This window comes from Mobula birostris, chromosome 25, assembly GCF_030028105.1.
Source record: "Mobula birostris isolate sMobBir1 chromosome 25, sMobBir1.hap1, whole genome shotgun sequence".
NCBI classification, from domain to species: Eukaryota; Metazoa; Chordata; class Chondrichthyes; order Myliobatiformes; family Myliobatidae; genus Mobula; species Mobula birostris.
In genome coordinates, this window is record NC_092394.1 from 31,821,139 (window position 1) to 31,965,317 (window position 144,179).

Below are 144,179 nucleotides of genomic sequence, written 5' to 3' on the forward strand. Positions count from 1 at the left end.
TAGAATGTGATACGTGTGTGCTTCGCTTGAAGTAAACACAAAGTCTGACCCGCATTCCCAGACTCCCGTGTCTTCTTTTGAATTAGTTTAATGCTTTGAAGCTACAAAACATAACAACTTTGTTACGCAATGCACTTTAATACCTCAATGCACTGTGGTAATGAATTGGTTTGCATGAATGGCATGCAAGTCAGCTTTTCACTGTACCTCAGTACATGTGATAATAAACCACTTTAACAATTTACCATCTTACCAGTTTATTCTGGGCTTAATGAAATGATCTCATCACAGATGGGTCTTCAGTGTGCTCTTTCTGCCCAAGCTATGGCCATGGTTTCTAAGAAATCATGGTTGTGAATCAGTGCATGTTGATACTGATACTCAACAATACTGATATAACCTTGACCAGAAAGATTCAACTTTTACTTTCATTATCTTTACTTTATCAATCAATAACTGATATTTAATTTGGTCAGGGGCTCTGTAATTTACAGATTTAAGCTAAGATACCAAGATCTTTGGTTTAATTCAAAGTGTATGAATCTTCTGGAAAAAGAAATAAATAATACAGGCATCCGTTAGTCTTGCGAGACCATGGATCTGCGCCTGGAAGGTCTTCACTCTCCAGGGCGCAGGCCTGGGCAAGGTTGTATGGAAGACCGGCAGTTGCCCATGCTGCATGCCACCGATGTTGTCCAAGGGAAGGGCAAGGGCCGATACAGCCATGGAATCTGCACCTGGAAAATCTTCACTCTCCAGGGCGCAGGCCTGGGCAAGGTTGTATGCAGTTGCCCATGCTGCAAGTCTCCCCTCTCCACGACACCGATGTTGTCCAAGGGAAGGGCAAGGGCCGATACAGCTTGACACCAGTGTCATCGCAGAGCACTGTGTGGTTAAGTACCTTTCTCAAGGACACAACATGCTGCCTCGCCTGGGGCTCGAACTCACTACCTTCAGGTCACTAGTTGAATGCCTTAACCACTTGGCCACGTGCTCAAAAAGAAAGTTACTGAAAGTATTGGTCAAAAACGAACCAAATTTCATCAACCACATTCTTCCCCAAAATACTCCAGTGGATTTGAACAACAAGCTGCAGAGACTTGGATTCTCCAACACTCAAGATGGTACGGGCAGCTTCAGTACCACAGACGGCTTTATAAATGTTGTGTGCCCCAAAAGGGACAGTCCTGTCCCTTCTAGTTCTACAAGGTTATGTCAGGCCTCGCCTGCCCCGTGACTGAATAATCTTTCCTGCTTTTTCCAGCTTCTAAAACATTCAGAGGTTTTCTCTATCTTTCCTGCCTTGAACCACAGCCAAGATATTAAAGTAAGTGGAGAGAAAGCATTTACCATTTAAAAATGAGAGGTACTTCTTCTCGGTTCAGCTGTCAGTGAATGGCTGCTTTGGGCATCATAACTACGAGATTCACTCTCGAACATCTGCTTGTGTTTTTTTGGTAGATTGGTGAACAACAGATGGAGATCAAGCAGGCTGTTCTGAGCAATAGTGGTGAATATCGTTGCCTCGTCATGATTTGAAGTACTCAAGTGACAGTAAAATCTGCTTAGCAGTTCTTTATAAACACCCGGAGGTTGATTGCACATTTAAGTGTGGACCTTTTTTCTTATTGCAAAGCAGATGTTCTGCTGAACATAAAGCCACAGCTTTAATTAACACTTATTACGAACTCCTAGAATGTTAATTTAAATAAAATCAATCCAACAGCATCTCAGAAAGGGCAATTGATATTCAAGTTGTATAAGGCAGTTAATAAGTGTAATTCGGCTTATTCCCAGCATGGTGTTATTATTTTATTATGTTTTTCTTGTCATAATAACTGTTAAGGTTTTTTTTGGGCTGACGGAGATGGTCCCTGTATTGAAAAACAAATAAATAGAAGTTAACGGTGTTCCACTAAGCTTCCATGGAGCACCCTCAAGTTACATGTACTGTATGACATAATACAGCTGGAGAGAGGCATTTGCGAATTTAACACTTAAGCAAGGATTAACAGATATGTTAAGTGGTGTTTTTAATTAACATCATTTCCTCATGTTTAGTTAAACTAGCAGTTTGTTTCTTTTAACAATATAAGCAGAATGTTAAGACCTTTCGTGATTTATCGCGATTTTAAGGAGAATTGGTCGGCACAGGAGACACGCTAATAACTCAAGGTGCTGCATACTGGAAGGGCATAAACCAACACTAGCTTATCCAGGATAATGAATGGGCACACCACCATGGAAAAGCCACAGACAACATGACGGACATTACAAAACACATTAAGCAGCATCAAAAGTATTGCAGAATGCTTTCTTTATTGTTTAATAAGGTACTCAGTCATGTTTGTTTGCTTCATTGATTGGCTTGCTCATTTTCTGATGCTTGTCTGAAGAGCTTGCAGAAGTGGTTTAATTCATGAGCAGAGAGCATCCTGGTGCCCTACATAGTTGAACAGTGAGAAACCCACAAGTGTGTAGCAAGCTCTTCCTCTTCCCTTTTGCTTTCACTCAACACTGAGGTCAGTCCACATATATGTTGCACAGAGCCATTGTCGTGAAGTAGCTTTCATCCTGGCTGCCCCCCCCCCCCCAATATTTTCCCAATCAAGGTTATCAACCCAATTGTTTGCCGCACGCAGATATCGCTTTTGGACATTCTTCATTCTCCAAACTGTTATCTCCTGGGAAGATTCTGACTGCAGTATGATCAATGTGATTGGTTTCACTGCGCTCTAGTCTTTGGCCGCTTGGTAGATTCCACTTGCAGTGGTCATCTTCTTCCAAGAGGATATCAAATGTCTCCCTGGGTAATGTGCTTCTGTAATGGCCCAGGTCAATAATTCCTTTTAACACATGCAGTCATTCTCCTGCCCAGTGCTTGGTATCCAGAGGGCATCAAAAGACTGTGAGACCATAAGACACAGGAGCAGAATTAGGCCATTTTCTCCATTCGGTCTGCTCCGCCATTCAATTATGGCTGATTTATTATCAGCCCCTTTCTCCTGACTTTTTTTAATGCCCTTACTCATCAGGAACTTATCAACTCTGTTTTAAATATCCCCAAATGACTTGTCTTTAGCAGCCATCTGTGGCAATGAATTCCATCCTGTGATTAAGGAAATACCTTCTCAGCTCTGTTCTAAAGGTATATGTTTCTATTCTGAGACTGTGCCCTCTGTTCCTAGACTCTCCCGCTATTGGAAACATCCTTTCCACGTCCTGTCTATCCAGGCCTTACAATATTCAATATATTTCATTGCGATCCCCCAAAATTCTCCAGAACTGCAGCAAATACAGGCCCAGAGCTATCAAATGTTTCTCATATGTTAATTATTTCATTCCAGGTTTTCTTGTAAACCTCTTCTGGACTCTCTCCAGTGTCAGCATATCCCTTCTTAGATATAGGACTCAAAAAATAGATGTTAGATTGTAAACTTTGACGAAGCCTTTGTCAACTTCTAACATGATGAATTGTTGTTAAGAGGGGGAAAGGCATTATTTACCATCAGGACAGCTTTTATGGGCAAGTGCTTTGATCACTGTGTTCTGCTTGAGTGGAACAAACCTGCCAAAATGCTCTTTGATAACTTCACTGTCACAAGAGCATAAGACATAGGAGCAGAATTGGGCTATTTGGTATATCGAATCTGCTCTGCCATCCCATCATGGCTAATTTATTATCCTTCTCAACCCCATTGTCCTGCCTCTTCCCATAACCATTGAATCAAGAACTTATCAACCTCAGCTTTAAATATGCCCAATGACTTGGCTTCCACAGCCCTCTAAAGAAATTCCTCCTCATCTCTGTTCTAAAACTCCAGGAACCTGAAGCTGATCACCCTTTTCACTGCTGGCCCCTTAGTAAGGACTGGTGTTCTCCCATCTTCCCTCTCCTTAAGTCCACAATCAATTCCTTAGTCTTGCTGACATTGATTGCAAGGTTGCTGTTGCTACACGACTCATCAACCAATCTATCTCACTTCTCCAAGCCTCCTTATTACCATCTAAAATTCTGCCTGTAACATAAATCCCAGGAAAACAAAGCCAGTCTCCCCTCTTCACTTAATAGTCACCCCCAGACAACATTTTGATGACTTTTCTATCAATGCAACCATGTTCCTCCTATCGTGTGGTGAGCCAAAATGCTCGCATTATTCCAGTAGTAGTAGCCAAACCAATATTTTACAGAATTGTGCCATCCACTGCTGTTATGTTCTATGCCCCAGGTATTGAAGGCTGGTACTACTTATAACTTCTTCTCCATCTTATCTGGCTGTCTTGCCACCTTCAAGGATTGACCACTCAATTTGTGCACTGAGTTTTCTCAATCTCAGTCTTCCCTCAGGCTCTATCATTCTTTGTGTACGTCCCTGTTAGTCCTCCCAAAGTGCATCACCTCACTCTTATCAGGATTAAGTGCCATCTGCCATCACACTCCCCATCTTACCAACTGCTCAGTGCCATCTTGTAACCCATGACTATCCTCACTACCAACAACTTCACAAATATTTGTGTCATTTGCAAATTTACTAATCCATACCTCCTGCATTCATATTCAAATCATTAATGTATATAACAGTCAGTAAGAGTCCATATGGTAAGCGGCTAATCATAAGTTTCCAATCACAAAGCTAATCCTCCACCTTCATCCTCTGCCTCTTATCACCAAGCTAACACTGAGTCTAATTTTCCAACTTGCTCTGGATACTGTGAGTTCTGATGTTCTGGAACAGTCTTCCATGTGAGACTTTGTCAACAGCCCTCCAGCGAAGACTACATCAACCACATTGCCCTCATCAATATATTTTGTTACATCTTTGAAATGGTCAAGCAAATTGATCCGACAAGCTCTTCCCCTAATAAGGCCATGTTAACTACCTTTGATTAATCCCTACCTTTCCAAATGTAGATTAATCCTGGTACTAGTAAATTAAATTCCACCACTGAGCTGAGACCCATAGATCTGATTTATCCTTGCTGTCCTTATGCTACCTTGTTTCCAGCGAGTATTTAAAAGTCTCAGAAAGACTTGGAGCATCTATCCTGAGCTCGACACATTGATGCAGTCATGGAAAAGGTACACCAGCGGCTCTACTTCATTGGGAATTTGAGGAGTATATCACCAAAGAACCTGACAAATTTCTGTAGATTTGTGGCAGAGAACATTCTGACTTGTTGCATCACTGCCTAGTTTGAAGGTTCCGATGTAGAGGATCAAAAGAGGTTGCAGAAGTTTGTAGGCTCAGAATCAGGTCCATCATGGGCACAACCCTCCCCAGCATCGAGCAAATCTTTGAAAGGCAGTGCCTCAACAAGGCGGCATATATTATTAAGGACCCTCAACATCCAGGATGTGCACTCCTCTCATTTTTATCATCAGCGAGGAGGTACAGGGATCTGAAGACCCACATCCAGTCTTTTAACAACAGCTTATTCCCCTCCACCATCAGGTTTCTGAATAGTCCATTATCATAGCCTCATTATTCCTCCTTTACACTATTTATTTACAGTAAATTATAGTAATTCTCCTGTCTTGCAGTGTACTGCTGCCATGAAACAGATTTCACAACATATGTCAATGATAAAAAACCTGATTCAGATTTTTATTCTGAATCCAACTTGCTGCACTGCTTGTGACCCAGGTTTTCATTGAAGAATGAAAAGCAAATTTTCCACCATCTTTTAGGACAATCTTTCAGGAACAGTTTCTTCCCTTCTACCATCAGATTTCTGAAAGGTCCATGAACCTATGAACACCACTTCATTTATCGTTTTTTACACTTCATTTTATTTTTTATAACTTGGAGGAGTTTTTGCATTTTGCACTGCCCTGCTGCTACAGAGCAACACATTCCATGACTTATGTTATTCCTGATTCTGGTTTTGATTCTTTTTCTGATTTAGAATAGAAGAGGCTGAGCAGGAATCACAAAGAGCCATACAAAATAACAAGAACTCTGACACAGGGTAGATAGTAGGAAACTTTTTTCGTATGACGGGTGCCTAAAGCTTGAGGAAATAGAACTAGGTTAAGGGTTAAGAGATCTGGGTACAGAGGCAATGGACCAAGTGCTGGTAACTGGGATCAGGTGCTGGTTAAGGGAACTGACGGGCCTGATTCTGTGCTGTGTGACTCTGTGACTCTACAGAATGCCAGCACTTCATTGTCACAAAATCTAAATCCTGGGACTCAATCGTGCTGTACAAGTGTCTTCAGTAAAGGGCTGTAGTGATCGAGGAAGGTGACACCATCACCTTCTCAAGGGTCGTTAGGAGTGGACGAAACATGCCGGCAGCCCTCAGGTTTGGAATATGAATATTAAACACGTCTGGATATCCACTGTAGGGGTAATGTCCTTTCACCACCCACCTTGTCTATCCCCCTGAATACCTTATACATTTTAACAAGGTCACTTCCCATTTTGTTAAACTCCATGAGTATTGGCCCAACATTCTCACTTCTCTACATGTATCGACCGAAGGAATAAATTTCTTAAAGGGCAAGTATATCATTCCTTAAATATGGAGACCAACACTTTATGCTGTACTCCAGGTGTTGCCTCACCAGAGCCCTATAAATGTCTGCCAAAACTTCCTGACTTCTGTACTCCATATCTCCTGTGATGAAAATGAACATTTTATTAGTCTTCCTAATTACTGCACTGTGCCTGCTTGCTAAGCTTTCGTGTTTCAGTTATACGACTTCCCAATTGTCTTCTATGCAGCATTGCTTTCTCGTCTTATGCCATTTAAATATTAATTTGCTTTATCTTTCTTCCACTCAAAGTAGATAAGTCAGGTAGATAAAGTATCTTCCCATATTTCCCAGCATGTCAAAAACAAATAATTTGTTTAGCATAAGGAAGGCCAAACACACCTTCAAGTTCAAGTTTAATTGTCATTCAACTATACATGAATACCCAGGTATACAGCCGAATGAAACAGTGTTACTCCAGGACCAAGGTGCAACAGACAGTATCAACAGTAAAAATATAGTCCGAGACCCTGAGCTTATGGATGTTGCAGTAGTTTGCAATCAAACACAATACGGCCGGTCTTCTACCGAGAGAAAACTTGGGGCAGCACTGACTCCAGCTTTGAAGTCATGCTGCGCTGTCCCAGGTGCAGGGCACCAACTCCATCACCTCTCTCTTGGGCAGCTGTAAAAAGGTGACATCATGGCTTGAGACCCGGTCCTTGCTATGATTGAGGCTACACAGCTCCCGACCGTCCACTTTACCTTTTTTGATTGAACGATTTCAATGACGCTTCGCTCAAATCCTCACAGGTTGTCCTTGCCATTGATTTTCTGTTAGATACACCATTTGAAGAAGAAGTTACTGCAGAAGGCACTAGTGCTGTCTTGATATTTAAATCACAATCTGTAAATTCAACATTTCCATTTCCCATGTTCTAATGCTTCAACACTGAAAGTTTATCTTTGTGAAAAACACACATTCCTGTTCACAGGGGCTTGCAGATGTATGTATAATACAGCATGGTTCTCAAAGATATAGTAGTGTTGTGTAAATACTATAAACTTGAATAAGCTTTAATGATTTAATCACTTCTGTCCTCCAGCTGTAGTTAATTTAGTTTTGTAGGCTAACAGGAGTTATTGCACTTTTACTGCGAACTTGAGGTGTTCCTTGAAAACCTCCTGGAGAGGTCCTTTTAAGCCTGGAAAGGCAAGCATTTTACAGTTAGCGCAGAACTTCTCAATGGATAATGGCATGTGCTTTTGGAAATGCCTATGGTTACAGACCATCATGCTGGTTACTGGGTGTTGCTTGTGGCCCAGACTCAGAGCTGGAGTCAATAATTTGGTGATTGGGTGGGGAAAGCCTGAATTTGAGAGTGATTTCCATTTTTCCATTTATCAGGTAGAAGCCTTGTATATTAGAGACCAAATACAAAATAATGTGGGAGAAAAGTTAGAGATTTATCAGGAATTTATTCATTTATTTATTGTGCCCTTCGAGCCGCACTGCCCAGCAATCACCCAATTTAATCCTAGCCCAATCACGGGACAATTCAGTCATAGTCATACTTTATTGATCCTGGGGGAAATTGGTTTTTGTTACAGTTGCACCATAAATAATAAATAGTAATAAAACCATAAATAGTTAAATAGTAATATGTAAATATGTAAATTGTGCCAGGAAATAAGTCCAGGACCAGCCTATTGGCTCAGGATGTCTGACCCTCCAAGGGAGGAGTTGTAAAGTTTGATGGCCACAGGCAGGAATGACTTCCTATGACGCTCTGTGTTGCATCTTGGTGGAATGAGTCTCTGGCTGAATGTACTCCTGTGCCCACCCAGTACATTATGTAGTGGATGGGAGACATTGTCCAAGATGGCATGCAACTTGGACAGCATCCTCTTTTCAGACACCACCATCAGAGAGTCCAGTTCCATCCTCACAACATCACTGGCCTTACGAATGAGTTTGTTGATTCTGTTGGTGTCTGCTACCCTCAGTCTGCTGCCCCAGCACACAACAGCAAACATGATAGCACTGGCCACCACAGACTCGTAGAACATCCTCAGCATCGTCCGGCAGATGTTAAAGGACCTCAGTCTCCTCAGGAAATAGGGACGGCTCTGACCTTTCTTGTAAACAGCCTCAGTGATCATTGACCAATGACTTTGCGTCTTTGGACTGTGGGAGGAAATCGGAGCACCCGGAGGAAACCCAAGTGGTCATGGGGAGAACGTGCAAAGTCCTTACAGGCAGCAGTAGGAATTGAACCCAGGTCACCAGTACTGTAAAGCATTGTGCTAACCACTGCACTACTGTGCCGTCCTATTGGTAAGCATGTCATAATCATAACATGGGTGACAAATCAGCTTTTCTAGTTACGTCAATATTGATAAATGGATTTGATGTTTGAATGTATGACAGAAAAGCAGGTCATAAGAAGAGTTTTAGATATGAATTTTAATAGTACCGGTATATCGTTTCACAAAGGTAGCAGCAAGCAAACAGGGTCCCAGTAGAGGATAGTACTTAATAAGGCAGGCCTTCATAGTCATAGTCCAATTGGGATTTGAAGAAATATTAAGCCAAAGTTTAATGCAGCTGGCATCAAAGCCTGGATTGGAGATTTTTAGGAATGGGATTCATGCAGCCTAGAAGTATTGAGTGAGACTGATAGAGCAGATAGAGCTCTAGAAACTGTAGTCTTCCAGTGTGAAATGTAGTTGGCAATGTCAATATAGTAACATAGCAATGAAGAGATAGTACTCTGTCGAGTATTGAAGAGGTGGTTAAGTCACAAGCCTCCTGGCAGTTTGTGAGATAAAGGCGGGGGGGTGGGGTATGCCTTGAGCAACTTAGTGCTTAGGTGAGTGGAGGAGACTTCAGAAACATGATGTGCCACCCACCATTGGTGGGTGATTATCAACTGCAATCTCTTGATTATATCATATTACTTGTTTGTTATTTGTATATAATGTTAAATATCAGCAAAAGCACATACTCATGAAGTTTTTGAATGGTAAATGTCAAGCAAGTGCATGATTTTCGATAAGGTTGATATGAACTAATAATCAAACATCACAGAAAACTCTAGGTTTTCGAAAAAAATTGCATTTCTCCTTACATTTTTTTTGTAACAATGAACAAGGAGCAAGTCGAAATACTCCTTGACTAGGCTACAAACTGAATAAATAGTTATCCTTCAGCTCATCTCAGAAACCATAGAAACCATAGAAACTACAGTACCGAAACAGGCCTTTTGGCCCTTCTTGGCTGTGCCAAACCATTTTCTGCCTAGTCCCACTGACCTGCACACAGACCATATCCCTCCATACACCTCCCATCCATGTATCTGTCCAATTCATTCTTAACTGTTAAAAAAGAACCCGCATTTACCACCTCATCTGGCAGCTCATTCCATACTCCCACCACTCTCTGTGTGAAGAAGCCCCCGCTAATGTTCCCTTTAAACCTTTCCCCCCTCACCCTTAACCCATGTCCTCTGGTTTTTTTCTCCCCTTGCCTCAGTGGAAAAAGCCTGCTTGCATTCACTCTATCTATACCCATCATATTTTTATATATGTCTATCAAATCTCCCCTCATTCTTCTACGCTCCAGGGAATAAAGTCCTAACCTATTCAACCTTTCTCTGTAACTGAGTTTCTCAAGTCCCGGCAACATCCTTGTAAACCTTCTCTGCACTCTTTCAACCTTATTTATATCCTTCCTGTAATTTGGTGACCAAAACTGAACACAATACTCCAGATTCGGCCTCACCAATGCCTTATATAACCTCATCATAACATTCCAGCTCTTATACTCAATACTTTGATTAATAAAGGCCAATGTACCAAAAGCTCTCTTTATGACTCTATATTCTTGTGACGCCACTTTTAGGGAATTTTGTATCTGTATTCCCAGATCCCTCTGTTCCACTGCACTCCTCAGTGCCTTACCATTAACCCTGTATGTTCTACCTTGGTTTGTTCTTCCAACATGCAATACCTCACACTTGTCTGTATTAAACTCCATCTGCCATTTTTCAGCCCATTTTTCCAGCTGGTCCAAGTCCCTCTGCAGGCTCTGAAAACCTTCCTCACTGTCTACTACACCTCCAATCTTTGCATCATCAGCAAATTTGCTGATCCAATTTACCACATTATCATCCAGATCATTGATATAGATGACAAATAACAATGGACCCAGCACTGATCCCTGTGGCACACCACTAGTCACAGGCCTCCACTCAGAGAAGCAATTCTCTACCACCACTCTTTGGCTTCTTCCATTGCGCCAATGTCTAATCCAATTTACCACCTCTCCATGTATACCTAGCAACTGAATTTTCCTAACTAACCTCCCATGCGGGACCTTGTCAAAGGCCTTACTGAAATCCATGTAGACAATATCCACGGCCTTCCCTTCATCCACTTTCCTGGTAACCTCCTTGAAAAACTCCAATAGATTGGTCAAACATGACCTACCACGCACAAAGCCATGTTGACTCTCCTTAATAAGTCCCTGTCTATCCAAGTGCTTGTAGGTTCTGTCTCTTAGTACTCCCTCCAATAACTTACCTACTACCGACGTTAAACTCACCGGCCTATAATTTCCCGGATTACTTTTCGATCCTTTTTTAAACAACGGAACAACATGAGCCACTCTCCAATCCTCTGGCACTTCACCTGTAGACAGCAACATTTTAAATATTTCTGCCAGGGCCCCCGCAATTTCAACACTAGTCTCCTTCAAGGTCCAAGGGAACACCCTGTCAGGTCCTGGGGATTTATCCACTTTAATTTTCCTCAAGACAGCAAGCACCTCCTCCTTTTCAATCTGTACAGTTTCCATGATCTCACTACTTGATTCCCTCAATTCCATAGACTTCATGCCAGTTTCCTTAGTAAATACAGATGCAAAAAACCTATTTAAGGTCTCCCCCATTTCCTTTGGTTCCGCACATAGCAGACCACTCTGATCTTCAAGAGGACCAATTTTATCCCTTACAATCCTTTTGCTCTTAATATACTTGTAAAAGCTCTTTGGATTATCCTTCACTTTGACTGCCAAGGCAACCTCATGTCTTCTTCTAGCCCTCCTGATTACTTTCTTAAGTATTTTCTTGCACTTCTTATACTCCTCAAGCACCTGATTTACTCCCTGTTTCCTATACATTTCATACAACTCCCTCTTCTTCTTTATCAGAGTTGCAATATCCCTTGAGAACCAAGGTTTCTTATTCCTATTCAATTTGCCTTTAATCCTGACAGGAACATACAAACTCTGCACTCTCAAAATTTCCCCTTTGAAGGCTTCCCACCTACCAATCACATCTTGGCCAGAGAACAACCTGTCCCAATCCACGCTTTTTAGATCCTTTCTCATTTCTTCAAATTTGGCCTTCTTCCAGTTCAGAACCTCAACCCTAGGACCAGATCTATCCTTGTCCATGATCAAATTGAAACTAATGGTGTTATGATCACTGGAACCAAAGTGCTCCCCTACACAGACTTCCGTCACTTGTCCTAACTCGTTTCCTAACAGGAGATTCAATATTGCATCCCCTCTAGTTGGTCCCTCTATATATTGATTTAGAAAACTTTCCTGAACACATTTTACAAACTCTAAACCATCTAGACCCCTAACAGTATGGGAGTCCCAATCAATGTATGGAAAATTAAAATCCCCTACCACCACAACTTTATGTTTCCTGCAGTTGCCTGCTATCTCTCTGCAGATTTGTTCTTCCAAGTCTCGTTGACTATTGGGTGGTCTGTAATACAATCCCACTAATGTGGCCATACCTTTCCTGTTTCTCAGCTCCACCCATAAGGACTCAGTAGACAAGCCCTCTAATCTGTCCTGCCTGAGCACTGCTGTAATATTTTCCCTAACAAGCAATGCTACTCCCCCACCTTTCATTCCTCTGCCTCGATCACATCTGAAACATCAGAACCCTGGAATATTAAGCTGCCAGTCCTGCCCCTCCTGTAGCCAAGTTTCACTAATTTCTATAACATCATAATTCCACGTGTCAATCCACGCCCTCAGCTCATCTGCCTTCCCCGCAATACTCCTAGCATTGAAATATTTACACCTCAGAAGATTTTTACCACCACTCACAACCTTTCTATCAGCGGATTTGCTTGAACTTTCAACATCATTTATTTTCACCCCAGCCACACTGTCTGCTCTGGCACTCTGGTTCCCATCCCCCTGTAAATCTCGTTTAAAGCCTCCCCAATAGCACTAACAAACCTCCCTGAAAGGATATTGGTCCCCCTGTAGTTCAAGTGTAACCTGTCTCTCTTGGCTTGAAAATGACTTGAAATGGCTTGAAAATGACTGTACTTTTTAGGAAGATATTTCACTTATTAAATCATTAATCTTGTTTATGCTGGCCGCTCCAGGACTTCATTGCAATGATATAAACATTCAGCTTATTCACTGACTTTATACACTAAATACACCATTAACATCTTCTTCAGAAATCACAGGTTGCTTTGTTCGCTGGAATGCTATTGCTAGACCATGTTAATCCAAGGTGCCCCGCGCAAGAGGTACAAAGACCAACTTAAGCAGCAGCCGGCTTTTGACAGAGACAGGTGGAGAACGCTGATCCACAGAGCAGCCAGGAATTTTGAGGAATCCAGAAGAGTGACTGAAGAGGAGATACAGGAAGGATCCGTATCCCAGCTGTTCCCGTGTCCCTACTGCTCCAGAGTCTGCAGATCCGGAATTGGCCTCTACAGTCAACAATGATCACGCCGTCGCTCCTGAGGGCTCTTCTTCCCTCCTGATCTTCGCAAGCGAAGAACCAGCCAGCGTTACCATGTTAATAATACCTGATAAAATCTCAGTTTAAAATCAAGTGTACAAGGCGCTTTCTGCCCAACATATTGCAACTACAGGCTGTCCCCTGTTAAGAAACAGATTCCGTTTTTAAGGACATTCCTAAGCTGAGTTTGTACACAAGTTGGAAAATACACAAATATCATTCTATGGTAACCATACCTTCACAACATTGTAACAAATGGCATCATAACCATGAAACTTACAAGAGCTAGAAATGATTAAAAATGGAGAGAGAGAGAGAGAGAGAGAGAGAGAGAGAGAGAGAGAGAGATGGATATTGAGATGGAGAGGGAGAGGAAGGGGGTGGGGAGGGGGAGGGAGAGATGGGGAAGGGGAGAGAGGGAGAGATGGAAAGAGAGGAAGATAGAGATAGAGAGAGAGAGAGAGAGAGAGAGATGGAGATGGAGATGGAGAGGGAGAGGGAGACAGATGGATATTGAGATGGAGAAGGAGAGGAAGGGGGTGGGGAGGGGAAGGGAGAGAGGGGGAAGGGGAGAGAGGGAGAGATGGAAAGAGAGGAAGATAGAGATAGATAGAGAGAGAGAACTAGTTCTGCTGTTCATAGAAACCAACAAATGTATATGGGATTTCTGAATTTAAATATATTTTGGGAACTCATTTGTATGTAGAGATGTCCATAAATCAAGTACTCAAAACCTAGGGATAGCAAATAACTATCTGTTGTGTTAGGTTTATTTCCACTAATCCACTAATCCCTCCCCATCTTCTTTCTCTTCAACTTGTTTCATCTTTTTCCTGTTCAGATCAAAAATTTTAACTCTGCTTCTCCCTCTATAGGTGCTGGCTGACCTGCGGAGCATTTCTGTCATTTTCTGTTTTCATTTCAGATTTCCATCATCTGTGATTTAAAAAACCTCATCCTCTGTGATTTTTTCCCCTTTCCTTTGTTCACAGCATTTAGTTTTGATTCTGCAGCATGCTTTCAAATTGTGTTTTGATTTGACCAATAAATCTCTCCAAATTTCAATCAAAATGTAGGAGATTAAAGGTTAATGGAATTATTTTATAGCCTGTCCATTTTAATTACTGCTGTGCTGAAACAGAAAGCTTGCTGTGAATTTGTGAGCTGTTTAGTGATTTTCAAGCCGTAGTACATCCAAACCAACAAATATATCCATCTTTTATTCCCGAAAGGAATCAATGAGAAATTATCTGAAACTTGTTGATCTGATAAACCCTCGGTGTAAATCATGAGGACATTTGTAGCCACGTAACCACTGATGTAGTATTTATGGGTAGTGTGGTAGACCAGTAAAACAGTGGCTGTGAAATTTATCATATCATGGTTAGCATCAGAACCAAACTAAAAATATAATCTGGAGGTTTGTTGGTTTTCTCAAGAGGAAAAATCATGATAATAAATCTCCAATTAGTATAAAATCACAAACTAATTCAGTATTTTTTCAGGTAGAGGGACCACTGCAACCTGCTTAATATGGTATGGAGCTGCCCAGCAAGTTACAGTGTTGGTATGTGGTCCTGTTATTATCAGCCATATTCCAAAAGTTTCAAATATTTTTTGACATTTGAGCATTATCTACCACTTTTCATACACACTTGGTAAGCTCAGAGGGGGTAACAGCATTTCCATAGTTTTGTCCTTTTGTCTAGTCCTTGTGCATAAACGGACTATTCATTTGTGTCATCTAACAGACTATGGGGAAGGACTGGTGAAGGGTGACGGCATGTATAAATTTGTGTACATTTTCCAACATAGATTGTGTTTTTTGGTGTACCAGAATGGCAGTATTGATAGCACCTCCCAAAACCACAACCTCTGTCAGTGAGCAGATACATAAGAACACCATTACCAACATCTTCCCCTTCAAGTCATACACTGTCTGGACTTGGAGGTACCTCAGTGTTCCTGAATTATCATTGCATCTAAATCTTAAATCTCCCTTTTCATGTGGGAGTACCTTCATCATTACAGTGGTTCAAAAAGGTGCAACCCTTTCAAGGTCATTTATAGAGAGTTAGTCATGATGTCATGGTGGCAAGAAGCACAAAAAAAGCTCTTTGGTCCACAGTGTTCATACATTCTTCTATGAGTTAATGTTTCTCATTGTTTACTGTAAACATACCCCTGTCACGATGTCTACTGGCAATGTCAGAACCCAAGTGAGGAGGGAAGATAGACCCCAATGTAGGGACGGTGACTAAAGTTCATTCATTGGAATTTCAACGGGAAATCAGTGGCTCGGCTGAGCGACACCCACAAGACATAACATTCTTAAAACTAGTACCATGTGGTTACCAGTAATCGCCATCCGTTTAAGTAATACAATCCCCAAGCCTATCAAGGTAAACTTAACAAGAAATCCCCAAGCCTATCAAGGTAAACTAAACAGAAAGCACCAGGTGACCACATTACAAAGAGTGAGTCGCTCGAGAAAGTAACACAAGGAATTCTCAGCCGTCGTCGTAGCTATCCCTCATTTCTCTTTTCTTTTAATTCTGAACATCTGTTTGCTTTGAAAGTTGCTGTTCCTTCTCGGATGATGGCTTGCCAGAGTTTCCTGTCCTTGGCATTGGTTTCCCAATTGTTGATGTTGATGCTACATTTCTTCATGTTGGCTTTTAAGATGTCTTTGAATCTCTTCTGTTGTCCGTCTCTCTTACGTTTGCCTTCTTTAAGCTGGGAGCAGAAGATTTGTTTTGGCAGACGTTCGTCTTTCATCCGAACAACATGACCGCTCCATCTTAGTTGGTTCTTGATGACGTAGGCTTCAATGCTTGTTGTTTTTGCTTCATTTAGCACGCTGATGTTGGTTCTTCTATCTTCCAAGCTGATATTTAAGATGTTTCGAAGACAGCGTTGATGGAACTTTTCAAGTGCCTTCAGATGTCGTTGGTATATTGTCCAGGTTTCTGATGCATACAGGAGCTTTGGGATTACCACTGCTTTGTACACTAACATTTTGGTGTCTGTTTGGATGTCACAATCATAAAAGACTCTTGTTTGGAGACGTCCAAAAGCTGTTTCAGCACATTTAAGACGATGTTGGATCTTGTCATTAAGGTCGACATTGGAGCAGAGGTGACTTCCAAGATACTGAAAGTGGTCCATGTTTTCCAGGGTTGACTAGGAGCCTCCAGCCATCACATTGTCTGCTCCCGTCACCCTCCCCGATTGCCGAAAGACAGAGGCCCACAGAGTGAAGACGCCTGTGCGTGTATTTGTTTAATGTGCACTTGATGTTGCGGAGACAGCAGCCAGAGAACTGGAAATGAATACCAATGAATTGATCCACTTGACCTGAAACAGGAGTGTGTGGGCCATGGCAGTCAGAGCTCAAATTGGGCACGGCACCTGATAATGATGATGATGATGTACTTGATGTTGCATACAAGGAATTCTAAATGATTAACAACTCTTGTTAAACAACAATAAACCAATTCAGGTGCTCTTAAAATCAGCAAAGCCCAATGCCATCTGCCTTCCCGCACAGATCTGAAGAGCTCATTACAGCTCATCATATTATTTACGTCAATCGGGTCTCCCCTTGGTCTTCTCAGCTTCAGACAAGAGAACTCAGCCTATCCAGTCTCTCACCATAATAAAACCTCCATTTAGGGATAGTGGCCCTGCTGGCAATACTCACCTTCTGAGGGTTGATAATGAAAATATTCATCCAGTAGTGTTCTTTCTCAAAGCCCCTTAGCTTTTCCATCGGCAAAAAGGAACAAGAAAAACTGGCATTCTTTAAAGATCTTAAGGAAATTGTCGGTGGGTAAATTGGCATGGAGTCATGGAATTAAATAGCACAGAAACAAGTCTTCTTTGATAATCAAGCACACATTCACACTAATTCCACTTTATCCTCCATCATCTACCCTCAGATTCAACCACTCTGTGTGGGACAGCATGGTAGTGTAGAGGTTAGCACATTGCTTTATGGCACCAATCGTAAGATCAGGGTGCGATTCCTGCCACTGACTAAGGAGTTTGTATGTTCTCCCAGAACTGCACAGGTTTCCTTCAGGTGCTCTGCCTTCATCCCACATTTCAAAGATGTAGGGAATAGGGTTAGTGAGGTGTGGCATACTATTTTGTAGGTACACTTGTGGGCTACAACGCAACGCAATCCTCGCTGATTTGATTTGACATAAATGAAGCCTTCCACTGGGTGTCTGGATGTTTCAGTGTACCTGTGATGAACTAAGATAATCCTTTATCTTTATCTCACTGAAAGACTAGAAGTAATTTGCAGTCGCTGACGAACCTACCAACCGAGATCCATCATTGGAATGTTGCAGAAACCGGAGCACTTGGTGGGGCGTGGGGAGGTGAAGGATTGACCCATGTGGTCATGGGAAAAATAGTCAAGCTTCACATGGGCAGCATCAGACATTAGGATCAAACCAAATTCAAGAACTGCAAAGCAGTACGCTTCTAGCTGTGTGCTACTTAACTACCAATTATCTTTCTTTCTAAATTAGAGAGGTACCTTAAAGAAAAAAATGCACCTTAAAAAATTTTACTCATGTTGTCCTTTCTATGTTCCTTTATATTACTGGAACAGATTGTCACCTGACAAGAACAGATTGTTTTGCTTTACATCAAATTTCTCTAAAATGATATTTATTTTTCAGCACTGAAGGAACATAAGGGAACAAGTTTCTTTGATCTCCTACGTTCACCTGTTTTCTGCAAAAATAAAGATGACATTTCTCCTCAAATCCCCACTGTACTTTGCATAACAAGCTGTTCAATAAAATCCAATGTGCTGATATTTGTTGATGTTTTTTTCAGGAGATATTTGTCGTCTCTCTTCTAGAAGATGACGCGCGAATTGTTTTACACAAATCTGGCTCAATATTTTCAACAATACACGAAATCTCTTTTACCATTCTGTGAAAGATTTGAACATTTCTTTGTAACCTTTCACACCCTGTTACTGCATGCCTATATAGATTCAATAAGAATTGACTTTATGATTCTTTTTTTTGGCGTGTGCGTGTGAGTCTGCGTGCGTGTGTGCGTGGGTGTGTCTGTGTGTGTGCGATGTTGGCGGGATGATGTCTTTTTCAAGCCTTTACAAGGCGCGGAGCAAGAGAGAGAGAGAGACTGTGTGGCACACCACTCCTCACAGACATTTCGCAGTATTTTTCCCTTTATTTGACGAGGTCGAGTTGCGATCTTGGCACTCAACCCAGCACGGATGGAAAGCGTACTTGGGAGCGGTTCTGACTGGGTTTGAACCTGGGAACCTCCGTTCCAGAGTCCGGCGCTGATGTCATTGCGCCGCCAGCCGGACCGACATTATGACTCTAAATAAAGAATGAAGATTGACATTGTTTCATTGATCCATCTTGTAGGATATTAAAATACTTATGATATTCCTACAGCACCTTTGGGTATTTTTAATTTATATGTGAATGAATTTACCAGTGAATGGAAACAGTGTTGAGCCCACTGAGCAGAGGTTAGGAACTCCACTCCTTCATTGGGATGGTTAAGAAGAATGAAGGTGGGATGCCTTCACCAATCTTGATTGGTCAGGAGAAACCAAGATTTACAACATCTCTTTTGTCTTAAGCATTTTCCATTCATCTTTTCCAGTTTAATCATCTTAATATGTGTCAATTATATTGATTGAGTAAATCAGCAGAAGATGATTGCTGTAATTTCTAAATGGACTTTAGGCACATGATAAATTATCTGCCAATGTGAAGGAACAAATATTTTAGTCTTCCATTACTAAAACATGTTAAACTTTCAAATGTAAATTGTTATAGTAATAGATTTTCATTATTAAAATTCATCTAGATAACTTTAAAATTATTACTCTATACTTATGCCTGAGATTTTGGAGGGACTTTGATTATTAGAACGATTGATAAGATCAATGAACCTATTTCTAGGCAAATTAATCCAGAGGCCTCGTAATATCTATGCTTTTATTCAGTTTGATTCATTAACATTTTCAAGTATTTTCATCTGTTTGAGGAGGTTTGTGGATAGATTTGACATGCAAAAAGTGCCATCGGAAATAGATACCCTAAATGTAGCTGAAATTCACTGCATAGTTTTTATCCCGTACTGATTGCATCTTATTGAACACAGCTGCCTCAGGGATTTAGACTGTTGAAGACAGAGCTTTTTGCTGTAATGGCCAGATATTCCTTGTAGTGTAGGCATACTATACTTGGCACACAAATGCTAGACACAGTTATTTTAGCCGCTGGTTTTGTTTGTGTCTAGTTACTCTTTCAATTTTGAATGCCACAATCTAAGTGAAGGGTTGACATATGTAGCTTTTAGTGTGTGTATCTGAATAACAGTAAATGGCCAACTGTCCATATTATAACTGACAGAGAACATAGTTTACCAATAAAATTTTAACAGAACCCTATCACTGCAATGTTAAACATTCATTGCTTGTCATCTCACATCCTCTTACCAGTATATAAAAAGTTACCAGTAGATGGTACTGTCTGCCCAATTTAAAACAGCATATAATTTTGTCAAAAATGCATTGGCAATCTTCATAACCTTGGAAAAGATTGCTTTTCCATTAATCAAGCTGACTGCATTTTGTATAAGTCATTTTTCTACATATTAAGTTATTACATATGCTGTATTTAGTCATCCAAGGATGTATTGTGGTCTCAATTCTTCAATTTGGAAGACTAGATGAAGTGTGAAGTGTACAGTTTCTGATAGTATAATAATTACAGACAGATGGTGAAATATGCTACTTGAGAAAAAGGAAAGATTCCAGCTGCAGTACACAGGACTAGAAGTTCTTCTGCATGGGGGAGATGAATTAAGTGGGCAATAAACAATACCTCTCTCCCTTTTCTTGCCATTTCTGACACCTTCCTCCCCTTTCTCAGCATTTCAAAGGTTCAAAGGTTCATTTGTTGTCAAAGCCTGTATCCATATTCAACTCTGAAATTTGTCTTCTCCAGATAGCCACGAAACAAAGAAAGAATACGAAAGTTGTTCAGAGAGGAACATCAAACCCACCACACCCTGCACAAAAAAGAACCACATCCCAAACATCAGTCCCCAAAAGCAACCCCTCCCCCACACAAACAACTAACAGGACATCAGCCCCCAAACACCTTCCCCTTACACAACAAAATGGAAAAGGAACGGGTGTTAAAAACACAGAATTTAAAAATGCTAAGTCTGAAAAATTCCACAGTCCATAAATGCAATAGTCAAATACCATCCTCTGATATCACTGACATTCCTCGAGGAGGGAGACATCTCACAAGGCAGGGAGGCCTACTCACCTGTCACAGCAACAGGCCGCTCATAGGCTCCTTCTCCGGCAGCAATCAAAAGGAAGGCAGTTGGTACTGAACTCTCGCTCGCCTTCCGCAATCGCCTTGATATCTGAATCTTCCTCAATGCTTTAATCGACGACTAATGGATGCCAATTGCCGACACTTTCCTCTCCTTTCTCACCATTTCTGACACCTCCTTCCCCTTTCTCACTCTCTCTGCTCAATCTCTGGATACTAACTTTCAACTGGCATCTTTTATAAACCCACCGATTCCCATGGTTATCTTGACCGTGCTTCTTCCCACACTGTCTCCTGTCGGAATGCCATTCCCTTTTCTCAGTTCCTTTATCTCCACTGCATCTGTTTCCAGGATGTGGCTTCCCATTCCAGGACATCAAAGGTGTCGTCCTTCTTCAAAGAACGGGGTTTCCCTTCCTCCACCATTGATGCTGCCCTCAGCCACATCTCCTCCATTTCCCAAATATCTGTGCTTACCCACGTCCCGCTGCCTTATCAGTGATAGAGTTCCTCTTGTCCTTACCTACCTCCCATGACCCTCTACATCCAACACATCATCCTCCTCAACTTCTGCCATCTCCTATCACCAAACATATCTTTACCTCCCCACCTCTCTCCACTTTCTGCACGGATTGCTCCCTCCATAATTCCCTTATCCAATCATCCCTCCCCACTAATCTCCCTCCCGGCACTTATCCCTGCAAATAGCCAAGTTCTGTACCTGCCCATTTACCTCCTCCCTCACCTCCATTCAGGGCTCCAAATCGTCCTTCCAGGTGAGGAAACACTTTACCTGTGAAGTTGCTGGAGTCATCTATTGTGTCCAGTGCTCCTGACGCAGCCTCCTCTACACTGGTGAGAAATGTCATACATTAGGGTACTGCGTTGTCACGCATCTCCACTCCATCTGCCAAAAGTGAAACTTCCCGGAGGCCAGACATTTTAATTCCCATTTCCATTCCCATTCTGACATGTCAGCCCATGGCCTCCTCTTGTGCCATGATGAGGCCACCCTCAGGGCGGAGGAGTAACACCCTATATTCCATCTGGGTAGCTTCCAACACGATGGCACGAACATCAATTTCTCCTTCCAGTAGTTTTTTGTACCTACCCCTCCCCTCTTCTTCTATTTCCCACTCTGGCCTCTGACCACCTCACTTGCCTATTATCTCTCCGAGTCGCCTCCTCCTTCCCTTTCTCCTACAGTCCACCCTTCTTTCCTATCAAACTCCATCCCCTCCAGCCCTTTACCTTTCCCGCCCACCCGGCTTCTCCTATCACCTTCTAGCTATCCTCCTTCCCCTCCCCCCACCTTTTTATTCGCCACCTCCCCCTGCTATTCCGGTCCTGAAGAAGGATTGTGGCCCAAAACATCGAGTGTTTATTCGTTTCCATACATAACACCTGACCTGCTGATTTCCTTCTGCGTTTCCAGCACCTGCAGAATTTCTAGTGTTTATGTTTTGTGCATTATAAGGTCACACAATAAAGTGTGAATAGGAAGTAATATAAGGTCTAGAGGAACCATTTTCTCAGTTTTAAATCAAACAGAGAACACAGTACAAAATGGAAACAGGCTCTTCGGCCCACAATGTCTGTGCTGGCCATGGTGACAAATTAAACTAATCCTAGCTGCCTGTACATGGCCTATATCCCTCCAAAATTAGTATTGCTCAGATTCCATTCATAAAAAAATTCAAACAGTGTAAATTTATCAGTTAAGAAAATTGACAATTACAGTAGCTGTGTTCACAAAAAAGTGAGATGATTAAGCCAAGCAAAATGGAATGGGGAAGTATTTTTGGGAAGGTTGCACATTTTGATTAGATAAATTCAGGCACCTCCCCAAAAAAGCAAAAATGTCTTCAATAAATTTGGAATATATTTGTAACATATATATATATACAGAGTGGCTACTTTGTTAGATACCTTCGGTACCTAATAAAGAGGCTACTGAGTTTATGTTTGTGGTTTGACATGTTGTGCTTTTAGAGATGCTCTTCTGCGCACCACTATTATAACGTGTGGCGATTTGAGTTACTGTCACCTTCCTGTCAGCTTGTACCAGTCTAGCTATTCTCCTCTGACCTTTCTCATTAACATGGCATTTTTCACCCACAGAACTGCTGTTCATTACATTTTTTTTGCTTTTTGTACCATTCGCTGTAAACTCTAGACAGTGGTGCATGAAAGCACCAGGAGACCTGCAGTTTCTGAGATACACAAACCACCCCACCTGGCACCAACATTCATTTCAGGGTCAAAGTCACTTAGGTCACATTTCTTCACCATTCTGTCTGGGCTGAACAACAACTGAACCTCTTGCCCATGACTGCATGCTTTCATGCATTGAGTTGCTGCCTGATGATTGGCTGACTTAATATTTGCATAAAGGAGCAGGTGCACAGATGTACAATAAAGTGGCTGCTAAGTGTACTTAAAAGAATTAAAGATGAATAATAAATTGTTAGAATATTAAATTGGGGTTGAGCAGAAATAGCTTTTTTGCCTGCAGAGGGAAGAAAATTGTAAAAGGTAAACAATCTATTAGCATTATATCCTAAGGAGAACTAGAATACTTGGAGAAGCAAAAAGAGCAACTCTGTAAGAAGATAAAAATCAAATATTAAGTCCATCTAACGAAAATGAGGGCACCAATGGAGATGAATGAATTAAACCAACCATCTTACTTCCCTAGGTGATGCAAGTCATGCAGTTCATTAGCCTGTGAAATATTCTAAATGGACTGAGTAGAAAATCAATTAAATGAGAGTAAGTGAGCTGAGCTGGAGGTATTTTCTCGTGGCTATGGTTGGCGGTACAAATGAGGAATAGACACTGGGGTATCAGTAAAGCCTGCTTTAGGTCCACATAAGTGGATCAGCACTGCATTAGAACTGACTGTGACTTTCCAGAGGACCTATAAGATGAAATGAAGTACCTCACTGACTATAAGCTGTAGTCTCCTTTATGTGCAGTGATATTTGTATGAAGTTCAACGCAACTCATTAACTTTGTTTCCTCATAAACTGCCTGTTGGCTCATAATTGTTGGTGTGCCCGAGGAAGGCATAGTGGGGATACCTAAAGATTGTGGGGTCAGTGGAACGGCAGTGGTGGAAGCGAGGAGCAATGTTGAAAGTGAGAATTTTTTATCAGTCCATGCCAAGATGATCTAAAGGGTCAGAGCTGTCTGCAGGTGTTGGCGCATATTAACCAGAAGGCCCTGATTTTGAAAGTTCCTCCAAAGTATTCCAGTGCATAATCCAATTTGATATGGATCCTTGGGTCAGCTATGCTTAAGCCGTGCAGGAAAATTTCTGGATACTCTGGAATGACAGATGGTTCACCTCAATAGAGCTATCTCGATTGGAATGACTAAGGTTATTATAAACTTCAGTACTTAATTGAAATCAGCAAACAGCAAATGAGTTGAAAAGTTAAAAACACAAGAGGTTCTGCAGACGCTGTAAATTCTGAGGAACATGCACAAAGTGCTGGGGGAACTCAGCAGGCCAGGCAGGATTAGTGGAGAGGAATAAACACTGAACATTTCGGGCCAGTACCCTGCATCAGCCAACAGATTATTTTGCCTGGATTTCCTGCCCTGCAATCAAGAAACTGGCTTTCTCTACACTGGAAGTTCTCTCCAAATACAGTACAATGAAACTTAATGGTCAGGCTTTCAGCTGATAGACAGGGTTACAATAGTTTTGCACCTTAATTTTTTGACAATATGATTATCAGAGGAAGTAAGCTTGAATTTGTGTGTAACTGAAGGCATGTGGGTAAGCAGTAAAAATAGCAACAGCTTTATTTGTGCTTGCAGTCAAACCAATGGGTAGAACAATAGACATCAAAATTTTGTTAGGCTCCCAGTGCCATACATAGAACATAGAAATTTACAGCACATTACGGGCCCTTCGACTCACAATGTTGTGCTGACCATGTAACCTACTCTAGAGACCGCCTAGAATTTCCCTAGAGCATAGCCCTCTATTCTACAAAGCTCCATGTACCTATCTAAGAGGCCCTATTGTATCCGCTTCCATCACTGCCGCTGGCAGTGCATTCCACGCACCCACCACTCTCTGTGTGAAAAACTTACCCCTGACATCACCTTGGTACCTATTTCCAAGCACCTTAAAACTATACCCCTTCGTGTCAGCCATTTCATCCCTGGAGAAAAGCATCTGGCTATCCACACGATCAATGCCCCTCATCATCTTATACACTTCTATCAGGTCACCTCTCATCCTTCGTCACTCCAAGGAGAAAAGGCCAAACACACTCAACCTATTCTCATAAGGTTCACCCTCCAGTCCAGGCAACATCCTTGTAAATCTCCTCTGCACTCTCTCTACAGCAGGGGTCCCCAACCTTTTGTGCACTGCGGACCGGTTTAATATTGACAATATTCTTGCGGACCTCGCGTGTGTTCAAGTTCAACAGTGGGTGTGACAGGGAATGAGGAAAGGTGCAGCTGACTCATATCAGTTCATATCGCCAAATCATATCGTTTCCTTGCGGCCCGGTACCAGTCCGTGGCCCCGTGGTTGGGGACCACTTCTCTATAGTATCCACATCCTTCCTGTAGTGAGGTGACCAGAACTGAACACAGTACTCCAAGTGGGGTCTGACCAAGGTCCTATATAGCTGCAACATTACCTCACAGCTCTTGAACTCAGTCCCATGGTTGATGAATGCCAACATATCATACGCTTTCTTAACACCACTGTCAACTTCAAGTGTCCTATCGACACGGACCCCAATATTTCTCAGATCCTCCACACTGCTGAGAATCTTGCCATTAATATTATATTCTGTCTTCAAATTTGACCTACCAAACTGAACCACTTCACTGGGTTGAAGTCCATCTGCCACTCCTCAGCCCAGTTCTGCATCCTATTGATATCCAGCTGTAACCACTGACAACCCTCCAGACTTTGTATCATCAGAAAATACATTGATATCCTAGAAGAGTCAGGCAATCCTGTGGGATGAAATCACTGTACAGCAAATGGAATTGTTTAGAGATTCTGCTAACATATAACATAGCTGGAAATGGACAAACTAGTGTGTTTGTTTGCAACATTTTAAATGTTCATTACGTTAGGCATCAGTCTGTGATCTTTTGCCAGTTTAAAAATACAAAGAATAGCAATGGTAGAATATCCTCCATTAGTCATCAGAGGTCTTCAGGTACAAACAAATCATGTAAAAGATCTGTGTTCTCAGTTTTGACTTTCTGTAGTTTTACCTTTGAACTTCTCCAGTCTTAGATTGGACTGACCTGTAATCTGTCTTCTCTTTGTTAGCTTCGGGAGGAGCTCTCTAAACTTCCTCTATAAACAATAGCACCTCATCTGTACCCTCCATGAGCCCCTCGAATATGCTTTGCTCTCCCTCTGCTCAGTTTCCACCTTTGTCTGAATATCTGAATGGCATCAACCCAAAGCGTTGGCTGGCCATTTCCCTCGATAGATGCTGCTTGATCCACCTAGATCCTCTTTTCACCACATTTCTCTGATCCTGTGAAGTGCTCTGAGGAGCTTCTCAGAATGCAAGAAGTGCAATGGGCAGGGCTGCAGGGTATACGGTGTTCACATCCAAGGGCAGAAACGTAATAACTTCCAGAAGAGAAATGAGTCAATAAGAGGATGGGATTAGGTGAAGCAGCAGTTCTGTAAAAGGCGGTGAAACATGGCTACACAGAGAGAGAAAGAGACGGAAGATCAACATAAGGAATATTTCCTGTAGTCACAATAAATAAACAAACACAACTTCGCTTCATACCAAATAAAATGATTCAAGGTGCTTCACTGCATTTTCACAAACAACATTTCTCATTGAACCATATAGTTATCATAGTGATCAGTTGTTTCCTATGATGGGGGATTCTATGACCAGAGGACACAGCCTCAGAATAGAGTGGCGTCCTTTTAGAATGGAGATAAGGAAGAATTTCTTTAGCCAGAGAACGGTGAATCTGTGAAATTCATTGCCCAAGTCAATGGGTATATTTAAGGCAGAGGTTGATAGATTCTTGATTAGTCAGGGCATGAAGGGAAAGGGGAAAAGGCAGAGGCTGGGACTGAAAGGGAAAATCAATCCACCAAGATGAAATGGCAGAGCAAACTGAATAGGCCAAATGGCACAGTTCTGTTCCTAGGCCTTATGGTCATTTTGTATTATGATCAAGACCTTGACCAAAAATGGACAGAAGAGAGTAGTAGAGAGGGATGTTGTGGTCTTTAGGGTTTGAGTAGTGAAAGCAGTCCAGTCAGTGGTGGAATAATTAAGATTGAGCTTCATACAAGGTCAGAATGGTGTTAAAAGGTTTCAGAACAGAGGTCAGTGAGACTCCAGTCTGGGAGGTTTCAAAGAATTGAGGAGTGTTTCAGGTGCAGACCAAGTCAGAGATGTCAAAGAGACAATGAGAAGACTTGGATATTAACTGAACCTATTACTGACTTAGTACTGCATTCAAATATCTACTGAGGACAGTTTTCTCTTCGAGTATCCCAATAGGTTTGATCTCCTTCAGGAGCTCCGAGGAAATGTTTAAGAGCAAGGATGAAAGTTTTGACACTGGATAGTTGATAGATAAGCAGTGGGAATAGATGAATATACTTGCCACAGATTGGAATACAAGCAGGAGAGTTTTAAGTAAGCTTAAGTCTGAAGAATCTGGAAAATAGGCAGCATGTAATTCTGTTTGGAGATCTGTGACAAGTTCTACAGGGATCAGTGCTGTGATATATGTGAATGATTCAGACAGAAACGTAGATGGATTGGTTAGGAAGCTTGCAGATGACAAATATATTGGTGGAATTATGTTCAGTGAACAAGGTCTTCAAAGGATACAACAGGATATAGATCAGTTGCAAAAAAAGGTGGAGAAATGGTAGATAGAGTTTAATCCAGGGAAGTGTGATGTGTGGCAATTTAAATTTGAATCAGAAACAGAATCAGAATTTATTATCAGTCACATACGGTATGTTATGAAATTTGTTGTTCTGTGGCAACAGTACAATGTAAGACATAAAAAATACTCTATGTTACAGTAAGAATATGTAAGGGGTTTCTTCTTTATGTTACTGCTAAGGTGAATAAAATGGCTTCTTTGTTATGTTAAAATAAAATGGCTTCTCTGTGATGTTAAATGCTGAGACAGTTGTTCTCTCTAGCAGCTTGTTTGGGTCATAATTACTGATAAAGAGAATTGTATTCATTTGCGAATCAATTGGGATAGATGTTATTCTTTCTTGTGTGTCTGTAAGCTACTGTGTTTCGCGGGCTTTGGGGCAGAAGGTGCAATGGGGACAGAGAGAGGAGACGCGATGCTGTAAGCTGGGTGATGGAACGGACCCCGAGCAGGAGTCCGAGGCCCAGGGTCTTTAATGAGGAAAGGAGACGAGGATAGACTCGTGTGGAGCGTCTGGTTGACCACCGTGGTTAGTCCCAGGCAGCGGGTCGAGGAAGTTGGAGAGGATCGAATGGTGGAAAGGAGACTCCATTAATTGAGCTCCAATGGTTGTGCACGAAGTGGGTGAACGTTGATAAGTTTGGCGCCTTTTACTTTTCCTTTTGTGTTGTATCTCTATTAGTTACATAGTTCCAGTAAGATCTATAAATTGTATTCTGTAAATCGCATATGGTGTACGGTCTGTTATTTACCAGGGTGGGGTACATCACACAGCATCTACACAAACTTGATTACCCAGTTTGGCTGAAGGCTGCTCCCCCTAGATGAAAGCGAGCTGAGCGAGCCTGAGGCTTACCAGGGGGCTATATTGTGGGGTTACTCACCCGGAACATGGATTTTTGTAGGAAGCTGTGTGATCACCCTCTTTAAATTATGCATGCTGCGGGGACGGAAAGCTGGTGTGCCTCAGTGGGATTGCTGGTTGTTACTGCATACGTGTTGAGTGGAGTGGCTGTTGGTACCCCGGAGGTCTTTGTTCGAGTTCAGACTAGCGCTGACAAAAGGGTGGTGGGAATGCCAGTGTCTATTGGTGCCCCAGGTGAGGTGGGATCATGGGCTGTCCATACTGTTAGGAGAGAGAGGAAAGAGTGGTCTGATTTGGAGGTAGTGTCTGCGAATAGATGTTCCAGCTATGGCAGGCTCCGCCTGGTTTTTGGGATATTGTCCACTGCTAAAGGGGTGGAGGCGTACGAGATGTGGGCGGAGCAGATTTCTCAGTTTTTAGATGAGAGGCAGAGCTCGGTTGAGGGAGAGTGGCAGGGATTGGTTGAAGGTTTGAGTAGGTGGGCTGTTGATGTTGTCAAAACTGTCAGATTCGATTACCCTGCAGTGACAGCTGCCAGTTATCTGAAAGCAGGGGAAAATGTGTTTGGTTTGACTGGAAGTAAAATGTAGCACCTGGGGGGCTTTCCATACCTGTGTCTGGAGATTGAGGAAAAGCTTTCAGTGTATCTTCTCTGGCTAGGGGGGCAGCTAATTTGCTTGCAGTGCCAGAGGGATCATTTAAGGGGATCAGTCCCTTCATTAGTTGTTCAGCTGATCAGAGAGGTGTCGGAAAACTTAGAGGTGTCCTGGTTCACGGTCCGGTCCATGGACTCCGGACATCGGGTCTTCTGGCTGTCCCTTGTTTCAGCTGGGCTTAATCATAGGCACCTGATGCTCGTCTTGAGGCTGGGAATATAAGTGACCCTGGGTTTGAGTGTGATGGCTGGATTGCCTTGCCAGGTTGTCTTTGCTATTACCCTGAGGCTGGACTGTTCCCTTCCTTCTGGAGCCTTGCCTGCAACCTTGTCAAGTTCTATCAGAGTGAGACTGGAGCCTTGTTGTGTCAAGATAAAGAACTGTCTATTGTTGAGTTAGAACTTTCTCTGTGTCCATGCCTTTGCTAGGTAGGTCTGGCTTTTGCTGCTACCTAGTGTTGGGAACTGTCTTGTTGTGTTCAGCATCCTGTATAGAGCCCTGGCCCCAAGTCCTGTTCCCAAGGAGGGGTCCCAGCTCTGTGTTCCATGTCCCTGTGCTCCTGTCTCTCAAGACCAAGGCTCCATGTTCCTGTGCTCTAGACCAAGACTCTGTGTTCCTGTCCTCCCCAAGACCAAGGCTCTGTTCTGTGTTCCTATTGTCCCAAGTCTGAGGTTCTTCTTGTCCTAAGTCCAAGGCTTGGCTGTTCCTGAGTACCAAATCAAGGCTTTGTGTTCTTGACTTGCTCGTGTGCCTCACCCAGTCCTGTCACCCAAGACCATGTCATGTCTTTGCCTAGTTCCAGAGTCTGAGCCTGAGTCAAGACCCAGGTTCTGGGTCCTTGTCCAGTCTCTGGCTTGGAGTCTGAACTCAAGCCCTGAAGTGCCCAAGTAATGTCTAGTCCTGTAGCCTTGTCATGTCCTTGCCTAGTTCCAGGGTCTGAGCCTGAGATGACCCTAGATCCTGGGTCCTTGTCCAGTCTCTGGCTCAGAGTCCAAGCCCAGGCTCCCAGTTCCCAGTTCCTTGTCCTGGTCCTGCTTGCCTAGCCAATGTCCAGGCCCAGGTCTGTGTTCTTGTCACAGCTCCTAGTCAAGTCCTGTTCTTAGTACTTCAGTGTCTGTGTCTTGCATTTGGGTCTGCCATCAATGCCCAGCTTATGACAGTGCTGCAATTTTGGGACAATCATTGAAGAATTGGAGTCCATGCTTGTCAAAGTGGGGATGGGGAAATGGAATTCTGAGCGGAAACTGCAGACATTTAGTGATGAATTAATCCAGAGAGACGAAACAATGACTAACATTCAAAAGGATCAGCAGAAACTCAAGAAATCGATCCAGAACAGATTGGAAGAAGCTGGTGGTGTAATTGTGTTCCAGATGGAGATGAACACAAATCGTGAGTCCGAACTGCTGCGACTGCAGGTGGAGGCAGAGGAATCAAAGAAGAAGCTGCTGTCTCGATTGCAGGAGGCTGCAGAGGCAGCCCAGGATAAATGCTTCAGTTTGGAGAAAATTAAACAGCAGCTATCAATTGAAGAAATGGGGAAAAATACAGATTCGAAGGATGATGTGCTGGAAGTGTGGTACATGCTGCCTTTCACTAACTTCTACTTGTTGGATGAAGAGACTTTTGGCCCTTCTCCCACTGAGTCTGGGGTAGTGAGGAGGGTTACTGCAGGATCCTGAAGGAAAAGAAGCTGGGCCCTGGACATGGGACAGGGGGCTTCGAGTTGCAGTGGGGGCACAAGTAAGAGATTGAGAGAGGATTTGGCAAGCAGACCCGAGGTATCCCCAGTAGTGTCTGAGCCTGAATGGTTTAGGTGAGGGGTTACGGAGGTCTCGGAGGATTAGGAAACTCCCAGATAGGTTGGCCTATGTAGCACCTGGGGAACAAGGTGTGATCTCTATTGTTTTTGGGAGTCAAGTCACTGCTTTCTGCACATGGATTGGGCTGTGTTCTGCAGGAAGGGATGGCAAGTTATTTAGAAGTCAAGAGGACATGACTAAATTTGGTGGGGTGAGAGTGTGAGGGGTTTCTTTTATGTTACTGCTAAGGTGAATAAAATGGCTTCTTTGTTATGTTAAAATGAAATGGATTCTCTGGTGTTAAATGCTGAGACAGTGGTTCTCTCTCTAGCAGCTTGCTTGGGTTATAATTACTGATAAAGAGAATTGTATTTATTTGCTAACCAATTGGGATAGATGTTATTCTTGTGTGTCTAAGCTATTGTTTTTGTGGGCTGTGGGGCAGAAGGCGCGATGGGGACAGAGAGGAGACGCGATGCTGTAAGCTGGGTGACGGAACAAACCCTGTGCGGGAGTCCGAGGCCCAGGGTCTTTGACGAGGAAAGGAGATGAGGATAGACTCGTGTGGAGCGTCTGGTCAACCACCGTGGTTGGTCCCAGGTGGTGGGTCGAGGAGGTTGGGGGGGATCGAATGGTAGGAAGAAGACTCTGTTAATTGAGCTCCAACGGTTGTGCACAAAGTGGTTGAACTCTGATAAGTTTGGCGCCTTTTTCTTTTCCTTTTGTATTGTATCTCTATTAATTACATAGTTCCAGTAAGATCTATAAATTGTATTCTGTAAATCGCATATGGTGTATTGTCTGTTATTTGGTGGGGTGGGGTACATCACACAGCATCTACACAAACTTGATTACCCAGTTCGGCAGGGCTGAAGGCTGCTCCCCCCAGATGAAAGCGAGCTGAGCGAATCTGAGGCTTACCAGGGGGCTACAAATATAATATATAAATAGTGCCAAAGCAGAATAGTGAGGTAGTGTGATGGGTTCATGGACCTTTAAGAAATCTGATGATGGAGGGGAAGACGCAGTTCCTAAAACATTGAGTTATGGTCTTCAGGCTCTCATACATAGTTACAGTCGTACTTTATTGATCCCGGGGGAAATTGGTTTTTATTACAGTTGCACCATAAATAATTAAATAGTAATAACCATAAATAGTTAAATAGTAATATGTAAATTATGCCAGGAAATAAGTCCAGGACCAGCCTATTGGCTCAGGGTGTCTGACCCTCAAGGGAAGAGCTGTAAAGTTTGATAGCCACAGGCAGGAATGACTTCTCCTGTGTTACATCGCGGTGGAATGAGTCTCTGGCTGAATGTACTCCTGTGCCCAACCAGTACATTATGTAGTGGATGGGAGACATTGTCCAAGAAGGCATGCAACTTAGACAGCATCCTCTTTTCAGATACCACCATCAGAGTCCAGTTCCATCCCCACAACTTCACTGGCCTTCCGAATGCGTTTGTTGATTCTGTTGGTGTCTGCTACCCTCAGCCTGCTGCCCCAGCACACAACAGCAAACATGATCGCACTGGCCCCGACAGACTCGTAGAACATCCTCAGCATCATCTGGCAGATGTTAAACGACCTCAGTCTCCTCAGGAAATAGAGACGGTTCTGACTCTTTTTGTAGACAGCCTCAGTGTTCTTTGACCAGTCCAGTTTATTGTCAATTTGTATCCCCAGGTATTTGTAATCCTCCACCATGTCCACACTGACCCCCTGGATGGAAACGGGTCACCAGTACCTTAGCCCTCCTCAGGTCTACCACCAGCTCCTTAGTCTTTTTCACATTAAGCTGCAGATAATTCTGCTCACACCATGTGACAATGTTTCCTACCGTAGCCCTGTACTTAGCCTCATCTCCCTTGCTGATGCATCCAACTATGGCAGAGTCATCAGAAAACTTCTGAAGATGACAAGACTCTGTGCAGTAGTTGAAGTCCGAGGTGTAAATGGTGAAGAGAAAGGGAGACAAGACAGTCCCCTGTGGAGCCCCAGTGCTGATGATCACTCTGTTGGACACACAGGGTTGCAAGCACACGTACTGTGGTCTGCCAGTCAGGTAATCAGGAATCCATGACACCAGGAAAGCATCCACCTGCATTGCTGTCAGCTTCCCTGCTGATAGTAATGAGAAGAGTACATGTCCTGGGTGGTGAGGGGCGTTACTGTCGTCTTGTGGCACCACCTTTTGAAGATATCCTTGATGGTGGGAAGGCTTGTGTCTATAATGGAGCTGGCTGTGTCTACGGCGCTCTGCAATGAAATGTAAGTGGAATGTACTGAGAGTTAATAGCAGCACCTCAACAACATCAGTTTACAGATGGATCTTGGGGTCCAAGTCCATATCTCCCTGAAAATGGCAATGCAAGTAGATGGAGCGATGAAGAAGGCATATGACATGCTTGCCTTCATCATTAGGGGCAGAGACTATAAGTGTTAAGAAATTATGTTACAGTTGCACAAAACTTTGCTTAGGCTGCACTTGAGTATTGAGTGCAGATCTGATTGCCCCATGACAGGAAGGATGTTAGGCTTTGTAGTGGGTTTGGAAGTTTACCAGATGCTGCCTGGATTAGAAGGTATTAGCTATAAGGGGTCATAGAAAATCATAGCAGAGAAACAGGCCCTTTGGCCCATCTAGTCCATTCCGAGCCATTTAAACTGCCAACTCCCATGGACCTGCACCCGGACCATGGTGCTCCATACCCCTACCTTCCACGTAACTGTCTACGTTTCTCTTAAACATTGAAACCGAGCTTGATTTAACATTGAGATTGGACAAAATCGGTTTGTTTTCCCTGGAGCATTGGAGGCTTCGGAGAGAACTGACAGGAGTTTACAAAGTTATGAGAAGTATAGATAGAGATCTTCATCCAGAAAGTTTTTTTAGAGTAGAAATGTGAGAGGGGGAAACTTTAAAGGGAATATGTGGGGCAAGTTTTTTACACTGATGTTAGGTGCCTGAAACTTGCTACCAGGGTTGGTAGAGGAAGCAGACACAATAGTAGCAATCAAGAGGCTTTTATATCGGCATTAAGTATACAGGAACGGAAGATATGGATCATGTTCTGGCATAAGGGATTGGCTTGATTTGGCATCAAGCTTGGCACAGACATCGTGGGATTAGGGTTTGTTCTTGTTCTGTACTGATTTATGTTCTATGGCATAGACTGCACTGGAATATTCAGTTTGAAAGTAATAAAGGCATATGTGTAGGGTTTAGGAGCTGCTGAGTTGAGGAATGCAACTGGAATTTAATGATAAATAACAAGGTGTGATAGACATGGGAGATTTGACCACAGAATGATCATCCGACTTAATAAAGATTTACCACGAGCAATTATAAAAAAGAAGCTGTGTGGGAGCATTTCAGGGCAGCAATGTGCCGTGTGGAATGCAAAACAAAGCGAACAAACACAATTAGACTTTCTCATACAGCTACGAGTAGCATCAGGTTACTGAAAATGAAATCACTGCGGTACTTCAGAAGTACGTAGCCCATCCACCAGTGACTTACACAGCCCAATGTCAAAGTGTTACTTTAGATAAGTCACAGTTCCCAATTCATGTGTTTAATTTATATCCCACACATGTTTGTTTTTAGAGGTACTTAATAATTAATGAAGAGATTTGAATGTAAATGTTTTATTAATAGGTTGATTTTGTGGATGGTTGGTCTTTAAAAAAATTCTCCGACAGTTTAGTATATATACTTCAATAAAATATTCAGCCCTTAAATAACATTCCACCGCCAGCTTTCATTATTTATAAGTCAAATATTTTATTCATCCCTGCTAAAATGCACTAATCTTACAAAAATTTTGACCCTGTTTCTCAACATGCTGTATGAAGTGGCAAACAGTGCTTAGGAATGTTTTTCTTTCACTGTGACCGGGCTTTGTGTAGACTAAAATGTCCTGATTTAACTCATCCAATCTCAAGCAATAGTGTGCAAAAATGTCTGGCACAAACACAATGCTCTTATCATTATTGTATTGCTAAAGTTCATAATTTAACACATTTGTACTGATTGCCCACATACTGTACTAGTGCTGACTTGTTTTCACCTCTGCCATTTACCCATCCCTCAGGACCCGAAGGATATGCTGTTAATAAGCTGTTTATCTGCAGCTTCGGAGATGGTAATTGTAGGTAGTGGGCACTGAAAACCAAAAGGTTAAACATTCATTCACACAACTCCAGTAAAAACAGTGCCTTATCACCCATGGTGTAATTTCAATCCTAATTTTTCAATAGGGCTTTCATTCTCCCTAGCAACTTCTTTAGGTGTAAAACTACGTCAAATGATGTTAACAGTTGTGCAATAAGCAAAGTTCATCTGAAATAAGACATTCAAACTCACCAGTCTGAAAATGACAGTTCTTATTTCAACACACAACATCCAGGTTTCTCTAACTCCAACCCACCAAAAACCACAATATGTAAAGTGCTGGCACTCCAGATACATTCTTTTACTTCTCTGTGATATCCAGCCTTAACCACGTGCCCTGACTACTGTGCACGTGGTCATGGCCTCTTTCAGTTTCCTGCCCTCAGGATCACTCCAGCCAGCTGCTGATCTCTGCCGCATCTCAAAGTTTACTGCTCAGCCAAACTCTATTCTCAAGGAGGCTTCTTCTGACATTTCACAGGCGTGGTCAGGGTCAGCAAGGGTTCTTCTTGCTTTACCAGCTCCCCCAAGCTTCAGAAATGTGTAGATAGACTGCACTTTTGTGCATACAGAGACAACTCTAGCGACCTCCAGGCTGGAGATATGTCGGGTCTCATGACTCTTCCTTCTCCGAGGATCATCACCTTGTTGTGTGGAGAGGCTTGTGAGTTCCTGGTGTCCAACATGCGATGCTGTCCAGGGTTTAGCCATCTGGCAGTTAGCTCCTGGTAGGGTCACCCATGGTGGTAAGGTCAAATTGGAGGTACCGGTTAAACAGCAATCCGAACAAAACCTCCGCAGCAGAGCTGGTGGAAGAAGATGGCACATCTCAACAGCAGTGAAGGCGGAGGAAAGCTGCTGGAGGAAGGGTCCCAGATGTCTTAAATTCTATGTCACTGTACCATAAGATCATAAGATATAGGAGCAGAATTAGGCCATTTGGCCCATCGAGTCTGCTCTGCCATTTCATCATGACTGATACATTTCCCTCTTAGCCCCAATCTCCTGCCTTCTCCTCATATCACTTCATGCTCTGACTAATCAACCTCTACCTTAAATATACCCAATGACTTGGCCTCCACAGCCACCTGTGGCCACAAATTCCACAGATTCACCACTCTCTGACTGAAGAAATTCCTCCTCATCACCTTTTGAAATGGACGTCCCTCTAGTCTAAGACTCCCCACCGTAAGAAACATCCTCTCCACATCCACTCTGTTGAGGCCTTTCAACATTAGATAGGTTTCAATGAGATCCCACCTCCTTCTTCAGAATTCCTGTGAGTATAGGCCCTGAGTCATCAAACACTCCTCATATGATAAGCTATGTAATCCTGGAATCATTTTCATGAACCTCCTTTGAACCCTCTTAATTGTCAGTGCATCCATCCTTTCTTCGATAAGGGGCCCAAAACTGCTCACAATACTCCAAGTGAGGCCTCACCAGTTTCTTTTAAAGCCTCAACGTTACATCCTTGCTTTTATATTCTAGTCCTCTCAAAATAAGTGCTAACATTACACTTGCCTTTCTCACCACTGACTCAACCTGCAAATTAACCTTCAGGGAATCCTGCACCAGGACTCCAAAGTCAAATATTTGAATTTTGTCTTCATTTTGAAAATAGTCTGCCCTTCCATTTCAACTAAAGTGCATGACCGTACAGTTCCTGACACTGTGTTCCAACTGGCACTTTTTGTCCAGTCTCCTTTGACCTTCTGTAGCCTCTCTACTTCCTTAATGCTACTTGTTTCTCCACTTATCTTTGTATGGTCTGCAAACTTGGCTACAAAACCTTCTATTCTGTCACCCAGATCATTGACATTTAACTTAAAAAGTGATCCCAAGACTGGCAGCCAACCAGAAAAGGCTCTTTTCTTCTCAAGCTTTGTCTCTTGCCAATCAGCCAACACTCTATCCATGCTAGAATCTTTCCTGTAATACCATGGGCTCTTAACTTCTTAAAACAACCTCATGTGTGGCCCCTTGTTAAAGCCTTCTGAAAATCCAAGTACACAACATCCACTGATTATCCTTTATCTCTGCTGTTTGTTATTCCTTCGAAGAATTCCAACAGCTTTGTGAGGAAAGGTTTTTCCTTTAGGAAACTATGCTGACTTTGGCCTATTTTATCATTAGCCTTCAAGTACCCCGAATCCACATCTTTAACAATCAACTCCAACATCTTCCCAACCACTGAGGTCAGACCAACAGGCCTATAATTCCCTTTCTTCTGTCTCTCTGCCTTCTAGAAGAGTGGGGTGACATTTGCAATTTTCCACTCCTTCAGAACCATGACGCAACCTATTGATTCTTGAAAGTTAATTAGCATTGCCTCCACAATCCTTTCAGCTACCCCTTTCAGAACCCGGGGGTGTACACCATCTGGACTTATCTACCTTCAGACCTTCCAGTTTCCTAAGCACTTTCTCCCTAGTAATGGCAACTTCACTCACTTCTGCCTCCGACTCTGTCAAGCTTCTGGCATACTGCTGGTGTCTTCCACAGTGAAGTCCGATGCAAAATACTTACTAAGTTCATCCGTCATTTCTTTGTTCCCCATTACTACCTCTCCAACATCATTTTCCAGTTGTCTGATATCTACTCTTGCTATTGTTTGGAATTTTGAATACAACTCCCATCAGGGTCTTTTTACACTTGCAGTTTCTTAGCTCTACCCACAACGATTCTACACCTTCCAATCCTAAGTCACCTCTTTCTAATGATTTGATTTCATTTCATAAACACAGAGCCACCCCTCTCTCTCTGCCTACCTGCCTGTCCTTTCAATACAATGTGTATCCTTGGACGTTAAGCTCCCAGCTGTAATCTTCTTTCAGCCACGATTGAGTGATGCCCACAATATCATACATGTCAATATGTAACTGTGCTACAAGTTCATCTACTTTATTCTGTATATTGCGTGCATTCAAATATAACACCCTGAGTCCTGTATCCATCACCCTTTTCAATCTTGTCCCTCTTTTTACGTTGCAGCTCATCCTGTTGACTGCAAATTTGCCCCATCATCAGCCTCTCCTTGCTAGCAGTCTCATTGACCACGATCTGTCATGGACCATGTGGTGGCTGCCTGTGTACACAGGCGTGCTCCATGAAGGGAGTCCATCTCTCAACTCCTTAGCAGAACATCATACTCGACTCGAGTGATCACATTACTACCGCTCCTCTCCAGCCATGCACAAATACCAGGCATTAGTCTTCACTGGCCTGTACAAACCCCACTGCAACACTCTCCCACCCCGCTTCCATTCAATGACTGGTATACATCTTTGTGACTGGAGGAGTGAAACATCCCTTTCAGAGACAGCACCGACTGTGTAACATTGTAGCAATTAAACTGCATTTCTTTTTTCTCTAATTTTACTAATATTGTTATGAGGATTTTATTGTTCAACTTATGTATAATTTATGTAATTTGCTCATGTTGACTTATGTTAATCATGTTTATGATGCACTGTGCTGCTGCTGCATAAACCAAATTTTCATGGTGTTTATATCTTGGATACGTACAATAAACTGAAGCTTGAACCTGAGCACGTACGAGTTCAGTGGGAAAACCTGGTGAAAATGTTCTGTAAACTGCGCGACAGAAGAGATCAGTCTTTATGTGCCTTTTTACAACCTGCTTTGCAGTAGCTAACAACAAAATCGGTCTCATAAACACGAGAAATTCTGCTGGGAATCCAGAGCAACGCACATAAAATGCTGGAGGAACGCAGCAGGTCAGGCAGCATCTATGAAAATGAATAAACAGTTGACGTTTCGGGCCGAGACCCTTCTTCGGGACGGGAAAGGAAGGAGGAGGGCACCAGAATAAAAAGGTCGGGGGAGGGGAAGGGTAGCTGGAAGGTGATGGGTGTCAGGTGACATAAACAGTCTGTAGGCTGCGGCCCAGTGTGATTTTAGCTCCCAATTGTTGAGCATTGTCCCAGAGCATCCAAGAATTATAACATTATATTATGGATGCAGGAGGGACTACCTGGGAGAAATCCACAGGACATTCAAAAGCTTCACCTACTTATTTCTGAAGGCTTTATTAGTTGTAAATCATGCTGACCGATGGGTGGTCAGTCAGAGGCAAGAGGTTATGTGATGGAATCTGCAGGAATACATTAATTCATGTAACCGGTGAACTCTGACAACCAGGAGGAGCAGGGCTTGATCGGGTTTAGTAAAATGAATGACTTTAATTTATTAACGGTTCACACATGAACCTGCAGTAGGAATGTTGGCCCTTCTCTTCCTTATTGACCACCACACTGACTGAGTCCAATTCACTCAAAATGCTGCACTCATCCTAGCAGCTGGGCCAGGACTCCGGCCAGAACTCGCTCTTGGGGATTTCAGTCCTATATCAAGATAAAATCAGCAATAATACGTCCAGTGTTCCCAACACTAACAGAATACTTTTTTCCTTGTCGACTTTATATGCACTGTCAGACTGAGATCAGTTATGTGATCACACCTTTAAGATTTTAAGATTTCCACTCATGGCAATATTAATGGAAAATGTAATAACCCTCTGAGCTATTGAGGTTCCTGCATTTGCCCCATGTTGAAACTTTGACTAAATCTTACTGAGAAATGCGTCAATTATACTGAAGCACAGAAGTCCCTAACATTATTGCCATTGGGTGATAATTCTCAGATTGCATTGTAATGGGGGTGTGACCTAATTTAAACCTACTGAATATTGAAAGACCTAGATAGAGTGGAAATGGAGAGGATGAGTCCTTTAGTGTATGAGTCTAGGACCAGAGGGCCCATCTTTTGAACAGAGATGAAGACTAATTTCTTTAGCCAGAGGGTGGTGAATCAGTGGAATTCATTGCCGTGGATGGCTGTGGAAGCCAAGTCATTGGGTATATTTAAAGCAGAGTTTGATTGGTGCTTTATTAGTAAGGTTGTCAAAGGTTATGGAGAAAAGGCAGGAGAATAGGGTTGAGAGGGATAAAAAATCAGCCATGTTTGAGTGACTGAGCAGACCTAATTCTACTCCTATGCCTTATGGTTTTATGGTCTTAATATTGCAGATAGTAATTTGTAGCACTTTCCTGGTGGCTGCATGGGAGATTGTGAGCCCTGAGCTGGTCCTGCCAACAGTGGTAGTGGAGACAAATATGATTGAGTTATTCAGGAGATTCTCAGACAAGCATATAAATATGCATTGAATAGAGGGATAGGGACATTGTATAGGCATAAGAGATTAGCCTAGTTAGGAATTAATTGCTAGATTAATTAGTTCAGCATCACATTGTAGGCTGTAGGACCTATTCCTATGCTAGACTGTTCTATGTGAGACCTGCCTCATCAACAGTGGGCTCTTGTATCTAGGTGCTGAATATGACAAAGGATAAAGTTAGGATAATTTATATTCTTTTTCATTAATCAAGTGTTTTTATGGTCTTAATAGTTTAAAACAGGTTGTAAATGATTTAATTTTTCTAATTTGTTTAAAATATTTCACTTATTTTGATTGCTCATTGTCTTTACAGTTGTTTTGTAAGTGGGGCTCCTTCATACCACCTCATTTGATGCATTATGTTATGTAAGGTCCACAAATACACACACACACACACACACACACACACACACACACACACACACACTCACCACTCACCATTTAGGATTGGGATTCTGCAACAGTAAATTCAGAAAAGTTAAGTCAGATGTACATCTGTAAGCAGATCAATATGGGGAATGAGTTCCATTCCATTTTAACTTACTACTATTGCCCTAATTGCTAGGCTGTTCATTGCTCGTTGAACCCTTTTCACGTCCTATTGATATTTCCTTCAATCACTGCCTTGTTTAACACCAGACTTGACATCCTTTTGACTTCACTTCCCCTCCCCCCTCACACTCTGTAAACTCGAGGCCATCCATACCTCTGGCGTCTGTATCCTAACTTGTACCAGTTCTCATTCACCAGTCTGGAGAGACAAGAGATGGCAGATACTGGAATTTGGAGCAAAAAGTAAACCTCTGGAAGAGGTCAGTGAATTAAGCAGCATCTGCGGAGGCAAAAGGGATGTGTTGACATTTTGGGAATGAGACCCTGCATCAGGACACACTTTTCTCATTTACCTGTCTCCCTAGGCTGACTGACATCCATTGGTTACCAGGGTTGAAATATGTCCCCATTTTAAAATTCTCATCCCTTTTTTTTCAAATTTCTGCATGGGTTCACTCCACTCTGTCTTTTGGTCTCCTCTACCTTGACGATGTCTGCCCCCTTCCAATCCTCCAGCTTCAAATGCAACACTGGCAGCCATACCTTCATCTTCCAAACCCACAAACTCTGGAATTCCCCAGTAAATCTACATGACTCTAACATTATATAAGATTCTCCTTAATACCCATTTCTCTGCTCTAATATCTCCTTGTGTGTGTCTCAGTGCTAATTTTTGTTAGATAAAGTTCTCTGAGCTCAGAGCTATTTTTTCTTAGATACCTCTCCATGTGATACCTTGGAATATTTTGCTGTGCTAATAGTTGTCCAGAAGTGCAACTTGTCACTGTGTGAAACTGCTGATAGGGAATCGGCAGGTGGGTCTACAAGAGGCAGGTAATGAAGCAACTCCTTTGGCAACACTGTTGGTTCACAGCTCATGCAATATCTCCCCTTTGTATTAAATTGTTGGGGTTTTATTGTACAAAAATAATGGCATTCAAATAAAACTTGACATTATTTTGCCAAAAAACGTATTAACTCAAATGAACCCATGCAATCAAAGATGAGAAGATGTTTAATTCGGTAGTTACTTGAATAAGGCAGCCTACTTTTAATGAATCAATCTTTTATGCACTGTATGTTTGTATGGCTAAAAATCCCTGAAAGGCATGACTTGTGCTATTTGAGTAATCAAGTAATGTCAGTAACACATACACTATTCGGTTCTTCCAGCAGCAGGACTCATTTTTGCTGCTGCAGTTCCGATATGCTTTGAGATTGACTTAATAATGCATTCCTAGAATGTTTGAGTTGACATTTATAAATTGTCTAGGCCGGTGTAATTTGATGCAGTCTCTCAGATAATATTTCTAACATTCGCAGACAACAGTGCTTACATATTTACACACCTTTGGAAAAAACTTGACAAGGTTAAACATTTTCAGCTGATTCAGGAAACAAAATACTTGAGTACCGTCGGTCAGTCTATTCCTGGGGGGGTCTGGTAACAGTAAACCATGTGTTACGATTAACATGACCTTGACAGAAATATATGTTTTTTACAGGACCTGATTCCATACCCTTCAATGAATGCTTCCTTGTTTGATCATACTGATGCACCACTTCTGCACTCTGTTTGAAGTCAAGGTAAAAATCTAATATTGAAGATGTTCTTCTCTCTTTCATATCATCCCTCTTCCATTGTTCCAGCCCTGCTACTTTTGCACATCACTTCCAGGCCTTTGCCACCTCTGGACTGCACACCTTCCACTGAATTTGGGCGCAAGGGTCAGGATGCCAGCAAACTGAGCTGGCTGACAGGGACAGCAATGGTGAGGACAGCGGAGTCATGCACAGTGGAGCTACGGCCACCCGTCTGGGCCAGCAATCCCAGTGGCCTGTTGGAGGATGACGGCAGCAGTGGGAGCTTGCACGATGGAGGTCTAAACTTCCGCAACACCGTTTTGGCCATCAAATTCTGCATGGTGATTGGCTGTGCAGCGTAAGAGAATTAGCGCATCAAACATTTCAGGCTCAGAGTTCAGAAGTTTGCCAAAATGAGGTATTGTTTCATTATAAGTGCGTGAGAATTAAAAAGACACCTCAAAATATGTCTTACTAGGAACCTACAGAGCAAAGGAAGCATTACTTGATTGAAAAGATGAATAAGCTGTCAGTAATAAGTTAGAACAAAATGCAGGTATTAAAATGGAACAGGCCTTCAGTTTCACATTGGAAGTGCTGACTTTCAAGCTCTATGCAAAGGCTGTGCAGATTTGGATCTGAATGCCTCTATACTCTTTGAAACTAGATTCATATGCTGTTTGGTGGTGTAGCAATACGTCAAGAACCTAATTGTGCACATTCATTAGTTTCCTCCTGTGGGCTGCCCTCTTGAGTATCTTCTTCCTCTCCTGTGGCAGCAGGGGACTCTTGCAACATGCCGACCTCACCCTTTGGAGTGAGTGGTTGCAAATTTAGATTCAGTCTCATCTTTATTCTCAGTGTTCCAGGGTATCTGAAAGCAGGAATGAACAAGGGTAGAACTGGGGAGAGAGGGTGGGATGTGAGAGGTGAGGAGCTACATAATCTGCAGTTCGTAAATCATAAGAAATTATAGGATGAAATAGGATTCATAATCACTTTGGTAATCTGATTTATTATTCTGATTTAAATTATGTGAGATTTATTGTTTTAATAATAATAAATACTTTATTGATCCTGAGTGGGATCAAATTTGTGGGAAATTATTTTGTTATAGCAGCAACATTTAAAAAACACTTAGCAATAATAATAATAAATAATAATAACTAATAATAAAGTACAGAATAATAATATACACAATAATTTACCAATGTGTGATAATGTGCAATAATAATGTATGAAATAATTAAACAAACTGTTGTACTATGGAGAGCCAGAGCCCAAGTAGTTCGATCACTCATACCAAGAATAAGAGAAAGAACACTCAGATTCCTAGGACATATCATGCGGAAAGATGAACTAGAAAAACTCATGCTCTCTGGAAGGATTGAGGGGAGCAAACCTAGAGGAAGACCTCAGCTTATGTACATCAAAAGCATAGCCAGGTGGCTACACATCGAGGAAATGGAAGTCATCCAAAAAATGAAGGAGAGATCTATATGGAAAACCATGGTCACCAAAGTCCGCATCAGATATGGTACCTAGACAGACAGACAGTTGTACTATGATGTGAAAGATTTTCTGTAACAATCCTGTGACAGCGGAGCTGAATGAATCTGTTCGAATGGGTGCTCCGCTGCTTATTCAGTAGGTCATGGAGAGGATGTGCCTGATCTTCCCTAATGGATAACAGTTTGCTTAGTGACTTCCTCTCCACCACTAACTCGAAAGAGCCCGGGTTGTAGCCAAAGACGGATCCAGCCTTTTTGATGAGTTTATTTTGTGGTAGCAGTACAGTGTAAATACTTAAAATTACTCTAATTTATGAAAATAAACTGTAAGGAACAATGAGGTGGTATTCAGGAGTTTATGGACCGTTCAGAAATCTGATAGTGCAGGGGAAGAAGCTGTGTCTGAATCATTCATTGTGAGGTTTCTGTTTAGGATTGAGTACATGATCATATTTAATCGTACTATTTCTATAACAGGCCACACATTGTCATATTTAGCCTCTCTAATGCAGTCTTCTTCTTACTGAGAGAGGGATTTGGGTGGTTAAGCTATTGTTGCCGTGGAATCCCCTTTTGATGTGGAGGGAGTAGTTGGGTGGGGAAGGTGCATGGTAGAATGTGTGAGGCTAGTTCACCATTAGTGGGTAAGGAGGTTTGATCTGAAGGTCTGTGTACTAACCTTGATTGTACTTTGAACTTCTTAAGATGCTGCATCTATATCCTCTGGCACTGCACTCCTGGCATTGACCTGTACAGCTCCATTACTTCGGAGGTCACTTCCAACTTCCTCCTTCTCGGCATCATATATGTGCAGGTCACGTACAATGTAGGTCCTATATTATTTCATAGAACCTGGGCTCTTGTTCCCATTCTTGTTCCCACCCATGTTCCACCAACAAACTGCAAAGATCTCCGTTTTTTTTTACCCATAACCATTTCTAGCATCATAACATCTCCCCTAGATGAGGCATGGGGATGGCCAGCATTAATTGACCCCAAATTGCCTGGGATGTGCCCTGTTGGTGCACTGCAAAACTGATGCACTTGGAGTTCGAGCCATGCCGGTTGGAGTGAATGATTCAAAGGGGAAAAGGCAGGACAGAGGTCTTCCGATGCCTGACCAACTAACCTGAGTGCGAGGGTGGATCACTCTAAACGCCAAGTTGAATTGGAGAGGTCAAGAACGGCTTCTTTGGCAGCTAAATTCAGGTCTGAAGCGAATTGATGGACAGTGTGTTCAAGGCCCAGAGCAACTCTCAACAGCGAGGCCCAGGTCCTAACATGAGGTACTATCCACTGTTGGAGAACCTAAATGCCAGCCCATATGGACTGGAAAGGCAGGGCGTCAAGAGTTGGATGAGTTTGGATCACTCTGGGCGCTGAGCTGATTTGGAGCAGTCAAGAACGGCTCCTTTGGTGGTGAAACCTAGGCCTGGAGCGATTTGCTGGCGGGAGGCCCCGGTTCCTAGTGCGAGGTTCAGACAATTTAAATGCTGGCCCAGGTAGTCTGGAAGCTTCCCTCACCACGACACTAAGTCTATGAGACCGCCCTGGCTGCTGTGCTTCGTGTCTGCGAACTTTGCGGCAATTTGCCCTGCTAATATGATGAACTGAATACTGAGCTTTGGCCCTACTCTGGGGATTTGGATCTAAGGACTCAATTTGGTTTGGAATGCTGTTGTTCTTGCTTGCTTCTATTGTATATAAGAGTTGTTTTGTGTTTCTTTTCTCTTTCTATGTGGGCACTGGGGGTTGGTCTTATTTTTTTAAATTGGGTTCTTTCAGATTCCGTGTCTTGTGGCTGCCTGTAAGCAAACAAATCTCAAGGTTATATACATTCTTTGACAATAAATGCACTTTGAAGCTTTGAATTGATGCAGTTGCTCACCATATTGGGCCTGGTGGTGATGTAGCAACAGCATGGTTGATGCTGGTTGGATGCTGAAATCACAGCTGTGAGCTGACAGTTCAGATTATGTGTATGTCCTGCACTGTGCCAAGTGGCTGCTAGTGAATTGCGATTTCAGAACACTGCTCCAGCAATGTAATCATCATTACTTGCTTGTTGGCTCCCACAATGTAAATGTGGGCAAGCTCTGATTTGTGTAACTTACGCCATTTCGGACAGGATCCCACCACCAAGTACATCTTTCCCTCTCTTCCCTCCCCCCCCACTTTCCACTTTCCACAGGGATCGCTCCCTATGCGACTCCCTTGTCTACTCATCCCTCCCCACTGATCTCCCCCCGGTACTTATCTTTGCAAGTGGAACAAGTGCCACACCTGCCCCTACTCCTTCTCCCTCACTACCATTCAGGTTTCCAGACAGTCTTTCCAGGTGAGGCGACACTTCACCTGTGAGTCTGTTGGGGTCGGGTCATCTACTGCAGGGGTCCCCAACTTTTTTTGCACTGCGGACCGGTTTCATATTGACAATATTCTTGCGGACCGGCCGACCGGGTGGGGGGGCCGGCGAACAAAAGTAGCAGTCAAATACGTTGGGTTTACCCCCGATAAAGACTACAATGACCATGAAGCCTGCGCGGGCACCAGTGCGCATGCGTGATTTGCTCATGTGTGTACCTGCCCATTTTCTTCTACAAATCGTTTTTGGCAATTCTTTTCGGGGGGGTGGTGTTAATCATGAACGCGATATAGGTGATAAGCAGCTAATACACTCAATTTCATTTCTAAAAGGGTTTATCTCACGAATTTAATATTAAACACACAGCGCATATTTTCCTCGCATGAATATAGCGATAAGTCAATTATCAGGGGAGCCTGAAGTAAGTGTTGAACGAACTTCCAGTAGAAGTGGTAGAGGCAGGTTCGATATTGTGATTTAAAGAAAAAATGGATAGGTATATGGACAGGAAAGGAATGGAGGGTTATGGGCTGAGTGCAGGTCGGTGGGACTAGGTGAGAATAGCGTTCGGCACGGACTAGAAGAGCCGAAATAGCCTGTTTCCGTGCTGTAATTGTTATATGGTTATATAAGTCAATAGCATCATAACATTTCAAGTAACGTTTGGCTATTAAACGCACAGCACATATTTTCCTCGTATGAACATATAAAATCATTGCAACACACCAATATCGCTGAACCAGTGGGAGCCCTGGGCTTGTTTTCCTGCAACAAGACGGTCCTATCGAGGGGTGACGGGAGACAGCGATACTCGAAGGGGGTTCCTTATGTCCAGTCTATTCCGCAATTTAGTTTTCGTTGCATTCATTGCAGAGATATGTTGGAAAGGGAAGCAATGTTTTCAGTGCTTTCGTGGCTATCTCAGGATACTTAGCCTTGACTTTGATCCAGAATGCCAGCAGAGATGTTATGTCAAATATGCTTTGCAGCCCGCCATCATTTGCAAGATCGAGGAGTTGATCTCCTTCCTGCGCTGACAGGGATGACGCATGCGTAATGACCTCACATGCACTCAAGCTCAACAGTGTGTGACAGGGAATGAGGAAAGGTGCAGCTGACCCCTATCGCCAAATCATATTGTTTCCTCGTGGCCCGGTAGCGCATGCTTTGCGGCCCAGTGGTTGGGGACCGCTGATCTACTGTATCCGGTGCTCCCGGTGTGGCCTCTCGTATATTGGTGAGACCTGACATAGATTGTGAGACCGCTTTGCTGAGCACCTACGCTCCATCCGCCAGAAAAAGAGGGATCTCCCAGGGGCCACCCATTTTAATTCCACTTTCCATTCCTACTCCAATATGTCAGTCCACGGCCTCCTCTACTGTCGTGATGAGGCCACACTCAGGTTGGAGGAGCAACACCTTATATTCCATCTGGGTAGCCTCCAACCTGATGGCATGAACATTGATTCCTTGAACTTCTGGTAATTACTCCTCCCTTCTCCTTCACCACTCCCTATTCCCACTTCCCTCTCTCACTGTATCTCCTTACCTGCTTTTCAACTCCCTCTGGTTCTCCTCCCCTTCTCTTTCTTCCATGGCCTTCTGTCCTCTCTATCAGATTCCTCCTTCTCCAGCTCTTTATCTCTTTCACCAACCAACTTCCCAGCTCTTTACTTCACCCCTCCCCCTCTCAGTTTCACCTATCACCTACTACCTGGTACTTCTTCCTCCCCTCACCCCATCTTCTTTCTCTGACCTCTTATCTCTTTTTTCCAATCCTGATGGAGGGTCTCTGCCTGAAACATCAATTGTTTACTCCGTTCCATAGATGCTGCTGGCCTGCTGAGTTCCTCCAGCATTTTGTGCGTGTTACCTTGATTTCCAGCATCTGCAGATTTTCATCTGCAGTTAGTCCTGACAAAGGGTCTCGGCCTGAAACGTCGACTGCACCTCTTCCTACAGATGCTGCTTGGCCTGCTGCGTTCACCAGCAACTTTGATGTGTGTTATCTGCAGATTTTCTCCTGTTTGTACTTAACCCTGCTCCTTTATACTCATGGGCTTCTACTGCTGAATGCCAAACCTTTGTTCATCTCTACAAGCGAGCAAAATTTCTTGCTCAAGGTGATGCATCTTCATTCCCCAGTCATGCTCACTCCTCCAAATGAGACCTACCAGATCACCCATGTCCAAATACAACTTCATTCTGCTCAAGCTTTCAAATACAGTTTGGCATCTGCTTTGAGCCATTCTATATGTCATTCAGTTCTAAAACAGTTCCGGCAGATTGAAAGATAGTAAATGCATTGCACCACTTAGGATGGAGAGAGAGAGAAGAAAAGCTTTAGACCAGTTAGCCTGATGTCTGTAGCTGGTAAAAAGCTGAAGTCCTTCATTAAGGATGTAGCAACAGCACACTTGAGAAAATCACAATATTATTAAGTAGAGGAAATGTGGTTTGATGAAAGAAAAATAGTGCCTGACAGATCTAAAAGCTTTTTAAAGGTGTAATTAATAGGGCAGACGACAGGGAACCAGCAGATATATTGTATATATATTTTCAACAGGAATTTCATGTTGTTCCATAGGGAACTGTTATTCAGTGAGGATTTGTGAAAATAGGGGGACTGGTTAATGAGCAGAAAGGTGGGTCAGAATGAGTGGGGAGGTCTCAGAACTAAAGCTTTACCATTCGGGATCTCTAGTGGGTCTTCAGACGTTCACAGATCATATCAATGGCTTACATGAACAGGCAGTATCACAAATCCAAGTTTGCTAATGGTGCCATGCTAGGTGGGAAATTGGGTTGTGAGAAGAATGCAAAGAGTTTGCAAAAGGAAAATCGATTTGAGTTAAGTAAGTAGGAAAGAAAATGGCAGAAAGAGATCAACTGGGGGGGGAGAGTGGACATCTGAAGTTATGGACCTTGGTAAGAAGAATAAAAAAATGAGAGACGAGTAAATGCTGGTGCACAAATGGATCTGGATAAGTTGGTTAAGTCAAAAGCAAGAAATACAATTATACATGAAAATAAAGGAATCGCCGATTGAAATTTGGCAATAAAATCAGCAAATGTTATAAACACTCAGCAGGTCAGGGAAAAATAAAGAAAAAGAGTTCAAAGTTCAAGGTGCATTTACTATCAAGGTACACTAAGTACAACTTTGAGATTCATCTCCTTACAGGCAGCCACAAAACAAAGAAATCCAATAGAACCCATTTAAAAACAGAGACCATCAAACACTCGATAGCCAGAAAAAAAAACAAATTGTGCACACGATAAACGTAAGCAAATACCATTCAGAACTGAAGTTGGATCCACAGCCACAAAGCCAGTTATCACTATAGCTGGTCCAGGAGCCCATTTCTTGCAGGCCACAGCTTCAGTTCAACACAGAGATGAGGAAACTTCACGGAGCCGTGAGTCCCTCGCCTGTGGCCCTGACATCCTGACTTTTTCAACCTGGCCTGGTGCTTAAAATGGCCAAACAGTGGGTTGTTCCCCGCTCTTGGGCTCGGGCCCTGTCCCTTTGATATGCTTTTGAGCCTGGGTCCCATCACCTTGATCAGGCCCAGAGCCAAGCTTTCCAATTCGGCCCAGCACTTAAATCGGTCAAACTTTGGCTTTCTCCTCACTGCCGGTCCTGGGCCCCTCTGCTTCAGCTGAAGTTAATCCTTCATCTGAAGAGTATACATAATTACAGTAAAATATTAGGTCCACAAGCTATTAGGAAGGCAAGCAGCATGCAAACCTGTAATGGGGATAGGAGAGGAGATAAGATAAAATGTAGTTGAATGAAAAAGCAAGGAAGACTTATTTAGGTTACACACATTTCCGATAATGTCCCAGACAATTATCTGAAACTTTGACAAATGGTAGAGTGTATCCTGGCTGGTTGCCTGATATGGAAACACCAATTCCCAGGAGTGGTACATCCTACAAAAAGTAATGGATACAGCCCAGTCTATCACAGGTAAAGCCTTCCCCAAAACTGAGCATGTCTATAGAGAGTGCTGTTGCAGGAAAGCAGCATCCTTCATCAAGGGCCCCCACCATCCAGGCCCTGTTTTCTTCTCACTGCTGCCATCAGGAAGGAGGTGCAGGAGCCTCAGGACCCAGGTTATTTCTCTTGAACTGCCAGGACTCTTGACCCAGAGTAGATAACTTCACTCAACTTTACCCACCCAACACAGAACTGATGGACTCACTTTCAAGGACTCTACAACTCATGTTCTCGATATTTATTGTTTATTTCTTATTGTTTTCTCTTTTTATACTTGCACAGTTTGTTGTCTTTTGCACATTGATTGTTTGTCCTTGCTTGTTGTGAGTACTTTTTATTGATTCCATTGTGTATCTTTGTTATTTACTGTGACTGCCTACTAGGAAATGAATTTTAGGGTAGTATATGGTGCTTTGAACTTTCATTTAATATGCCATTCAAATCACATTTACATAGGAATCCTCAAAGCGCTTGTAAATTTGCTCCCAAAGGAAGTGAGGAAATATTGCAGCAACTAAGCAGCAGGTAGTTCACGATATTGTTAAAAAAATATTCTTTTTGTTTATCTGAATACTCAATTGTGTAAGGTGAAACAGCCTTGAGCAGGAAGAACAAAAATCTGAAGCAGTGATGACAAGAGCATAGGACACAGGCCTGTGCCATAATACATGCTACAAGATTGGTAAACTCTCTGCCAAGACGAAAGGTGAAAAGCTGAAGAGGAACATGAGGGGAATCCTCTTCACTCAGAGGGTCGTGAGTGTGTGGAACGAGCTGCCAGCACAAGTGGTGCATGCGAGCTCGATTTCAATGTTTTAAGAGAAGTTTGGATAGGTACATGGATGGTAGGGATATAGAGGGGAACGGTCCTGGTGCAGGTTGATGGGAGTAGGCAGTTTAAATGATACGGCATGAACTAGATAGGCTGAGGGGCCTGTTACTGTGCTATACTTTTCTGCGACTTTATGACTCTAAGATGGCAACTGCTACACATCCTGTCAGATTTGATCAGATCACATTTTCTAGTAATATGTTGCTATAAATCACCTGAAAATGATAAATAACATAGATTAGGCTTCTGTCATTCTTCTTCAGGTGCAGAGCAAAGTCACTCCTTTAAAGATGAAGCTATTTGAAGCCCTAGTGTATTCAATCTGTTTATCAATGTGACAGAATCTAACAAAAATATTCACTACTTTATCTGACGACTTTAAACATTATTTTCTATTCACTCAAAATACAAAGTTCAAAGTAAATTTTATTATCTGAGTACATATATACCACCATATACAACCCTGAGATTCATTTTCCTGCGGGCATACTCAGCAAATCTATAGAATCAAAACTATAACAGGATCAGTGGAAGTTCAATTGGAGTGCAGAAGACAACTAACTTTGCTAATGCATATGTAAATAAATAGCAATAAATAACAAAACATGAAATAGCAAGATAAAGAGTCCTTTCAAGTGAGGTAATTGGTTGTGCAAACATCCCAATGGAAGGGCATAGTTACCCCTTTTGTTCATCAGCCTGATGGTTGTTGGGAAGTAACTGTTCTTGAACCCGGTGGTGTGAGTCCTGACGCTCTTCGGCAAAAACGTGAATTAATAAGAATGTGTTTGGCTTTTACTGTGTGTTTGCATTAATATGCAAACGTTAAACAAATAGTCTTCCTAATCCAGAAGTATTTTGTGACCTTTGCAATTAAGTGAAGGCTGCAACAATCAGGGAAGCAATAAAAGAAATAAACTGTGAAGACTAACACCCAGCGTGATAATGGTCAAAATGTGAGTTGTAAACATAATGAGATTAAAGTGTACATTCTTAAAGGTGTACATGTTGATATCTGTTCAGAAATGAATAGGAATTAAGTTTTACAGGCATCCTTCACTGGGAAATTCTGGCGTTGCTTCTTGTATATGATTCATCCATGATATAGGTTGCTCCTTGGTTGAAATATGTGCACAGGTGGACTGTTCTGGGGTCCCTGCCAGGAGTGCTTTACAAGCTGTCAACTGGAGGTGTGCGAGAACGAGCTAATGATCACTCATCTGCTGCCCTGAAAGATGAATAAAAATAATTCCCTCGTCTCTACTCAACACCTCAGCCAGATGGTCTGGTTCAGACTGGGAACTTGCTGTGCGTGGAGCCATGGACATAAATCGGCATTCTGTCACTCTCAAGCATTTGCATGCCTGTGGGCTGAGGTTTGGTAAATGGCACAGTACTTGTGGAACTTAATAAAAAAAAAGGTAGGAAAAATAACAACAAATATTTTTTAAAAAGTGCTGTTAAATCCATGGTGGAGATTTCATGGATGGAAGAAGAACTGCTGATGGAACCCCTTAACACCTCCAGAATCAGGTAACCCCTCCAAATAAGTGAAATTATTGCACTTTTATGTGGTACTACATTTATATGCCAGACGCAGAAGGATGGACAATCGTGGCTGCAAGGATATGGGCCCACAGTATTTGTTTAGAAGTAATAACTGATTTTCCCATACCCCTATATTTTACCGATGCAACTGATGTAGCTGATAGGAAAACTTAGCAAATCTTTGCTGAATATCACCTACTAAAACTATAGAAGCAATCTATTTTCTCTTGACAAACTGGTGTCTGAAGAAGTATTAGCAGCACAGAACACCACACAGTGGAATCTTGTAGGGTAAAGTCATCAGGAAATTTAAATAGGCAATAAAAGACCGTAGGCAGCACAATTATAGACATAATGAAGAATCAAAAAAAAATGTGCTCATTAATGCTCTAATGTTAAAAAAGGTTCCAAGTCTCTATTTCACATCCAAATTGTTATTCTTAGGCTACTATTTTTACTCACTTGGACAGCAACTAAAAATATATTTTTAACGCCTCTGTGATCGTGCACAACACACATATTTATTTCTAATTTAATTTTGTGTTGAGCTCGAACAATTATAACAATGTGACTTTGTAAAGATAACTCATTTCTATGGTGTTGATACAGTTAGGGAAGTGAATTGATAAAAACCAAAACCACTAATGAAACTCCAGGTATTGTGAGAGTAGCTAATTACCACTAATTTTATGCTATAAAATATGTATTATTAGTTCGGTGTCATGAATTTTAAGTTCATGAGAAAGCATGAATTTTGATAATGATATCTTTCACAAGTTGAAAAGTATCTGGCCCTTTTTTCAACTTATTAGTCTGCTCAACTTAGCTGCAATATTCTTAGCTTAAGTGTTATTTGCAGGAGTTATTATGCGCTTTATGAATCAGTTACTATGGAATGCTACTATTTTGGCATTGAGTATATCTGCAGGTTTAGTGTAAACATGTAAGTTATTTGTAGTACAGGCAAAGAAAAGAGTTGATGGAACTTCTGTTTGCTTATGGTGAAGTTCAGGAGGAAGTTATTTTGTTCCTGTCCCTGAAGAGTGACAGTACTAAGTGGAGGGGATATGCTTCTCAGAAGTACTCTGTTCAGTAAAGAGTCTTAGAAGAAGTTCTTATTTTTTAGGGACTGATAATCAATTATCAAGTGAGGACAGGTTGTGGAAGGAAGTTGGTGCAGTTATCCACTAATCTGGGGGAAGGTGAGGGAGAAATGTTTGGATTGTAGAAAGGTTACAAATGTAGTTTGCATTATAACGTGTGGGTGCTTATTTCAGTGGTTTGCACTAGTAGGAAAATAATAAGTCACTAAAAGGCATGGAGAATTGCTACTGGAAGAGCATTGTATTGCACCCCACTCTTTCCAACTACTCTGCACATGTGCACATCTATCATAGATACATGTCACATGTTGAAGTATACTGACTTGTTATACTCCTTTTTGAAAAGAAAAAATATTTTCACATCACTTTTACAGATTTAAACTTTCAACATTTCCTAAGCTGTCTGATTTTCTCAAAGGAATTTGTACTGTTGACACAGTTTGACAGAATCTTGTCTTGGCTCTTCCACAAACTCCGATGGATCAACTCTTGAACATTCAAACTCTATCACCTTGTAAAAATGTCTCTTTCCTTCTCTTGGGTCATAATTTCTGTTTCAACTGTTTCTCTTCCACTCTCCCTCAATAGTGTTGTTCAGCAAAATATTTACTGATCAATGTCCCATTGTTAAACTTGAGTACCCTTGCAACATTTGTTTCTTCAGTACTTCCAGACAATTCTTATTGATCTTTCTGCAATAGTTTTGATACTGAATGGTGAAATATATATGTGCTTAAATTTCATTTTGTTTCAGGTAGCATTGAGGTAGCAATATATCAAACAAAGGACCACTATCTGAGAAACAACACACACAAAATGCCGGTGGAACGCAGCAGGCCAGGCAACATCTATAAGAAGTATTTCAGTTGACGTTTCGGGCCAAGACCCTTCGGCAGTTCTGACAAAGGGTTTTGGCCCGAAACGTCGACTGCACCTCTTCCTATAGATGTTGCCTGGCCTGCTGCATTCCACCAGCATTTTGTGTGCGTTGCTTGAATCTCCAGCATCTGCAGATTTCCTCGTGTTTGCACCATTATCTGAGACTAATTTTTCTGGTCAACTATGACAAGGGAAAATAGATCTTAAATCTATAATAGTACAGATGTTGTAGTGCAGGATCAAACAAGTTTCACTACGGTTTAGTTCAATTAAGTACTAATACATTATCAGTCTCTTTCTCTCAATAATGAAATGTTACTCTTTGCAAAAGACTAGTCATTCATTTCTGTTACTGTAAATGTACCTTTAATGCCTCACTTCTACAATCTTGAATGTTTTCTGGTTTCTGTGCTGTTGCTTTTGAGTTTTATTTGGCTGATATCTCAGGTAGATTTTTTCTTTTTACAATCACTATTTTTGAACTTCGTGTAGTCTTGTGTAGCTGCAAGAACACTCTAAATAATTAAGGTTTATCTTCACTGTTGGTGGTTAATAATACACTACTTTAGTTACATGACTACTTTCTGATGTTGAATCATTGACCAAAGCCTTGTAGTATCTTGCTCAGGAGAGATTGAAACATCTTTGGGCTATGTCCATTGTGAAATAAATAAATTTGTGTAATAATTTCAAATATTGCTTATCCGAATTCAACTGATCAAGTGTATGTGATGGATATAGCCCAGTGGAAACTATGGCTCCTGCCAAGTCCTCATGTGGATCTTATGCAGCAGGTGATGGGAGCTGCTCACTTTCTGGTTCATCATCACCCTGTAATCACCAACTAGCTGAAATGTTTAGCTGTTGTGCGTACACCAGTTGATGCTGTTACTGACTAAGCTTCTCGTCTTCACTAGAATGCTATTTTGTTCAGCTCAGTCAACCCTTCCTCCAAATGTTTCTTCAATGCAAATGTGCCAGATGGAGACTCACAGCAGATTGGTTAGGCACAATGCAACATGAATAGATTTAGATTTATTGGTTATTCATTTTTACTGTTAATCAGATGTACATTGAAACACACACTTTTCAAAGTCCAACCCTACATCCCCATTGTGAGAGGTGGAGACGGCTAAGGACAGCCAACAGGGCTCTGGTGAAGCTGTGTAGGCCAATCTCCTGTACAATGGATACAATGGATTACAGAAACACTGATGAACTCCAACCATACCATCGACTTTGGATGATGGAGACAGGAGGTCATCGATGGCCTATGCTCCACTGGGAGCTAAGGGCCCAAGAAGAAGACATTGAGATATACAGTTCTGAACCCTTCCTTTCCAGTCTTGATGAAGGGTCTTGGCTTGAAACATTAACTGCTTATTCACCTTCATAAATGCTACCTAACTTGCTACGTAGGTGTAGCTCTGGATTTCCAGCATCTGTAGAATCTCTTATGTTTGTAACTATGTTCTAGATTTTCCTTCCTGGATTTCCCACCAAGGCTACAGGGGAAGTTTGATTAACAAGTGAACAGAGGGAAAAAATCAACGATGGGCTCAAGGCTTCCCTGATGGATGCAAGACCACCACTGAATCTTGATAAATGCTGATCCTGAAACACCGAAAGTGGAGGAGGAGCATTCGGGATCGTGCTAACGATCTCAGTCCAAGCATCATGAATGCACAGAAGTGCACCACTCCGCAAACTATCCAACCTCTGCCCTGACAGAAGAACCATTTCAGAATCCAGAAAACTGCAGAGAAAGCAAACCACCCCAAGAAGGGCGTCAAACAAAATGAAAGGGCTGAACAACATGTAAGCATGTGACATATACTGTATAGATGACATAAGTACTGTAGATATGCTCGGGGTAGCCAGAACAAAATAAGTGACGCAGCATAGGCACATCACTCCCTTCCACTAGTTGAGGTGCTGCCTCAAGACAGCAACATCTATTATCAAAGGCCCCTATCATCCGGACAATGCCACCTTTTATAACTGTCGTCGGGCAGGAAGTACAGACCCTGAAGGGCAATGCCACCAGCTTCAAGAACAGCTATTCCCCTTCAACCAGGCAGCCCTCGAACCAACCAACAAAACCCTAATTCCTACATTTTAACAATGCTATGGCAACCTTGATCTCTTTGCACAAAAATAGACTTTAAACACGAGAAGGTGTGCAGAAATTCAAAGCGATACACGCAAAATGCTGGAGGAACTCAGCAGGTCAGCTAACGTCCATGCAAATGAATAAACAATTAATGTTTTGGGCCCTGACCCTGCTTCAAGACTGAGAGGGAAGGGGGAATATGCCAGAATAAAAAGGTGGGGGGAGGGAAAGGAGGCTAGCTGCTAGCTGTAAGATAGATTTTTTCTTGTGAAAATTCTTATATGATGCTATGTACTCATGATTCTGCTGCAATTAAATTTTTCATTGCACCTGCAAATTCATGTACTTGAGCATATGACAATAAATTCAACTTTGACTTTGAAGATACAAGTATTTTAGTGTTTCTCCATGTCTCTTAGTGACTATTATATTCCCAACACTGTCTACAGTTAAACAAGAACATATATGTGCATTATAAATTGGGGATGAGTAAAGAAGGTCTCATACAAAAACAAAAGAATGGGCTTGCATCAAATAAATGGATTCATCTGTGAGCGTGGGTGCCCACAAGTACAATATGAGCCACCAGCAGCATTGCTGAACTTGGTGGCTGCAATCTCTGGTTGAGATCCAGCAAGCGTGGGGATGGGAAAGGACAGCAGCTAAAAGTCTGCAAAGTACAGCTGGAGAGACAGCACAGTTCTTGCAGAGAAGAAAGAGCATATATGCCATGGCCCATGGAATGATTTCATGTCAGTGGCAAGAAGCAAGATCTAGCAGAAATTCACATTATGAAAAGTATTGTGGTTAAGTCGATGACTACAAGCATGTGGAACTTAAGTTAATTAGTCTTTGAAACATTGCGCCCTTTAAATATTCCGGTGTGATGTCATCCATATTAGTAGGAACAACATCAGAAGAAGAAAATAAAATAGATGCTCAAACTCAATTTATAATTCCAACATAATGAATGTTTCACAGAGCAAATAACTGTGAGAACGAGCTGCTTAAGTAAAGCAATGCAGGAACAAAAAAAGTTATTCTGTTATGAGAACTGGATTCAAAAACATCAGAATATCTTCTCATGTCACAAAGAGTAAAAATAGCTTTGATTGGTGGTGCAAAATTTCACTCAATCATTTCAATCCTCAGCCCTCAAGCACTGGGGCAAGTTGTACGTTTAGAGCTAGGAATCAGAGATCAAGTGTGCTCTGCCATTGAAGGACCTCCCTTGGCAATGAAACATCGGCTCTTTTGTAGACCATGTTCATTCAATGATTAAGCCACAAATAAAAAGTTCCATTAAGGCTTAGTCATTAAGTGAAGTTGATCAAAGTTATTGAACGGACAAAATTTCACCTCAGATCTTTTGCAGGAAGTTGCCACTTGAAATGTGAAATAGGATTGAAGGATGGTAATGGATTTTTCCAATCCACAGTTCACACACACGACAGTTTACAGTTTAGGGCAGTAATAAAGGAGATCACTTCAATGTTGAAGCCAAACTAAATCTCCAGGACAGGCTGCTACAGATATAATAAAATCCATCCCCTGCATGACAATGCAATATGCTTTACTTGACAAAAAAGGCATTTACTTCCCCAAGGTGTTAGTCTAAAACTGAGAGAATTAGCAGAAACAATTCTAATGGTGTGATCTGTCACAGAAGTGAAGCTTTTGCAGCAAAAAGCCTGGATGAAAACCATTGACAACTGAGCTTATGCAGGACCAGTGCTGTAGTCAGACCATCTTCAAGATTTGTCGATATATTGACAAGAGCATCAATCCAGCAGCAAATCATTCACTCATGGTAAAGTTGCATGGAATGCTTTGTCTTAGTGAGTTCAGCCAGGAATGACTGACAATACAGTGAACTTGAAAACATTTTCGGGTGAAGTATTGAACTCTCTAGTCCAGATGAAATGTTTAGTGAGTTACAATCTTAGACAAATAGATATACCAATGACGGTAGCTGATTACCCTAATGAACCAAGACTGATATCTAAGAGAGGCATCCACGTTGAGCAGCTGTTTCCAGTGTAGCTTCAGAGAGATCAAGTTAAACTAGAAGATGTTTAACATGGATGCTTCAAGTTTGCATTGGAAGTGTTTGCAAGACTGCTGAAAGATACCTGCAAGGTATCACAGGTTACAATGCCTGTCTGTGCGTGCGGGTCGGGGGAGGTGTTGGGAGAGGGATACTTTTGCCGTTGTTGCTTGTTGTATGTTGGCGCGTGTTGTTCTGCTGAACACTGCTAGCGCTGGAATGTGTGGTGGCACTTGCAGGCTGGCTCCAGTCCATCCTTAGACTGTGTTGGTTGTAACACATTTCACCAACCCCAGCAATTCTACAGGTGCTGGAAATCTTGGGCGATGCAAAGAAGGTGCTGGAGAAACACAGCAAGTCAGGCAGCATCTATGGAGGGGAATAAGATGAGACCCTTCATCGGGACATTACTAGAACATGGTAATGGGGTACTCAAAGGCACACTGCTAGAGCAATAAGCATTGTGATCTTCACAATGCCTTTACTTCTTAGATAGTGAAATATATCCGGTCTCAAATAATGACTGCACCATACTGTAGCAACCATTGCTAATCAAACCACTTGCTGCTACTGGTGACCCCCACAGATGAGTTATGCTTGCATGACGCACCCTCAGCTCCTAAAGTCAAAAATATGTATTTGACCCTTTATTAGCAATTAGCAAACTTACAATCTTGAAGCGATGAAACTTAAGCGTTACCAGGTGTAAGTTAAGCGTAACTGAACCGTCAGCCGACGGTCTCCAGCCTCAAATTGCCATGAACAAAGCCTGAATACGTAACTTATTCCCTTTGCTTTTATAGCACTCCCCACTCATAATAAAGAGTCAACACAGAACACAATGCAGATAGACAACAGGTGCATGGCTCCTACACAATACTCCGGGTTCCTACATTCAAAACCACACAGATTTGCCTGGCATATATTTTCAGTTATATTGTTCAGTTCAAACCATGCTCCAGTAAACACCAATCAATTGGTGGCGGGGAAAAATCTAACCTAGCAATAACACTGAATTACTAATGAGGAAAGGACTCTGGAGGTTTTGTAGAGTGACACAATAGAGGAAGAGAAGTGTGGCTAGACGCCCTACCCAGCAGTAAGTTGCTGCCACGTTCTAGTTACTGTTCCTTTAAAGAAGCTGATGAAATAACCCATCTGAGAAACCACAGTCTCTGTCGTTACCTAAAGATCTGCTTTTATGTCACTTGCAGTTCCAGGTAATTGTTAGAGATCTTCTTCTCTAACAATTACCCTGAACTGTAGGTGACATAAAATGATAATGGCTTTGCAAGCACCGTAGCTGTGTTTAAGGGGCATTTAGGCAGACATGAGAACGTGCAGGAAATGCAGAGATATGGATCATGTGCAAACAGATGGGATTATTTTAATTTGACATCACACAGCACAGACATCGTGGGGTGAAGGCCTGGTCCTACACTGCACTGTGCTCGGATTGGGATATTTGAACATTATCTCGAACAGTGACCTGGAATTGCCAATGACACTGAACGGAACATTCTGACAATATTCAGCAGATCAGGACGAGAGAAGCAGACTTAGTGCTTCAGGTGACTGACCTTTTGTTGGAAATGAAAGAATTTGTAAATCAAATATAACTGAAGTTTCAGGGAAGCAGGAGAGACTGACATGAATGAATATGGCAGGGTAGCAGCCAAGAGACTAACTAGTACAAATATTGATGGGAGGACTAGGAAGGTTTGTTAAACAGAGATGGTCTACCTGAGGAGGCATAACAAAAGATGAATAAAGTCAGAGGAAGAGAGATCAAGTAACAAGATGAAATCAAAAACGATGCTGGAACTGTAAACATTGGAAGACAAAAGTGGGAACTCTAACATAAATGCAGGCAATGCTGGAATTTGCAGGTAATCCAGCATCTGTACAGAAAGAAATATTCTGATTTGATGAACCTGCTTCAGAACTGGACCGTATGAGAGGTTGAACAAGGAGAATAGGAGTGGGATGGAGAATTAAAGTGACAGGCAACAGTTAGTTCAGCAAATACTGGGTTTCATAGCATGGACTAGGATCTCTGGTTTGGGGGAAGTGACTGGAGATGAGTTGATTAGGATGGAGAAGGGTGGTTATGGAGGGGTCTTTGTTCATTGTCTATTTACTTAAGAAGTGAAGGGTCCTCATTGCATCCTGGTGTGGAACAGGGGCAAGATGCCTTTTGTAACAGGCACAAAACGCTGGAGATGATGGCGGAAGTTGCGGAGAATGGCCCTCACTCGCATCTCCTCCTCCATCCACCCTTACATCATTTTCCCTCTGCTTAACGGGGATGGAATTCCTCTTGTCCTCAACTAGCACCCCATGGGCCCTCATGTCTAGCACATCATTATCCACAACTTCTGCCATCTTCAACAGAACCCTGCCACCAAATGCATCTTTACCTCTGCCCCACTCTCCACATTCTGCAAAAAGTGCTCCCTCTCTGATTCCCTTGTCCATTCATCCCACCCGACTAATCTCCCTGCTGGAACTTATCCCTACAAGCGGAAGAATTGCTACACCTGCACATTCACCCCTTCCCTCACCTCCATTCAGAGCCCCAAACAGTTCAGGTAACACTTCACCGGCAAATCTGTTAGTGTAGTCTACCATTGGGTTACTCCCGTGTAGCTTCCTCTTCATTGATGAGACCCGATGTAGATTAGGACACCGTTTTGTTGATTCCCTTTGGCCCATCCACACACAAAAGAACAGGATTTCCTGGTGGCCAACCATTTTAATTCTACTTCCCATTCCCATTCTGACATGTCAGTTTATGGCCTCCTCCACTGGCACGATGAGGTTACTCTCAGGTTGGAGGAACAACACCTTATTTTCCATCTGAGTAGCCTCCAACCTGATGGTATGCACATCAATTTCAGCAACATCTGGTAATGCTTACCCCTCCCTCTACCCTCTTCTTCAATTTCACACTCTGGGTCCCCCTTTCCTCTTCTCTTTTCATCACCTGCCTATCACCTCTTCCTGATGCCCCTCCCCCTTCCTGTTCTCTAACCAAATTCCTCCTTCTTCAACCTTTCACCCTTTCCACCTATCACCTCCCAGTTTCTTACTTTATCCACATCCACCTGGCATCACCTATCGCCTGCCAGCTTGTACTCCCCCCCTTCCCCCCCCCACCTTCTTATTCTGGCTTCTTACCCTTTCCTTTCCAGTCCTGATGAAGGGTCTTAGCCCAAAATGTCAACTGTTTATTCATTTTCATAGATGCTGGCTGACCTGCTGAGCTCTTCCAGCATTTTGTGTGTGTTGCTCTGCATCTACAGAATCTCTTGTGTTTAAGAGACCTTTTGTGTCTCTTTGGCTCACTTACTTCCTTGTGCAGAGGAGATCATCATGGTAAGACCATAAGACATAGGAGCAGAATCAGGCCATTCAGCCCATCTAGTCTGCTCCACCATTTCATCAGCGATGATCCCTGACCCTACTGAATCCCATACACCGGCCATCTCGCCATATCCTTTGATGCCCTGACCAATCAGGGAACTACCAACTTCAGCCTTAAATATACCCACGGACTTGGTTTCCACCGCAGTCTCCTTACCTCTGTCTAAGAGGTCTCCCCCCAATTTTGAGGCTGTGCCCTCTAGTTCTGGATACTCCCCGCACAGGAAACATACTCTCCACATCCACCCTATCTCGTCCTTTCCACATTCAGTAGGTTTTGATGAGATCCCCCCCAACACCCCTGCTTTCTTCTAAATTCCAGTGAGTACAGGCCCAAAGCTGCCAAATGCTCCTCATATGTTAACCCTCCCATGGCTTCACGTGACCCTGATCAGGCTGGGGGTGGGGGGGGGGAGGCTAATCGGGTGCTATACTTTGCCCAAGGGTGACCTGCAGGTTCCTTTGGTAGAGATGTATCTCCACCCACATATAGGCATCCGTTAGTCTCGCTAGACAATGGATTTGCGGCTTGGAAGGTTTCCAGGGCGCAGGCCTGGGCAAGGTTGTATGGAAGACCGGCAGTTGCCCATGCTGCAAGTCTCCCCTCTCCACGCCACCGATGTTGTCCAAGGGAAGGGCATTAGGACCCATACAGCTTGGCATTGGTGTCATCGCAGAACAATGTGTGGTTAAGTGCCTTGCTCAAGGACACAACACGCTGCCTCAGCCAAGGCTCGAACTAGCGACCTTCAGATCACTAGACAAATGCCTTAACCACTTGGCCACGCGCATAAAACAAGGTAAAAATAGGGCTGAAACTATTAACAATATCAGAGGTAGATATCATTAGAGGACCTCGATGTAGGTAGAGGAGATCTGAGGGGTCCTTTTTCACCCAGAAAGGGATGAGTCCTGGAATACATTACCTGCATCCCTACATCCCTATACTGTAGAACAGGACGGCCAACATGGAGAAAGCTACAGGAAAGTTCTGATAATCAATTGCTGAACTGTTTGGAACCCCTGACTTGGCACCTGGCTGTTGGATTAGTCTGGAATGTGAACTGGGGCTCCAGAGTGCATGTGGGATGGGGCAGCCAGAAATGGGGGTCTAGGGTGTGGTCACGGTCCAGGCTGTGGTCATGCGAGTAATCGGAGCCAGCACTGGGGTTTGGCACACCAGGGGTCAGGAACGTGGGTGAGTCTGTGGCTGGAGCGGGTGTTCTGAGTGTTTTTACATTACCTGCTCCTTTTAAACTCGCAAGGTTCAGTGGACAATCTATTATAAATACATTAACTCATTAAAATGCTCTGTAACATTGATAAAAGTGAAATTGAAGTGTGTTTAGAATTAATAAGGGCAGTCAGGGACACCAGTGAGACCTCCAGCACAAAGTTCCAAAGGTGTCAGATTGCCTGTTTTCAAGATTCAAGATTGAAGATTGTTTATTGTCATTCTTCAATAGACAAGTGTAAAGGAGAAAAAACAATTGTTACTCCAGATCTGAAGCAGCATAAAAGCACATTGAGCATAAAGAGAATTATGAAAAAGCTAAAAAACCCCGCAATAAATATAACTGAAAAAGCAGTCTTCCAAGTAACACGATTTTATAAGTAGCTGTTAATATACACAGAGTGTTTGTATGTACATAATGTGACGCAGGGTGATGTGTATTTGGTGGTTATGGGGGGCAGGGGTGGCGGAGTGGGTTGATGAGTGGAGGAGCTGATCAGCCTGATGGCTTGGGGGAAGTACCTGTAACTGTTTCCAATCTCGTGGTCCTGTTGATGGTCGCTGCGTAGCCCCTTCCCTGATGAAAGTGAGACAAAGAGACCAGGTGCTGTACTACCAAGGAGTGATAACGTGTCAAACAGCAGTCCCAATTAGCTCAGTGCATTGCAAAGAGAAGAGATTTTTAATATTACTGGAGGGCTTATTGAACACTTGTGAGTGTATCTTCACCTGGGCTTTGTAAACACCGATAACCAAGATCTTGTTATAATTTGCTTGGGGGTTTATTCCTCATCCCCTTCGTGCCATAAGCATACTTCTATTACAGCAAAGAGTGCCATTTACAATGGTTGCAAAGTGGCCCTTGGGCTCACTGCAGATCCCCTGCAGTCAATGCAACAGGATCCATGCAACACACTGGCCTTATTGGCACTGCTGTAGATAATATAGTGTAAATACACAAGGAAGGTAATTAGTAATAAATCATGTTTGTAAGTGAATGGATGTCATTATCAGGACATTGATTTCCAGTAAGCATGGAATCCAACATGAACTAACAGCCATTTGTGCAACTTGCAGACAGGATGATGTGGTTTGGTAATGAGGAAATCTCAGTTTCATTCTTAATTACTGCCTTGATTTATTACGAGTTGTGAACCTTGTGAAAGAGGTGTCACAATACAACAAAGGAAGGGCATGTCAATGGTGAATTAAAAGCTGATGGGCAGCCTACATTGCTGATTGTTGGGGCGGGTGGGAGTGCATCTAGAGTGTTAAATCATCCTCTGTTCTGAAGAAAGGTCTTTGACCCGAAACGGTAGCTGCTTTTCATTTCCACGGCTGCTGCTTGCCTGGCTGAGATCCCCCAGCACTTCTCACGTGGCTTCAGGTTTCAGCAGCTGCCTTCCTCTGTCTATCGTCTGTGGGTTTTTTTCTTTCTTTTCAAATCTTTTTATTTTTTTCCCAAAGTAAACACGAATACATTGAAGTAAACAACACTTACAATGTCTCAAGAAAGAAAAACATTTATAAAATTGAAAAAAATTTGTGATGAAAAAAATCCCCTACTAAGCAAGAAAAGTAGGAAAAAGAAAAATCCCATTAGGTGTTCAACCCCAGAACCATGTGTCATATAAAGCTTCTAAAGATAAACATCAAACTGCCAGCAAAAAAACAGTACCAAAAAAAAATTTACAATTAGATTGTGGAGAATCCATCAATTAACTCAAATGATAATAACAAGCAAATGAACCCCATCTTTTCTCAAAATTAAACATAGGTTCAAAGGTTCGACTTCTAATTTTCTCCAAACTAGGACATAGCATCACTTGAGAGAACCATTGTGACAAAGTGGGAGCTGTTGTATCCTTCCACTTCAACAAAATGGCCCTCCGTCTGCGGGTTTTTTTGGCCGGGCAATTGGATGCCGAGCTCCTCTCTCCCATGCATGGAAACCCTGGGAGTTACTTCTCTTGGTTGGTTCTCCTGTTCTGTTGCGGTAGTCTCAGGAGAAGCTTGATATGACCCTGGCACTCTATAGCAAGGCTAATGCTCTGATAATTATAGTTATACAATCCACATTTTCTTCCTCTTATCCTCATAAAAGCCATCTGTTAATTGCCCATTGATTCAATATACAATAAATATTCTAGTCTGAGTTCTTGAAGCAGATCTTAACTGTTGTATTATTCCAATATAAATCAATATGATCTTGTACAACGGTATGCATTACAGGATTGATTGTTCTATCCTGATGAAGTAGTAACCGGAATGGCTAACTGTGAGCGCACAGCTAACCAAAAGCATATTGAGCTGACTGTCTATAATTCCCCTGTGACAGCTCAGTGTGTGTGTTATTACTTTAAGCTCAATGAAGGTTTGATGTGGTGCCAGGAGCTTAGGTAATGATGGATGCCAGGCAATTTGGCAAGCAGCCCAAGCTTAAAGGTATGGGCCAGTTTAAAAGGGAAAATGACTACCTGGACAAATATTTAAAAGGAACGGATATATTATAAATGAATGTGTGTGTATATATATACACACACGAGGGGTGATTGATAGGTTCGTGGCCTAAGGTAGAAGGAGTCAATTTTAGAAAAACTAGCACATTTACTTTTCCTACATTTACACACTTAGTCCAGCTGTCGTGAAGCATACAGATCCCTTCTTTGTAGAAGTCAGTGTCTTGGACCTCCAGAAGTGGTCCACAGCGGGGTTGATTGATAAGTTCGTGGCCTAAGTTAGACGAAGATGAGTTATTAACTTCAAACTTTCTGCATTTTCACTCAAAGAATAGAATTGCACATGCATGTAACGAGAGCTGTATAACTCATTTCCTTCTACAGTAGGCCACGAACTTATCAATCACCCCTGCTGTGGACCACCTGGAGGTCCAAGACGCTCTCGTTACATGCACGTGCAGACACAGCACCCAGGTCCCATTTCAATAGATGTCTATAAGGATTTCCCTGATGTAGAAGCAATGATCCACACCTTGGATTTTGGCACAAAGGCGCAAAATGGTGGAACGTTTGGCAGTGTTGCCAAGTAACAAGCTCACTGTTTTGGGTCTGAAGTTCTTCATCTGATGTTGGCAGCTGGGGTTCTCTTCGATGAGAGTGTTACTTTCCTTGTAGTTTAACTTTCCTATGCTTGCTTATAATTCTATATAATCACCTGTATGTGCGTAATTGTTCAGTGAATCATCAGTAATTGTACTGTAGTTGAATCAGTATTTTTCTTGAAGTTTCTCTGCAGCCTATGTCACACCAGTGAACCGGATTATAGCTTATCTCTTACCACTGGAATGTGCTTTAGGCCACACTTGGAGCATTGTCAACAGTTTTGGGCCCCATATCTCAGAAAGGATGTGTTGTCATTGGAGAGAGTCCAGAGGAGATTCACGAGGATGATTCAAGGAATGAAGGGATTAACATATGAGGAGCGCTTGGCAATTTTGGGCCTGTGTTCAGTGGAATTTAGAAGAATGCGTGGGGTTCTCATTGAAACCTACTGAATGTTGAAAGGAATAGATAAGTGGATGTGGACAGGATGTTCCCTATAGTGAGGGAAGTCCAGAACTAGAGGGCACAGCCTCAAAATTGGGGATGACCGTTTAGAACAGAGGCAAGGGGGAATGTTGTTAGCCAGAGTGTGGTGAATCTGTGGAGCGCTCTGCAAAGACAGTGGGTATATTTAAAGTGAAAATAGATAGCTTCCTGATTGGTCAGGGCATCAAAGGTTATAGGGAGAAGGCAGGTGTGTGAGGTTTAGTGGGATCCGGGATCAGCCATGATGGAATGGTGGAGCAGACTCGATGGGCTAATTCTGCTCCTATGTCTTATGGTCTTGTCTCTCTAGTGAGCTAGTTGTTATTATGAAGTGACCACTTTGTTGTTTCTCCTTTCTTTGTTCTCCTTCGCTTTCTCTCTCTCCCTTACAGCAGAGTGAGTGGATTATTTTTCATTATAATGAACACCTAACAAAATGGCTATCATTACAGTATTCTGAACATCCAAAGAACCTCTGGATCAATATCTCCTGATGCATCAGATTGGAGGTCTACACTACTGTCAGGACCTAAGGAAGAGGTGGGACAAAATATAACTTCATAAGGAAGATGAAGTGACAAGGTAAGGCTGCCATTTTGTGGTACAAACCCCAAAATTTGTCTATGAGATTGTAACGTGTGTTCAGTTCTGGTGTCAGCTCTACATAACTTAATAACTCTTTCATTACATCTCATAGATATTCGTACTGTGATAAATCAAACATTCAGTGTATTATACAAACGTTATCCTTGCCATATTTTCTAAATATTTTGTAGGTTTAATTATTTTATAATATTTCCTACTGACACATGACATGGCTGCTCGGTATACGCCTGTTATTCTGTACATGTTCCTTCAGCCCTAGACATAGAGCAGAAGAATCAATCTGGTGAGCCTTCACTCTACTTCCTCTGCTGCCAAGGCAGGGATGCTAAATCACTTCACAGCATTCCAAGACGTAGTCTCACTAGGGCCCCATATAATTGGAGCAAAAGTTTTCAAATCTTCTTGCAAAAAATTCCTGCACGCTGTTTGCTTTTCTAATTGCTTGCTCAACCTATCTGTTAACTCACAGCGATTTATGATCAATAGCACTCCAGGTAGTGGGGCAGCACAATGATGCTGCTAGCAGAGCTGCAGCCTTGTGGTCCCAGACACCCAGGTTTAACCTAGACCTCCAGTGCTGTCCGTGTGGAGTTCGCAGTCTCTCCTTGTGACCAAATAGTGCTCTGGGTTCTCCCCACATCCCAAAGCCATCTGGATTGGTAGGATAATTGCACCAAGTGTGTAGGAGTGTGGAAACTTGAGGGGTGGGGGTGTGTTGATGGGATGTGGGCAGAATGAAATAGTGTAGAATTAATGTAAATGGCTACTTGACAGACAGCATTGACTTGGTAGGTGAAAAGGCCCATTTTCCATAGTTTCCATGCTTTGTGACACCTTGTAATTTCTCACCCTTAGAAAAAAAACTCCAACTTTCTAAAAATATTAGTTGCATAACTGTGCTAATTGGCCACTTTAAGTTGCACCAAGTATGGAGTTGAATGGCAGAACTTGGCGGAATTAATGAAACATGGGAAAAATTAAAAGAACGGAGTCATATAAATGGGTACTTGATGGCACTGACTGGGTTGGCTCAAGGCCTGATTCTATGAGTCTAGAGCTAAATGCATATAAATTAGGAGAAGAAATTCCACACAGAGCACAAATTAGAAACACCTGTCTCCTTTGGAGAAGGCCACCTTAGAATAGCAATACGCTTTGTCTAGATTCAAGATATGCACCATCATATTGCTAGTTATTTCTCTGCTTCTTGCACACCATTATGCAATGATTGCCCTGTTCAAGGTTGTTTCGACTATTGTAGGCCTGAGAAGCACCCTGCGTCTCAAGTACTAAAGATTGCAAGCATTAGCCCAGATACAGTTATCTGTGAAGACACAGCAAGTATCTATGAGGAGAGGGTATTGGCTGATGCAGAGAGCATGTGAGCAAGTGCAGGAGCAAACAACAATATCAACACATAGCTGATGTCTGAACAGTGGGTGATTTATTGAAACCAGTGCGTACCATGAGACTAGTAAAAGCTGCTCTACCTGAGCATGATTTCAGGGTAGCCTTAGACACTTCTACACATATTGTGCATCATTTCTCAGAAAGCTGAATTAACAAAGTTTTGATGGTTCATTTCTCCAATGATGACTTAAAAATGACTCAAAAGACTTAATTAACAATAAACCTAGGTATTAGTTACAGAATAAAACTGTTATTTGTAAGTCTAACTTAGTTAATAGCAAATCAAAGTTTCAACCACAATAATTATAGTGTGCTGTAACATACTCATCGAGCTTCTGTACCTTGGTACAGTTACAACTGCATCCTATTTCTCTGTTGTTGAATCTTATCAGTAATTCTTTGTTACCACATCGGTACAAGCTGCATCCTGTTTTAGAAATATAGAAACATAGAAAACCTACAGCACAATACAGGCCCTTCAGCCCACAAAGTTGTGCCGAACATGTCACTACTTTAGAAATTACTAGGCTTACCTATAGCTCTCTATTTTGCTAAGGTCCATGTACCTATCCAAAAGACTCTTAAAAGACCCTATCGTATCCACCTCCACCACCATTGACAGCAGCCCACTCCACGCACTCATCACTCTCTGCATAAAAAACTTACCCCTGACATCTCCTCTGTACCTACTCCCCAGCACCTTAAACCTGCGACCTCTTGTGGCAACCATTTCAGCCCTGGGAAAAAGCCTCTGACTATCCACATGATCAATACCTCTCATCATCTTATCAGGTTACCTCTCATCCTCTGTCGCTCCAAAGAGAAAAGGCTGAGTTCACTCAACCTGTTTTCATAAGGCATGCTCCCCAATCCAGGCAACATCCTTGTAAATCTCCTCTGCACCCTTTCTATGGTTTCCACATCCTCCCTGTAGTGATGCGACCAGAACTGAGCACTGTAAGTGGGATCTGACCAGGGTCCTATATAGCTGCAACATTACCTCTCGACTCCTAAATTCAATTCCACGATTAATGAAGGCCAATACACCGTATGCCTTCTTAACCACAGAGTCAACCTGTGCAGCAGATTTGAGTGTCCTATGGACTCAGACCCCAAGCTCCCTCTGATCCTTCACACTGCCAAGAGTCTTGCCATTAATACTATATTCTGCCATCATATTTGATATACCAAAATGAACCACTTCACACTTATCTGGGTTGAACTCTATCTTCCACTTCTCAGCCCAGTTTTGCATCCCATCAATGTCCCGCTGTAACCTCTGACAGCCCTCTACACTATCCACAACAGCTCCAACCTTTGTGTCATCAACTAACTTACTAACCCATCCCTCCACTTCCTCATCCAGGTCATTTATAAAAATCACAAAGAGTAAGGGTCCCAGAACAGATCCCTGAGGCACACCCACTGGTCACTGGCCTCCATGCTGAATATGACCCATCTACGACCACTCTTTGCCTTCTGTGGGCAAGCCAGTTCTGGATCCACAAAGCAATGTCCCCTTGGATCTCATGCCTCCTTACTTTCTCAATCAGTCTTGCATGGGTTACCTTATCAAATGCCTTGCTGAAATCCATATACACTACATCTACTGCTCTTCCTTCATCAATGTGTTTAGTCACATCCTCAAAAAAATCAATCAGGCTCGTAAGGCACGACCTGCCATTGAAAAAGCCATGCTGACTATTCCTAATCATATTATATCTCTTCAAATGTTCATAAATCCTGCCTCTCAGGATTTTCTCCATCAACTTACCAACTGCTGAAGTAAGACTCACTGGTCTATAATTTCCTGGGCTATCTCTACTCCCTTTCTTGAATAAAGGAACAACATCCGTAACCCTCCAATTCTCTGGAACCTCTCCTGTCCTCATTGATGATTCGAAGATCATTACCAGAGGCTCAGCAATCTCCTCCCTCACCTTCCACAGTAGTCTGGGGTACATCTCATCTGGTCCCGGTGATTTATCCAACTTGATGCTTTCCAAAAGCTCCAGCACATCCTCTTTCTTAATATCTATATGCTCATGCTTTTCAGTCTGCTGCAAGTCATCACTACAATCATCAAGATCCTTTTCCATAGTGAATACTGAAGTAAAGCATTCATTAAGTACCTCTGCTATTTCCTCCGGTTCCATACACACTTTCCCACTGTGACACTTGGTAGGTCCTATTCTTTCACGTCTTATCCTCTTGCTCTTCACATACTTGTAGAATGCCTTGGGGTATTCCTTAATCCTGCCTGCCAAGGCCTTCTCATGGTCCCTTCTGGATCTCCTAATTACCTTTTTAAGCCCCTTCCTGTTAGCCTTATAATTTTCTAGATCTCTAACATTACCTAGCTCTCTGAACCTTTTGTAAGCTTTTCTTTTCTTCTTGACTAGATTTATTACAGCCTTTGTACACCACGGTTCCTGTACCCTACCATAATTTCCCTGTCTCATTGGAACGTACCTATGGAGAACTCCACACAAATATCCCCTGAACATTTGCCACATTTCTTCCATACTTTTCCCTGAGAACATCTGTTCCCAGTTTAAGCTTCCAATTTCCTGCCTGATGGCCTCATAATTCCCCTTACTCCAATGAAATGCTTTTCTAACTTGTCTGTTCCTATCTCTCTCCAATGCTATTGTAAAGGAGATAGAATTATGATCACTATCTCCAAAATGCTCTCCCACTGAGAGATCTGACACCTGACCAGGTTCATTTCCCAATATCAAATCAAGTAGTCTTTTCTCTTGTAGGCTTATCTACATATTCTGTCAAGAAACCTTCCTGAACACACCTAACAAACTCCACCCCATCTAAATCCCTTGCTCTAGGGAGATGCCAATCGATATTTGGGAAATTAAAATCTCCCATCACGACAACTCTGTTGTTATCACACCTTTCCATGATCTGTTTCCGTATCTGCTCCTTGATGTTCCTGTTACTATTGAGTGGTCTATAAAAAACACCCAGTAGAGTTATCAACCACTTCCTGTTCCTAAACTCCACCCACAGAGACTCTGTAGACAATCCGTCCATGACGTCCACCTTTTCCGCAGCTGTGACACTATCCCTGATCAACAGTGCCATGCCCCCACCTCTTTTGCCTCCTTCCCTGTCCTTTCTGAAACATCTAAAACCCGGCACTTGAAGTAACCATTTCTGCCCCTGAGCCATCCAAGTCTCTGTAATGGCCACCACATCATAGCTTCAAGTACTGATCCACGCTCTAAGCTCATCCGCTTTTTCACAATACTCCTAGTTATTAACCCTCGCCAAGCCTGCCTCTACAATAACGATGATATGGGATCTGAGCAGAAGTACACCAGAATCTAATGGAGAGATGGTTGCAAAGTTTCCACCTGTAACACTTTATCTCTGAGAAGGTATGATCCCATAAGATCCTTCCACAAGAGATAAAATGAACACAGGTCCCTGCTTACAATGCTTTACCAGTGCATCTAGTTCAACAGGGGTTGGAGACAAGTTTCACTCTAAAGAGTCATAGAGTCAATGAGTACGACAGCATAAAACAGGCCCTTCAGCCTATCTAGTCCATACTAAGCTGATCTTCCATCTTGTCGCATCTACTTGCACCTGGACCATACCCCTGCAAACCTCTCTCTTCAATGTACCCATCCAAACTTCTTTTAAATGTTACAAATGAACCATATCTATTTCTTCTACTTGCAGTAGCACCAGCACTACCCTCTGAGTGAAGAAATTTCTCCTCAGGTTCCCCATGAATATTTCCTCTTCCATGCTCTGCCCGTGACATCCTGTTCTAGTCTCACCCACCCTGGGGAGAAGAGCCTACAAGCATTCAAAGGCAGAGACCTAACTTTGGACAAGTTATCAGTACAGTTACTGTGCAGGATGTGGTGTTGCTCAGTTACATATTTTTTTGTCTAATTTACAAGTGGCTTTTCTTAAGACAGACAGATATATGAGTGTTTCAATGCTTAACATACAGCAAAGGTGGGAACATGAGTGAACCAAATGATCAATTCTCTTCTCATGATTTCATCTTCTACTTCAACAGCTTGACTGGAATGTGAAAAGTAATTGCCATCCCACACATTTTTTAGTTAGTGTACTGCAGTTACAATCAAGACCTGCAGGAAAAAAAAGAGTAATGAATAAAAACAGTAATGCATAAAATCGATAAGAATAAATAATGAAGATGGAACTGAATGAGTTTTATACTAGCTCGTTTAAAATGCCCCAAGGGTACAAGTGCCCCTGTCCAGATATAAATTGAGCATAGACCCAAGAGTCCCTCACTTTCATTTTTCTTACTTTCTCAAGTATATAATCTGTAAAATCAGTTTTCTATTTCATGTTAGTTATAGTGGTTGTAAATTATGAAAAATATTGAAATTGAAAGAAATACATTATGGAAGCAAGCATCTGTAGGTTTACTAGTATTGCGGGTGCAACTGCAGCACACCTGTTCTGGAAATAAGCAGAGTTGCCAGAGGCTGCAGAGGCTGGAATCTGGAGCAGTCGGGCAGCTGCATGGGTTTTGACTGGAAACTTTGACAATTCAATTCCTCACACAGACGCTGCTTGACCCAATGAGTTTCCCTCAGATCGTTCATGGTTTCTGAAAATTAGCACTTGACCCAACTTTGCAGGGCCTTGACATTATGTTAAGGGTTCTACGGACCTTAAGCAACTTTACATTATGTCAAAGGTTCTGAGGATCGGGTAAAGGCCAAAATCCCTACTGGTCTGTTGGAGGATTGATAGTATAGCATATTCAAATGTTGAATGTTCTATCTATGAGTTCCGAAAGAAGAAAAAAATATTTTTATTTCACTATATTAAGAAGAGCATTAAGAAATCATGGTGGATGTACTGATTAGGGGCTTTCCCTTAGCCTTGCAAAGGTTAGAACATTCAGAAGTGGTTACCTCTGCCAGGCATAGCCAACACCTGCAATTTGATCTACTAATTTACCCTGGATGGCCATCATCGTCATCACCCATGTCATGTCACATGGGTGATCAGGGTCTTCCACCTGTCATCCCTATCCACGACCATGATTGTTCTTGGCAAATTTTGCTGCAGAGGTGATTTTCCATTGCCTTCTACTGGGCAGTGTCTTTACAGGACGGGTGAGCCCAGCCATTATCAATACCCTTCAGAGACTATCTGCCTGGCATCAGTGGTCACATAACCAGGACTTGTGATATGCTCCAGCTGCATCTACCGTCTGCTCCCATGGTTTCACGTGACCCTGATCGAGCTGTGGGGGGAAGGGGGGGAGAGGGAGGCTAAGCAGGTGCTACACCTTGTCCAAGGGTGATCTGCAGGCTAGTAGAAGTTATGGAGCATCTTACCCCTCTTTTGGTAGAGGCATATCTCCACTTCCCCCACCCATATCCTGGATGGTACATATTCTTAAAAGACTGAACTAACTTGTAATTGTTTTTGAAATGCCATGGCATCCGTTAGTCTTGCGAGACCATGGATCTGCACCTGGAAAGTCTTCACTCTCCAGGGTGCAGGCCTGGGCAAGGTTGTATGGAAGACCGACAGTTGCCCATGCTGCAAGTCTCCCCTCTCCGCGACACCGATGTTGTCCAAGGGAAGGGCATTAGGACCCACACAGCTTGGCACCGGTGTTGTTGCAGAGCAAAGCGTGATTAAGTTCCTTGCTCGAGGATACAACACGTTCCCTTGGCAGGGGCTCGAACTCACGACCTTCAGGTCACTAGTCCAATGCCTTAACCACTTGACCACGTGCCCACATGTTTTTGAAACAATTAACAATATTATAGTGCAATTAAGTATTATAATGCCTTCAGCCAGGTGAATTAATGGTTTCCTGGTCTGTATAAACGTTGCATGCCCCAAAGCTTCCTATTTTATATCTTTCATGTATTGTGACTTGCAACTTGTAAGGGTGTTATGCCTGAGAAAACAAGGGTTGGATACTAACTGCAGCCGATCGGATCAGAGCTGGGTCTGCTCCATATGATGGCAGTGTTGAAACATCGACACAATCCAAGTGAGCACTGAAGCACTAAGCTAAAAGTGGGACTGGCTTTGCAGGGCTCAGCATTCTTGCCTGTCATGGGAGATTAAGTGAGCGGCTCGTTTCTTAGCAGGAAAAAGTACTCGGGAAACCCCGAGAGAGAAGGTGCGTGCCTTCTCCGCAGTGTGAAGACAGAGTAGAGGAAGTTCAAAGTTGGAGTCCAAGCCTGCGGCAACTCTTTTGCAAAGTTGAGTCAGGCAACTCATACCGTTCAGAATCAGGTTTATTGTCATGGATATATGTTGTGAAATTTGTTATCCTTATGGCAGCAGTACAGTGCAAGACTGAAATTTACTTATCGAGAGACAGTGTGGAATAGGCCCTTCTGGCCCTTCAAGCCACGGCAGCCAGCAATCCCCCAGTTTAACCCCAGCCTAATCATGGGAGAATTTACAATGGCCAATTAACCTACCAGCTCGCATATCTTTGGACTGTGGGAACAAACCCACGCAGTCACAGGGGAGATTGTACAAACTCCTTACAGGCAGTGGCGGGAATTGAACCCGGGTTGCCTGCACTGTGCTAGTGACTACACCACCGTGCTGTATTTTATACTGATAAAAAATACTAAAAGTTATATAAATAATACAAAAGTAGATTAGTGGGGTAGTGTTAATAGTTTCATGGACCATTCAGAAATCTGATATTGGGGGTGGGTGGTAGAAGCTATTCCAACATTGAATGTGTGCCTTCAGGCTTCTGTACCTCCTCCCTGATAGTAGAAATGTTAAAAGGACATGCCCTGGATGGCGAGGTCCTTAATAATAGATGGTATAATCTTTCGAAGATGTCCCCAGCTAGCACCCCGATGGAGGTGGCTGAGTCTACATTCTTTGCAGCCTCTTTTGATGCTGTGCATTGGAGCCTCCAAACCAGGCACTGAGTTAACCAGTCAGGAGGCTCTCCGCGGTACATCTGTAGAAATTTTCTCCAGTCTTCGGTGATGTACCAAATTTTCTCAAACTCCATATGAAGTATTGCCACTGGCATGCCTCCTTTGTGATTGCATCATTATGTTGGGCCCAGGATAAATCCTCTGAGGTGTCGACACCCAGGAACATAAAGCTGCTCGCCCTTTCCACTGCTGGCCCCCTCAGTGAGGACCGCCAGACTTCTCCTTCCTGAAGGCCACAATCAGTTCTTTGGTCTTGCTGATGTTGAGTGCAAGGTTGTTGTTATGGCGCTACTCAATCAACTGATCTATCTCACTCCTGTGAGCTTAGTCATTGTCATCTGAGATTATGTCTCCTGAGGTTATGACTAATCAACCTATGTACAGCCCGTTCATACAAACAAGTGTTTGGGAGAGTGACGGGTAGATTTGTCAGTTGCTGTGTGTCTGCAGACTTCTCCTGTAGTTTGGGTAATGGACACATCCAAAAGGATGAGTTAAACACCCTGGTTTAACTACATATTGGCTTATGTTTTATTTAAATAGGTTGCTGGACAATCATATGTTTGACCTGCGAACGGTTTGGGCAATGAAAATTTCTATGTGGGGAGGATCTGTAATAGCTTGCTTGTGTGGCAAGCTGACATGGTTATTCAGACATAGGTGCTCTGCTAGTTGCAAATTCTCACTTGACGAAAACCTACTAAGTCAAGAGCAGCCTAACCAAGGATTAGTAAAGGCCAGTGGGATCAACAGAAATGTTGGAAATGAGGGATCAGCAGCTGCTTTTTCAGACTCCACCAAAGGACTCGTTGATCACACCATTGGATCATCAGAGGGATTCTGCAAGCCAGTGCCTTAAGCATAGGCTCACTCAGCCCATTATTTCCCACTCATTCATTACAAATGGCTAGAAACCATTGGTTGTGACCCACAGTTCCTCAGGCCAAGTTTTCCCCAGGGAATATTGAACCATCTCTGCAGTACTAACATTCTGCAACTCATGCTCAGTCAGGAAAGGCATAGTTTTGATGTAACCCTACTCTTAATCATATCCTAAAATAGTCCACGTGGCAAAGAAAAGTGATTGGAAACCTAATTTGTTACAAGTACGTTTCCTGGAGAAGATATAGGTTAGTTCTGTCTCCTGTGACATCACTGAAGGTTTGCAGTTCTCCAAGCAGACTCTAAACTTTATGCCTCATGTCTCAACGGGGAGAACTGCCTATTATATTTTTTGTTTTGTTAGTGTTGCTATCATTTCTTTCAGCTAAGCTTGCTGTGCTACATCATCTCCTTTGAGTCGGGGTTCTACCCTTTGTGTGATGGTATGCGAGCTTGAATTCCTGTTGAGTGAATTCTGAGAGCCACAGTAAACCAATCTCTCAGATAGCAGAGCAAGTTGTGGACAAGTGTAGTTTGTGATGATAGACAGACATCCCTGATGTGAGCTTTCTTAAGTCCAGTTTGGGTATCCATTTAGGATGAACAGTTACTGCCAATTCTGGTTCCCTTTTAGAAGGTGATGAAGGATTTTCTTGCTGCAGTCAGGGTGGTGAATGTGCTCCATTAATTCTGTTAAGTAGACGGGTCGGGGCTCTGAAAATGCAGTGAAGACAGGACCGTGACACGAAGTAGAGGGGGAGCTGGATGTGACGCCATTACCATGCGCGTGCTGCCCTTCCTCTTGGTGGCAGAGGTCGCAGGTTTGTGAGGTGCTGTCAGGGACTATGGCAGGTAGACTGTTCATGCTGCTGTGGCGGAGGGCATGAATGCTTAATGAGATGGAATCCCTATCACTGAAACCAATTGTTCTTTAACTGGGCATCGTGTTTCCTGAATCCTCTCAGCAGTTTAATGGGTAAACACTCACCCTGAACCAGATGGACTGATAAGTGTTGTACGGAATGACCAGGCCATGCTCGACTTGATGATCTCTGTTATAGTACTACAAGCAGCTGTAGGCAATACTAAGACAGACGTGATTGATAGAAATTGCGCAATTACAACAAAATATAAGGGAAGAGATGTAAGTGACTCACAAATGTCACTGCAGTGTAAGTGTGAAGATTGAGATGAATAATGTAAGTAAATAATTTGATATACTGTACTAATCTGAAAAATGAACACTGAGCTGTTAACAGTGTGACCTTGACTGATTTGACAATAAGTTTACTTAGAACTTTGAAGCATTATAGGGAAAAAGCTGAATGTGTGATATGACGTCTGTGTCCTCTATTTAGCAATGGTGTGAAAGTGTTGAATAGATTCATGATTTCCAGAACATTTGACTATTTAGACCAATGGCTCAGCATGCACTGATTCTGACAGCTCCTCTACAAAAAAGTTTCATATCACGGAAAAGTTATCACAGCAGTAAGCTTTGTTTTCCTCCCCATGTCTGCTGGCTGATCTGATGAGGACTTCCAGCACTTTCATTTTTGTTTGTGGCAGCAGTTTTAAAGTAACAGTTAACTTCGCAATTTATCCTGCATATTCTACTTGTGGGAATAATTATACACAAGATGCTTGGGTGGTTTTTAATCATTTGAATCTTAAAATTGAATTACTGCTTCTGCTATCTATTTAATACTCTTAATATTTTAATCTGACAAAAATATATTTATGAGTAATATCATGGATTATTTTAATTAGTTATAATGATTTAACAAGCTCAGAGTAACAACCAATATATAGAAGCTCATATGATACTGAGTTATTTTGTATGATTTATTGGATAGGAACTAATTATTTTTAATACACTGTAGCAGAACGCAATAATTCAATTTAACAGAGCTAGAAAATGCCTTGTCTCAATCTCAGTTGGATTTTACATTTAAAATTACCTTATAGTATTTATTATTCTTGTATCCAAGGTAATAATGTTGTCATCAATGTAGGCATTCTATTTCAGACCAATTTGTTTGGTAAAAACTATGCTGAATTTGGCAGATAAAATACAAAAGGAAGCAAATTATCTGAACGGTGAGAGGTATCAGAACTCTGAGATGCTAATGGATCTGCCTGTCCAATAAAGGGATTAATATACTGGTAAACCAGTTAATTAGGAAAGCTAACAGAATCCTATTGTTTATAATGAAGAGACCTAAAAGCAAAAGAGGGCAGTTTGCGCTTCAGTTATTTCTGACATTAGTGAGACCACATCTGAAATATTGTGTGCAGTATGGTTCTCATTATTTAAGAAAGGATACTAACAATTTGAAAACATTTCAAGGATTACCACTTGGAATGGGCATGCTGTTTTACGAGGACACATTGGACAGAGCAGTGTTGTATCAACTGAAGTTTAGGAGAGAGAGTCTTTGTTGGAAATGACATGATTTAGAGTGGACTTGACAAGGTGAATGCAGAAAAGATATTCTCTCTTGTGGGACAATCAGTCACTGTTTAAAAATAAGAGCCTCTCATTACAATTTATGATGAGGTGCTTTATTTTTCTCTCAGAAACGTTTTGAGTCTTTAGAACTCTCTTCCTCAAAGAACAGTCTTTGCATATCTTAAGGTAGAGGTTATGGACTCTTGATAAGGAAGAGGATGAAAAATTAATGGGTATGCCAAGATAAGATTACGAACATATAAGGCATGGTCATTTTGAATGGTGGAGCAATCTGGAAGATCCATATTACTGCTTACTATTGCTAATTCATATGCAGATATGTAATTCCCATTAGGAATTTGATGAGATTGTGTTTGTTGCCAAAGACTCTTGGAAGTTTCTATAGTCGTGCTGTCAGGCCTGCACTGGCAGACACCATGCAGTCTCCGACAAGAATCACCTGCCAGTCTTTTCCAACTTATCACCTGCAGCCTACTTAAACCCAGCTCTCATCCACAGCCTTGCTTCACTCATCCTGTTAGAAAATGTCGAGGAGGCTTGGCCCAAAATGAAGAGCAGCAGAAGTGGTTGAGCAGTGATTGATCACTTTAATAACAAGCTGCAAAATAGCAAGCCAAGAGGGGCCGCAAAAGCGAGAGCAGAGAGTAAACACACCAGGCAACAAGGTAACTGAAGGCTAGGAGCGACTGATTGTGGCTAACTGTTTCACCCTGACATGCACACTACATTGGAGAACATTCTGACGATTGTGTCGCAGCCCGGTAAGGAGAAAGGATAAGACCTCAAGAAGTCGCAGAAGGCTGCAGACTCAGCCATTTCCATGGACATAATTGTTTCCACCTTCAAGAGGACATCTTTAAGAGGAACTGTCTCAAGAAGGAGGCATTCCGCACCATGAGTGACATGGTCTCTATTTGTTACTACCATTGGGGAGGAGGTATAAGTGCCTGAAGTCTCACACTCTGGTGTTGGAACAACTTCTTCCCATCCATCATCAGATTTCTAAGTGGTCCATGAATCGATGAACACTGTCTCAATATTCCTTTGCTTTGTACTATTTATTTCTCTTGTAACTTTAAATAGTATAATGTCTTTTCATTGTACTGCTGTCACAAAACAACACCTCTCACGTCATATGAGATAGTGATAATAAACCAGATTCTGTTTCTGACAGATATATTTGTATGTTTTTACATATTCCTTGTTGTCTAATCTAAATTCAATAAGGAAAAATAACACTTGGAATTTCACTATTTTCATGCTCTAAGGTAGATTTGGAATAATAATCAATTTATTTCAATTTTTTAAAGTATTAGTTCACTTAATGAAAGGGAAAAGTCACTCGCAAATTTCTACAGATGCGCCGTGGAGAGCATTGTAACTGGTGGCATCACCATCTGGTATTTGGGGTGGCGGAGGGCACTGCACAGGATTGAAAGAAGCTGCAGAAAGTTGTAAACTCAGTCAGCTCCATTGTGGGAACTAGCCTCCAGAGCATGCAGGACTTCTTCAAGGAGGGACGCCTCAAAAAGGTGGCATTCATCGTTAAGGATCCCCTTCAACTAAGACATGCCCTCTTGTCATTGTTACTGCCGGGGAGGACGGCAGACACTCAGTGACTCAGGAGTAGCCTCTTCCCCTCTGCCATCCGATTTCTGAATGGTTATTGAACCCATGAACGCTACCTCACTACTGTTTTGCACCACTTTTCTATGTATTTATACTTAATGTAATTCGCAGTTTAATTACTACGTATTGTGATGTACTGCTGTCGCATAACGACAAACTTCACAATGTCTGCGGGTGTTATTAAACCTGATTCTGATGCTGTATCACAGATGCTGAAGGAAAGGAGGGGCAGGAGGTCAGAAAATCACCAAGCACAAGAAATGCCACTCAAAGAGTATTTAAATCCATGCATTAATGTAGCAGCAGGGTAGGATAAGCCAAGAGATACCTGAGATACAGGGATTGAAAGTGACGTGTTGATCCCCAAGAACCACATGTGTTATTAGTGGCTGCAAAGGCCCCCTTTACCCAGCAGATTTCATGACATGGATCCCGAACAGAAGACAGGAATGAATCGGTATTTGGCTTTAGTTATGGATATTCAAACAGATGGTTTACATCTCACACACTAAAATGCTGTGTTTGTTTTTGTGTACTCTGAGTAGTTTAATGTGCATTACTCACTTGTTTGCTTCTCCTAAGCCCATCTTTACTGATTTTCCTTGCTTTCCTAAGTGATCCCACATTTGCTTGGCCTGCACCGTACTGCTGCCACAAAACAACAAATTTCACAACTCCTGCCAGTGACAATAAACCCGATTCTGCCTTGAAGAAGTGATCGTTGGTAAGTCACTCTGCTGAACGAAGCCGCAGCACGCACTGTTGCATCCGTGGAATTCCCAGGGCCTCCTTGGCCAGAGCTGTTTGCTTGTGCTTTCAGACATAATTATGATGTTGCCGCAGAACTGCCATTGTCGTGAGGATATGTTGGATATTAACTGTTCTCTTCCAACATGCATGGAAGAGCTCTTGCCTAAGATATGCTGACCAAACAATACTGGATATGAAACTCTTGGAAACTCACACTGCATGCATTCTTCAAGTGAACCGTCGATAGCCAAAACAAACAAGAGAAAATCTGCAGATGCTGGAAGTCCAAGCAACACACACAACATACTGGACCAAATCAGCAGGGAGTTTCTCCAGCGTGTTGCATGGGTGGCCAAAGCTGGATTTTGAGCTTTTACAATCGGAATCAGGTTTAATATCACTGGCATATGTCGTGAGATTTGTTAACCCTACGGCAGCAGTACAATGCAATAGATGATAAATAAGCAAATAAAACCCCGAATTGCAGGAAGTATACGTAACCGAAGTTAATTAAACCCAAAGATGTAATGTTAGAAAGTTCTACCTGTGGAGGGATAAAAGTGAGGTTTATTGAATTTTGAAAAAAGAGAACTTGAGAAAAGCTATGTGAGAAAGAGGCATGGCTGAGGCGGGCGTGGACAAGCGACAGAAACACAGTAAGCTATAGAAACTAACTAAATATATAAATGGTTAAAAGTGGAATTAGTAGTTAGTATCTCTACCCTACCTACTGGAGATCCTCAGGGTAAATCCTCAGTCAGTGGTGAGGAAAGTAAATGCAATGTTAACATTCATTTCAAGAGGTCGAAAATATGAGAGCAGGGATGTGATGCTGAGGCTTTTTTAAGGCACTGGTGAGGCCTCACCTTGAGTATTGTGAACAGTTTTGGGCTCCTTATCTAAGAAAAGATGGGGTGATATTGGAGAGGGTTCCGAGGAGGTTCCAGGAATGAAAAGGTTATCATATGAAGAACGTTTAATGGCTCTGGGTCTATACTCGACAGAATTAGAAGGATGATGTGGGACCTCATTGAAACCTTTTGAATGTTGAAAATGTAGACAGAGTAGCTGTGGAAAGGATGTTTCCCATGTTGAGGGAGTCTAGGACAAGAGGGCACAGCCTCAGGATAGAGTGACGTCCGTTTAAAATAGAGATGTGGAGAAATTTTTTTAGCCAGAGGGTGGTGAATTTGTGGAATTTGTTACCACAGGTAGCTGTGAAGGCCAGGTCGTTGGGTGTATTTAAAGCGGAGATTGATAGGTTCTTGATTGACCATGGCCTCAAAGGTTACGGGGTGAAGGCTGGGGAGTGGAACTGAGGTGGGGAGAAAAGGATCAGCCATGATTGAATGGTGGAGTAGACTCAATGGGACAAATTCTGCTCTTATGTCTTATAGTCTAAACCCTCTGGAGGAGAGACAATATAGATAAAAGATTTATTGAAGCTATGACTATAATGAGTATCAGCTATAGTGAGACGATATCGGCCGAAACTGGAAGTCAAAGATCTGTACCGTGTAACCAGGAATTAGTTCTGTTAGGGGTCTAGTGAGTTAAAACACTTTCACTGTCCCAAGTGTAAATTTGTGGGTGAAGTAAGTTCAGGATTGTTGTAACTAAGATTGTTTGGAAATGACAATGTGATATAGAGTTATTTTGAAATAGAAAACAGATTGTAATCCTGTTGTATACAGGACAGATTTTTCTTGTGTTATTGTGAATCGACTTTTGATGAATGACCAACCATTTCATCCAACGAACCAAGAAGCAAGATGGCAAGCCTTCCAACATTGAGGAACCAGCACAGGAACAAAATGTTTCAAGACATAGAGGATTTACTATGGTTGGATGTAGAAGTTTATTTCTCATTCAAAGGATATGAATTTGATTTTCTGGAAGAAATGATTATTTTTGCAAGGACTTTGATAAGTGACTGAATAAGATTTACTTTATTTAAAAGTTGAGATGTTGGAGAATTTGATGTGAAAAGAGCTTGGGTGTATATATATATATTTGGGACTGCATTTGAATTTGTATAAATACTGACCTGAAACTGAAACTGAGCTTAAATATAATACTTAAAATTAGGAATCCAATTAGTTTCCTAACTAACTAGGGATGAATATAAAAAGGTGAATGTTAGTCTGTAAAGCTTTTCAAAAGGGAATAACATTAGATCTAATTTGTTAGAGAATTTGGAGTGAGGAAGGTTATTCTAATGAATCGCACTGATTCTAACTAGTAAGGAATTTGGTTTTTGTTGATATCTGAGATTTGGAACATAAAATAGAATGGTGGAATTTTGAATTATTCTTACTCATGTAAATATTTGATATTGCTTTTTTTTAATAAACAAAACTTAATTCCAGAAGTGTGTGTTTTCTATTCACTGCCTCTTTTCAATACCTAGATCTTCTGATGGCCCGCTAGCACCTGGTGTAGTACTACGTACAGGTGCCCACGACCTTTCGAACGTTCGCTGTATGAAACCTCACTGTCACAAAAGACCTACATTAGTTACCTGTTTTCACTAACAGAAGGTGTTTTCACTGTTACAAAGAAAAGCAGCGCGCAATAAAAAAAGGCAGCGCGCGCCCCGAGCAGCCGCTCTCCCCCAGATTTGGAACAGCATTCTCGCCGGCATTGCTTTAACACATGCCTATGAGCAGCTGTTTGCAAGATGAATTCTAAGGTATTGGAAAAGCCTAAAAGAGCTCGAAAGGGTGTTACACTTAGTGTAAAACTAGACATAATTAAGCGTTTCGATCGTGGTGAACGAAGTGAGGATAAAGTGAGTTTGGCGTGTGGAAGTTGACGAAGATGATGTTGAAGAGGTTTTGGCAACCCATGACCAAGAACTGATAGATGAAGAGCTGATGCAATTGGAAGAGGAAAGGATAACAATTGAAACCAAATGAGTAATGATAAAGTACGACTTTAATTTTGGAAGGGTACGTCGGTTTAGGGCATATTTGCAAGATGGTTTGAGTCCTTACAAAGAACTGTATCATAGAAAAATGCGTGAGGCTAAGCAGTCAAGCAAACCTTCCACATCAGCCATAGCAGACGATGAACCTCGACCTTCAACATCGAGGCAGGCAGAGGTAGGAGAAGATGACCTACCTGCCCTGATCGACGATGACATGACACCCCAGTGTCCCACCACCCCAGCCCCTGGGCCGCGGACAGATACCGATTCGCAGAGAATGCAGCAGTAGCCGGGAGGCACACAGCACATCTTTAAGAAAAAAGCCGGAACAAACATGCTAATTAATTACGTGCTGGGCGTCACCTAATTAATTAGCATGTTTATTTCTGCTTTTTTCTTAAAGATGTGCTGGATGCATCCCGGCTACCGCTGGACCCCTGCATGCTTTGCGGATTGGTATCAATCGGCAGCCTGGAGGGTGGGGACCACAGCACCACCCCAACCTGTGACGACTCAGCCTAACACACCATCATTAGTGTGGTCTGCGCTGTCTTCCCGATTCCCGTAAGTGATACTACACTGTACATACATTATTTCTACTTTATATTGGCTGTGTATTTGTACGTGTTGTTTGGTAAGATTTGGCAGCTTCATAGATTAAAGGTTACTGGAGAGCGCTTGCACCGTGTTTTTGCTGAGAGCGCTTGCGTGAGATTTTCGCTACGGAGAACAGTTCTGTAATGATTGTGGAAAAGTATTTCTACTTTATATAGGCTGTGTGTTTATCATATCATTCCTGGTTTTACTATATGCTACTGTTATTTTAGGTTTTATGTGTTATTTGGCATGATTTGGTAGGTTATTTTTGGGTCTGCAAACGCTCACAAAATTTTCCCAATAAATAAATGGTAATTGCTTCTTTGCTTTACGACATTTCGGCTTACGAACCGTTTCATAGGAACGCTCTAACTTCGGATGGCAGGGGAAACCTTGTAATTAGATTTTCTCATAAAGAGTGCGGCGACCAGTCACACGAGATAAGACATGTACTACACAGGTGTTACATATACAGTATATATGTATAATAAATAGTTAAATTAAGATAAGTAGTGCAAAAAACAAATAAAAAATGCCGTGGAGTAGTGTTCCTGGGTTGAGTGTCCATTTAGTAATTGGATGGCAGAGGGGATGAAGCAGTCCTTGAATCACTGAGTGTGTGCCTTCAGGCTTGCGTACAACCTTCCTGATAGTAACAGTGAGAAGAGGGCTTGTCCTGGGTAGTGGGTGTCCTTGATGATGCAAGCCAATTTTCTGAGGCACGGCTGCTTGAAGATGTCTTGGATATTATGGAGGCTAGGACCCGTGATGGAGCTGACTAAATTTATAACTCTCTGCAGCTAACCATGATCCTGTGCAGTAGAGCCAACCCCACCCCCATACCAGACGGTGATGCAGCCAGCCAAACTGAAAGGTTTGCACAAAACTGTTGTCGCCTCATAAACGTGGTGTGTTGCTCATTAGATTAGATTAGATTAGATTATGAGGACACGCAGTCCTCTTTTATTGTCATTTAGTAATGCATGCATTAAGAAATGATACAATGTTCCTCCAGAATGATATCACAGAAACACAAATCAAACCAAGACTGAAAAACTGACAAAAACCACACAATTATAACATACAGTTACAACAGCGCAAAGCAATACTGTAATTTGATAAAGAACAGACCATGGGTACGGTAAAAAAAAAGTCTCAAAGTCTCTCGAAAGTCCCATCATCCCACGCAGATGGTAGAAGGAAGAAAACTCTCCCTGCCACGAACCTCTAGCACCGCAAACTTGCCGATGCAGTACCCTGGAAGCACCTGACCACAGCCGACCCTTGAGTTCGTCTGAAAACTTCGAGCCTCCGACCAGCCCTCCAACACTGAGCACCGAGCACCATCTCTACCCAGTGCTTCAACCCAGGCCCTGGCACCAGGCAATAAGCAAAGCCAAGGATTTGGGGCCTTCCCCTCCGGAGATTCTCGATCGCACAGTAGCAGCGGCAGCGAGTGAGCATTTCAGAAGTTTCTCCAGATGTTCCTCCATGCTTCTCACATCTGTCTCCACCAAATCAGGGTTGTGCACGGTACCTACTTAACAAATACTGATATCATTTCGGAGCGGCCGCGCGCGCTGCGTTGCGCCGCCATCTTCTCCTCCCCTCGTGTACCTTGATTTGGGTTCCAATGATCCTTACTTCAAGTAGTGTGCTTAGGCTTGGAAAAAAGAATCATGTAGGCAATCTGCTCTTGTTCCAAGCAGGAAACAGCGGGAACATTATTATATCGGAGTGGCATATTTCAGAATATTTATGCACACCCATTGTTCCATATTACCGTCAGTATCTTTGGTTTCATTCTTTTCCTGGCACCGTGCCAAAAAACGAGGTTGATTATGAGACCAAGTATCCATCTTAAAGTACAAGAGTTCCATTGAAGAATCTGATAATAGTTGGGTAGAAGCTGCCCTTGAGCCTGGTGGTATGTGCTTTCAGGTTTTTATGTCTTCTACCCAATGGGAGAAGGGAGAGGAGAGAATGTTCAGTTTGGATGGGGTCTTTAATAGCATCAAAAGTGGGAACAAGTGCACTTTCGAATAGGTGCAAGGAGGTTGCAACATCAATGCATAGGTGAGACTATTGGGTTATCACTTCCTTGGGGTAAAAGGGGAGGTGGGTAAGGCTGGATTTATAAAACAAATTAAAAAATAGAGTAATTGTCCATCCAGAAGTAAAGATTGGTCAGTGAACTCAGGGGCCAGGGTGACTGGGAATTGCTGTAAGTATGATATGGGCAATGATGTTTTAATGACCTTGAAGGCTGGATGTAGAAACCTCAGAGCACCAGGATCCTCTGTGTACCATTGTATAGATTGTGAATGAGTTTCACTTTCTCCAATGCAGTTCCTCAGAATTGTAGATGACTTTATTTCACCCCAGTTCTGAGGAGTATGGGTGACCTGGCTGTGATTTAGGGTTCCATTCCACACCAGATTTAACATTCTACAGACACAATCAGTGGAGAGAAGTCCAAGATGGCTGTAGTTCAAGCACATGCATGCACAGACATGAATACTAAACAATATGTCCTTGCCCACTTCATCAGCTCCCCTCCCTCATTGTCCAGGCTAATTACCTCCCTGATTCAGTGTCCACATTTTTCAGTCATCTTCCTGTAGACTGTTTCCTAATTCTCTCCCTCAGAGCCCTTCTACCTGAGAATCTTCTCCATTCATTCAACCTCCTCCATTTTAGTTCCCTTCCCCTTTGACCTTTCATTTCCATCTCCAAATCTCACTTTTCCACCCACTCCATCTCAGTCTCCAGCTGCTTGTTACTGTGCCTCTCCAACAGTGAGACCAGCCACCAACTCCCCCTCTGCTTGACCTCTTTAGGCAGACGCCTGTTGTGGATCAGCTTCCCCACTAGTGCCAGCAACCATACTCCCTGATGCCTGAGGCCTAGCACAGATCTACTGAACATCCCACCTCTCCCAGAAGTTCCAGGAGTCTCCCCCTGCATATTGATAGCGGCTCACTGACGCCCGCAAATTATATACAATATCTCGGAAATCGATTTTTTTGAGAGGGAGGGAGGGAGAGAGGGAGGGGGAGAGAGAGAGAGACGGAGAGAGTGACAGAGGGAGAATCCTGATTGGTCTCTCTTTGTGCTAAGTAGACCCATCAGTTTTCTCTGTGGGCGGGCTTTACAGTCGACTTCTCTCTCTCTCTTTCATTGTCCATCAGTTCAGTTTAGTGTCCTGCAGCGCCATGGCAGAGTGTTCCAAAAAAAGAAAATATAAGACGTACTTCACCCCAGACTACACTAAAGTGTACCCCTGCCTAATAGGGGTCAAAAATAATGACGGTGTTGCTTGAAGGACTGGTGCCAAACTACAAAAGTTTGCCAGTTGATGAGTTCTGAGAGAAGCTGTCCAAAGTAAAATCTGTGAGCACAGGGCAGTTGAGATTCAAAGAGCTCCGCCAGTTGATGAAGCTGCTTTTGGCGCTGCCAAATTCTAATTGTGATGTAGAAAGGTTATTCAGCATGGTGCGTCACATTAAGACAGAATTCAGAAGTCAGCTGTCTGACAAAACATTTGTGAATCTGATGTGTTGCAAAATTAACAAATTCATTGACACAGATTGCTATGAGGTTGAGACCTCCCTGAAATTAGTTTTTGCAGGGTGGGATGTCTGGAACATCCCTCATAAAACCTTCAGAGAATCTTCAGATGCCCTCCTGATGTAGTTTGACATTAGCCAGTGATGGTCATCCAGTGTTTAGGTGGGTCCATTGAAGCAGATTACTGGCCAACAATTCATTGTGCAAAAGTGGGAGCATTTCACTCAATCACCATCATTAGTAGCAATTCCAATATAGAACATGAAGAACTATGAGGTTGGAGGTGACAGCCAGCGATTTTAATTTTTGAAAATGGGACCGCCAATTTTCTGCTTTATGTGAGGTTTCGGCCCCCAAAGCCTCAATGCGGTCAACCCTTCTCTCCCTCTATTGTATGTCCCTGTAGGTGATCCAACGATAATAAAAGACTACTCACATAATTGCACCCCTTCAGATTGAATCACAACAAGGAATTTGAGAGGAAATCGGTGGATTGGAAAGTGTGAGGTTGAAGTACTTGACCAGGAAATGGGGCTAAGGGAGTAAGAACTCTAACCAATTTGCTCTCTTTGTTGCCTACAGTAAGCAGTTGGCACATATTAACTAATGGTCTACGTATACAACTGAACATTAACAGGATTCATCTCCTCCACTTTTCTGAGGTTGCCCAAGTGCCTATGCCAGTTGAAGAAATGCATTCTAGTCTCAGCTACCAAATCCAGTGACAACGATACAATGTTGTTCATTGTAAAATGCATTAAATGATAGTTAATTGAATTTTCATGTGACTTCTTCATGATGATCTTGCAGAAATAAGATGATGGTTTACCACAATAAAGCAGTTACCTTAACTCACTGGTTCATTTTGTACCAGACCGTATAATTACAGGGTGCCTCTCTTCACAGTACTGAGATGCTGACTGAATGCTTTTCAGTGTAAAATACTTGAACTTCCTTTTAATAAACTGTAAATTCTTGTGTGTGCACATCAATGCAGCACTGCTGGTTCTGTCCTTTGACAACTGAGAGCATGTTTTAGGAAACAGTGGGTGTGAACGCCAAGATTTTTCTTTGCGACCTTGAAAACTGGCTTGCTGATGTTTTTGAGTTTGCATCTGTGGTTAAAGGTAGATATAGATGACTTATTCTTGGCTTACCATGCTTTACATCCAGTGTCCTTGTCATTGAGTTCTCTGTTGATACTGCCTTCTCAAATGATTCCTGTCCTTATGAGGGCACTGCAAACCTTGCTGATGGATTGTATCAAGCACTCTCATTTGCAATCCAATCTAATGCAGTCATTCCACGTTCACATTGATAATGTTGCTTATGTCGGCAGCTGTAGATGAAGTGACACCCAACTCCTTTCAGAACAATGTAGTTATTGCACCCTCATCCTATCCTTCATAAACTTTCATTACATCTTTACAAGCCTATATTTTGTATCTGCATAGTAGAAACACATCTATAGCTTCTCCTAAATTAACATACACAGATCAGATCTGTCTTCACTCTCCAGAAGTCTAGCCGGCAGAGTGGGAATGCTGTATATCCTGCTGTTTTCATAAGTGTTCTCAGGTGGTCTTTATATCATGTTAATAGTTCATTTGCAAGGCAAAACACGTTCACAACTGAATCCCTCCATTTTCTCCTTTGCTTATACTGACACCTCTATAATTGTTAGAGTTAGTTGGGATTAATTGCAAAGGGAAAGTAGCTTTTATTTAATTTAAAATAAAATTATTAAAAAGAAGCAACCAATTAACAGATTGTTTGATTATGTTTCATTCCTCTTATGGTGAAGTCAGTAATAGGGGTTGGCCACTACTTGGATGCCATTTTCGATGAATTTAGGAATCCATTGATAGGGCAAGCCATGGGATAAGTGTTATTGACCATCTATAATGTTATGTTTTGTAACTTCAAAACAATATACTAACTCAAAGGAAGACACTGGGGTCCGAGGTGTGGGACTAACTTTGCATTTACTTTCAGTGAGGGGCGCCTGACATGCTATCAGGTGGTAGCATGATAATGTATGCAATTCATGTATATATATAAACATATAACCAATAATTAATTGTTCAAACAAACAAGAATGCTTAATCAAACAACATAAACCAGATTACTCAAATATTATTGAAATATCATACATGACACAAGCATGCTCCAAGACCACCCAAGTGTGACACCTAGGAACTTCACTTGGCTGCTATGGTAGAAAGCTCGACATAATCATTGACCAAGTTATGCACTATTATGCCCCAGACATATATTTCAAAGCAATACCTTAAAATTTCCAGGATACTGGACTGGTTAGACAATTTGGAATTAAAACTGTGGGGCCAGTTCCTGCTCCTAAGACACAGAAAAGAAAATCAATATAACAGCATCTAGTTAGTGAGGATATAAATTTCTTAACACTGCCAACAGGCACTGAGGCATCTTTGAAACACATGTCCAGCTATGGTTCAGCTCTCAACCGTTTCCTTCATTGCTCATCCTTCACAAAATATGCTTCCCATCTGAGGCCTAGTGTTAGTGAATGGCAACCCCCACGTTGAAAGACTCCACAGGTACATCCTGTAGAACTTCAAAAAAAAAGTCTTCTCACTTCCATTGCCCAAACTCCTCCAAACAAAGCCAACCTGCAGGCTAAAATCAAAGTCTAAGTTACTAAATATTAACCAGAAGAGCATCAGCTCTTTGAGACAAGATCCATTTTCCTTGCTATATTGATTCATTTAGATTCTAAAATTCATGGCCCTGTTTTATTTAAATATGATTGAAATTGACTGCATTAGCATTTCCAGTCATAAAATATTCATTCTCAATTCCACAAAACTGCAGAATTCTCCATTTTTGTCAGTCTCCTTCCTTTCTTCTGCAAAACAAAAACTTTCAAGACCTTAAGCGCAGCTTCACACAAACTCTACCGCTCAATTTGTCAATTTTTTTTTTAGCAGTCTGGTGCTGTCTGTCCTTTTGTTTTGCAATCCCACCTTATATTGCACTTTGGCTTTCAATGTGGTTTGTACAGAGTAAGTACATTTTTTTAAAAAGGCTATTACACTGTGAGGAATTCTATGCACTATAAGAAGTTGAACAGAGACAGTTGAAATTATTCTGGATACTTCTTTAAATATGCAAATTAGGCTCTGTGGTACATCAGCAATGACGTGCACTTAAGCTGCATTGGATATCGTCCTCAATTTGAATCTGTGCCACGTAAGAAGACATGAGAGCAGATGATAAAGGTTCAGTCAAAGAGAGAGATTTTTAGGAGGGAAGGAGGGAGAGATAGAAAGACTAGGTTTATGGAGATAATTCAGATTTTAAGGCCTTGGTTGCTGAATCCAAGAAGTTCAATGATGGAGCAACTAAAATCAGAAATGTGTAATATGCCTAAAGTGAAGGAGCAGAGGCACTTTAGAAGATTATTGGGCTGGAGGTGGTTGCAAAAATAATAAGAAGTAAGGTCAATTTTAATTTTGAGAAAGTCTGTATAGCTTGCTCACTGGGCTGACTGAGCAGGAAGGGGAGCCAAGTTTAAAAGAAGCCAAAAGGGAGAAGTCAATTTAGTTTTATTTTTCTCTAGAGCCTATCAATTTAGATCACTGCTAAACCTGCGATAAGGTCTTTCTGAAATCCATCTTCATCCCAGTCCTTTCCCACTCAGGCACAGGGCAAGAGTAAATATTGTGCCTCAGCCCTCCAGATCTTTCCTGCAGCTTCTGATGTCTCTCTGAATTTAACTATTCTATTGTGACTGTCAACGAAAGCTACTGAAGACACACAGTTAGGAGTATAAAAGTCTTTGTTTGGAACACACAAACTGACAGCATTTGGAGTCACTCTGGAGAGAGGCTCACTGATCCAACATTAACATCACATTTTAATATGCTAAGGATCAAAGGTAATGGCAGGACAATTCTACAGTTACAATTTATCTACCTCCGGGAGAAGGCTCAGGAGCTTGAAGACTCGTATGGCCAGATTTGGGAACAGCTTCTTTCCAACTGTGATAAGACTGCTGAACGGATCCTGACCCGGATCTGGGCCGTACCCTCCAAATATTCGGACCTGCTTCTCGGTTTTTTTTGCACTATCTTATTTTCCATTTTCTATTTTCTATTTATGATTTATAATTTAAATTTTTAATATTTACTATCGATTTGTACTCCAGGAAGTGGGAAGCGCAGAATCAAATATCGCTGTGATGATTGTACGTTCTAGTATCAATTGTTTGGTGACAATAAAGTATGAAGTATAATTTTCAAACACCTAGATCCTCACATCAGCACCCCAGACACCCAAAGTGATCGCTAATCACTGGTCTCACTGAGCTGCATTCATGCATATGTAGACACCTCAGGTCAATGCAGTGTTTCCTGGTTTGCAATCAACACCAATCTGCATCTCCAGGAAGACCATTATTTTGAGCAGCATTTAAAATTCGATCTACAATCTATATTCAGATGTGAAGACTGGTGGCTGCTGAAGTTAATATTTGCTACATTCCATAACTCCAAAAGACGTCCTAACGCTCTACCACAAGCAGTTACTTCAGGGCATGCCTTTGCCTCCTTGTGCTGACCTTTCCAATTGACTGGCCAGGCAGCTGGCCTTTTCAGGCAGTTAGGGGTCGGGGAGGAAGGGGAGTTAATTGGTCCATAGTGGGGCCTGAATGGTTACATCCCTCAGTAATGAGCTTCTGAGAATAGAATGATTTGCTGTCCACATGTACTCTGCCAGCTGAATCTGTGCATTCAGGTTTAAACCAAGACAGGTAACCTTTATATTGGAAGCATTTACGTTCCAGTGCCCATTTGATCATTCCTGGCCAAACTACTGCTTGGGTAAACTGAAAATAAAAAGATGAAGTAATGAGGTGGATGTTCAATGGCTTAATTTATGAATTTGGGGCTGAAGAGCTAAACAAACTTATACATTACGTATTGCATCAACCTTCCACAGCAAGAAACAGTATTAAATCAAAAAAAATAATTTTCCAATGAGTACGTCGTTCAGCTGAACCATCTTTACCATGGTCTGCTTTCATGCATCAGGAAGCAAGGGCAGTCTCAAACCCAAATGTTATTACTAGTCGTCACAGTATCAGTGTCAGGTAGTGAGCCAGTAATCCAAAACACAACCTGAAATTTTGCAAAATCCCCTGCTTTTATGAACATATTCTACCTTTTGTATCTGATTGCCGTTTCTCAGCTCCTGCCATGCTCATTATCATAATAAATTTTCATTCTGGTGAAGAAGAGTTAAATTCGATAGTGACAGGACTCGCTTCCCAGTTTACTTCTCAATGATTCCGTTGGAGCCAGACAACTGAGCATACATAACTCTTGGCTTCAGGCTGCAGATTGAACTGACAGGTGTCTTTTTGACAAGAAATGAAAAGAATGTTCTACTTTATTTTTTTTTTGTAATAGAGTGTACAGTTCTTGGATCGTGTGCACAATAAATGGTTTCCTTTAAGTTAAGGATGATGTATTTTTATTAGAGTTCTGCAGCTGGAAGCCTCAGCAGTCAGAGATGTTGTTTAATAACACGTAAGCTATGTAGAACAGTTTAATTTATTCTCTCTTCCCTCCTGCTTCTGCAAACAGCTATTGGAGTCAATAACTAACCCTGGGTAGGAGATCAGGCAAATAGATTTTCCAAAAACAGATGCTGGAAATCTGTAAGCAAAACAGAAAATAGCTCCTAACAAATAACAGCTCTCCCTACCATCAAGGATGTCTTCAAGGGGCAATTTCTAAGGCAGCCACCACCATCCAGGCCATGCCCCCTTCTTATTGCTGCCATCAGGACCCTCAAGACCCACACCTCAAGGGTCAGCAACAACTTCTTCCCCTCAGCTGGCCTGAAAAGCTCTAAATTGGCTTAGAATATATTATCCTCAACTTGCACTGAAGTCATAATGTTTATTTTTGTTTGTTTTGTCATGTTAGTTATGTGTAACTTATGTTAATTTAAATTTATGTAATTTGTGTTTGTGATGTACTGTGCTATTGCAGCAAAAGGCTATTTTTCATGGCATTTACACCCTGGGTGCATATTCCCATGATAATAAACTTAAATTTGAATACTGGAAGGAATGAACAGACGATGAGGAAGCATCAATGGAGAAAGAAACTGAGTTAATGTTTCATTTTGAAGACCTCAGTAGTTTCAAATATCTGCTTGTTGTGTTTCTAATTACCTTTATTAATGACTGCTCTGTGAATTTTATTGTAGGATACTGTAAAGAAAACTAATGTTTTGCAGAGGGCACCGTGGTAGTGTAGCAGGTACTGTGAAGATATTAGAGCTCTGGGCATTCTGGAATTTGGAGATCAATCCTGGCTCTGTCTGTAAGAAGTTTGTCCATTCTCCCTGTGAACCACGTCAGTTTCCTCTGGGCGCTCTGGTTTCCTCCCACTGTCCAAAGACATACTGATTCATAGGGTAATTGGTCATTGTAAATTGCCCTGTGATCAGGCTAGGGTTAAGTAGGTGGGTTGCTGGGTGGTGTGGCTTGTTGGGCTGGAAGAGCCTGTTCTGTGCGTTAACTCTAAACAAAATGTTGTATTTTGAAAGGGATGTGTGAGCTTTTCACATTTTTGAATTCCATTAAACCAAGTGTGTGAGATTAAGAATTTTAGCCTAGATATATGTGAAGTAGGGCAAATGCAAAAACACAGTACACTGCAAGATGTTGCTGAGCAGAGTGAACTTGGGATCAAAGTTCATAGCTCCTTGAAAGTGGCTTCACAGGTTGGTACGTTGGTTAAGAAGGCCTATGGAATGCTTGATCTTATTAGCTGAGGCAGTGAGTTCAATAATCAGGATGTTATGTTGCAACTTTATAAAACTCTGTTTCGGCCATTTCTGGAGTATTGCATATAGTTCTGGTCACCTAACTATAGGAAGGATATTGAGGCTTTGGAGAAGGTGCAGAAGAGGTTTACCTGGATGCTGTCTGATTTAGAGGCGTGTGCTATCATGAGAGGCTGGACAAACTTGGGTTGTTTTCTCTGGAGTGATGGAGGCTGAGGGGAGATCTGATCGAGGTTTATAAGATTATATGAGAGGCACAGACAGGGTAGACAGGGAATATCTGTCTCCCAGGGTGGAAATGTCTAATACCAGAGAGCATTCATTGAAGCTGAGAGGAGGTAGGTTCAAGGAGGATGTGAGGAGTAATTATTTCACTCAGAGAGTGGTGGATGCCTGGAATATGCTGCCTGGTATGGTGGTAGAGGCAAATACATTAGAGGCTTTTAAGAGACATTTGGATAGGCACATGGATATAAAGAGGATGGAGGGATATGGACATGGTGTAGGTAGGAGGGATTAGTGTTTGGGTGTTTTTGATTTGCTCTTTAGATGGTTCGGCTCAGCACTGTGGGCTGAATGGCCTGCTCCTGTGCTGTACTCTTCTGTGATCTATGTTCTAAGAAGTCAATGGTTCCCTTGTTTCAATGTGTAAGTTACAGCAGGAGGCTATTAGGCTATTCAGTTCGATGCTATTTCCCAGGCCAGCAGCGACCTGTTCTCTTATCAGCCCCCCACACCTGCCACTTTTTACATTTTTACGCAATCAGTTTGGGAAAAAAAAATCATAGTGGTCTCACTTAATTAAAAATAGCAGTCATTGCCGGAAAAATAAGTGCTAACCAGTTTAACAAGTCTTGATATGGCAGACAAAGAGGGAGCTGGCCCACACTGAAAATGGAAATATGCTTATTGGTAGCTAGTGAAGAATAGGTATCAAGGGCTCTCACTTGAAAGAAGCACTATGTCCTTTGCAGACTCAAGCAACCCTAAACCTGTCTGATATGCATTCTGAGGTAGTCATCTTTGGATACGTTCAGTGGCCTAACAAGAAGTTAGATTTTTAAAGTTCAAAGTAAAATTTATGGGGGCAGATTTTACAATTAGTCAATACTTCCTCTATCTGTGCTAAACATTCCCTAATTCAATCTAAAGTTGTTCATAGAGCACATATGTCCAAAGATAAATTAGCTCGCTTTTATTCTCATATTAATCCTTTTTGTGATAGATGTCTGGGGCAGATAGCCTCTTTAACTCATATGTTTTGGTCTTGTCCTACTCTGGAAACTTTTTGGAGAGACATTTTTAATATTATCTCAAAGGTATTGAAGACAGATATCTCTCCTCACCCTATTACTGCTATCTTTGGACTACCTAAAATTTCCAGTAATCTTTCTCCTTCAGCCCGTAGAATGATTGCATTTCTTACTTTAATGGCAAAAAGATGTATTTTACAATATTGGAAAGAGCTTAATGCTCCAACTACCTTTTTTTGGTTTTCTTAGACAATATTATGCTTGAATTTGGAGAAAATTAGAAGCAATCTTTATGATTCCTCACTTAAATTTGAACAGACCTGGAGATCTTTTATTCAATATTTTCATTTAATGTAATTTTTTTTCTTCTCTTTTTTGCTCCATATTTATATACCCTTCTTGTTTTTTTTACTGTTTTTAATGGAGGTCGGGTTTGAGGACGTGATTTTAAGTTCTTTAACTCTACTTGGTTCCAAGTTAGCCCATTGCTTTGCTTTGCTTTTAGTTTAGTTGCACGGTGGGCTTTTTTTTGGGGTTTTTTTTCCTTTTCTCTATTGATATATATATATAAAAATTATGTTATGTTTAAATTACATTGTTTGTATCATTTTTTTTTCTGTATTAATATCTCCTGTAATTTTATTATACTCTAACAGTGTATTAGCGCCTATACGGCTTACCTTTTTGTATACTTATTCAATAAAAAGATTTAAAAAAGAAAAAGTAAAATTTATTATCAGAGTACGTACCTGCCACCATATACAACCCTGAAATTCTTTATTGGGCATACTTAGCAAATCTATAGAACAGTAACTTAAACAGGATCAATGAACAGCAAACTGTGCAAATGCAAATATAAAGAAATAGCAATAAATAACGCACATGAAATAACAAGATAAAGAGTCCTTAAAATGAGCCCATTGGTTGCAGGAACACCAGAAGTAGATGAGTGTAGTTATCACCTTTTGTTCAAGAACCTGATAATTGAGGAGCAGTAACTGTTCTTGAACCTGGTAGTGGTAGTTCTGAAGCACTTGTACCTTCTACCTGATGGCAGTAGTGAGAAAATAGCACGGCCTGAGTGGTTAGGATCATTGATGATGGATGCTAATTTTCTACGGCAACACTTCATGTAGATGTGCTCAGTGGTTGGGAGGGTTTTACCGTAATAAACTGGGCCAAATCTACAACCTTTTGGACGATTTCTCGCTCAAAGAAATTGGTGTTCCCATACCGGGCTGTAATCAATGCTCCCTCTAGTTTTTATTGACCAGGATGTGCAAAAATCTTGTGCTGTGTAATTTTTTGCTCAGTAACATGTGCGCACTTAATAATTTCTTCAATAAAAACAGTATAAATAAGCCAGTTCTAAATTCTGTAGACAAATCATCACAATCTCCATGTTGTCAATAATATCCGTATCAGAAACTGGAAAAGGAAATGTGATTATGTACAATTGTGAAATATATTTAACATACCAATGAGGTAGCGGGTGACAACCCTTTGTGCGCAGTTTAAATTCATTTGTGCGCTTGTAGCAAAAAATGTGTCCATTCATATGTGCACACCTTAGAAGTGTGGCGGGGTCCTGAATTACCCCTATGAACTGTGCTGAATTACCCCTGTGAACTGTGCTTTTGTAAAGAGAAAGAGAGACAAAGACTAACTTTTGGACTGTCACTTTAAGGCACGAGGAGGAACTGAGACTAACTTTTCTGCTGAGTTGGAGAGAGAGAGAGAGCACTGAGCAGCTTGTAAATCGCGATGGTGACTGAGGGTGGCGTTATTTGATGGACAGTTGAGGTTATGGTTTCTCTGGAAGTTGTTTATACTTTCTCCAAGGACATGGCTTGCTAGTGCATTCTTACACAGAGAAAGGATGGAGGAGTTATTTGAGAAACAGTTGGTACTCAGTACGGTGAGATAAATAGGAGGTCAGATGATAGACCTCAGACACATGTTTTGGGACACAGAATGAGCTTTGTTGTGCCCACAGAAAAAATGGGTTTTTGGAGAACCGATCAGGCGGATCGACCAGTGGCTCTTGAAGTGAGAAAAGGGATTGACTGGTGGAGAGTTGTCCATGTGTCCAACCCTTGCCTGGGTTGATGATTCCACCACAGAAAAAGAGTTCCCTTTGTTGTGGTCACAGTTGGTGACTTTTAAAGGATTTCGGAGGACAATGAGAAGGTCGACGGCATCAGCTCAACTGAAGACTCAAATCTTTCCCTCTCTCTCTCTCCATCACTACTCAACTCAATGCCACGAACTGAACTGAACTTTACTCATCATCATAAGACTATCTTTTTACCCCTAGACTTGAAGAAGCTTGGTTCTCATATATATTTCCACACTTACTGATATACTTTCTTATATATAATCATTGCTAACCTGTTTGATTTATTTGCATTTAAATTACTGTATTGTGTAGTTGCTAATAAATATTATTAGTTAATAGCAATACTGGACTCCAAAGTGTTTTCCATTTCTGCTGGTTCTTTAACCTGTCACAAAAAAGTCACTTTAACTTGTCACACAAATTTTTGTCACCTAATATATTGCATGTCCAATGCAAAACTACTGCAGTTCTGTTAAGAATTAATCCAATGGAATGTTTTGTAATTGATAAACAGTATGATTGTCTCATATTTAATCAGTTTATTTGCATGAAGTACAGTACGTGGTCACTAAAATCCTGCATGGAAATGAAAAGTACAGTGCTCAACAAATTTGATGGAATATTTCAAAATACTGTTGAACCACATGAGAATTACTGTGCTTGATGCTAAATTTGTAAAAAGTTTTTTTCTGGTTTAACTCTCTCCATATCAAGTCACTATTTCACCAGTTGTGGTTGGGTAATGTGCTATGTCACTTCAGTTAGTTTATGGTATCACAAAGTAAATAATTTAGGGTATAGTCCTTTAAAGTAAGTATTATTTTTGTAGCATCCTTTCAAGACCACCTTGTCAGTTACCATAGAAGGATCAGAATTGGGTAATATATTCCAAAGAATGGCTGATCGGTCACCTCCACAGTATTGTATCTCCTGTGGTTGATATTGAAATTTCAATTACATGAACACAACACTTTGTCAGTACATCTATTCTCCATTATTTATGAATATTCAACAGCTACTGATGTAGTTTTCCATGGAAGACTATATATACCATCTGCTCTACTGTGTAATTGTCAGATACTACAAAAGACAAAACAAAAATTCTGCAAAATTATCCTTGATCCCAAAGTAAACAAACAAAATGTTGAATTGTCAGCCATTGTCATTACTCATTGGCTTATGGTATGCCATTGAAAATATTCAGCCTTTAGTAGAATTGTTATTAATATATTCCATTTATAGAACATTATCTAAAGACATCTTCTGAAGAGTTTTCAAAGTCACCTTTAACAAGCAGTGGATTTTCCCCATTTACCTTGTGTTGTACCGCTGTACATTAAATATGAGAAGATTTCTGTAGGCTTTGTAAATGCTTTCATTAGGATAAGTCATTTCTAAATGTATTGTTCCTCTAACTGCTATAGAAATGTTTTTTTTTAATTGAACCCCACTTCGTATTTTTTTTAATGAGAACTTAATCTTGAAATTGTACAAGGCATTGGTAAGGCCAAATTTGGAGTATTGTGTCCAGTTCTGGTCACCGAATTACAGGAAAGATGTCGATAAAATTGAGAGAGTATACAGGAGATCTATTAAAATGTTGCCTGGGTTTCATCTCCTAAGTTACAGACAAAGGTTGAACGTTAGGTTTTTATTCTTTGGAGCGTAGAAGGTTGAGGGGGGACTTGATAGAGGTGTTTAAAATTATGAAGGGAATTGATAGAGTTGACGTGGATAGGCTTTTTCAACTGAGAATAGGGGAGATTCAAACAAGAGGACATGGGTTGAGAGTTAAAGGACAAAAGTTTAGGGATAACATGAGGGGGAAGTTCTTTACTTAGAGAGTGGTAGCTGTGTGGAATGAGCTTCCAGCAGAAGTGGTTGAGGCAGGTTCGACGTTGTCGTTTAAAGTTAAATTGGATAGATATATGGACAAGAAAGGGATGGAGGTTTATGGGCTGAGTACAGGTCGGTTGGACTAGGTGAGGGTAAGCGTTTGGCACGGACTAGAAGGGCCGAGATGGCCTGTTTCTGTGCTGTAATTGTTATATGGTTATGTTTCTATGGTCACAGGGTACGTGACAGAAGGAACATTGGCCATAATGCAGTCAGTTAGCACACTTTCCACCACACGTCTATAGAAGTTTGTCAAGGTTTTTGTTGACATGCCAAAACTCCACAGACTCCTAAAGAAGTAGAGGCACTGTGGTGCATTCTTTGCAATTATTTTCATATGATGGGTTCTGGACAGGACAAGACAGTATAATTTTCAAAGCTATTTACCAGAGTATGGAGATGGGTGAGTGGTAAAGGTATGGAAGGACATGAGTTACACCCCAGCCCTCATCTACTATAGCAATGTATCCAACATAGACATGTTACATACTGTGGAAATACTTAAATTGCATTTTCAAACTAGCAACTTTTTGCCAAGCTATTCTGGAGTTGGGTGTCATTGAATTTTCCAACAGAAATATGAAACAAAGATTTTTCAAATTTGGTCAGCTCTTCTGTCCCTGTACTGTGCTCAATATCCAGTGTCCGAAACTTAAACACCATTTTCAGGATTGCTGCTAAAAAGGATTATAGGTGGATTGCTCGTAATCTCCCACTCCTCACCCGGATGCAGCTATCACCTACCAGCACTTAGATTAGATTAGATTATGAGGACACGCAGTCCTCTTTTATTGTCATTTAGTAATGCATGCATTATGAAATGATACAATATTCCTCCATTGTGATATCACAAAACACAGGACAGACCAAGACTGAAAAAACTAACAAAACCACATAATTATAACATATAGCTACAACAGTGCAACAATATCATAACTTGATGAAGAACAGGCCATGGCACAGTAAAAAAGTTCAAAGTCTCTCGAATGTCCCACATCTCAGGCAGACGCGAGAAGGAAGAAAACTCTCCCTGCCATTCCCGACCACAGTCGTCCGAAAACTTCGAGCCTCTGATCAGCCCTCCGACACCGAGCACCATCTCTATCTGAACGATTCGACCTCAATCTCGGTCGCCAGCTGCAGGCAAAGCCAGGGATTTTGGGGCCTTCCCTCCGGAAGATTCTCGATCGCCCAGTAACAGCGGCAGTGAACCAGCGTTTCAGAAATTTCTCCAGATGTTCCTCTGTGCTTTCACGTCTGTCTCCATCAAATCAGAATTGTCCACGGCCCCTATTTTACGGATATGATATCATTTTCATGGGAGAGCTGCGCGCGCGGCGCGCTGCTATCTTCTCCTCCTGCCTTTTCATAATACTATCTCCCCTCCTTCTTCCGGTCGGGAAGAAAAGCCCTGACTCAGTAGTGTCTACATCCCCCACCGACGCTGCCCAACCCATTGAATTCCTCCAGCGTTTTGTGTGTTGCTTCAGCAGAAGATTGCTCAGTGACCGATACATCTAAAAGAAATATTTACCTCAATCATATCGGTAATTATAGATGGGTACAAAGTGTACATGAGTTGTTGTACATCAGAAGCATTGTTATAAATGTAATAAACAAAAAAATAGATCAGAAAAAGATCTTTATTGGAACCAATGGTAAAATGTGTTGGCACTGTTTATACCTGTAAGCTGCAACCAATAAGTCACAATTTAAATATCTTTTTTCATTAAATGATATCATCTGAGCAAAATGAAGCTTAGTACTTTGTTCAATATTGTGGCATTTGAATTCTTTGGAAATTGTGCTTCATCTTCACTTGTGTATGGGCCTTTGGGGGTACTTTGCTATCACGGTACAGAAGTGCCTTGAGCTAACAGCGGAGAAAACAATTTCATAACATCTGTTTACTCCCAGAAGATGAAAAAGGCAAGCTGACAAACATGGTTTCTTTAATGGAGCTTTTATAATTGAAGCTTTAAACACTTAGGATGTGTTATTGCAATTGCAAAACTAAAATGTTTTTTTTCTCTCTCTCTCTCTGGTTAAGTTGTCTGCAATATTAGCTCAAGTTACTTCAGTAGCAGTATTAATAAATGGGTTAGAGTGTGTGCTGCTATTGCCCACTGTAAGTACTCTGAGTAGGGAAAAGATGACACCCATCAGAGGGCAATGTGATTTGATACTCAAGTGTCATAAGCTCAGCTCTCCAGCTAACTCCCTCAGTGTAATAGACCCGGAGGCTGGTGGGATGGTAGGTGAGGACCAGGGGAACCCTATTCCTTGTGGGGTGGCGGGAGGATGGAGTGAGAGCAGATGTACGTGAAATGGGGGAGATGAGTTTAAGAGCAGAGTTGATAGTGGAGGAAGGGAAGCCCCTTTCTTTAAAAAAGGAAGACATCTCCCTCGTCCTAGAATGAAAAGCCTCATCCTGAGAGCAGATGCGGCGGAGACGGAGGAATTGCGAGAAGGGGATGGCGTTTTTGCAAGGGACAGGGTGAGAAGAGGAATAGTCCAGATAGCTGTGAGAGTCAGTAGGCTTATAGTAGACATCAGTGGATAAGCTGTCTCCAAAGTCAGAGACAGAAAGATCTAGAAAGGGGAGGGAGGTGTCAGAAATGGACCAGGTAAACTTGAGGGCAGGGTGAAAGTTGGAGGCAAAGTTAATAAAGTCAATGAGTTCTGCATGCGTGCAGGAAGCAGCTCTCATTCCATCCTCCCGCCACCCCACTAGGAATAGGGTTCCCCTGGTCCTCACCTACCACCCCACCAGCCTCCGGGTCCAACATATTATTCTCCGTAACTTCCGCCACCTCCAACGGGATCCCACCACTAAGCACATCTTTCCCTCCCCGCCTCTCTCTGCATTCCGCAGGGATCGCTCCCTACGCAACTCCCTTGTCCGTTCGTTCCCCCCCATCCCTCCCCACTGATCTCCCTCCTGGCACTTATCCGTGTAAGTGGAACAAGTGCTACACATGCCCTTACACTTCCTCCCTTACCACCATTCAGGGCCCCAAACAGTCCTTCCAGGTGAGGCAACACTTCACCTGTGAGTCGACTGGGGTGATATACTGCATCCGGTGCTCCCGATGTGGCCTTTTATATATTGGCGAGACCCGACGCAGACTGGGAGACTGCTTTGCTGAACATCTACGCTCTGTCCGCCAGAGAAAGCAGGATCTCCCAGTGGCCACAAATTTTAATTCCACATCCCATTCCCATTCTGACATGTCTATCCACGGCCTCCTCTACTGTAAAGATGAAGCCACACTCAGGTTGGAGGAACAACACCTTATATTCCGTCTGGGTAGCCTCCAACCTGATGGCATGAACATCGACCTCTCTAACTTCCGCTAAGGCCCCACCTCCCCCTCGTACCCCATCTGTTACTTATTTTTATGCACACATTCTTTCTCTCACTCTCCTTTTTCTCCCTCTGTCCCTCTGACTATACCTCTTGCCCATCCTCTGGGTCCCCACCCCCCCAGTCTTTCTTCCCGGACCTCCTGTCCCATGATCCTCTCGTATCCCCTTTTGCCTATCACCTGTCCAGCTCTTGGCTCTATCCCTCCCCCTCCTGTCTTCTCCTATCATTTTGGATCTCCCCCTCCCCCTCCAACTTTCAAATCTCTTACTCACTCTTCCTTCAGTTAATCCTGACGAAGGGTCTCGGCCTGAAACGTCGACTGTACCTCTTCCTAGAGATGCTGCCTGGCCTGCTGCGTCCACCAGCAACTTTGATGTGTGTTGCTTGAATTTCCAGCATCTGCAGAATTCCTGTAGCTTGCTTTAAGTAGAGTCCTTTACATATATACTGTAATGGACATCCTGGCTTCCTCAGCTTTGAAGGCGGGTGGGGGAAGGGGCGCGTAAAAGGGTAGTTACTCGATCTTGTATTTGGAGACTGGGCCATAGCAGTGCAGCTGCAGAAGATTTTTATTCGGAGAGTGGTGGATGACTGGAATGAGGGGCCTGGTACGGTGATAGAGGCAAATACATTAGAGGCTTTTAAGGGACGTTTAGATGAACACATGAATGTGAGGAAGCTGGAGGGAAATGGATATTGTGTAGGTAGGATGGATTAGTATTTGGGCATTTTTGATTTGCTTTTCAGCTGGTTTGGCACAACATTGTGGGCCAAATGGCCTGCTTCTGTGCTGTACTCTTCTATGTTCTACATTCTAAGATCTAACTTCCATTTGCTGCATTTAAGTATTGAATAACTATTTAATCATAAAAATTGCATACTATTAATACATTATTTTCTTTGCTGGCTTTTGACCAATTCTTTAACCTTTCAGGACTGAACTGTATTAATCGGTGAAGGTTACCCTTGTTGTACTGATAGAGCACAATGTCAATTAACTACAATGAAAAACTGCAATACTGATAGGCAGGTTTTTTTGTGAAGAATCTGCATGCCTTATTTCTTCTGATTCTAAACCTTGCAAAGGAACAAGTATTAACATCCTATATGAGCAAGTACTTCATGTGTTTTTTCTATTACTTGAACTCTTGCCAAAATGTGTTGAAATCACAAGGGATTCTGCAAAAATTATATTCATTTAAGCCAGAGAAAGCTTAAAAGGTCTTCATTCTCTGATACCCTGGATCTACTACAGCAGAGGCTATTATGGCCAAGATTGCTGATGAGGAAACAACAGCACAGATGCTCTGTGCAACCACTGGGACCTTGTTCAAGTTATCAGATATCCATGAGAGAGCAAGGTCTTAATTAGGATTCTCTTCAAGCACATAAAAGGTACAGCTTCAAAGTGCACTGCTGTAGTTTCAGATTACTTAAAGGTTAGGCAGGAGTCCTTGCTCTTTATGGTAAGAATGATGACTTTTACGCCACATTTTTCTCTCTCTATAGAATCACAGTGGAATAGGGAAGACAGAAGGAGGCCATTCTGGTCATTATGCCTCTACTGACTCTTTGGTATCCAATTAATCCTGCCTTCCAGCTCTTTCCCCATGGCTCCATAAATTTCAGCAATGCATTCCATTCTCTTTTTTGGGAGTATCTATTTAATTTGTTTTATTATTTATGTATTTATTCAGAGATATAGCACGATGAGCAGCAGCTCCCAACAACCTGTCTACTTTCACTTGCTTTGTCACATGACAACTTACAATGATCAATTAATCTACGAACTGGTATGCCTTTGGACTGAGGGAAGAAACGGGGTCACATGTCTCTGACAGTGTAGCACAGATCCCAAGAGCTTCGAGCTACAGAAAGTATTTCCTCAATTATCTTAAAGCAGTGTTCAGTCACTAACGCTTCAGGACTCGAAGTTGCTTCTCTTTATTTACTCAGTCAAAGCCATTTACACTCCTGAAGAAGAGTCTCAGTTCAGAACATCGACTCTTTATTCTTTTCCGTAGATGCTGCCTGACCTGCTGAGTTCCACCAGCATTTTGTGTGCCCATTTACACTATCTGTGTCATTATTTACCATTATTTAATCTCCTGATTTCCATTGCTCCACCAACATAGAATTTGCATTGATATAGTGTCTTCCTTATTTTAAAATAGCCCAAAGCACTTCACAGAAAGATATCCGAACAGAATTTTAAACTTCGGTCACATCAGAAGAAGCTTGGTCAAAAAGGGAGGTTTCCAGGTGGCGTTATAAAGAAGAAAGTAAGGGGTGGCACTTGGTTCAACAATGATGTTTTTAGAGAGTCACATGAAGATTCAACATGTTTTTGGGCCCATTGATTTTACACTGCCCACTTGCATGAATCGTACATTAATCCTATTCTCCCTACATTCTCTTAATTCCTCCTACCAGTGACTGATGGTCTGGAAAAATTTCTAGCAGCCAAATAACCTACTGACTGCACATTTTTGGAAATCCGAGGAAACCCACACAGTCAGAGGGAGAATGTCCAAACCTCACTTGGCGTGCCCGGGTGTCCTTGGAAAGGGGGCATGGGTCACCATGGGTACAGTGGGGCATTTCTGGGACCGATGCACCACACCCCCTCCCCCAGGGAATTGACTGTTTTATAGACAGTAATAATCATATTTTAAAACTGTCTTGTAAATAGTTGATGCTTGTATTTTGTGTTTTTGTATATGAATAAACTTCTGTAGTACCGTAAAAAAACATCCTCACTTGGTCTGTGCCTGGTCTCAGAAATGTATCCGGGCCCATGGTGCTGTGAGGAAGCAGCTTTACTGGTTGAGCCCCTGTGCAACCGGGGTATAATTTATTTATCAGTATTAGATTGCATTTGACTTTAAATAGATATGATTTTAGGAAATCATGTTGGATAAGTCATTAGGACCGGACGAGATGTACCCCAGGTTACTGTGGGAGGCGAGGGAGGAGATTGCTGAGCCTCTGGCGATGATCTTCAAAGAGGACGGGAGAGGTTCCGGAGGATTGGAGGGTTGCGGATGTTGTTCCATTATTCAAGAAAGGGAGTAGAGATAGCCCGGGAAATTATAGAGAGTCTTACTTCAGTGATTGGTAAGTTGATGGAGAAGATCCTGAGAGGCAGGGTTTATGAACATTTGGAGAGGCACAGTATGATTAGGAATAGTCAGCATGGCTTTGTGAAAGGCAGGTCGTGCCTTACGAGACTGATTGAATTTTTTGAGGATGCGACTAAACACATTGATGAAGGTAGAGCAGTAGATGTAGTGTGTATGGATTCAGCAAGGCATTTGACAAGGTACCCCATGCAAGGCTTATTGAGAAAGTAAGGAGGCATGGGATCCAAGGGGACAGTGCTTTGTGGATCCAGAAGTGGCTTGCTCACAGAAGGTAAAGAGTGGTTGTAGACAGGTCATATTCTGCGTAGAGGTCGGTCACCAGTGGTGTGCCTCAGGGATCTATTCTGGGACCCCTGCTCTTCATGATTTTTATAAATGACCTGGATGAAGAAGTGGAGGGATGGGTTAGTAAATTTGCTGATGTCACAAAGGTTGGGGGTGTTGTGGATAGTGTGGAAGGCTGTCAGAGGTCACAGTGGAACATTGATAGGATGCAAAACTGGGCTGAGAAGTGGCAGATGGAGTTCAGTCCAGATAAGTGTGAGGTGGTTAATTTTGGTATGTCAAATATGATGGCAGAAAATAATATTAATAGTAAGACTCTTGGTAGTGTGGAGGATCAGAGGGACCTTGGGGTCAGAGTCCATAAGACACTCAAAGTTCAGGTTGACTGTGTGGTTAAGAAAGCATATGGTGCATTGGCCTTCATCAATTGTGGGATTGAGTTCAGGAGCCGAGAGGTAATGTTGCAGCTATATAGGACCCTGGTCAGACCCTACTTGGAGTACTGTGCTCAGTTCTGGTTGCCTCAATACAGGATGGATGTGGAAACCATAGAAAGGGTGCGGAGGAGATTTACAAGGATATTGCCTGGATTGGGGAGCATGCCTTATGAGAATAGGTTAAGTGAACTCGGCCTTTTTTCCTTGCAGCGACGGAGGATGAGAGGTGACCTGATAGAGGATGATGAGAGGCATTGATCGTGTGGATAGTCAGAGGCTTTTTCCCAGGGCTGGAATGGCTAGCATGAGAGGGCATAGTTTTAAGATGCTTGGAAGTAGGTACAGAGGAGATGTCAGGTGTAAGTTTTTTACGCAGAGAGTGGTGAGGGCGTGGAATGGGCTGCCGGCGGCGGTGGTGGAGGCGGATACAATAGGGTTTTTTAAGAGACTCCTGGATGGATACATGGAGCTTAGAAAAATAGAGGGCTATGGGTAAACCTAGGTAATTTCTAACGTAAGGACATGTTCGGCACAGCTTTGTGGGCCAAAGGGCCTGTATTGTGCTGTAGGTTTTTTTTATGTTTCTAGGTTTCTATGAAATATTTATGCATCTGAAATCATAATCATAATGGTACATAATACCAAAAATGACAGCAATTGTTCACTTGTTTCTGTGATAATCCTCAGCCTGGACTCAACTAAATAACAGCCAAGGAAATGCCTCCACTTATTAAACACAAGGGTTTCCAAAATTTTTTGTCAAAAATGCAATTATATCAGCTTTTCCCCCATTGTGAGTCAAAGTTTTTGATTAAATGTTCTATAATTGCCCAGGTTAAAAAGCAGGTGGTGAAAACGTGCATGATTACCGTTGACAAGAGTGCTTCTAGATTTCTGGCTTCAGACCGCAACAGAGGTGGTTTCAGTTTTATGTAAATGAGACTGACTCAGTCAAACAAATCAATATGTTGGGGAGTGTTTTAATGTGGCCAAAGGGCTGTGTTGTGTCGTCCATATTTTGTAAAAATATTCATCCCATTTTCAGCGGAATAATATCTGACTATCCCAACACTTGGGATAAAAACAAATAAAATATTAATGGGTTTTACCTTTGCTGAGCATGAAATTAGATTATTTAAAATTGAGGTCAATTTTATGTAGAAAGATCCCTGGTAATTGGGGGGGGGGGAATGATTCCTTGCTTCTTTAGCACTTAAAATAATGTCATTGCATTTTATTGGTGCACTACCGTGAGCTGTAAAGTGTTTATTTAGTACAAATCTATGCAATTGACAATGCAATTATCGGCCTGGGAATTTACTGCATGCATTTATTGATGCAGTTATCATTCAGGAATGCAGTCCAGGGATGTGTCAGTTAATGCTTTTGAGGAGGTGCTCTGAAGTAAGGAAATACAAAATAGATAGGCTATGCCAAATGACTGCAAAAGACAGAACACTGGAAGAAGTCTGTGGAGGCAAGTGCTATTAGTTAATGGATCAGGACCAGTTAGTGGGTGGATGATGAGAAGTGCTGGGGGGGGGGGGGCAGAGGAACCTTGGATCCACAGATCCTTAATGGTATCAAGGCAAATCCGGAGTGATTAAAAAAGACTATGGAATGTTTTCCCTTATTGAACAAAGCATGGGATTTAAGAGCAAGGACATGTGCTGGAACTGCATATAATGCTGGTTACACTGCAGTGTCAGCACCATGTGTGGTTCTGGTCAGCACATTTGAAGAAAGTTGCATTGGAATGACTGCAGGAGAGATTTCCAAGGATATTGCCAGGACTGCAGAATTGCAACTATGAGGTTGTAAAGGCTGGGCTTCATTCCTTTGAAACAGGGGAGATTTTACTGAGGTCCATAACATTATGAGGATTTAGGACAAGCCCATTTCCCTTAGCAGAAGCGTTAAAAACCAGGGGCATAGATGTAATGGATAGCTTAACAGCATGGCAGTTGGCATAACGCTTTATAGCCTTCAATTCCCACTGCTGTCTGTAAGGTTTTGTACATTCTCCCTGTGATCATGTGGGTTTCCTCTGGGTTCTCTGCTTTCTTCCCACATCCCAAAAACACACGAGTTAGGGTTAGTAAATTGTGGGCATGCCACCGTGGTGCCAGAAGCATGGCGATACTCGCAGGCTGCCACCAGCACATCCTCAGACTGTGTTGGTCACCAAGGCAAGCAACACATTTCGCTGTGTGTACCAATGTTTCGATGTACATGTGACAAATAAAGCTAATCTTTATCATTGATGAAATTGGTGGGGGATATGAGAGATGGAGAGGAAGAGCATTTTCACTCTTTGGATAATAGAGTTTGGAACTCATTGACTGAAAGGGTTGGTTGTGCAGAACTCATCATCATGTTTAAAAAGAAAAATAGGATGTTTAGTTGAAGAGCCATGATTTGCAAGGTTATGGGCCAAATATGTAGGGTGGCATTTGGCGGGGTCGTTTCTTTTTGTTAGGCTGTAGACAATGGGCTGAATAGTTTCCTAAAATGCTACTATTGTCGTATAGTGTTAACGTTTCTTTTGATTATATTAAAAATAGCTAGTTTACAGTGTGTCACTTCATATGAAATTATATAAAGGCACATAGAAATTAGTTAAAGGCAAATTAACTCATTCAATGGAAGGAGGTTTGGATTGTTCATGGAAACAGCTCATGAGTTATTACTTTAATGATTATCTGGCATACACGATTTCCCCTTTGATAATTTTAATTACAGCAATTAATGTGCTTTTTGGGGTTACTTTTGGATCTTACTAATTTTGGAAGAAGGATGTTGAAGGAGATTTCTGCACGACCAGGTAATTTTCTTTTCTCTGCTGAACATCTGCAGACAGGCGTTGCACTGTTGACATTTATTGAATATGCTCAAGAGTTGCTGATTCAAGTATCAATTGAGCAGGTTTATAAGTAAGACTAATTTGCACAGTTTAACCTTATGCCCAGACTTAATTTGTTAAATATTGTGTTCCCTTCATATTGTTATCTTAATAGTAATCCCCATATCATAGGAAAGAAAGTATACTTGTACTGTGGAAATCACAAGGACTGTGAAGCATTGCATCATTTACAACAGAATAAAAACAAAATGCCAGTTTTGGAAGTGGAGTACTGTTAGCTTCCAGCACAAAATTAATGTGTTGAGATAGAAGGCAATTAAGTGGGCCTGTTTAGATCATAGAAACATAGAAAATAGGTGCAGGAGTAGGCCATTCGGCCCTTTGAGCCTGCACCACCATTCAGTATGATCATGGCTGATCATCCAACTCAGAACCCTGTACCTGCCTTCTCTCCATACCCCCTGATCCCTTTAGCTACAAGGGCCATATCTAACTCCCTCTTAAATATAGCCAATGAACTGGCCTCAACTGTTTCCTGTGGCAGAGAATTCCACAGATTCACCACTCTTATAATTAAAAGATGTGACTGATTATTGAAAGCTCAAAGTAAATTTTATTATCAATGTACATATATGTCACCATATACAGCCTGAGATTCAGTTTCTTGCAGACATACTCAACAAATTTATAGAATAGTAACTAAATGGAATCAATGAAAAACCATCCAGCTAGGGCATTCAACCAGAGTGCAGAACGCAACAAACTGTGCAAGTGTAAACATAAAAAAAAGCAATAAATAATGAGAACATGAGAGAGCGAGTCCTTGAAAGTGAGCCCATAGATAGTGAGAATGTTTCAATGATGGGGCGAGAAGTTGTGTGAAGCTATCCCCCTTTGGTTCAAGAACCTGGTGGATGATGGGTAATAACCGTTCTGGAACCTGGCGGTGCAAGTCCTGAGGCTCTTGAACCATCTTCCTGATGGCAGCGGCAAGAAGAGAGCATGACCTGGGTGGTGGGGATCTCTGATAGTGGATGTTGCTTTCCTGTGACAGTGTTTCATGGTTCTCAATGTTTGGGAGGACTTTTCCCATGATTATTGATTAGCTCTGAGGGTTGATAGCATTGAATGTGGAGCTGTAGTCGACAAAGATCATCCTGATGTGCACAGCTTTGCTGGCCAGATATTTGAATAAAAATTCCTTTGATGGTAGAGGATCATATCAGCGGTGCAGCAAATTAATGTGAACTACATACAAAAATTGTAAAAATTGGAGTCTTCATTTAAGGGCAAGTTGATTAAATGTTATTTCCTTTTATTTGTGGCTTTTGGCGTGAACAGGAAAGGCATTCAGTACTTTAACAGCTCTGGTCAACAAAGGAAGACCTGATGAAGGATCTCAGCTGAAACCCCAAACTGTTCATTTTCCTCCAAAGATGATGCATTTCCTGGTTAGTTCCTCCAGCATTTTGTGTATGCGTTACACTTGAAGAGGGTGGCCCATGATTAGTCGCCTCGTGATCCTGAGCGGCCCATGTGTATCTGCTTGTATGGTCATCAGTCCATTCCCTTCATGTAAACTCTGGGGTTATTACTCAAATGCAGTCATGATCAAATTCTGCCTCTTGCAAGATGGGTTGGAGCTTGGCTGTTATCAAGGTGGGGTCACAGTTTTGCAGTGACAGACCTGTGTTACACTGGTGTTATACAGTGACAGGCCCATCCTCAACAGTATTGCAACCCAGGGTTATATAGTGACAGATTCATCCCAGAAGAACTGGGTGCCCAATTACCTGTTGTTCAAGATATCCAGCAACTGAAAATCTCGTGTGGTGTTCTTCACAATGCCTCCTAAATCAACAGCATCTACCACCTGGATGGGCAAGAGAATTAGGTACATATTGGTTTCCCTCTAAGTCACATTGAAACCATTCTGACTTGGCAGTATGTTGTTAATCCTAAATCACCATCACTTTTGCAGCACTGTTGGGGTGACTTCCTGACAAGCTCACACAACACAGCTCATCACCATCTTCTCAAGGACAATTGGGATTTAATTTTTGTCTTTCCAGTGATGGTCATGTTGTGTAAAATGAAGAACGAGGAGTCTTAATTGCCCTCATTCGTACATATGGGGATTGGTACTGTGCTGAGCATCAGAGGACAGTGAAGATATATGACCTTTCATTGAAAGCTGAAGTTTCATACTGCATGCAAGCATAATTACATTTTTAGCTGCTTGAATCTAGAAACTGTTAGAGGGTTAGCACATAAATACCAAAGAGCATCAGCATTGTTATCAAAATTCCCTATTTGACAACATAACTGGTTAGAACCTGTAGATAAATGACATTGATTAAGTGGTTCATGAATTAATTCCTATTGCAGTCTGGCCTGGGAATTGGAAACTCATTTTTAGAAGCTTAACAGCATTAACAGGAGAACTCAAAAAGGATGATGTTTTACTTTGTGTAACTGCAAGGTCAGATAAAAAGAGTACATTTAGCTTTTTGAGGAAAATATTACAGTGGTGTGCTAACTATTCTGAGAACATCATTCTCAATTCCAAGCCTTGCATCCTACTTAGCAGCAGAGCTGTCTCAGCTATTTTTGTCTTGTAGTGGTAACTTGAATTGAAGAACACCTTGTTTTGAAACTGGATTACATAACATCACATACTTGTGCTGTAAGCAATTCAATTTCAGTGAAAAATAAATATGATTGCGAATCAGAACTTGGATCACAGTGTCTGTGGCGTTCTTCCTGGCAACTCCATACCTCTGACATGCTACTGCATGAAAAAGTTGGATATTCCTAACTGTGCTCAGTGGTGTCCAACAGCTTCCTAAACACATCTGATGTTACTTTCAAATTTTCGTCCCTGCATGAATAGCTTGTCCTTTCTGCATCTCGAGCCTACTTCACTGTTGGATAAAATGTATGCACATTGCACAGTAATATCATCCTTTCCTGGGTCTCTCACAGCCCTTCCTTCACTCTATCACTGCTATCATCCCAGTCTCACAGCTACCTAACTTCATTTCTGACCTCGTCCCAACCAAACGTGACCTCAAGCCCATTCATAGAACCCCAATGACTACCGAGCATCCCTTTTGGTTACCGACTGCTGGACCACCCCATCTGATTAATAGTCCTTCCACTGTTGATCCCCTCTCCTTCTGCCTTCAACCACTCAACCACTAATCACTCCTGACAAATCTTCTCTACCTGACTAACAACCTGCTCCTGACAATTAATTTTCTCCTCCCAACTCCTGACGTCCTCTGATCCACCAGCCTCCTCATGTTCTGTGATATCTGTCCGCTGCCCCTCACCGTAACTCCCCTCTCAAATGTAGCTTGGACCTATTGACTTAATGATCACACTGACTGCCTGCTGTTGGGTTGCTTTGATCCTTTGAATGAATCTTCACTGTTGTCTTTCAATGTCTCCAGGGCTTCCCAATCTGGTTAATGGTAGGTGTCAACGGCATAAAAAAGGTTGGGAACCCCTGGTCTAGGCTGTTGTTCTTTCATAAAACTTTTACTTATCTTCTTTCAGGAAGAGGGCATTCTCATTGCAATGAACACTGTCCCTTAAGTAGGATTAGTGCTTTTATATAATTACTTACTGCATTGTGAACTATTCTGATTTCCAAAAAAAAAGTCACACAGATGTTGGAAACCTGAAATAATCTGAAATAAAATCGGCAAGTAGTAGCAGGTGCCTATTGAGGCCGATCCGGGATCCACATGTTCTGGTGCAGTGTGGGCAAGAGTAAGTGGTGGCTGTGGTTAGTGATGGGTATTTGATTGTTCAGTCTCTTCTTTCGCAGCTGCCTCTCGTTCTCTGCGGCACAGTGGAGATCAATCTCACATAGCACAGCTCCGTCTTGAACAGATTTCCTCGAGATGTGTCTGTTGAGTGCAATATCTTCCCAGTTTTTAGATGTAACGTTGGGTTTCTTCAGGCTGATCTTGATGTTTTCCTTGAAGTGTTTTCTTTGCTCACCAGGAGCTTGCTGACCTTCCTTCAACTGGGAGTAAAGGATTTATATAACCATATAACAATTACAGCACAGAAACAGGCTATCTTGGCCCTTCTAGTCCATGCCGAACTCTTACTCTCACCTAGTCCCACTGACCTGCACTCAGCCCATAACCCTCCATTCCGTTCCTGTCCATATATCTATCCAATTTAACTTTAAATGACAACATCGAACCTGTCTCAAGCACTTCTACTGGAAGCTCGTTCCACACAGCTACCACTCTCTGAGTAAAGAAGTTCCCCCTCATGTTATCCCTAAACTTTTGCCCTTTAACTCTCAACTCATGTCCTCTTGTTTGAATCTCCCCCACTCTCAATGGAAAAAGCCTATCCACGTCAACTCTATCTATCCCCCTCATAATCTTAAATACCTCTATCAAGTTCCCCCTCAGCCTTCTACGCTCCAAAGAATAAAGACCTAACTTGTTCAACCTTTCTCTGTAACTTAGGAGATGAAACCCAGGCAACATTTTAGTAAATCTCCTCTGTACTCTCTCAATTTTATTGACATTTTTCCTATAGTTCGGTGACCAGAACTGTACACAATACTCCAAATTTGGCCTTACCAATGCCTTATACAATTTCAACATTACATCCCAACTCCTATACTCAGTGCTCTGATTTATAAAGGCCAGCATACCAAAAGCTTTCTTCACCACCCTATCCACATGAGATTCCATCTTCAGGGAACTATGCACCATTATTCCTAGAATGAAGAGACATGAATCAGAATCAGGTTAAATATCATTGGCGTATGTCATGAAATTTGTTAACTTAGCTGCAGCAGTACAATGCACTACATGATAATACAGAAAAAACAAATAAGTCAATTACAGTAAATATGTGTATAATAGTTAAATTAAAAATAGTGCAAAAATTGAAATAATATAAGAAAGTGAGGTAGTGTCCAAGGGTTCAATGTCCATTTAGGAATTGGATGGCAGAGGGGAAGAAGCTGTTCCTAAATCACTGAGTGTGTGCCTTCAGGCTTCTGCACCTCCTTCCTGACGGTAACAATGAGAAGAGGGCATGTCCTGGGTGGTGGGGGTCCTTAATAATGGACGTCGCCATTCTGAGACACTGCTCCTTGAAGATGTCTTAAATATTACAGAGGCTAGTACCCATGATGGAACTGACTAATTTTACAAGTTTCTGTAGCTTCTTTCGATCCTGTGCAGTAGACTCCTCCTCCACACCAGACAGTGATACCAGCTGGTCAGAATGCTTTCCACACTACTTCTGTAGAAGTTTTTGAGTGTTTTAGGTGACAAACCAAATCTCTAGCCACTATCTTGTCGTCTTTATAACTGCATCAATATGTTGGGACCAGGTTATATCCTTAGAGATCCTGATACCAAGGAACTTAAAATTGCTCACTTTCTCCACTTCTGATCCCGCTATGATATTGGATTATGTTCCCTCATCTTACCCTTCCTGACGTCCTCAATCAGCTCATTGGTCTTACTGACGTTGAGTGCAAGGTTGTTGCTGCGATACCACTTAACTAGCTGGTATATCTCACTCCTGTACGCCTTCTTGTCTCCATCTGAGATTCTACCAACAATGGTTGCATCATCAGCAAATTTATAGATGGCATTTGATCTGTGCCTAGCCATATAGTCATGGATATAGAGAGAGTAGAGCAGTGGGCTAAGCACACATCCATGATGCACGCCAGTGTTGATCGTCAGCGAGGAGGAGATATTACTACCAATCCACACAGATTGTGGCTTTCAGGTTAGGAAGTTGAGGATCCAATTGCAGACGGAAGTACAGAGGCTTAGTTAAGCAAAGGATGAGCTAGACATTCAGATGACATGACCTTCAGAGGTGGTGTTGCTTTATCATTGTGGAGATGCTGTTCATGTTAGCCTCCTCCAGTATGTTGGTGTTAGTGTGTCTCTCCTTCCAGATGATCCTCAAAATCTTTTGAAAGGATTTTTGATGGTATTGCTCCAGGGTTTTCAGTTGTGGTCCATGATTCAGCTTCATACAGTAATGAAGGAAGGATGACTGCTCTATAGACCAGAAATTTTGTTCCTTTACGTTGCATAGGCTCCACTTTCACTACTCAGGTGGCATTGATCACTGAGTCAATTTTGAGGAAAGAATTCTGCCAAGATAGGGAAAGTGGTTTACATTTTCAAAGGTGATATTGTCAACTTTTACGGAGATCTGGATAAATGAGTGGTTGGGCAGTGATTGATGTAGGATCACCAGTGCTCTATATGCCTTGGCAAAGGCATTCAGGACACACTGAAGAGCTTCTTCAGATTGTGCTGCGACGGCATTGTCATCTGCGTACTGAAGCTCCACGATAGTGTTAGTCCTGACCTTGTTTTTGGCCTTGAACTGGTTGAGGTTGGAAAGCCTGCTGACCATTCTATACACAATTGGGATTCCCTGTGGTAAATCTTGGCCAGTGAGGTCAAGGATGGCAGCAATAAAAATGGAAAATAGGGTGGGTGCAATGATACAACCCTGTTTGACTCCTGTCTTCATAGTAAAAGGTTCTGATTCATCCCCACTATGGTTAAGTACTGTGGCTGACATGCCATTATATAGTAGCCTCACTATTTGTAAGGACTTATCGGGGCAGCAATATTTTGATAGTATATGCCAGAGAGCATGGTGGTCAGCTGGATCAAATGCCTTGGTCAAATCTATGAAAGCCAAGTACACGTGTTGCCTTTCTTCACAGCACTTTTCCTGTAAATGGCATGCTGTTAAGATCATGTCTGTGGTATGTCTAAATGGGTGGAAACCACTTTGTGATTCCTTAGATAGTGTAAGGAGACAGTTGACAAGGATACATGCAAGCACTTCACCTGTTGTTGACAGGAGGGAGATGCCTCTGCAATTGCCACGATCTGCCTTGTCTCCCTCCTTGAACATGGTCACTATTAAAGCATCTTTGAACTTTGAGGTCAATTGTTTCTTTTCCCAGACCTTTAGGAGCAGGGCATGTCCAGCATGTGGTGCAGATCCACCTACCTTCAAGATCTCTGCTGGGATCCTGTCAGGACAAATGGCTTTGATGCATTATAGGCTCCTGACTGCATCATGGACTTCTTCTATACTGGGAGGTTCACCCACGTCCCTGGAGTATTTGGATAGTGACCTCTGGTTCAGCAGCATTGTGATGGTTAGGAAGTTCTTGGAAGTGCTCTCTCCATCAGTTGTTGATATCTTTCCAATCTTTTAGTAGGATCTTCCCACCCTTTGAGAGCAGAGGGTTTAATCTGAAGTAACTTGGACCATAGACTGCTTTGGTGGCATTGAAGAAGCCTCTCATGTTACCAGAGTCTGCCAGTTTCTGGATTTCCAGGGCTTTCTCGGTCCATCAAGAGTTCCTTAGTTCCCTCACCCTGAACGTATCAACAGGAAGTACCCATAACATGAAACTGCTGAACTGGATATTTTGTCCTGAAAGTAATAAATTATAGTTGGAAGATGAGGTGTCCTTCCTAAAATTTACCTTGGGAGAGGTCACAACGGGAGTGGACGGGGAAGTAAAATGATGAGCAGATGACAGTTAGGGTGTTGCTTCCACAAAGGGGAAACCCATCCTATCACCTCAATGTTTGAGAGACCATGTGAACAGTACTAGGATATCTTTACTCATGTTCTCAGTATTATTCTTATTTGTATAGTTTGTCTTCCTTTTGCACATTGGTGTTTGTCAGTCTGTATAGTTTTTTGAAAAACTCTTTTTCATAAAGAGAAATTGTATTTCTTTTTCCCTGTAAATGCCTGCAAGAAAATGAATCTTATATATGGTAGACTCTATGGTAAATTTTCTTTGAATTTTGAACTTTGAACTTTACTTAGGATGCGTCGAGGCTTGTGCAGTGGGAATGAAAGACGTACAAAGGCAAGTTCTGCATTTTTTACAGCTGCTCAGGAAATCATGTTGGAAATCTGAAGAAAATTCAACAAGTGCTCATGACATGAAAATGTTAAACTGGATGTTTAGTCTTGAATGTGGTAAATTATAGTTTGGAAAATGAGGTGTTCTTCCTGAAGTTTACTTTGAGCTTCTCTGGAACAATGGAAGAGGTCAGAGTGGGAGAGGGTGGAGAAGTAAAATGATAAGGTAGCTGTGGTTAAAGAAATGGTTACTGTTGGAGACAGACAAATATGTCAGGTGTCCCAGAGGAACAGTCCTTCCAGAAGACTGAAAAGGTGAGAAATTTCTCTTCCTCTTCTCATTTTTAAATCGATAGCCCCTTCTCTTGAAGTTATGTCCTCTAATTCTGGGGTGGGCTTGAAAGGTAGATGCTTTTGGAATTCTGAAAGCATCTATCTTTCACGCCCACTCACAACCTTATTAACTTCAATGAAATTTTCTTCATTTTTCTCTCCCCTAGAGGCATAAGGGAACTCTATCCTAGCTCTGGGAATAAGCAAAGGTGAAGGCTGATGTGAGGTAAATAGAAAGCTAAAGTCATTTTCCCTCACTACAGATATTACACTGTCCAAGTGTTCAAGCATTTTTAACATTTTGAGAGTTTGTTTCTTTTAATTCTGTTATCTGGGCTTGGTAACAGGAAAGAAAATTTTAAAGCATTGAAGACAATTTTCTCCGTCAGTGTTAGTTGTAAATCTGTTTATTCATATATAAACCAAAATTAATATACACAATTGTGAATCTCACAGTGACACAAAAAAAGACATAAATAGTTGAATTTAAATATATACTAGTTATAGAGAAAGAAGATAAAGATTAACCTTATTTGTCACATGTACATTGAAACATGCAGTGAAATGTGTCTTTTGCATCAGTCAAATCAATGAGGACTGTGCTGGGCTGCCCACAAGTCTTGCCACACTTTCAGTGCCAAAATAGCATGCACACAACTCATCATATGTCTTTGGAATGTGGGCGGAAATGGGAGCACTAGGAGGAAACCCACGTGGTCACAGGGAGAATGCATAAGCTGCTTACAAACAGTGGTGGGAAGTGAAATGCGACCTTACAGCCCACACTGTAAACTTCTTCCCTTTCTTTTCTTTCTTGGTTTCATGGCTAGTTGGAGAAGAAGAATTTCAGAGTTGTGTGCATTGATAATAAATGAACATTTGAACCTTTAAATGAGCAAGAATTATAAATAATTACACAATTGCTGGACAGGAAATTGATCTAGTAGATTACCTTTCATTTATCGCCATCCTTTATGATACCAATATTTCAATGTATAAAATAGAGGCTTTAATGCCTTCAGCAGTACTTAATATGTTTAAATGATCTTTGTTAATTTTTCAATGCTGTATGAGCCAAAAGGCTGCCTGCCTTTTCATTGCTGGTGGGATCGCTCTACTGCAGAAGAGGGGGGATGGTCTTTGACCACTGGTGGGATCGTTCTGCTGCCAGAGAGGGGAGAACCTACCATTGTGTCCGAAGAATGTTACCCAGGTTTTCTGAATTTTGGATATGGACTTTTTTTAAAGTCTTATCATTTTTTTAATATTCAGTGATTTTTGTCCAATCTTTCTCGTTTTTTTGTGCACGGGGAAAGGGGAATTTGGGGGCTGATGATCGTGTTGCCATTCTTTTCATTCTTGGTTTCACGGCTATCTGGAAAAGAAGAATTTCAGAGTTGTATATTTTGATAATAAATGAGCCTTTGAACCAATAAACCTTTGAAATCATCTGAAAACTGCTACGCTAGCATGTGTTATACCTGTCTGCTAATTTCAACCAAAGATTCCTAAGTGCATCACATTTCTGGAAATGGAGGATGCACCATCACTGATCATCTTTTGCTTGCATCTTACATTACAGCTGCTGATCATATTTGCATGGTTCCACACAGAGCCCACGTAACTGGGTGCATTCGTTCTAGCCAGGATGGAGGTGAGTGGCCAGTGCTGCTACTGGTAGAGCTACTGTCTGAAATCTCCAGGAACCATACTTCTAGTGTTGGCTGTATGGAATCTGTATGGCCCATAAGACCATAAGGGATAAGAGCAGAATTAGGCCATCGAGTCTGCTCCATTGTTCCATTGTGGCTGATTTATTACACCCTCTCAACCCCCTCTCCTGTCATCTCCCCATAACCTTTGACACTCCTACTAATCACGAACCCATCAACCTCTGCTCTAAATATACCCAATGACTTGTCACCTAAAGTGAACTGTGGCAATGAATTACACGTATTCACCGCCCTCCTATGTCCATGTGGGCTTCTGCGTCCTCCCACATCCCAAACGTGTTTGGTTTGATAGGTTAATTGGCCACTGTAAGTTGCCTTGAATGTGCAGGTGGGTGGTAGGTGTGGAGAGAGTTGGTTGGGAATGCAGAGAGAGTAAAAGGGGGTTGGTGTAAATGGGTTCTTGATGGTTAGCATGGCCATTGTGGACCAAAAGGCATGTTTCCTTCCTGTATGATCATGATTCTGTGAATGGGTAATCCTATCTGTCACACTGAGATACTGCACTGCCAGAAGTAACTATAATTGATTTCATTGACGTAATTTGTATGTAGCTGTCCTTCACTGCTGGATGTTGCTAAAGAAATTATCAAGAGGTTTCAGATCTGTAGATTAGGTCATCAGTTCTGTTTGCTTCAGTCCAGAGCTTCTTTAACTGACTTCAATGCTGTTTGCTATAGCGTCCTGTCTAAACTAAGTGGCATAGAAGTTGGTCTGTACATAAAAGCATATGGCAAAGATATTATGAAGTTCTTGATGTGAACATATTGTGATTGTTAGAATTATGATTCCAGTCTGTGCATAATTATGTGGGTTGCACATAATAGACATAAAATCATCTGAGACTCAAATTTTGTTCTACGAACTCCCACCATGAAAAGAGCTATTAAAGCTGCAGTTCCCACAAGACCCAAAACAACCAAATCATTAAAATTCCCTGTAGGAAATGTCACTTTAATCAGTGAGGCGGACGTGCCTTTGAGTGGTAGTTGCTGACGATGATGGGTCCATACTGTCAGATCTGGGGATCATGGCAAACGCAGCCCCTCTGCAATATAGATTTTGCTTACTGCAGACACAGGAGACTGCAGATGCTAGCAGTCTGGAACAACACACAAAGAAGCTGGAAGGACACAGTGGGTCGGGCAGCATTTACGGAGGGAAATGAACAATCAACTATTCACTTCCCTCAATATGTGCTGCCTGACACATTGAATTCCTTCAGCTCCTTTGTGTGTTGTTCAAGATCTTGCTCACGTTGGGACATCTGTGGTGTACATGGACTAAATACCAGAGCAGGACTTGACCTTCAAGTGTAGAGCACTCTGTTGGTGTCAATGGCACAAGAACTCCAGTGTGATTTTTTAATACATGGTGTTGCTATTTACAATTAGCACTGGCTTCTCAGGTAAAACTTTTATTCCTTTGCATATTAAACCATTATGCAGTGTAGCCGAATTTGTATCCTGCTTTCCTTGCTGTAAATTAGTTAGTTTCAAATCTTTCTAATTTATCCATCTATCTCTATCTATATCCATCTATCCAGATTTATTTATCTCTAGCTATCTATCTCTATCTATCTATCCGTCTCTATGTATCTCTCTATATATCTGTCTGTCTCTAACTCAGCGTAGGCCCTTTCAGACCTTTGAGCCACATAGCCCAGCCATCCCCCAATTTAATTGCTAACCAAATCACAAGACAATTCACAATGACCAATTAAAACCATAAGACCATAAGGCATAGGAGCAGAATTAGGCCATTTGGCCCATCGAGGCTGCTCCACCATTCAATCATGGCTGATCCTTTTTTTTCTCCTTCTCAACCCCAGTTCCCAGCCTTTTCCCTATAACCATTGATGCCATGTCCAACCAAGAACCTATCAATCTCTGCCTTATGTACACCCAACAACTTGGCCTCCACAGCTGCATGTGGCAACAAATTCCACAAATTCACCACCCTTTTGCTAAAGAAATTTCTCCACATCTCTGTTTTGAAAGGGCGCCCCTCTATCCTGAGGCTGTGCCCTCGTCTTAGACTCTCCCACCATGGGAAACGTCCTTTCCACATCTACTCTATCTAGGCCTTTCAACATTGGAAAGGTTTCAATGAGATCCTCCCTCATCCTTCTGAATTCCAGCAAGTACAGACCCAGAACCATCAAACGTTCCTCATATGCTAACCCTTTCATTCCTGGGATCATCCTTGTGAACCTCCTCTGGACACTCTCCAATGCCAGCACATCTTTTCTAAGATGAGGGGCCCAAAACCATTCACAATACTCAACGTGAGGCCTCACCAGTGCCTTATAAAGCCTCAACATCACATCCTTAATCTTAAATTCTAGATCTCTTGAAATGAATGCTAACACAGCATTGGTCTTCTTCACCACCAACTCAACCTGCAAGTCAACCTTCAGGGTATTCTGCAAAAGGACTCCTAAGTCCCTCTGCTTCTCAGATTCCTGGATTTTATTCTCGTTTAGAAAATAGTCCGCATATTTATTTCTACCAAGAGCATGACAATGCATTTTCCAACATTGTACTTCATTTGCCACTTTTTTGCCCATTCTCCTAATCTGTCTAAGTCCTTCTGCATCCTACCTGTTTCCTCAACACTACCTGCCCCTCTTTGTATCATCTGAAAACTTGGCAACAAAGCCATCTATTCCATCATCTAAATCATTTATACACAGCATGAAAAGAAGTGGTTCCAACACCGACCCCTGCGGAACTCCACTAGTCACTGGCAGCCTACCAGGAAAGGGTCGTTTTATTCCCACTCACTGCCTCCTACCAATCAGCCATTGCTCTAACCATGTTAGTAACTTTCCTGTAATACCATGTGCTCTTAACTTGGCAAGCAGCCTCATGTGTGGCACCTTGTCTAAGAACTTCTGAAGGTCCAAATATACAACATCCACTGCATCCCCTTTATCTATCCTACTTGTAACCTCCTCAAAGAATTCCAACAGGTTCATCAGGCAGGATTTTCCCTGAAGGAAACCATGCTGACTTTGTACTATCTTGTCCTGTGTCACCAAGTACTCCATCACTTCATCCTTAACAATTGACTCCAACATCTTCCCAACCACTGAGGCCAGGTTAATTGGTCTATAATTTCCTTTCTGCTGCCTTCCTCCTTTAGAAACATAGAAACATAGAAAACCTACAGCACAATACAGGCCTTTCTGCCCACAATGCTGTGCTGAACATGTACTTACTTTAGAAATTACCTAGGGTTACCCATAGCCCTCTATTTTTCTAAGCTCAATGTACCTATCCAGGAGTTCCTTAAAAGACCCTGTCGTATCTGCCTCTACCACCGTCACAGGCAGGCTATTCCATGCACTCATCACTCTCTTACCCCTGACATCTCCTCTGTACCTACTTCAAAGCACCTTAAAACCATGCCTTCTCATCTTAGTCAGTTCAGCCCTGGGAAAAAAGCCTCTGACTGTCCACACTATCAATATCACTCATCATCTTATACATCTCTATCAGGTCACCTCTCATCCTCCATTGCTCCAAGGAGAAAAGGCCCAGTTCACTCAACCTATTCTCATAAGGCTTGCTCCTCGATCCAGGCAACATCCTTGCAAATCTCCTCTATACCCATTCTGTAGTTTCCACATCCTTCCTGTAGTGAGGTGACCGGAACTGAGCACAGTACTCCAAATGGGGTCTGACCAGGGTCCTATATAGCTGTAACATTATCTCTGGGCTCTTAAAATCAATTCTACGATTGATGAAGGCCAATGCACTTTATGCCTTCTTAATCACAGAGTCAGCTTTGAGTGTCCAATGGACACAGACCCCAAGATCCACCACACTGCCAAGATTCTTATCATTAATACTATATTCTGCCATCATATTTGACTTAACCAAAATGAACCACCTCACACTTATTTGGGTTGAACTCCTTCTGCCACTTCTTAGCCCAATTTTGCATCCTATCAATGTCCTGCTGTAACCTCTGACAGCCTTCCACACTATCCACAACACCCCCAACCTTTGTGTCATCAGCAATTTTACTAACCCATCCCTCCACTTCCTCATCCAGGTCATTTATAAAAATCACAAAAAGAAGGGTCCCTGAGGCACACCAGTGGTCACCAATCCCCATGCAGAATATGACCCATCTACAACCACTCTTTGCCTTCTGTGGGCAAGCCAGTTCTGGATCCATGTCCCCTTGGATCTCATGCCTCCTTACTTTTTCAATAAGCCTTGCATGGGGTACCTTATCAAATGCTTTGCTGAAATCCATATACACTACATCTATTACTCTACCTTCATCAACAGGTTTACTCACAGTCTTAAAAAATTCAATCAGGCTTGTAAGGCATGACCTGCCTTTGACAAAGCCATGCTGACTATTCCTAATCATATTATGCCTCTCCAAATGTTCATAAATCCTGCCTCTCAGAATCTTCTCCATCAACTAACCAACCACTGAAGTAAGACTCACTGGTCCATAATTTCCTTGGCTATCTCTACTCACTTTCTTGAATAAGGGAACAACACCTGCAGCCCTCCAATCCTCTGAAACCTCTCCGATCCCCACTGATGGTGCAAAGATCATTGCCCGAATAGCCTAGTGTACATCTCTCCGGTCCCAACTTATCCAACTTGATGCTTTCCAAATGCTCCAGTACATCCTCTTTCTTAATGTCTATATGTCTATATGCTCAAGTTTTTCAATCAACTGTAAGTCATCCCTACAATCGCCAAGATCCTTTTCTGTAGTGAATACTGAAGCAAGGTATTCATTAAGTACTTCTGCTATCTCCTCAGGTTCCATACACACTTTTCCACTGTCACACTTGATTGGTCCTATTCTCTCATGTCTTATCCCCTTGCCCTTCACATACTTGTAGAATGCCTTGGGGGTTTTTTTAATCCTGCTCGCAAGGTCTTCTCATGGTCCCTTCTGGCTCTCCTTATTTCAATCTAAGCTCCTTCCTGCTAGCCTTATAATCTTCTAGATCTCTATCATTACCTAGTTTTTTGTAACTTTCGTAAGCTTTTCTTTTTTTCTTGACTAGATTTTCAACAGCCTTTGTACACCATGATTCCTATGCCCTACCATCCTTTCCCTGTCTCATTGGAAGGTACCTATGCAGAATGCCACACAAATATCCCCTGAACATTTGCCACATTTCTGCCTGAGAACATCTGTGCCCAATTTATGCTTCCAAGTTCCTGCCTGCTAGCTTCATGTTTCCCCTTACTCCAATTAAACGCTTTCCTAACTTGTCTGTTCCTATCCTCCTCCAATGCTATGGTAAAGGAGATAGAATTGCGATCACTATCTCCAAAATGCTCTCCCACTGAGAGACCTGACACCTGACCAGGTTCATTTCCCAATACCAGATCAAGTACAGCCTCTCCTCTAGAAGGCTTATCTACATATTGTGTCAGGAAAATTTCCTGAACACACCTAACAAACTACACCCCATCTAAACACCTTGCTCTAGGGAGATGCCAATCAATATTTGGGAAATTAAAATTTCCCACATGACAACCCTGTTAATATTACACCTTTCCAGAATCTGACTCCCTATCTGCTCCTCGATGTCCCTGTTACTATTAGGTGGTCTATAAAAAACACCCAGTCGAGTTATTGACCCCTTCCTGCTTCTAACTTCTACACACAGAAACTCAGTAGACAATCCCTCCATAACTTCCTCCTTTTCTGCAGCCGTGACACTATTTCTGATCAGCCACGCCCCACCTCTTTTGCCTGCCTCCCTCCCTGTCCTTTCTGAAACATCTAAAACCTGGCACTCTAAGTAACTATTCCTGCCCCTAAGCCATCCAAGTCTCTGTAATAGCCACAACATCATAGCTCCATGTACTGATCCACGCTCTAAGTTCACCCGCTTTGTTCATGATGCTTCTTGCATTAAAATAGACACATCTCAAACCATCAGTCTGATCGTATCCTTTCTCTATCTCCTGCCTATCCTTCTCACACTGCCTCCAAGCTTTCTCTATTTGTGAGCCAACTGCCTCTTCCTCCGTCTCTTTAGTTTGGTTCCCACCCCCCAGCAATTCCAGTTTAAATTGCCCAATAGTCTCAGCAAACCTCCCTGCCAGCATATTAGTCCCCCTCAGATTCAAGTACAACCTGTCCTTTTGTACAAGTCACGCCTGTCCCAAAAGAGGTCCCAATGATTCAGAAATCTGAATCCCAGCCCTCTGCTCCAATTCCTCAGCCACACATTTATCCTCCACCTCAATCTATTCCTATACTCACTGTTGTGTGGCACAGGCAGTAATCCCGAGATTACTACCTTTCTTAAAGAGTGGAGTAACATTTGCAATTTCCCAGTCCTCTGGCACCAAAGCAGAGTACAATGATTTTTGAAAGGTCATTTCTAATGCTAACCACAATCTCTAACGCTACCTCTTTCAGAACCCGAGGGTGCAGTTCATCTGGTCCAGGTGACTTATGTACCTTTAGGTCTTTCAGTTTTTTGAGCACCTTCTCTCTTGTAATAATAACTGCACCGACATCTCTTCTTTCACACACTACAACACCAGGCACACTGCTAGTGTTTTCCACAGTGAAGACTAATGCAAAATACTCACTTAGTTCATCAGCCATCTCCTTGTCCTCTGTTAATATTTCTCCTGCCTCATTTTCTTGCAGTCCTATATCCACTCTCAGTTCTCTTTTATTTTTAACATACTTGAAAAAACTTTTACTATCCACTTTGATATTATTTTCTAGCTTGCTTTCATGTTTTATCTTTTCCCTTCTAATGTTTTTTTTAGTTGCTCCCAATCCTCTATCTTCCCACGAATTTTTGCTTTGTTGTATACCCTTTCTTTTGCTTTTACAATAGCTTTGACTTCCCTTGTCAGCCATGATTGTACTATTTTACCATTTGAGTATTTCTTCATTTTCGGAATACGTATTTCCTGCAGCTTCCTCATTTTTCCCAGAAACACATGGCATTGTTGTTCTGCTGACATCCCTGCCAGCAGCTCCTTCCAATTTACTTTGGCCAACTTCTCTCTCACACCACTGTAATTTCCCTTACTCCACTGAAATACTGCTACATTAGACTTTACTTTCTCCCTATCAAATTTCAAGTTCAACTCAATGATATTGTGATCACTGGTTCCTAAGGGCTCCTTTACCTTAAACTCCCTAATCACTTCAGGTTCATTACATAACACCCAATCCAGTATAGCTGATCTCCTAGTAGGCTCAACGACAAACTGCTCTAAAAAAGCTATCTCTTAGGCTTTCAACAAACTCACTCTCTTGAGATCCATTGCCAACCTGATTTTCCCAATCGACCTGCATGTTAAAATCCCCCATGACTTTTCTATTTCCTGTTGTAATCTGTGGTCCATCTCCCAGCACTGTTGGGAGGCCTGTATATAACTGCCATCAATGTCCTTTTACCCTTGCAGTTTCCTAACTCAACCCACAAGGATTCAACATCTCCCAATCCTATGTCACATCTTTCTACTGACTTGATGCCATTCTTTACCAGTAGAGCCACACCAACCCCTCTACCTACCTTCCTATCGCTCCGATATAATGTGTAACCTTGGACATTCAGCTCTCAACTACAACCATCCTTCAGCCATGATTCAGTGATGGCCACACATCATACCTGGCAATTAACCTACCGACCGGTACGTCTTTGGACTGTGGGAGGAAACCGGAGCACCCGGAGGAAACACACCAGGCCACGGGGAGAATGTATGAACTGCTTATAGGCAGTGGCAGGGATTGAACCTGTTTCACCGATTCTGTAAAGCGTTGTGCTAACCACGAAGCTACCATGCCACCCCAAGGTTTGACTCTACTGACGTTACTACTGATGCTAGGAATTTGTCTCTCAACCCTTCTCTCTGTATTAGCTTCAGCCACACCTAAGCCAAGCCAGTACTCTCTTCAGAAATGTGTAAGAAGAATGTTTTGAATAGATTGCAACTAACTGCAGCTCATCGCATTTAGTTTGGAAGTTGTAACGCTAGGAAGGGAAAGTTGAAAATACCAATTTTTTTTTGTTGCCCATTTGTAGCTTACAATTATAGAGAAACAGCATTGAAACAGGCCGTATGGGCCACTGAATAGGTACCATCAAACACCTACTGACTTTAGGCCTGTTGTTATACTCTCCTTATATTCCCATCAACTCTCCCCAGGTTCTACCACTCATCTACACACTCAGGGGAATTTTACAGTGGCCAATCGACCTATCAACCTGCGCGCTTTGGGGATGTGGGAGGAAATCACAGCACTGGGGGGGAAACACATCAATCTTAGGCAGGATGTGCAAGTTCCACACAGAGAGCACCCACGGTTAGGGCTGAACCGAGGCCGCAGGAGCTGTGAGGGAGCAACTGTACCCAGTTGTGACACCTTGCCATTCTCCGTTCTCCAAAGTGTCTGATGTCAGTGACATACACACCAGCAATCTAGTCACAAACAAGAGAAAACCTGCAGATACTGCAAGTCCGAGCAACACACACAAAAATACTGGAGGAACTCAGCAGGCCAGGCAGCATCTATGGAAGAATTCAGTCGACATTTCTACAATTCTGCTGAAGGGTTTTGGCCTGAAACGTCCAATACATTCTTTTCGTTAGATGCTCAAGTCAAGTCAAGTCAAGTCAAGTCAAGTCACTTTCTGTTGTCATTTCAACCATAACTGCTGGTACAGAACATAGTAAAAATGAGACAACGTTCTCCAGGACCATGGTGCTACATGCTACATGCTGCCTGGCCTGCTGAGTTCCTCCAGCATTTTGTGTGTGTTGCCAGTAATCTAAGGTGTTTAAGGGTTAATGTAACTCTGACCTGGTCTACTGGCACATATGTAGAGTTACTGAAGGTGAGAATGAGAGTAGGAATTCCAAATGGCTCCATCATTTCTCCATCCTGGCTGATTGTCCAAGTGTGGGCATGTGGCCAAGTGGTTAAGGTATTCAACTGGTGATCTGAAGGTTGTGAGTTCGAGTCCCAGCCAAGGCAGCGTGTTGTGTCTTTGAGCAAGGCACTTAATCACACACTGGTCTGTGACGACACTGGTGCCAAGCTGTATGGGTCCTAATGCCCCTCCCTTGGACAACATCGGTGTCGTGGAGAGGGGAGACTTGCAGCATGGGCAACTGCTGGTCTTTCATACAACCTTGCCCAGGCCTGCGCTCTGGAGAGTGAAGACTTTCCAGGCGCAGATCCATGGTCATGCAAGACTAACGGATGCCTTTATTTTATTTGTCCAAGTTCAGTAGATTTCTCCCCATACCCCTCATTTCCCCAGTCCCAAGAATAGTACCTACCTTCTTAAATATGTTTAATTGGTTTCTGCAGTAGAGATTCCCATAGATTCACAGCTGTACGAGCAAAGAGTTTTTCCTCATCTCAGACGTACTGGGAGACGGCACAGTAGTGGTCTGCATAATGCTATTACAGGGTCAGCAACACGTGTTCAAATCCTGTCGCTGCCTGTGAGGCGTTTGTACATTCTCCCCGTGACCGCGTGGGTTGCTCCAGGCCAGGTGCCCCAGCTTCCTTTTGCATTCCAAAGGCGTACGGGTTAGTGGGTTAATTGGGCACATGGGACAACTGGGTGGCATGGGCTTGTCGGGACAGATGGGGCTGTTAAGGTGCTGTATCTCTAAAAATAAATAAATGGCTTGCTCTTCTTCCTTAGACTGTGGCCCCTGACCATGAACTCCCCAGCCATCATCGTACGTTAACAATCATACCGTACGGCAGTCATGATGATGTGTGGATTTGTAGCAGCTGATATGTTTTGTTCTGGAAATATTTTTTGATTTCATTTTATGAGCAATTACATCTTATCCCACTGAATCATCGCAGCTATTAAAGTACCAATACTGGGTACTCCGGCAATATTATTTTTCTCTTAAGTGATATTATCAAGGGAATAATGTAGCTGGCTAAGGTTAAAACAAGTCAGATCTACTGGTGGGCTGAAAATAAACACCTCATCCACAGGGAATTGTAAATAAGTGTTTCGGTGCATTTGTTTCTTTTCCCTGTAAAATGAATATTAACTCCATGAATGTACCACAGGGTAATCCCCCAATGATTCATTAAAAGCTGCAAATTGTACAGCTCGGTATCTCACTTCAAGTGCAAATATCTGTACATAGAGTTGGACAAGCCAGTAAGTAAGTATCGAAGTTTGGCACAGTGTGAGTTGGGATTTTGCTCTTAATCAAAAGTTTTGACTATATTGATAAAAATAATGCACAGCATTTCAATACATTGAAGGAAAATGTTTAGCTTATTGTCAGATCTGATCAGTGAATGAGGTCTTTGCAGAGGAAAACTAAAATAACATAAATTAAACTGTCCTGAAGAAGTGTCTCGGCCTGAAACATTGACTGTTTATTCATTTCCGTAGATGCTGCCTGACCTACTGAGTTCCTCCAGCATTTTCTGTGTAGTCCAGTCACAAACAAGACAAAACCTGCAGATGCTGGAAAGCCAAGCAATCGCAAACAAACTCAGCAGGCCAGGCAGCACCTGTGGGAAAAAGTAGAGTTGATGTTTCAGGCCGAGACCTTTCATCAAGAGTCCTGCCAAAGGGTCTCAGCCCGAAACGTCAACTGTTGACTCTTTTCCACAGATGCTGCCTGGCCTGCTGAGTTCCTCCAGCATTTTGTGCGTGCTGCTCTGGATTTCCAGCATCTGGAGACTTTCTCGTATTAATAACAGTTGAGATAGTTAAACTGTCAGCTAAGTCTTTCCTTCATAATAAAACTGTACCTTTCTTGCATTTTTTTTCTCTCGCTGAGTGTCATGGTGGAGGAAAACTGAAATGCAAATTTAAATCATACTTTGCTAGGAATTCAGTCCTTGTCAGTACCATTAAATATATTGTCAATAGATTGAATTTTGAAGGCTGAATACAACATATTAATGTAACTACTGCCTATGGTGGGATTAGCAGTACTGGTCATGTGTACTTAGTAATGTTACAGTAATGACCTCATGTTAATCAGAAGTCCAGTTGTGGGTAATTAACTTGACAGATTTTGTTCAGCTGATGATAGTCAGAAGGAGCTCTACATTGAACCACATACAGTCATATCCTGGGCTTCGACTTCCAATTCAATTGTGTCAACCTGCTAATCTATTTTGGATAAAGTAGGTGGAACCATAAGGCCATAAGACATAGGGGAAGAATTATAGGAGTCTGCTCCTCCATGGCCTTTCTCTTGGAATCCTTAATCTTTTGTTACCAATCGAGAACCTATCAATCTCAGACTTTACACAAAATGACTTGGCCTTCATGGTTCTCTGTGGCAATAAATTCTACAGATTCACTACCCTCTAGCTGAAGAAATTCCTCCACATTGCAGTTTTAAAGGGCCATTCCTTTATTCTGAGACTGTACCCTTGGATCAGGGGCTCTTCGACAAATGGGAACATCTTCTCCACGTCCATTTTATCTAAGCCTTTCAAAAACTGGTACAAAGGAAACACAATTTGTAGCCCACTCCAGGTTTCTGTAACTGTTGCAATCATTTTTTTTTTAAACTGCAGGGTGGCAGATTGACTGTGCACTTACTAACCCTTCTGCAACACCGCGTTCAAACCTTCAGGCTTGGACCTTCCCACTGCCGCCTGTGGGAGGGGTGAGCTCCCTTTATTGCACACCGTCATTCCATGCATTCAGCATTATGATTTACAATCTCTTGCTCAGCCATAACTTCTACCCAGCCAGGAGAACCTCTGAAGAATCGTGCGCCGTTGACTGGTGAAGAAGGGAGCCTTCCTTTGACTGATGGAGGTATGCTTTCTGTATGTGTCAGAAAGCCTCAACTCGGCCTATCTGCTTATGAAATTGGATCAGGGTCAAGGCCATCAACTGCATGATTGATTTTGCGCCGTTGTTAAAATCATAACCATGAGTTTAAAGCAAAAATATTCCACATGGCCTGTTCCGGGTCAATTAGGCACAGATTAATCACACCTCACAATCCCAGAACTAATTTTCCAGAGGGATCCGATTCAACTGCATTTGTCTCTGACCCTTCCCTACATTTATTTTTAGTCAAAGTTCATTGATTGGTTTCTTTATGATTTGAAATCAAATTATATGATAAATTACCCCATAAGAGATTGATTTTATTTTTCATTTTGTGATGCAACATTAATATTAGGTTTTTAATATTAAGTGACTTAATTCATGTGACTATTGAGTTAACGATTATTTAAAAGGAAAATTCATTTTAGGAGTGCTAACATATATTCTTTCAAATGAAAAGTTAATCTGATCTTTTTGCAGAAAATTAATTCTATTTTCATCATCCAGATTCACTCCATTTATTCTCCTTCCTATAATATGCTCTTTAAAAATGCTTTGCCACAATTATCTGAGAGTGAATTTCTTTTTTTAGCGTGAAAGGTAGCAGCAATAAATGACTATAGTAAGATGTAATTTGCTTGCAAAGGTGTAGATGTAGACTACGCTGACGCACGATCAGTGTGGAAATGTGCTAGTAGTTTGCGTCTGATTGAGTCAATGGAACTGGCATGGGGCATTAGTGTACCGAGATCTTTTACACATCGAAGCAAGAGCCATTTTTAATTCTACCCCTGTTTTCCTTAATGACGAGACATGCCTCTCCTCAACTTTTGGGGTGCATGGCACCAGTTAGAACTGGCCAGTGGCAACTTCCATCTCAAAGAGGATAGATGGTTGGAGGCTGCAAATAGTGCTGGATATAATTCCACAAACATGACAAGTAGAAAGAGCAGGAAACAGTCAGGAGTGCACTTAGGGCTTTGATGGATGATGTAGAGATGAGTGATGTTGCCTTTTTAGAAGGGTTCAGAGGTCTGTGGGCTTTCGTTGAAGTGACAGCAGAGGAGGAGGAAGAGCCAACACCAGGCCTCAAAGCTACAGGGAGAAAAAAATAATGACTTCACAAATATGGCCAAGAACCAGTGAAGGTAACTTCATCTCAATTTCCCACAATCATCTCCTCTTTCTCCCCTCCCTGTCATAATTATAACTTGGCATTGGTTTATTATTGTCACATGTACCAAAATGCAGTGAAAAGTTTATCTTGCATATTTTTTATACAGATCAGATCATTACACAGCGCACTGAGCAAAAATAAGGTAAAACAATAACAATAGAGAATGAAGTGTAAAAGCCTTTGAAAAAGTGCAGTGTAGGCAAACAATAAAGTGCAAGATCATAGCGAGGTAGATTGTGAAGTCCAGAGTGTATCTTATTGTGCAGGAGGTCCATAGAAGAGTCTGATAACAGTGGGATAGAAGCTGTCCTTGAACCTGGTAATATGTGCTTTCAGGCTTTTGTGTCTTCTGCTTGATGGGAGAGGAGAGAAGAGAAGAATGTCTTTGGGTGGGATCTTTGATGACACTGGCTGCTTTACTGAGGCAGAGTCCATTGAGGGCAGGCTGGTTCCTGTGATGTGCTGAGCTGTGTCCACAACTCTCTGTCATTTCTTGTGGTCACAGGCAGAGCAGCTGCCGTACCAAGCCATTATGCATCCGGACAGAATGTGCATCAATAAAAATTGGTGAGGGTCAAAGGAAACATCTCTAGCCTCCCGAAGAAGTAGAGGTGTTAGTGAGCTTTCCTGGCTGTGACATCATTGTGTTTGGACCAGGACTGGTTGTCGGTACTATTCATACCCAGGAACAAAGCTCACAACCCTCTCAGCCTCTGTAGACAGGAGCATGTGCACCACCTCCTTTCTGAGGTCAATGATCAGCTCTTTTGTTTAGTTGACATTGAGGGGAAGACTGCTGTCATGACATCATGTCACTGAACTCTCTATCTCCTTCCTGACTCATTGCTATTTGAGACCCAGCCAGCTATGATGGTATTATCTGAAAACTTGTAGATGGAATTAGGGCAGAACCTGGCTGTGCAGTCATGAGTGTGAGGAGTAGAGCAGTGGGCTGAGGACTCAGCCTTTTCTCTCTTCTTCTATCCCCCACTTCAGCCTCTTATCTCCTCTCCTTTCCTGGCCATCACCTCCTCTTGGTGACCCTCCTTTCTCCCACTGTCCACTCTCTTCTCCTAACATGTTCCTTCTTCTACAGCTCTTTACCTTACCCACCCACTCACATCGCCTTATCGCCCAGGGCTTCCCAAACTTTTTTATGCCATGGACTCCTACCATTAACCGAGGGGTCCCTGGACCTCAGTTTGGGAACTCCTGTTCTAGCTAGTCCCCTCACCCCCCTCCAGCCTTTTATTCTGACAACTTCTCCCTTCCTCCCCAGATCTGAAGAAGGGCCTTGCCTCGAAATGTTGACTATTTATTCATTTCCATAGATGCTGCCTGACCTGCTGAGCTTCTCCAGTATTTAGTGTGTGTTGCTCTGTGTCCAGTCCCTCTAGCAATGAAGGCCAACGTTCCATTAGCCTCCTTGATAGCCCGTTGATAACCTATTGCACCGGCAAGCCAAATGTTTGTAATTCACTCACAGGCAACCCCCAAACCCCTATGCACAACCGGATGCTGCCACTTTCACCATTTAAATAATAATCTGATCTTCCATTTTTCCTTCCGAAGTGGATGACCTTGCATTGTACTCCATCTGCCAGACTCTTGCCCATTCACTTAGCCTATCTATGTCTCTCTGCAGACTCTTTGCATCCTCTGCACAATTTACTTTGACACTCAGTTCAGTGCTCTCAGCAAACTCAGATAGGCGACACTTAGTCCCCCCTTACAAATTGTTAATCTTACCAGAACTTCTGAGGAGCTCCCTTGAGTGAGAACCTCTGCAATTCCATCAGCGCAGATTGCTGCTGCCTGACACTGATACAGCACAGACACCAAGTTGTGGTGAGGGGGTTCAGTTCTTTTTGCATTTTCTTTGCCGATATCTGCTCATGGGGAAAGTGATCTACAACCATCCTCACACAAACCTTCCCACCAGCTATGCTGCAGTCACTGAGGAAAGCAAAGGTAAGGAAATCTGCTTGTTTCCTGATAATCCGGGCAGTATTCCAAAGAAGGTCTTAATAGTTTGGGGATCAATCTTACCTAATGATTCTCTGTGTAATATCTCCCTTCTATGGACTCTGTCTATACTTCCTACTGCTTCAGCCAATGCTGCCACTCACCCCAGGCTTTCTCTTTTCTTCCCCTCCCGTCAGGCAGAAGATACAAAATCCCGAAAATATGTACTATAACGCTCAAGGTCAGCTTCAACTATTCAATGGTTCCCTTGTTCATTAGATGAACTCTTGAATTCACAAGCTACTTTTTTATGATCTTGTACCTCATTGTTTACCTGTACTGCACTTCCTCTGTAGCTGTTACAATTTATTCTGTATTTTGTTAGCGTTTTACCTTGTTCTACCCCAAAGCACCATGTAATGATTTGATCTGTGTTAACAGTTTGCAAGGCAAGCTTTTCACAGTACCTCAGTACATGTGACAATCACAAAACAATTCCAACTCTTCTGATTTCATTCGTCATTTAATGCAGTGCAAAGCAAGATTATGTGTGCGACAAAGCGCATTTCAAGGTGGTCCCCTGCATGGTCCATGCTGCTTAGAGGAACAATAAATTCTTAAACAGCTCAGCTTAAGGTAAAATAATATTTCTGTCAGCCAGAAAAGGTTTGTCCAATTCCTGGATCAGAATCATAAATGAAATCTATATTTATTTCAGGAGGAAGGAATTAAAGATGCCTCATACCTATACTTTGTAAAAATATTTAATATTGCATCAGTCTTGAAGTGAACTAGGAATCCATTCAGCTATTCCAGTGTCAGTCAATGTCCTTATCTTGGGCAGATCATGACTTTGAGAATAAATCCAACAAATGCAAGGTCAAAGTCAAAATAAGCTTATTATACAAGGGCATATGTAAATGTCACCATATACAACCCTGAGATTCATTTTCTTGCAGGCATTCACAGTAGAATGAAGAAATGCAATAGAATCAATGGGAAACTACACACAAAGACTGAGAAACAGGCAATGTGCAAAAGAAGATGATATGTGCAAATACAATAATGATGATGATAAGTAAATAACTAATAAATAATTCTGAAAACAGTCGTGTCCCTTAAAGTGATCTATAGGTTGTGGAATCAGTTCAGTATTGAAGGTGAGTGAAGTTATCCATTCTGGTTTGGGAGCCTGATGGTTGAAAGGTAATAATTGTTGCTGAACCTGGTGAGATCTATAAGACCACAAAACATCGGAGTGAGATTAGGCTACTTGGCTCCACCATTCCATCATGGCTGATATATTACCCCTCTCAATCCCATTCTCCTGCCTTTCCCCCATAACCTTTGACACCTTCACTAATCAAGAATCTATCAGCCTCCGCTTGACGTATACCCAATGACTTGGCCTCCACAGCCATATGTGACAATGAATTCGACAGACTCACTATCCTCTGGGTAGAGGCTTTAAGGCTGGACCAAAAGCTTCCGTACTACTTTCCCGAATGGTAGTAGTGAGAAGGCCGCACGGCTTGGACGATGAGGGTCCTTGATGATGGATGCTGCTTTCCTGTGGCAGTGCACCTTGTAGATGTGGATTACCTCACCACCCAAGTTCAACATGACCGACATGAATAGGCTGCCTGTAAACTGCATGTCAGTACAGTGTGCAATTTTAAATCCTATATCGATCTTCTGACTGATAAATTACACAAACGTTGACTATTTGCTTCGCAGTAGAGCCTCAGGGTCCATTTACCCCCCAACCAGAACAAGAGAGACTACTGAGCTGAAAACATTGCACAAAATAATGACTGACCATGAGTGAGCTCAGTAAGTGATATCCTGCAGGCATTCCAAAATAAAAGCTGAAACTTCTCAGCAGGTCAGAGAGCATGTATGAAGAGAGAAGTAAAATTAATATTTAGGTTGATAACTTTGTTATAAATTTAGGGATGCTTATGATGCCCTTTGTTGGTTTTGGATTTCTTCAGGCATTGGAACAGCGTACATGTCTATAATTCACACTAAGCATCTGCTAATTGCTAAGTAGTTATTGTATTTGAACACATAGCACTTAACTGGTATTTGACAAGTGGTTATTATTACACTCCAGTTTATAGCTGTGTTAATTATATTGCTTGACATTTTCTTGTTTAATTTTTTTTCCAACCCAATGATCAGTGTGTGATTTTCATCCATTGCTGAGGACTCAGAGCCTGCCGGGTGGCATACATTTGGGATTTCACTTAATGAGCAGGCTGGTGGCTCAATAATTGTTTTAATCTAACAATACAATTCTATCATTCCTCTTAAAAAATTAAAGCATATTCAAATCCTCAATTTTTAACTCTTCCACTTGCAAGTTGAAAGCAGGGCGAATTATTTTCACACAAGCCTTACATACTGCACCCAGAATACAGTCAATGGGACTGAATGTTGGGAGATTCACAGAATTTACAAGACTGACCTTGATAATGTTCATTTTAAGCTGTTCTATTCCAATCTTTAACAAATGGGCATTCATAAATGCTATTTTTTATTTGATTGTGCTGAATTACTTCCAAAGGAAGCTTCAGACTGTGAGCAGTTCATAATCTTCCTTTTCAGACGAGCTTCCTTTGGACTGAAATGTAGCTGTCTCACTTTGCCCTTTCTGCATTCTCTGTATAAGTATTATGTGAATGGTTGCATCCTACACATGATGAAATGTGAAGAGCACTTCAAACCCTTCAAAAAGAGCTTCAGAAAGGTAATGGCTTTCGAGAAAAGCTGTCATAGAATTACAATTTTCCAACTGGTACCTTTTAACATTGGCCCTGTTAAACGTACAGTACTTGTTCGTATACCATTAACCTAGCTGTGGAACAGTAATTATGATCTATATCATTACTATAAGTAAACCCATCATGCTTCTAAATGGATCCAGTGTTCTGAAGAGCTCATTTGGTTTTTAATGTTCTGTGCTTTTTTTTTGTCTTATTCATGTTCTATCACCGGTAAAGCATGATTGATAGGAAGAAAGTAGGCTCAAGATAAAAATTTGCATATATCAGAAAGTAAAGCTGATATTTCTGTGGTTGGTAGGGAGACGAATGAAAATCCGAACTATATGGACCTGGTTGCTTTTTATTCCGTGCCATAAATTTGCAGTATTCCAATAATGATCACCTTAGAGACCAGCTGAAAGCCATTACTTTGTCACTATAGAAACCTAGGACCACATGAAGACCATGCTATAGGTAAATCTCTGCTCTGCAATTATATGTTCACAGGCCATAGCCTCACTACAACATTCAAGTAAATTAAAGATCAAATTCGCATGCATGTATTTTTATTTTAAAAGGGTTTTGAAATGCTTTATATAAAAAGGATTCAAATCAAATTTATAACTCCAGCTTGGACGGTCCCCAGTTTGAGTGTAAAAGGCGGAGGGTTGGACATGGGGTTAGCAACCCTTTCCCTTAAAAAACAGTGCTACAGAAATGTCAACAGAAGCTTGAAATACCTCATCCCTGGGAGAGGAAGGATTCACCAGAAAGAGGAGCTACACCTGGAGGCAACGTGAAAGACTGGCTCAGAACAGAGGACTCTGGTGAGCTACTGTTGGCAGCCTATGCTCCTGTAGGGGTAATGGGACTTAAGAAGAAGAAGAATCAATTTTATCAATTTTTTTCTCTAAAATCACTGCTAAATATCACTCAACAGGGTTTATCTTGTTAATAAACATGGGACATCATGGCACAGTGGTTTATGTTACTGCTGTTATAAGCAAGAAGTGAAGGCTAAAAATTTAGAATTTGAGTGCAAAGGCCAACAGGCAAAGTTGGGGAATGTAAAAATAGACAATTAAATAAATGTGGAACTAACAACTTCTAATGGTAATATGAAACTCCAGGACTGCTGTAAAAATCCTAAGAGACTCACTGATACCCTTTATGGGAGGAAGCCCTTTGTCTTTACTGTACCTGTGCAATGTGTTTCTCCAGAACCACACAGCGCACTAACACAAAGTGCTCTTTGAAATAGTCCAGTGAGTCACACAGTTCACAACAAATTATGAAGGCAATAAATCCCTGCCCACCTGCAATCTGTGAATGATCGGAAAATCAAACCATTATTCCTTCACCCATACTTGACATTCTTATGACTGACAAGCATTATGGATCAATATATAATTTATTTTAACCTTACCTTTTTACTCTTCTGGGAAAACAGCTAGCTTACATAAGACCAAAAGAACCAGGAATAGGACAAAACCATGTGTGCCCCTTTGCCTTCAGTAAGACCAACTTTGATATGAACTTGGACTCAGCAGCACTTTCTTACCTATTTCTGTTAACCTGAATTCTATTAAAGACTGCAACTTAAGTTTCAATATATTCATTGACTCTGACTCCACAATTTTCTAGAGAAGATAATTCCAAAGATTCACAGTCCTTTGGGAGAAGAAATTCCTCCTCTGCTCTGTATTAAATTGATGACACTTAGTTATTAATTTTAACCCCTGGGTTTGTGATTCCAACACGTTGAATCAATGTTACACCTACCTTGTCAAGGTCAATGACAATGAGATGTTTCAATGAGATCATCTCAATTTCTCTTAAACTCCAATTAGAGTAGGTGTAGCAATTTTTGTAAAGCAGCTCCTTCAACCTAGAATCAACCTAATGAGCCTTCTCAGAACTGCTTCCAATTAATAGGTTATCCTTTGTAAATAAAGATACCTGAACTTATACTGTGGTCTCACCAAAGGTGTGCAGCAAGACTTCCCTGCTAAGTATCGGAAGCTATAAGTTTTGTGCTACTTCATCTCATTTTCAATAAAGGGCAACATTTCATTTGCCTTCCTAATTCTTTGCCTCACTCGCAGTTTGGCTTTCTGTGTTTCGTTTACGTAGACACTTAAATTCCCCAGTAGATCAGCGCAGAGCACAACAGTTTATTCTTTTACTATTAGATGCAACTGACAAATAAAACTTCAGTGTTCTTTCCTTTGAGTTAGATTTCTCAAATCATGATTCTGTAGGAGAAACATGGTTCATTGGCCAGCTTGCTTTTTCTAGCCTTCAGCAGCTGACTCATGATTATAAACTTCATAGGTCTATTTTGCTGTTACATTGGTTTTGATCAATCGCCTTCATTTCCTCATCAATAGTGGCCGGTGTACTTATTACCAAGATGAGCATGTCATCTGCCAAGTGAATTTTCCTTTTGGAGGATGCATAATCTTTAACATTTTGGTCTTTACTCCTAATATAAGGCCTGCTGTTGATAATTCTCTCTCTAGGGCAAGTTTCAAATATAAATCTTCTAGATTTGCTCAGTAGCTTTGATTGCTTTATCTCACAGAAGAGGAAGAAGTCCTGTAAATTTACAATCAGGCGATGATCAGTGGTGTTTATGCTGTCATTTTAAAAAAAAACCCTGCAAGCAAGATGTATCATGTGAAAGCAGAAATTTAGTGCCTAAAATATTGAATGATTATACAAATGACATTGATTTAAGACAAGATCTTAATATGTGTAAAGGTAAGACATGCATTAGGATTAATCATTACATTATTATGAGAAAAGTAAAAATGAAATTAAATTGAATAACTACTGATGGAGGGTGGAGGAAGGGAAGTCCTTTCTCTGAAGAAGAAGGACTTCTCCTTAGCTCTGGAATGAAAAGTTTCGTCCTGAGAGCTCATACAGCGGAATAGGAGGAATTGAGAGAAGGCATGACATTTTTACGAGTAAGAGGGTGGGAAGAGGTTTAGTTCAGGTAGCTGTGAGAATCAGTGGGTTTATAATAGACATCAGTAGATAAGCTGTCTCCAGAGACAGAGATAGAGAGATTGAGAAAGGAGAGGGAGGTATCAGAAATGGACCAGGTAAATTTGAGGGCAGGATGGAAGATGGAGGCAAAGTTGATGAAGTCGATGAGCTCAGTATGGGTGCAGGAAGCAGCACCAATGCAGTTGTTGATGTAGCACAGGAAAAGTTGGAGAGTGATACCAGTGTAGGTTTGCAACATAGACTGTTCCATGTATCCGAGAAAAAGACAGGCATAGCTGGGACCCATGCAAGTACCCATGGCTACACCTTTTGTTTGAAGGAAGTGGGAGGAGCCAAAGGAGAAATTATTAAGAGTAAGGACTAATTCCGCCAGACAGAGGAGAGAGGTGCTGGAGGGGAACAGGTTGGGTCTGGTGTGCAGAAAGAAACATATGTTCAATTTATTTTAATAATATAATGCTTCCTATTAAACCAGCATTTCTCCAATGGGAAGATTTGAGATAAAGTGATGAATTGGTAAATTCAAAATGGTCTTGTTGATTTACTTGACATCTTTTAAAAATAAAATTTGATTGAGTAATTCAAATTAATTCATACTTAAAAGACAAGAATGGCACAAAATATGAAGGGGGCAGCTTTATTCTGTCCAGAATCTTTTAGCAGAAAAAGTGTCACAGCTGGCACTTCAATGCAGTCCTGAGTGAGTACTGCACTGTCAGAGGTGCAAGCCTTAGATTACAATCGCAGAACAGACTCGATGGGCCAAGTGACTAGTTCGGCTCCTAAATGTTACGACAATGTTGACCTGAGGGAAGTTTCTTTGCCTGCCCTCTCAGGTGAACATATGAGGTCCTCTGACATTATCTTAACAACAAGCTGGAGTATAATGCCCAAACTCCTAATCAATATTTATCTCTTAATTAATTTTACAAGTCATTTACATAACTTTGTTGTGACCTGCTGTGCAAAAATCTGCTGCAGAGTTTCCTACATCACTAAAGTGACTAGACTTCAGAAGTTCTTTAACTGGCATAAATCACTGCGGGGTATGATCACAGATTATGAAAGGAACTATTATACAGGAAGAAACAGACACAAAATGCTGGAGGAACTCAGCAGGTCAGGCAGCATCTATGGAAATGAAAAAACAGTCGATGTTCTGGGATGAGACCCTTCATTAGGACTGTTCGGGGCCCTGAATGGAGGTGAGGGAGGAGGTGAATGGGCAAGTGTAGTACTTTGGTCATTTGCAGGGGTAAGTGCTGGGAGGGAGATTAGTGGAGTTACAAATGGAGAAGGGAATCACAGAGGGAGCGATTCCTGTGGAAAGTGGAGAGCTGAGGGGAAGCAAGATATGGTTGGTGGTAGGATCCCTTTGGAGATGGTGGGTTGGAGGGAGTAATGTGTTGGATGCAGAGGCTCATAGGGTGGTTGGTAAGGGAAAGAGGAACTCTATCACTGTTAAGGCGCCAGGAAAATAGAGTGAGCTCGGATGCTTGGGAAATGGAGGAGATGTGGCTGAGGGCAGCATCAATAGTGGAGGAAGGGAAACCCCGTTCTTTGAAGAAGGAGGACATCTCTGATGTCCTGGAAATGAACGCCACATCCTGGGAACAGATGCGGGCAGCGACGAAGGAACTGGGAAAAGGGAATAGCAGTTTTACAGGAGATAGGGTGGGAAGAGGTATAGTCAAGATAGCTGTGGGAATCCGTAGGCTTATAAAAGATGTTGGTTGACAGTTTGTCTCCTAACATGGAGGGAGAGATATCAAGAAAGGGGAGAAAGCTGTCAGAAATGGTCCAAGTGAATAAGTGAATTTAAGGGCAGGAATGTGTACGAATGAATATCTGTCTTCCTAAACTTTTTATTGTTAATTTGATAGTAACCTGCCATGGTACCACAAAACTAACAGCTTTACCAGCAACTTTCTGAATAAGAAGCTATATCTCCCCATAGGCAACTAATTGCCTAAAAGCACCTCAAAGAGGAATTTGGCCTGGTAATATAACTTATGTAAAGTCATTATGCAACAAAAGTTCATCTTATAAAAAGATAATAGGAATAAATAGTTAAGAGCTGATTATTATGACTTGTGCTTTCAGTCCATACTCATATTAAAGTGGTACCTAGGTGTAGAATAAATTCTGCATTTTCTCTTATGTCATTGATGGCATACTGCACAATAGATCCCACAACTATTTCTTAGTGCTTAACTCCCAAGAAACCATATAGGTTTCTTATCATTTAAACCCCAGTAAAAGGCAGTTAATGTTAATCATCCAATCTATTTAAGGAAATGTTAGCTGCAGAAACAGAAAGGCACAGCAAGGTACAAGTATCTGAAAAGTAATAAAGATAAAATTCAGTTCAGTAGGTTAAACATCTTCATAATATATTTCTGACTCAGTCCACAATGGAACAGACTTTCAAGGTAACACAGCCTCCTCATAACCTCCCCCTCCCCCCAC